General features: G+C 35.7%; 4 protein-coding genes across 7 annotated transcripts; 2 read left to right on the forward strand and 2 right to left on the reverse strand.

Annotated features, from left to right (window-relative positions):
• Window positions 1-4,619: 4,619 nt before the first annotated feature.
• Window positions 4,620-12,900, forward strand: LOC113507793 (protein cueball-like; the record flags this gene model as incomplete). The annotated part of the gene is given in 6 exon segments (XM_026890717.1): window positions 4,620-5,016; window positions 5,102-5,758; window positions 5,925-6,134; window positions 6,450-6,656; window positions 7,367-7,475; window positions 10,181-12,900. Coding segments are annotated over 6 exon segments (1,694 nt in total), but the record flags the coding sequence as incomplete, so codon positions are not given.
• Window positions 12,901-13,058: 158 nt separating this feature from the next.
• Window positions 13,059-32,238, reverse strand: LOC113507792 (85/88 kDa calcium-independent phospholipase A2). 3 transcript variants are annotated; one of them, XM_026890715.1, is made up of 15 exons: window positions 32,044-32,238; window positions 31,727-31,937; window positions 31,190-31,280; window positions 29,738-29,905; window positions 26,976-27,107; window positions 24,830-24,998; window positions 23,618-24,059; window positions 23,134-23,307; window positions 22,092-22,360; window positions 21,663-21,806; window positions 21,120-21,252; window positions 19,001-19,146; window positions 18,741-18,856; window positions 15,706-18,408; window positions 13,059-15,163 (listed from the first exon to the last, which is right to left on the reverse strand). In XM_026890715.1, exons 1-15 carry the CDS (start codon window positions 32,054-32,056, stop codon window positions 15,092-15,094), a joined length of 4,983 nt encoding a protein of 1,660 aa, XP_026746516.1. In that variant the 5' UTR covers window positions 32,057-32,238; the 3' UTR covers window positions 13,059-15,091. The 3 variants fall into 3 exon arrangements, with proteins under 3 accessions (XP_026746516.1, XP_026746515.1, XP_026746517.1); XM_026890714.1 differs by having other exon boundaries at window positions 23,618-24,092; XM_026890716.1 differs by having other exon boundaries at window positions 15,706-15,922; window positions 32,044-32,228.
• A 535-nt stretch (window positions 32,239-32,773) lies between these two features.
• LOC113507795 (islet cell autoantigen 1) lies at window positions 32,774-36,330 on the reverse strand. The gene is made up of 4 exons (XM_026890721.1): window positions 35,626-36,330; window positions 35,232-35,468; window positions 34,612-34,881; window positions 32,774-34,217 (listed from the first exon to the last, which is right to left on the reverse strand). Exons 1-4 carry the CDS (start codon window positions 36,193-36,195, stop codon window positions 33,996-33,998), a joined length of 1,299 nt encoding a protein of 432 aa, XP_026746522.1. The 5' UTR covers window positions 36,196-36,330; the 3' UTR covers window positions 32,774-33,995.
• Window positions 36,331-36,459: 129 nt separating this feature from the next.
• LOC113507794 (cyclin-dependent kinase 14) lies at window positions 36,460-103,861 on the forward strand. Of its 2 annotated transcripts, none has more exons than XM_026890719.1 (11): window positions 36,460-36,742; window positions 59,201-59,287; window positions 79,164-79,322; window positions 88,453-88,658; window positions 90,423-90,514; window positions 93,089-93,263; window positions 94,977-95,101; window positions 97,178-97,314; window positions 99,281-99,420; window positions 99,742-100,003; window positions 100,349-103,861. In XM_026890719.1, exons 1-11 carry the CDS (start codon window positions 36,673-36,675, stop codon window positions 100,414-100,416), a joined length of 1,521 nt encoding a protein of 506 aa, XP_026746520.1. In that variant the 5' UTR covers window positions 36,460-36,672; the 3' UTR covers window positions 100,417-103,861. The 2 variants fall into 2 exon arrangements, with proteins under 2 accessions (XP_026746520.1, XP_026746521.1); XM_026890720.1 differs by lacking the exon at window positions 36,460-36,742 and adding an exon at window positions 45,608-46,310.
• The last annotated feature ends 40,318 nt before the right edge of the window (window positions 103,862-144,179 follow it).

A 144,179-nucleotide genomic window follows, 5' to 3' on the forward strand; every position in this document is an offset into this window, starting at 1 on the left:
TATATTTTTATATGACAAGTAATTTCAAAATAATACCACTAATTAATTTAATAGTATTAGGGATTATGATAACCCTATATGCATGATATACGTGTTAATAATATTTTCTCCATTCTCTTCTTTGCCTGAAGTGTGTTACGAAACCGACGGTAGGCGAAATTGACATGCAGTTGTCAGGATTCTACATTGACTGCTACAACCAATGTCCCGTTTTGAATTAAGGAATAAAGGGTCTCGTTACTTATACAACTATTTCATTTAAAGTACCTACAACAGAGTTAATTGGTGGCTTTATAGAGGATTGACGACGAATATGCGAAATCAGTATCGGACTTTTCGTTTAGACCTTACTTAGGATATTGTCGGTCTTTTTTCTTAGGCCTTTTTGTAGACAATCTACATCAATCTGAGTGTCTAAAGTGGCCAACAAATAAGATTTCATGTCGATCTGAAGGTACAATTGTTTTTTTAGTTCCATATTGAACAAGACTGGCGCCGACTACTGTTTAAACAGATGGCATTGATTTTTAAATCGCTACAGTGGTTAAATATTTTGTGATTGTTTCCTACCATGAATTACAATTGCTACTTAAATAAACGATGTGGTACAACATCAGTTATTAACAGTAGATGGTACGCTCCAACACTGCGCGGATAGTTCAGTGGTGAACATCATGCCAAACCCAATGTGCGCAACGTGTCGCGGGTTCTATCCCGAGTACGGCAAGCATTTATGTGATCCACGAATGTTTGTTCTGATCCTAAACGTCTTTATGCATTCAATGTTTCTGTAACTTTCCCCGCGACGCCAAGATAAATATTATACTGGAGCCGTTTTAAATTATAAAAACGGCAATATTAGTCTAGACTTGATACTTAAAAATAAAATAACTACATCATACCTTGACATAGTAAATATCTACAAATCACCTAGATTCTGTAGACCTTGCGAAAAAAATTTGATGCTAGCATTCAGCACAAATAAAAAATCATACCTAAATGTGATTTCATTGTAATTGATTTTACTAAACCATTTTCTTACAGAAACAAACTTTTAAATAAACTGCAAAAATAATTAATCTGTATCATAAATACAAAGTGACATGTATCGTTAGTAATAAATAATACCTATTACATAGTAGCATATTTCGTGACATTGCGCATGACATTGACGTTTCATACCCCACAAGTATGCGCAAGCGCAGACATGAGAAAACACTAAATAGAGTAAATAAAGCACCTTGCTTCTCAGATATAACCGCTGATAATTTATACTAGGAGGAATTTAACGTATTGATAAACATAAATACAAGAATCATTCTGTATCATGCTGTTTAATATCCTGAAATTATACAACACTGTTTAATCTACGCCATTATGCACTGTAGTTACGCTAACACGATAGAATTTCAAGCTTCCTGTAATTTGACAGTCGGGTTGTTAATAGATCAAATACAATAGTTGAAGTGCTACCGGCTTTAGAGATAAAGTATGGTAACTCGTGATACGGGGAAACATAAATATTTATAAGTCGTTTGAATGTGACGTCACTATCCGCCACATAGTTTAGTATGCGCCTACGCAAGCGACATGCATCGTACGCACTCCGCGCTGTTTACACTCCGGACACTCGATCTGTTGGGCCCAGCAAGTTCCAGTGAAATGATCAGCAAAACATCTTCGTCTTGAAACATCTAATTTAAAAGTAGCAAATCACTTTTAACCTTCAAGTAGGTAAATAAAATAACATGCGGTCAATTTTGGGGCAACAACAGTCACGTACGGCAATGTAGATTACGCAATAAGATTTAAAGTTTTAAACATAGACATTGGACTTGCAACGATAAAGAAATAAAATTAAAGATGATTCTACATTTTATTTGTACCTAGATAGCTAGGTCATCAATATAAACAACTGGAATATCATGATGATTAGATGCGAAATAATTTAGGGATTGAAAACAATTAATCTACTAGATCAACCCTACAAATGCTTCGAGAATTCATTGCAAAAAGTTGAATTGGACATTACTAGATGACTTTTTTTTAATCTTTATTTATATTTAAGGGGTTTTTATCCACACGGATACGTCAACCCCATTGTATCTTATACTAAATTTACTTACACGCTACTGAAAAGGGAATCACTGATTACATACTCGAACCAGACCACATATTCGTTTAGTAATTACTTGATGACTTATTGGCAAATTTTGAGATTGCTTTGTATCTCAATACAATATTATCAGTCCTATGGAAATAAGACTGTTATAGTAACTTACTTTTAAGACGGTAGTGACGCAACGTTACATAAACCCCATACATCAAAATTGGCTTCAGTATTCAATTGTATTAAGAAAATGAAAACATAAATATATGGGAAGCGAAAAGAGAAAAAGAAAGCTGAAGAGGTAATCGTTTTAAATTCTAGTAGTTTTGAATAAAATCATTAAATACTCTCTGTCACCTTAATGGTGATAAAATGAATTATCTAATAAGAACCTGCCCACCCGCAGTGCAAGAACATGCAGCATACGGTTTTATGGCACTCGTTTAAATTATTTGCATTGTTTACCATACTAAACAATACTTAATAAAATATTATTACAGCTCATTCTTCGTCTTTTCCACGACCGTATTGACTTTTAGATTACCTACTTTAATGAATATCAGAAGTTCAGGTTCATTGTGTGTGTGGAGTCGAAATTAAATAAAAAAAACTTCTTGACTTGATACGGTACATCAATAATTGTTAGATAGATTTTCTTAGAAGGTCAATAATTTGATAAAACTAATGTGATTTCCCTGAAATCGAGATTAATAAGAGTCATAAAAAAACCATAAAGTATAAAAATAGTCATTCCAACGTTTTATGGAAAATATTTCAAATATACTCGACTATTTATCATTCTGTCATATTGACAACAAGGAACTTAATTATATTTGAAGTACAGGAGACAACGCACCAACGATTAAATCAATAGCAAAAATGTACCCTAGCCACTTGCAATAAAACGAAATATAGTCTAACAACAAAATATTACTATAACGTATTAGCATTCCGGTATGCCTGAACTGTGACATCGATCATTAAGATTGCCGTGGTATTGAAGCGATAAGCGGAATCAATAGACAATCAGCAAATTAATGTGACTTAGGGCCAATTTTTCAATCGCCAGATAACTTTTATTCGATGAATATATTTGACGTTTTGACAGCTTTTGTATAGAAAATATGTCAAACGGCCATATTTATTCCTCAGATAAAAGTTATCTGACGATTGAAAAATCGGCTCTAAATGAAAAGGGAAAGACAAAATCCATACTGATTTTATGGAGTTTCTTGGCGGTTCTTCTCCAAAGGAATGAAATTTGGAAGCGTGCAACTCGAGTCATTACTATGACGTTTTGAAATTACTGAAAAACGGCCTATTCGTTATGAAAACTTTTGATTTTGAATTTGTTTACTCTCTCTGTTTTAAAGTTAGCTGAAGTCATAGGGCTCTATAAAAGGTAAAAGAGTATTTATTGTCTGGACACATTCGTGCGAGCAAACCTGATGGGCAAAGCTAGTTATTATTTCATAGTGAGTTGCAGAATAGCTGGTAACAAAATGGATACCTATGTGTAAAAAAAAATATTTTCGAATCACTTTTTGCCTTTTTGCGTGTTATTCGTAGATTTTTATAAATGCATGGCGTCCAGTAATTTGAACTTATTATTCAAGGTTCGACAATTTTGCTAATACATATACCATTTTTTGCACTTGTTATAATATTTTCGTTTTAAGCAAGTACATTCGTTTTCCTGAACTCTTCATTCGTGATACATTCGTAAACAAGTTTATATTTTTTCGTAGAGACTATAAAATTGATCGTATTTATTTGACATCAGAAAAACAAGCTTCATTTTAAGGTTAAAAAAAATAGGAAGAAATCTTTCAATCTTATCAACTAGCTTCTGCATTTTGATTAGCGTTTTAAACATTGAAAGTACTAGCACTTCAAATGAAATCCTTATAAGCCAAACACTTTAGATGTCGTTACTTTGGGAACGAGAAGTTAAGAAACGATTTGTTATCTAGTCTGAGTCACAAGCGCTCTGTGCTAGCTAGACGCTGTTGTTATGTAAGATGTAACTAACCTCCGCAATCACCTGGTGTTTTAGTCACGCGACCACACCAGCACAGCGACAGCGCTGCCAAACTATGCGAAAATTGGCACTTGCAATAATGACATTATGTAACTCATTTTTTGCATTCGGCGATGTTTCTTTATCTTTCCATAATAAATAGATTTTGACTATAATTAGTTTTGATAATCATAAAATATTCCACATCTCTCACACAACGCCATCTAGTCCTAAACTAAGCAAAGCTTGTATTATGAGAACTAGACAACTGATAAACGTATTACTAAATACATACGTAATATAGAAATTTTACACCCAGAAAAAGATAAAAAGTTCGTGCTCATGACACAGGATAAATGGTCCTGAGTAGGAATAGAACCCACGACTTCCATCCTAGGAGTCAGGGTCGCTAACCACTCGACGAACAGGCCAGTCTTATATTTTAACTAAATAATTGAAAATTCTAAATAATCTTTACTTTTGTTACAGACATTGCCGTGACTACAGGCGAACAACTAGAGTTTTACAGCAACAATACCAAAATACGCAATGAGGGGGTTCGGTTCCGCGACCTCACAGCTCTAGCCTACGATGCAGTGCACAACATGCTGCTGTTTGTCGACAAACAGAGCGACAACGCTTCAATATTTAGCTTTAACTTAGGAACCAAGAAATACCGATCGCTAGTCAGAAGGAGATCGGACGAAAACATTCAAGATCTTACCTTCGACCCAGTGGAAGGGAAGCTCTTCTGGACCGACACCAATGAAAGAAGCATATTTTGGATTTCAATGAAACCCGGCTCCAAAAACAATGATTACGGAAACCTTTTAATCAAGATGGATGATGAAATTCCAAGAGCCATAGCCGTTGATAGCTGTAGAGGGTACGTTGCTCATAATATTTTCGAAACTAGCAAAAGTGCAGCTATATAAGCTTCTTTATTTTTGACTCTGATTTCCAAATTGCAGGTATATTTACTGGACCAATATTAACGTTACGAAACCCACGATAGAAAGGGCTCGGTTGGATGGCACCAATCGCGAGGTTGTGATAGATACTAATATCTATATGCCTGTCAGTCTAGCTATTGACCAGCAGACGAAGCAAATTTACTGGGCCGACGATAAGGAAGGCATTCACTACTCAATAGAAACTGCAGATTTGGATGGAAAGAACAGGAGAACGTTGATGGTTGGTACACATCATCAACCATACGCACTGACTGTGTCAAAAGATTCTATCTACTGGGTGGATTGGGGTTACAGATCAGTTTGGCAACTACCGAAGAATCCACCAATGTATTCTGAACCCGAAGAGATCAAAGCTTTCAACAACGAGTTGCCTTTCGGAGTTGTCGCTAACTATCAAATTGAGGATCAAACCCACGGCAACCCCGAGTGCGAAAACCTGTCAAGTCTATCTCAAAACAACTCTGTGATCAACGATACTTTCTACATTCCCACGGACGTCGGTTTATTCTGTGTCCATGGTATCAAAGTGAGTGGGAAACCTCTCTGTAATTGCACGGTGGGGTACACCGGCGAGAGATGCGACATCTCCGTCTGTCAAAACTATTGCTTCCAAGGAGACTGCAGTCTGACTAGTGATGGACAGCCTACATGCAAGTATGTATGCTTCAAATTATTTATTTGGTAAAATTTTGAAGCAGTTCATTTTGCAAATTATTTCGTAAACAATTTTATTCAACGAGACCTTCCGGTCCTCAAATCCTAAGTATATCATTACAAAACAAATGCGCTTATATATGATACTTATATTATTTTTCTGCAGTTGTAACAATGGCTACTCCGGCAATAGATGTGAAGTGAACGTCTGCACCGGATACTGTCTAAACAACGGCATTTGCTCACTGAATGAGAAAAGCCAACCAACCTGCCAGTGTTTAGGAGGAGATCATGAGGGCGAGAGATGTCAGACTCTCATCGTTTTGACGACGACGACTGAGGCACCACCCAAAACTGAGACCAACCAAAGTTGCAAGTAAGTGGAGTTTTATTACGTATTTTAGAAGTAGCGATGGAAAATTTTATTTCTTGGACTAACTCTGCCTGTTTGCCTATTTAATATAAGGATTGAAGAATAAATCATAGCGAAAAACAGTTCGTCATATACGTATAATCTTGTTAAGCTTTGGATAATTTTTTTACATCCGTTGGCAAATGTTTTATTTCTACTATAAAAAGGGCCTTTCGTTTCTAGCACTTGGAATTAAAGTTTATATCTATCACATTTTTTAAACTGTGGGTAATTTGTAGTCAACTAAAGAAGCTTTCTGCGTAATTTCTTTATTTTCAGTTGTTCGGATAGCCAAATAATCAATTATCAACCAATGACGCTGTCCCCTGAGGCCTATCCAAACAGCGAAACCATAATAGAGGGATGTTCATCCTGGGATCCAGTTAGAGACCCCGTGATCGTGGTGCTAGGAATACTATGTGGACTGCTGTGCTTAGCCTGTGCCGTGCTTATCACCAAAAATCTACAGTTGAGGAGAAGGCCAAGGTATGTTATAGTAAAGGATCTAGGCTAAAATGCGAGAAATATCTAGCAGAATAATATAAGTCAAGTAGTTATTATCAATTTCAACATGGAATTTTCTATTAATAATTATATTATTACATGGTTCATTTAATAAACCCCTAATGTATGTTTTAGTTTTAGTAACTTTCGCTTTTGAAAGCATTTTGCCTAAAAGTATATTTTTGTAGAGTAAGGATGAAACTTCTAAACTTTTGTTAGTACTGTGAGGGTTGACGCACTATACTTACGTCACCATTAGTGTATGTGACGTGATAATTTAAATTCCACAATTCATTTTATCACCAAAAAAAATATCGTTGATTTAAAAACTTGCTCGTCAGTAGCAGCCTATGCAGCGTTATAATCCTGAAAATCATCTGCATACCTGTAAACTTCTTATAACCAAATTACCAATAAATAATGAATAATCCTTTATGAAAGACTTAATAATTCCAAGCTGCTTAAGGTCTTCCCTTCCAAGCTGATTTAAGTCTATATTTACGAATATAACACAGCAGTTAATTTAACACTAAGGTATTGTTTTTATGAATATGAAACGGTATTTTGAGACATGCGGCGAAGTTGTCAAGAGCCTTCGTATAACTCATGAAAATAAATTTACTTTGAAGGAGAGGTACAAATATAGGGGACGTCTTACTTTAGTAACACATTTCATTTTATATCCGTTTCAGGATTAAGAAGAGAATAATAGTAAACAAAAATGTAACGCCGATGACAGCGCGGCCCGACCAATGTGAGATCACCATTGAAAATTGCTGCAATATGAACATCTGTGAAACTGTAAGTACAACTCAAAATTGCCACATAAAAATATACAATTTAACATGAATCTTAGATAAATAAGGACCATTTTTGCTCGGCCAGAAGTAAATGCGCCGAAACTGTTTAAAAGCAAATATAAATTAAGTAAATATTTGCGGTATCAAATAATGCGACGACGTTTAATAAAGTTATTTAAATTGTTCCACCGTATCCTAGAACGAGTTTCGAATTAATTAATTTACGTGTGAAACAGATGTATTGATTATACATACATATTTACTGAAGGTTATATTATCTTATTACATAATTATAAAGCTACTTATTGCGTACCTGCTAGACGGCATGCAACGTATAAACATACTGATTGCAAAATCACTTTTGATCATGCAGCATGATTCTGCAAAACTAGACAACAGATAATAAATAAAAATAAAAAGAAGCATTTCATTAAAACTCTTACTTTACCGAAAAATTCTGATACAAAGAATCACTTGTTTAAATAACATTCGATCATTATTAACAAATGAATGTCAATAATATAGGTGTGTGTTTATTAAATACTGGCGTGTTGTTGACACACTTTCCATTTTGTATACACTTGTCACGTGGCGCTCAAACAAGACAACTCTTTATAGACAACTGTCATGGCGGATTTTTTTTTTAAACCATAGTTATTTTTTCAACTACATACTTCTGAATTCAAAAGGAATCGATAATAATATTAAAAAATGTAAAGAATTAGAGAGAAGATTATATCAATAATTTAATTCCTACGTAAATATCTAAACATTTTCCATAGTACGGTAAAAATCTAGATTTAGCTTTACTGCCCTATCATTATAAACTTAATGATATAACACTGACCTTACTATGTTTGTATTGGTCTACGTGTTCTTGTATTTAATAGAGTTTATGTTAGTCAATATCATAATACTTAGTTACAATTATAAGTAATAATTAATACAAAGTAACAGCAAGACATTTTCTTTATTTTTTATTTTCCGACCGTTTTAATGGATTTGACTTAAAGTCAAATCACTACATCAAAGTCAAATCATCATTATCCGACATTATAAAATTTTAAAATACTATCTTTCCTTAAATTAGACTAGATTTTTGGGTTCAAAGTTGAACTCCTAATCTCTTGAAACACAAAACCATGATAGCTATCACCTTCACTATCACAATATAGTAAATATGTCATTATATATCAAAACACGTGAAATGCATGCAGATAAATGAAGAGTTTTAGTACATGGTATTATCTCTTGTGAATTTCCTACTTTCATGTACCTACAGCGTGGTATCAACGACTTATTTGTGACCGTTATAAATATTAATGATAGCTTACCGATTAATTTGTTGTCTCAGTAAACTTTATGGATAAAATTACGGATATTAAAGAATAGTTTAAGTAAATAATCTATGTAACCAATGTTGACATCATTTATTCTTTTATTTTGAAGATAATCTTGATTTCTGCCTAATAGATACTAATGATATGATTGACGAAAATGATTTCCTTTCAAGATGGTCTTGTTAAAGTCATCACAAGGAAAAGTGCTAATGAATAATGAATATGTATCTTAGGAACAGATATTCTTTTATCTAGTTCAGATACAGATGCCTTCGCTAATAAGCTACGAATCTAAAAACTGTTCGGTTCATGTGTCAGTTCCAAAGTTTTAGGTACGCCAAATAAATAATGTGTATTAAACCAATGGACTGGCCAACTAGTACAATACCTTTTTAGGTTAGCTTAAACAAATATATAAGCCATAAAATCTTAAAACCGAGCAGAAAAACACAAGACCAAATAAAAATAAACTTAATTTCTATATAATTTGCGTTAAGTAATATTTGAAAATAAAAATAACATTTTCACACAGGTTGATAATCATAATGCTTTGGCAAGTCATCTGCAATGAGTATGTGCTCAAAAGCCGTTCTATCAAGGTTCACATTTTGATCTTAAGCTTAGCCCCGCATGCTTTGAAAAGCACCTGCTTATTAACTTAAAAACCGTTTTATTACTTTTAAAACAGCTGCAAACCAAGAAGTGATTGAACACAGTATTATATACCGACATTATGTAGTTGAACTAACAGACCATTTACATACACATACTGCATACATGACATTCATTTAACACCATAATTACACCAGTTCATTTGTAATGCTTGTATGCTGAATAGCTGATACTATTTTCATGGAATCATACCTACTCTAAACAAAGCTTTAACATCTGTAACTTGGGTAGTCCGTATTTTGGTGCGTCGGATTTGATACTATGTGTTAACTAGGTGGATACGGTATAAATGAGTTATAAACAAGTCATTAGGGAAACACTAACTATATATTTTTATTGATATTGGTAACAGGTATTGGAATTAATAAATGAGTAATAGAGGTGGCGGATACATACACCATACAGTCAGCAACAAAAATGAAACACGTAGTTTAAATTAAAATCTTTTCGGCAATCACTGGACTAAAAATGATCACGTGATCGAAAAATAGATTGAAATCTTGGTGCTGAATGAGCATACGATCATTCAGGATTTAAACTAAATTCAAGTCAATTATTTAATAGAACTCAATGTCACAACAAAACGAGGACATTCTATCTCAAAATTATTTGTTATTATTCTCCTACGTGTATTTTTATAGCTGATTGTACCGATAGAGAAAGAATATTAAACAATTTTTTATTCTTGTTTCAGCCATGTTTCGAGCCAAGATCGACGATACGGCCATCCCTATTAGATTCCAAACCAGGCAAAGAAGAAAAGAAGAACTTAATTGCAAACATGGAATACCCAGATGATCCTTATTAAAGCTATGCGTTTTATACTGAGTGACGTACAATACTTTGGCAAGATTGCACAATATGTAAGGAATTTAGGTATGTAACAGTAGTTCAACTGATCGGTTTTTGTACATTTTTATCAATGTCATTTTAGTTTGGCAATTCAAAAGAAATGTACGTCAGAATGAGAACACTTTTCAGAGAAATCGTAACTCATTACATAAATTTAAATGTATAATACAACTACTCAAACAGAAGACACTGTTTTAAATATTTTTTAAGCTCAAAGGCAATTTGGGTTTTCTGTTTGGGGACAGAAGAAGCTAAATATTGATAAGGGTAGATACAAACACGTTTTAGAACCAAGGCTGTTATAACAATCCAAAAATTCCTTATATTATTGTGCTAGGTTTACATATTGTGATATTTGATTAAGGATGCGAATATGATACGCGTAAACGATTACATTAATCTCTACGTGTGGTCAAAGGGCTGTGTTGATGCTAAAATCTGAGTGCAAGGTAGCTAGATTTTAGTCTTAATTATTTATTTGGGTATAGGAAGCGGGGATCGGGCATATCGTGAATACGTAAACCTATGCTAAAATTGACATGTTTATGTGTAGATCCTTATTTTGATAGCATTCACAAGGTGCCTTTTACACGTAGTGCTTTAACTAACGATGTAACATATCCATGTTTTAGTTGACACATCTTCAATACGTGTTGATTTTAGCAGCTGTTATAGTAGTGGGCATTTGAGTCTATTATTCGTTATTTACTTTCATATACGTTAGTAACATCTACAGTACACTAGACTTGTGTCAATGAGGTTCTACTGGGAATTGTTTGTCCGATAGTAATTTTTACTTGATGAAGCTGCAGCGACGTGCCAAAGTTTGTAATTTTCGTTAAACGAATTGGTTGCTTCCTTGAGAAACTAAAAAAATCGGTATTTGTTTAAATAACGTGAAATGGCCTCGATTCAAAATGTAATGTAGCATTTATGAGGAATGAAAATAGTGTACTGTTTGTACAGATTTTTGTTATTATTTTTTAATGATTGTTACCAAATTTAATTGTATGGTCATTATAATTAATTTAATTATTTTATTCGACATGTCATTATAAAAATCATTGAATATTATGAAGGAATATTGTATGAGTTGTATGTCCTATAAAGCTTGTTGGGAGCTTATTCCGTTTTTGTGTTCATGTCACTGATGTGTCATAAGCTCGTTGTTTATACACATGGCTCATTTGTGGCACAAATCAACGTCCATGGTCCTATATGGTAGAGGTCTATAAAGTATAATTCATAAATAAATGTGTTCTTCCATGATTCTCAAAGTACCGTAAAGACTTGTTAACTATTTATAAATTTATTAAAGTGTATGAACGTTACTGTTTTACCTAGAGAATGATCTTTTCAAATTTTCATGAACTTTTAAGTACAAAACTTGACTAACTTTGAATTTGAAAATTTAATAGGATCATCTTTATCAATGAATGCTATTTATGTCCTTTCAACTATAAATTTGTAGATACGACTAAAAGTCCCTGGTATCTTGGAATCGTATAGTTGGTCAACTATGTATGCGATCAGTGTGCGACCGTGTGTGAAAACAAAATACGAGAGTGGAAGGTTGTTCATTTACTTAATAATCATTGTGTAACAGAACTATTTCGACTGCTTGCAGATATAATTAACAAGAAACCTAACGCCGTAAAGTGTCTTAAATGAGAATTAAATGTGCCGGAAAAAAAATACGGCTATAATATTGAACTAATTTTATAACCATAGAACTGTTAACTTAAACATAATGATAATGGTCTTTATTTTGAATGTTGTAAGCAGAAGAAATAGTGCCGTTTACATGGTTTGTTAGAGCAATACCTCACTTCTCGCCTAAATATAAGCTAGCCTCGGCTACTGGCTTCTATCGGCTTTTTTATAATTTTTTAAAGGACGCATGCATGGTATAATGATATCATTCAGAAATTATGTTAGTATAGTCGCCGATAACTCCATAGTCTGTGGTCAAAGTCCAACATAGTTCTAAACAATGTAACCATTGGACAGGCTCTTAGTTTAAGAATTTGCGTTCCTATAGGTAATTCTGAAAATTATTTATCAAAGTACCTCAATATAAATATTTATTTGAAATGTTAGAATACTGAATGGAAATATATATTTTTGTACAGTTGTAGACTAAGATTATTTGTTTGGCTTTGTATTTATGATTTTGACTGTACTTACTATCTAGTTATTTTATATCCAGCTGATTTTATCTTAATGACAATAATGAATACTTAATTTTGTTTTTCCTGTTTCTTGAACAGAACTTTCGTGTACTTAAATTGTAACAGTACTTATTTTTTCTTTGTTTTTGTTTTCCCCCTATCTTTTAAGTAGCTTTACGTCTATAAAAGCACATCTACTTCATCTGGCCTATATTGGTGGTACTTAGCTGAGTAATTAGACAATTTAGCAATTACTTTTTAGTTGTTAGTTTTAGTCGTGGATTAATAATATCCACATGAGAAATGTGATATTATTGAGTCTTGGTATAAGTCTACTTTAGTAAATATTGTGATTAATAGTCTCTAATATTAAATTAAAAGCTTGCATAAATATGTTTGTTTTATTCAACTATTATTCCTTGAACGATCACATAGGCAATATGCTAATTTGTAGAGTAAAAATAACACAAGGCATTTAAATACTTAAGAAGCAATCACAAGCTATCTTTCAATTTTGGGGAATGATGTGATAAAATCTATAAATAATAATACCAATATTTAGTGAACTGTATTTAATTATCACAATCCGGCTGTCATCAATATATTAGCCACAACATTGCATTTATATTAAACAGATTATATATATTAGCTTGCCACGGTTCTTGCTCAAACACATTTGTTTTACTACACACAAGACCTGCTCCCTTACTTAGCTACAAACCTTAACGCTGGCAGAGATCACTCAAATGAAATGAAGTGACAAGTCACATTCATAAAACTCAGAATATGTTTATGACCATATTTCAAAATCAGAGTTTTAATAAAATAATTTAAAAGACACAGCGACCCCTGAGTTTTGACATTTCTTCTCAGGGTAGTTCCGTAGGAAATGGAAATTATGACTTGTAAAAGCGATGATATATATCCTACTTACAAAATACAACATATAATCGAAAGACCAATTTCAAAGTCGAGTGAATTATCGACACGAATGGTTACTTTTATAAATTTGTCGAATTTCTATTGTTTGTTAATATAAATTCACATCAACGATCAAAAGTTCACTTACTGCCCATATCATTTTGCATTATAGCAATACTTAACTTTTTTTATCACTCCAGATATTCCGCGTATGTATTCATTAAATGACATGAATTGATTACAATCACACAAGCACATTATAATTATTGCATTTATACCTTTTTAATAAATCTAATAATTTATATTATTATATACTGGTATAGTGGTCTTATTGAAGGCAATTTACTGTGTATATGTAAGGCATTTCTGAGGAAAAAATATTTATTAATTCAGTACATTCTAACTAAATACCATTAAATATAAAATTTTATAGAACCGGAGTAAGTCCTTAACAATGTTGGTTTGAAATTTGTAAGAATCTACATCAATATGTTAAATTAATTAAAATTACATGAAATTACTATCTTCCAAAAGTAAAACCATTTTTATCGCTACAAAATGCCTTTTAAACATAATACCGATGTTACTGTATACATTTAAGCAAGAATGAAAACTCTTATCGATATTCAAAGATTATTGCTGGTACAGTGGTACATCACTTTATTATTTCATCGGTAAGCAATGAGTACAGAAAATGCAATATTTTCTATAATGGCGATAATACAATAAACAAGATCACATGGCTTATTGTTATTGCATAATACCCATATAGTAGCCCGACATTAATTAATAACACGACACATCAACAGCTTATATATTAAATTATACAATAAAATGCTATCCTGCAACCATAATCACTAAGATTACAACATCTAAGTGCATAACTGGCAACACTTAATATTAATGACGCAATATTGCGAAGTGTTGCCATTGCGAAGAACGTACTTGAAGTATTTAATTAATAAATAAAACATGTCAACAATTATTATAATTACTAACAACGAACAGAAAATATGTTTGACTTGTGACATTTATACGTACTTACAACAACTAAATAAATAAAAACAAAATGTTGTTCATTGCTTTGGGGATATTTTTGGAACACCTTTTCAAGGCACTAAATTGAACTCCGTTTTGTATAAGGTATACCTTGTCATTTTTTTGCTGCTTAAAGTCGTGTACACATAATTGTGTATAACACTTTATTTTCAGTAAAGAGCAGCTGGTTAAAGATAATCTAAGTTGCATGTCAAACGTTAATACTAAAATTTCTACTTCTTATGCACAAGCAAGGTATATTATACTCATTTACAATTATAGTTTATATTTGCGCAAGATAATTACCTTAAAGAAGGTAAGTACAAAGATTAATTACATTCTTGTAGAAATGGGGAAGTTCAAACTTTTTTTTTGTAAAAATAAATAACTAAAAGTGAACTAGAGATCATATTATTATTGTTTCATTTTTATTATTGTGATGAGAGTTTAAATAAAAAATAAATTTCCTTAAAGGAATGTGTAAAACTTATATGTTATAATTGTCAACGTGAAACGAAAAAATAATTTTCTATAATAAATACCTGTAACGAAAAGATTACCTAACTAAACCCTGCCTATTTATATCTGAATTTATTTAATTAGATACTTTATATATTAATATATTATGCGAAACTCACTATGTAGTGGTTGGAGTATGCTCCTTGTGATTGCAGATTACTTTGCCATGGCTGTCTCTGGAAAAGGGAAACAAGGTTTAAGTTGAAATAGTCAGAATTGGAATGTAGTCCTTTCAGACAATAAGCAACTTTCAGGGTTTTAATGAGATAAAATTTGCTGTGTGAAAAGTGAAGTGAAAGTTGTAAAGGGTTCCCGCAGCCCTGGTACTCTAAAGTCAAAGCACGGTACGTGTGTAGTTTTTAGTCGGTGAAACACTAAATCCCCTTCCGCTTCAGCCTATCGTCTGATTTGGTGATTTCCCAAACAGAAACAAAAACTTGTGAATTGTCGACGGTAGTCACAACACCCTACAATGAAGATGGGGATGGGTATTTATAGTTTTTTCCAGGTAGGTTTCAAATATTCACAGGGTTTCGATCGTCAAAATCGGTTTTTTGGTTCGGTCGTTGGACATTTGTTTACACCGCATACATCGCTTAAGCCAACTTGCTGCGTGCGCGCGTACTTTAGCGCGTCCTTATTCTGCAGATTTTTTTTTGGCAGAGAATGATACCATAAAAGAAATTTCGCCACTCACTAGAGTCTGTACTGTACATACCTGTGTGCGCGAGCAGCGCGGCGAGCTCCTTGACCTGGTCGCGCTGCGCGTACATGTAGGAGTGCGCCTCCCACAGCATGGTGACCAGCACGTCGTCGCCGCGCTCGTCCATGGGCACGTCGCGAGACATCTGCGGCGCGAACCGGTAGTACGGCACGCCCAGCCCCGCGCACCACGCCCGCGCGCGCTCCACCACGCGCCCGTCCGACTGCGTGGCCTGCACGCACACACACACATACACATCTGCCTCGCGAACCGGTAGTACGGCACGCCCAGCCCCGCGCACCACGCCCGCGCGCGCTCCACCACGCGCCCGTCCGACTGCGTGGCCTGCACGCACACACACACATACACATCTGCCTCGCGAACCGGTAGTACGGCACGCCCAGCCCCGCGCACCACGCCCGCGCGCGCTCCACCACGCGCCCGTCCGACTGCGTGGCCTGCACGCACACACACACATACACATCTGCCTCGCGAACCGGTAGTACGGCACGCCCAGCCCCGCGCACCACGCCCGCGCGCGCTCCACCACGCGCCCGTCCGACTGCGTGGCCTGCACGCACACACACACATACACATCTGCCTCGCGAACCGGTAGTACGGCACGCCCAGCCCCGCGCACCACGCCCGCGCGCGCTCCACCACGCGCCCGTCCGACTGCGTGGCCTGCACGCACACACACACATACACATCTGCCTCGCGAACCGGTAGTACGGCACGCCCAGCCCCGCGCACCACGCCCGCGCGCGCTCCACCACGCGCCCGTCCGACTGCGTGGCCTGCACGCACACACACACATACACATCTGCCTCGCGAACCGGTAGTACGGCACGCCCAGCCCCGCGCACCACGCCCGCGCGCGCTCCACCACGCGCCCGTCCGACTGCGTGGCCTGCACGCACACACACACATACACATCTGCCTCGCGAACCGGTAGTACGGCACGCCCAGCCCCGCGCACCACGCCCGCGCGCGCTCCACCACGCGCCCGTCCGACTGCGTGGCCTGCACGCACACACACACATACACATCTGCCTCGCGAACCGGTAGTACGGCACGCCCAGCCCCGCGCACCACGCCCGCGCGCGCTCCACCACGCGCCCGTCCGACTGCGTGGCCTGCACGCACACACACACATACACATCTGCCTCGCGAACCGGTAGTACGGCACGCCCAGCCCCGCGCACCACGCCCGCGCGCGCTCCACCACGCGCCCGTCCGACTGCGTGGCCTGCACGCACACACACACATACACATCTGCCTCGCGAACCGGTAGTACGGCACGCCCAGCCCCGCGCACCACGCCCGCGCGCGCTCCACCACGCGCCCGTCCGACTGCGTGGCCTGCACGCACACACACACATACACATCTGCCTCGCGAACCGGTAGTACGGCACGCCCAGCCCCGCGCACCACGCCCGCGCGCGCTCCACCACGCGCCCGTCCGACTGCGTGGCCTGCACGCACACACACACATACACATCTGCCTCGCGAACCGGTAGTACGGCACGCCCAGCCCCGCGCACCACGCCCGCGCGCGCTCCACCACGCGCCCGTCCGACTGCGTGGCCTGCACGCACACACACACATACACATCTGCCTCGCGAACCGGTAGTACGGCACGCCCAGCCCCGCGCACCACGCCCGCGCGCGCTCCACCACGCGCCCGTCCGACTGCGTGGCCTGCACGCACACACACACATACACATCTGCCTCGCGAACCGGTAGTACGGCACGCCCAGCCCCGCGCACCACGCCCGCGCGCGCTCCACCACGCGCCCGTCCGACTGCGTGGCCTGCACGCACACACACACATACACATCTGCCTCGCGAACCGGTAGTACGGCACGCCCAGCCCCGCGCACCACGCCCGCGCGCGCTCCACCACGCGCCCGTCCGACTGCGTGGCCTGCACGCACACACACACATACACATCTGCCTCGCGAACCGGTAGTACGGCACGCCCAGCCCCGCGCACCACGCCCGCGCGCGCTCCACCACGCGCCCGTCCGACTGCGTGGCCTGCACGCACACACACACATACACATCTGCCTCGCGAACCGGTAGTACGGCACGCCCAGCCCCGAGCACCACGCCCGCGCGCGCTCCACCACGCGCCCGTCCGACTGCGTGGCCTGCACGCACACACACACATACACATCTGCCTCGCGAACCGGTAGTACGGCACGCCCAGCCCCGCGCACCACGCCCGCGCGCGCTCCACCACGCGCCCGTCCGACTGCGTGGCCTGCACGCACACACACACATACACATCTGCCTCGCGAACCGGTAGTACGGCACGCCCAGCCCCGCGCACCACGCCCGCGCGCGCTCCACCACGCGCCCGTCCGACTGCGTGGCCTGCACGCACACACACACATACACATCTGCCTCGCGAACCGGTAGTACGGCACGCCCAGCCCCGCGCACCACGCCCGCGCGCGCTCCACCACGCGCCCGTCCGACTGCGTGGCCTGCACGCACACACACACATACACATCTGCCTCGCGAACCGGTAGTACGGCACGCCCAGCCCCGCGCACCACGCCCGCGCGCGCTCCACCACGCGCCCGTCCGACTGCGTGGCCTGCACGCACACACACACATACACATCTGCCTCGCGAACCGGTAGTACGGCACGCCCAGCCCCGCGCACCACGCCCGCGCGCGCTCCACCACGCGCCCGTCCGACTGCGTGGCCTGCACGCACACACACACATACACATCTGCCTCGCGAACCGGTAGTACGGCACGCCCAGACCGCACATATACAGACTTCCACAGTTCGACTTGTAAACCTGTCAGCTGCAACTCTAGTTGGCTCCATGAGTAGAAGATTTTTGAATGCATCTCACACGCGTGTAAATTTTCATAAGTTTAAAGACACTCAAGAATGCGCATACGCACACATACGCATGGACAAACGTGCACACATCATAAGCGAGCATAGACACACCAACGCATTCATTTACGCACGAGTGCTCGCATTCAGACTCATCAGTACATAAATCAAACACCGTTCTTTAAATTACCTGGTCGACAAGAAGACCTCCGATAGCGGACAGTCCCCAAGCGAGTCTAGCTGTGTCCCACAGACTCTCCGGTTTGAAGACGTCTATGTCATTCAATTTTGTGACAGGTATGAGACCTAAAAAGGAAATTAACCTTAGAAATGTATAGATAAAGTTAAAAACATAGCCGCAGAGCTGCATCGGTTACAGGTGCCCGACGAGCAAAAATACTAACGAAATATTGCTGGGTTGCCACATAATATAAATATTTAAGTTCTTACCTGTGCCACAGGATACAACAACTTTAAGGTTGGTTTTCTTTGCTTCTTCGTGTTGTCCAGTGGCTCGTAATGCAAGGTTCAACTCTGTGAGTTCTGTCAATACGTCCAGTGTAGGGTTATTACCCATGAGACCACCGTCTAAGTATCTGTAGAGGTAAAGGTTGAAATTATTCGTACAGCCAAAGAGTACGTTTAAATGAGACTTTTGCGATGTATACACGTGAAGAGAATATAAGGGTCCTCCAATTCTTGACCACTTGGTAGTCATTCCAAGATACTGGCTTGCTTCTAGGCCAGTCACTTCTTTTCAGTCATTTTGCTTTTTCACACGTTATATTGATACGTTTTCTCAGTGGCGTGCACAGAGATTTTAGTCAGGGTAGGCAAAAAGAAACGGCCAAGTGCGATTCTGATTCACGACTCTCACAGTTGGTACAAAATGTAAAAAAAGGTTACCCATCAAATTCACGACCGTAACAAATGATGCTTAACCTCGATTTCTCGGTGATCTATGAAACTGTTTACTCTCTAAATAACTATCAACGTTCATGCCTACAGCCGAAAGACAGACGGACAGAAGGCCAGCCGGATTTAAAATGTTGTGCGGTAAACTTTGTAGTTACATACCTAGTGTACCTAGCCAATGTATTTGAATATTAAACTTTTACAGCTATCTTTTCGTCACATCATTTATCATTGAATCGCAGGTAGTCAATAACGTTTACATTTCTTTAAACTTTTTTCTATTGACAACATACCTATCGTAATATTGTAACCACGTACGTAAACACGAAAATAACCTTTCCGTTGAACAAAGTAGGTACCAAGCGGGAAACCAATAAATCGTGTTAAAAGGTACTAAATAGATATATTTCTGTATTTTTTTGTAAATAAGTTTAGATAAGTGAAATAATCTAAGTATAGTTTAAAATAAATGGATAGGGAAACAGAACAAGCGATTTGTCTGTATCTACGAGCAACTCGTTAGATTTAAATCATTATGTTTTCTACGTATTGTTTTGAACGATTGACTCACCTTTCTTAATTTATGAGATGTCTTGCGTAGAATTATATTGTTTTATATTAAATTTACGATTAACTGTACCTTTCGTTTGTATCAAATTCAAAAAAGGCGTACTGCGGCCTTTCGCGATCACTTGTTTTTTGTCACCGAAAGATAGTTTTAAAAACGCACCAATTTGAAAAAATACCCATATATTTTACTTAATATTACCCATTTACCCCAAAAAAGTTGAAAAAGAAAAACCCGAATAATCGCAAGGTTTACTTGTTCATTTGATAAAAGTAAAGTATTTAGAATAAAACAAAGAAACTTTATTATTTTGGTTAAAATCAATGAATAAAAAATCTGACGTCGTTGAAAAATGACAAAGAATATTTTTTAAATGAATAACAATGAAACACATTGGAGAAAAACTATAGTCGTAATTTTTAAATGCTAAAAATATAATGTAAAAATTCCATACTCCTTCTTAATTACCCACCTTAGAGGGTAAATCTTTTCAGTTGGGTGGTAACACTGATTTACGACAAAATTTCGCGGTTGTAATAAAAAGTCACTGCCTACAGTTGTGTTAGTGTGCGTAGTGTTGACGTAGTGTGTACAAATGATTACATCAACACACACAACAGTGTTTTTGTATGACTACGAGACTTTCACACGCACACATAAACACTCCACTGAATCAGTTAGACATTTAGTTTAAGTGTCTATACGCTTGGTGGCGCTAGCGCAGCGTTGTTAAGAATGCAAAAATGTTCGTAGTAGTGTACTAGTATAAATGACAGATGGCGTTGTTTTAAGTTTTAAACACTTCACTTATTTAATTGTTCTATAATTAGATTAATATATGTTATGTAAAAATAATTATTAATATTTTAAATAAAATATTATTGTGAATGTCTGTCTTAGATTCTCAGGGTAGGCAGTGTCTTTTTGTCTTTATGGACTGCACGCCACTGCGTTTTCTGCTTCACTTAAACTATCCTTATAGCAAAATAGTTTTAATTTGACCATCGAAACAAAAAGAAGAACGAGTTTAATATTAAAGCATATTTTTTGTTTGCATAACTCCTACCCCGTTCATGCTTTCCATACCTGCCCGAGGCCCGGAAGTAGGAGGGCGCCGCGCCGGTGGCCCGCGCGGCCTGCCACACCAGCTGCTCGGCGGGCGGCGGCGGCGACGACAGCGACACCACTGACGCCTGGTCGCCCGCCTCCGCGCGGGGACCTGCGCACAGAGACACGTGAGAGGCAGGCCAGGGTGGGGAAGTAGGGAAGAGTTAGGGGAGGTGGGTAGGGCGGGAAATGTTCGCCCATAGTATGTGGAGACCGTAAAGGCGTAGAAGTAGTCTTAAAAACATGTGATATTAATTGATTGTGGATTGTGGGTTGTACGAAGTAAAATTATATGAAATAGTAAAATAACATACTGCGCAGTGAGCAGCCATAAATAAAAAGTAAGTATATTTTAGTCCGATTATATTTATAACGCAATGATAAAGTAACTTAGATCTTCAAAAAAACAACAAAACCAGATAAAATAAATATATATAGAAATCGTGCTTGCCCATGTGGGAATGCTAGAAGAAAATCATAAGAAAATAAACAAACAGAAAATTATTCATTAAAATCACTTACACTGTGTCCCATTGTGTTCATCAAGTATTTCTTGAGCAGATTTATAGTTCCTGAATAAATGCAGGTCAACCGGCTTTCTGTCCGCTAACACAGCTAAAATCATTAGCTTTGGGTGTTCTATATCTGCCATAACCGTTTCAGTACCTAGCAACCAAAGGAAAAATAATTTATTTTTGTACTATTCATTAAGAGGTGAAAAGTTCGTTAGGACAAAAAAAGTTGAAAGCTTAAGATTCCTGTCTCAAATAATGACAAGAACATGGCATAGTCTACATTGTTATTTAGAACACAAATATTTTAAAACAAAAATGTTCACAATTCGACTGTTTGATAGTTACTTTTTAATTCAGTAACAAATAATACTTTTCCTACTGCAATTCACATGTTCACAAAAAATTCAATAAACACTACTTAGTTTGATCTACTCACCCAAACATTCCTTTAGAATAGTTTCCAGGGCCTCTGATGGATAAGGCCGCATACCAACAAACGCGAACTCCTTCATTCTGAAATACAGTCTCTGGCACTCCCTCAGAGACTTCCCACTTGCCAGAGCCAGTGCCAGGATCCCGCCAGTGCTGGTGCCAGCTATCCAGTCGAAGCAATGGACTATAGGCCTGCCTACTGCCTCTTCTAGATTGATCAACACTTGGACTAATACTAAACCTCGGATACCACCGCCGTCTAAGCATAGTAAGCTGAAAAGAATATAGAAAAATATAATATACATTTAATACAGTCAATTTGTATTACTTGAAAGTTTCTTTTTTAAAGGAACTATAATAAAAATGATTTTTCATTAAAAGACGTGACGGTTTGTCAAACGCATTTATCGGGATTGCCCGACTAGTTTCGGACCCCAAAGATGGATGAAGTCTTCATCGAGTAGACGCGACGGGGTTGCGAGTCAAACTCTTAGCATCATTTATATTTGAAAATTGTTATATCAAATACAGTACTACCAAACTACGTAACTAGTTTAAATTCGAAGAAAATTTTAGTTTTGAGGATTTGATCTTGATCGTACGTTATTTGTTTAGACTCTAGAAATAGACAAACAGTACATCAGGCTTCAGTTTACAAATATACAAAAAAGTTTACTAATAACGTCGTTCTCGTGCTGTGAATTTTCAACGCGTGTGCGTTCAATATACACCACTCATAACTTATAAACAATCAATATTTTGCAAAAATCGTTTGCCGACTAATTTTCAAGTATCAAGCAGACACAACATTAGCTCATTGAATAAATTTCGACCAAAGCTCTCTCACTCACAATTGAGCGTCTTAGTCTCTCAGGATCTCGTTCGAAGCGAATATGATAAGACTGGTTTCAATTAGTGTTGTTGAGCGTTTGTAAGTACATCGGTCACCGGTGACCGACACACTTTGGCATCGGTCACCAATGACCGATCCCCGTTTCAAGCATGTAGTATATCATGAAATGTTAACTGTATGTAGTAGTACCCACCGTCCCTGCTTGTGGTCCGTGTCGAGGCAGGCGGCGCGGTCCATGGCGGCGACGGCCAGCATGTGGTTGACGAGGTCCCGCGTGCAGGCGCGGGCCACGGCCGCGGGCGGGACGCCGTTGTAGTCGCCGCGGGCCGAACAACTGGCGCCACAACCACTCACTTCTGCTGGACATCTATAAAGCACGTATAGGATAAATACATTTAGATTAGCGAGTCAATTAATTAAGAGCTTATGAAAATAGAAAAGAAAGGTGTCGATGTCATTATACATGGTGACGACGACTAGAAATATAGATATACTTAACTAGTCTTTAATTTTCAAAGTAAGTGATGTTTAACTTGTAAGTATCTGAGCTCTTGAAATCAATTCTTAGCGGGTTAAATAGCCCACATCTCTACTAAACAAGCAATTTTTCGCACTGTTTCCTCCAGTATAAAGCATCTGTGTATCAACTAAATTAGTCCAAATATATTGAGTGTTACCTTTTAGCACCGACAGCATGCAAAATATACAATATCCTATCATAGCTGCTATTTGACATCTCCGTACGTAGAACATGTCTGGGCGTGTTCCCCATATTGTTCTTAGCTTCCAGATCAGCGCCGAAAACAATCAAAGCTTGAACGATGGAGAGGTTCGTTTGTTTGACGGCCAAATGTAACGGAGTATTGCCTTCGTTGTCGCCAATGGAATGTTCTGCACCCCTGGATAATAAGGCTATAGCACATTCCAACCGACCACGCAAAACCATTATATGTAGAGCTGTCCTTCCATCGAAATTAAGGGCGTTAATATCACAGTTCTTGTCGACTAAAGCTTCAATAACTTCGCGAGATATAGCCCAGTGTATAGGCGTCCCTCCATGTTTCATATCTTGCTGGTACAGTTTCGGTTGGTTATCCTGCAATAGGTCGCCGACAATGCCTAAAAATGCAGAAGTGAATGAGGTTAATTGACCTGTAATAAAAATATGCTATTCAAGTGAAACCATCATTGTCACAGGATCATTAACATTTAGCCCCTCAATAATTGTATAGTTTAGTCAGACTAAAACATATCCCATGCATGAATCGTAGCCATTTCAATAATTTTAACGTAAACAACAGAACAGGCATGAAATTTTAAAAACTTTCTTAACTACTCCTAGAATATTTTTCATCAGGCTGTATTTCTATACAACAAGCGCAATATAAATCAATCAAATCAATTTCATCTTCATTCAATTCAGTTAAGCATGCAATACACGCACAAATATTAGTTAACATAAAATTAAGTAGATGCACTTACAAACCCACCTCATGACAATGCAAAAAAAGTTTTCAGCAGCTTATCCCTTTAAAAAAAATAGGTCAACAATGGTCGACAAACAAAAAATGGTAGTCATTGATATAAAACCACTTTTACGGATTTTATCGCCCGTCTAGTAGTTAATCCGTAGTTAGTCTCGTTTAGCCTACCCGTGACCATGATACCTGCAAAGGGGTCAAAACGTCGGGAACTAAAATCTAAAATTAAACCGCGACAAAATCCGTAAGTGTTTTTATTTCAATAAAATTTCAATTTCTAACATTCGCGTAAACCTAAGAAACCACAAAAAAATGTTAGTAATACATCTAGATAGGCATAAACAGGACAAAAAACTAAGAAATACCTGCATGCATAGGCCCCCGGTCGTCAGTAGTATGGTACGGTACCTTGGTGCGCGCTGGTGGTCCGCTTGGCGGCGGACAGGTTGACGTCGGCGCCCGCCAGCATGAGCGCGCGCACGCAGTCCGGCGCGTCCGCCAGGCACGCCGTGTGCAGCGGCGTGTAGCCCTGCTTGTTGTACACGTTCAGCGAGGACGGGCTCTTTGTAGCGAGGGCCTGCAAGGAAATCACTAAGTTTTGTAGGGAAATAATTAAAAAAATATAGATTAAAAAAATATAAATACCCACAACATCAAATTTTGTCATTTTTTATATTTGCTAAATTGCATTGTCATCGGGTTTGAAGCTACACTGAAAATTTTAGCCTGCTAGCTTATTGGGAAAATCCTCAAAACTCAGTTGCAAAAATCCAACCGGAACGACAAACAAACAAGAAAGTGAATTTATAAAAACGTGGGAAAAAATACTTTACAGCAATTTGACAATAGGTTTACAGTAGAATATCAGAAAAGGTTATAAAACAGTTGTAAAACAGTGTTGCAACTGACACCTAAACTAAGATAACATAACATCTTGTAATATAGGTATCAGCGCCCACCCTCGAGTTCGATGGAAACAAGCTGAGAAATCGCAATAATTTAATAGAAAACAATTTTAGAAGAATGTAAGTCTTTATTCCAAAGCCATTCCTTCCAATTACGCTATTAAACTAATTCGACATGTCATTGTGGAACATTTGTTAAATATGTTTGTTTATGTTATTGAATATGTTTTAGCTTAGTATTATCCCACGCTTAAAATGACGTATACGGATGAGAGACTCAAATCCACGCCTTTTTGATCCAAGGTTAACCTAACCGCTATAACTCTGAACAGATTAACAACATGCAAATGAACTACAAAACGCAAAGTCATTCTTAGAAGTGCAAACAAGAGTCAGCGAAAATCCCAAACGACTTCCAAACATAGTTTACAAATATTAACATGTAAATATGTGAACATTATATTTAAGTAAAGAGATTCTTCCTACATCGATATTTATCGTGCATTAATACTTTTCGAAGGCCAAATGATAACGCTTAGAAGATAGTTAATAAGTTCAAATGACCTACTTAATCATTACTGGCTTATCTGTTAAACTTTTCTCTGTTTAAATAAACAGATTTAGAAATAATCCGGTACTTAGTTAACCTGTATTTATTGTATAGTAGCTATACCGACGACGTCGTTGAAGATGTGACATTAGGTAGTACTTTTTGGATTTATTTATTTTTCGACGCGGTACTCTAAATAGGCTTATTTTTTTATTTATGAACCGATTGAAATGAAACAAGCACTCCATGTTAAGTGAAGCCTTGTTAGTTAATTCTCAAACGAACAGACAAAAATACTTTTTGGCTTCGGTAAAGTTTGTAGAGAACGCAACAAACGTTGTCTTTAAGGTTTTCAATGTAAAGATTTCACTTTTCTACGATTTTATTATATTAACATCCAATTTTATATACTCTGTTGTGACATAATAATAAACAATCGATACAATAAAGATCATGTTCAATATTTTCTTAAATCACGGCTGACTAAGGGCATGACGATTCATATTACAGAACAAACGAAGTGCAACGAAGCATATGTTGAAAAAATATTGATATCGCTTCATATAGTTTGACGGCAAGCAGAATTGAATGAATTGGTTAAGCTGTTTGGGTGTTACGATATCACCGGTATCAATGGGGATAGGGGAAAGCTTTCATATTTGAAACTGTGGCTACTGTAGTTGTGTAGTATTTATTTATCTTTGAACAGTCAAACAACATACTTCCAAATAGTACATTTCTAAAATGAATCAAATATTTTTTATCTCTCTACCTAAGGAACGTGAAACGTACGGAAGTGGGGGCTGAAAACGTCACTAGTCAGTAAAAGAATTCTAATAAGTGACGTCACACGCGATTTCAACTTACTCTATCATATTCACTTTTTGTTTACGCGATAAAATACATATCTGATTTTATGGAAATCTATAGAACGGACTTATTACTTTTGTTTATTCAAATATCAAATTTAGCCTCGATACTGACCACGAGACTCACACATACATGAAACACACAAGTACTTATGGTAGTACTTATCTCTCACTAAAAATTTGAAACAATATACGTGTCATTGTAATTACAAAAAAATCAATAAACTCACATTAATAATTTCTTTATTACTGGCGGCCGCGTAGTGGTACACGGTGTTGCCTTCAAGGTCGATCGTGTCTAAGGAGCAGTTCAAAGAGACTAAACTTTGAACCAAGCGCACATGACATGACTTCACAGCCACCTGAAAAGAAAAGACAATAAATTAATTACAAAATTTTAATTTATTTATTCTTTGAAACGACTCCCGCAGTAAGGAATTTAATCCTTATGTCGCAGCGGGTTTTGCAAACACACAAATCAAATGCACAAAGACTCAGAACAAGCATTCGTGGATCACACAAAGGCTTGTCCTACGCGGGGATCGACCCCGCGACACGTCACGCACAGTGGGTTTGCTGTGGTGACTTCAACCAATCGGCTGTCCATGCAGTCAAAATAAACCATGCCTATGTCCATATATTCACGTCACAACACTGTAAAAGTCAATGTTTGTGTGCGTGTGTGTATGTTAATGTGTGTTACTTCTTCGCATTCAAACGTTGGGATGGAATAGATGACACACTTTGTGAACCGTAGGATATTCTCAAAGACTTACAAAACCACAGTTAAATTTAATAGGAACAAGGTTTCCTATAATTACCGTTGTAATGACTAATTAGTAAATACCCAAGTTCCACTTTACCTACAAACATTTGCTCTAATTCCCATAGAATTTCATTGAACTTCAGACTCACAGAAATAAAGCCTGAAACGTTTGTCTTTTACGTTCAAATGAGTGTGACTTTTCTTCTCAAGTCAATAAAATTCAAAATTTTCAATTTAATAAAGTCGCTGCGCTTTCAGTGTGAATTTCCCCTTATTCCAGTTCAAATACTCAATGGATAGAAATGTAAACAAAAAAGATTACGCACAAAACTTTTTTATGTAGGTATTTACGCAGATAAAATTATAGATTTTACAGCGGAAATATTTGTTTGATTAGGAATCATTCGATTTGTAATCATAAACAGCCGAGCTCTAAATGTAGTTCAACGTAAACATATAGCTAACTGTATTGTATTACTGAAAGAAGAATACTGTTATAGGGAGCTTCAGTGAAAACGATTAAGGTGAAAAGCGAATAAAAACAATTACCTACATCAATACACCTGATAATCTGATAGTGACTACACTTCGCCCGCGTGGTGGTGTGTTGTTGCGATAAAAATAATGATGGATTTGGCTACTAGAGAATTATGATCGATTTTATTGTGACTAATTGTGAGATAGTGTCACAATTCTATTTAGGAGCCAAATCCGACAGAAAACCGAAAAATTATTAAATGATGTAACGGTTTACTCACGCGTATTTATCGGGGTAGCTCGACTAGTTTCGGACCCAACCGGACGCAACCGGCGATCCCGCCGCGCCTGCTCATGATTAAGGACTCCGATAAATACGCGTGAGTAAACCGTTACATCATTTAATAATGAATCATTCTCACGACAGTTACTATCAAAAAAAAAACCGAGAAAGTCTAAGCAATCCTGATGACTTAATATTTTAAATTACTCGAATGTTTTCTTCTATCATAACCGGTTATGTTACATTAGCCAAATATTCTAATCACGTAAATGATTTATAATCTATACTAATATATAAAGCTGAAGAGTTTGTTTGTTTGAAGGCGCTAATCTCAGGAACTACTGGTTCAAATTGAAAAATTCTTTTTGTATTGAATAGACCATTCATCGAGGAAGGTTTAAGGCTTATATATCATCACGCTGCGACTAATAGGAGCGAATATATAATGGAAAATGTGGAAAAAACGGAGCAGGTATAAATTATAACTTATATCTTCTAACCACGCGGACGAAGTCGCGGGCAACAGCTAGTTAAAGTATATTTATGACATAGTATGAGGTCTCCTAAGAATTACCTATTATAACTAAACATACTAGTAACTACAACGCAAGATCTATTTGACCTAATTAGTCACCATACAAAACCCACGGTCGGTGTTTCGACATTTTCTTGGACTTTGACCGCAACCTAAGGTCTAAACATTGAGGTCACCTTATTATTATTATCAATCCGAAAATATGATTATAGTAAGGAAAACATTCTTTCTAATCATGATATTAAAGAAATGATGTAACTGTTAAATAAAATCGGGCATATCATAGTGACTTGCAAAATAAAAAATATATCCTTATTTCATCATTCTACTAGAGGTAATGTATTGGCGGCTTAACTCCTAAAAAATATTGTTATGGAATTTTCTAAAATGAAAGCTTGAAGTCAAAACAATGTTCTACTTCTACATATTATTATCGCAGTAATTAACTTTTATGAAGGACGACCAAAGGGTGTGTACGATGAAACTAAATTACAGGTCAGCCAAGCATAGATCACTGGTTTGTGGAAATTTTTGTTCCAAGAAATCGTAGGTACCTATGCAACCCACAAACATATATATTCGAGTGCTTCCATTGTATATTCCCAAGTTAGGTTTTTTTTTCTGCTCTCATTCGACAACAGAATATTCTATAAGCATGTTTTATTCTCACCTCTAGATTCCAAAGCATACGCCTCCGTAATCATCTTTAATTTTTATGACTCTAGGGGTAACCGGCAATCTTTGCATGCAAACCAGACTGCATTATCATACTATCATGGGCGCAATCGATGCCGATTTCCCAGGGAATTCATTCCAGTTAATGTTAATTTCGCTTTTTTGTCAAACTGTATTCGTACGACGCGACGTGACTTGTAGTCATTCATATTATAATAGAATAAATAATGTGATAAGTTGGCTAACGTTAACTTACCATCAGTGGTGTGGCTCCAGTCTGCGAATCAATATCGTCAATATGTTTCTGAACTTCGGGAGAGTTGAACAGTTCATTCAGGCCAAAATGAGCTGCTAAATGTGCGATGGTCCATGACTGATGCTCCAATAATGTGTTGCATAGCTTTTGGAGTATCGCCACTGTGCACTGAAAAGGTTTTAAAAAAAATTTTTTGTTATTTAACCAAACCTCTATCAAAACACGTGACTCAAAAAATGGTACTAGCGAAAATGCTACCACCATCTCTTAATGTAATATTCACTGGAAGAGAACACTTGAAAAGAAATTCTGCTATTTCCAATTGCCGATGAATTATTGGCACTATTCGTATTATTCTATTAGCCCGGGTGTGAAAGCATGACAGCGTTATACACGGCGTAGAGCAGCACCTCTCTTGCACGCCCAATAGTATTACATGGAAATGTGGCAAAACCCCTTGAAACTAGTTTTGCCAAACTCCACTCCTCAAGCTCTATTTCTACAGCAATAATGTTGAAAGAAATAAAAAGTGTCACAAGACTATTTACATTCATTTTCATATGACTAGATAGACATGATAAGAACATAAGCTGTGCCCACAAACAACACTGTATATACAAGTAAGTACATATCTATAGCCTCTGAATTCCAGCATGTCTAAATTTCTATACTACATTATACAGTATAGTGTGAAATGGAGGTACAGTCTATACTTCCAGCTGTTTCTATGTCCAAGACATGCAACATGGTGATCCCTATTGAGAAAACCATATTCATATTTGTACTGCCACTGGACATTTCTTTATTTGTGATTCATATTAGTCATACATATATAACAATCAGAATATTTATAGATCATTAAATTCTCAGTCAGTAACTATGTTTCAACTAGTATGACTGATAAGTATAGACCATTAGTTGCATGCTTTAATTGGTTGTCTATGACTAATCACCTATGTCTATACACAGAGAATTATATTATATCATCATCCAATGAAGTTCTGATATTACTTTGGCTCAGATTTATTTCTAGTATAGTAATTTAAAAAAGCGACAAAATATAATGTCTATGTAGACAGGAAACCAATTTTTTTTTAGAAAATCAACCCGCACCATTTTTGGTTGAGGTTTAAATTACATTATTTTGTATGTTTGAGTAGAAAAATAGCAATTTTTGAAGACTGGACAATTTGTTCTGTTGTAAAGAAAGTAATATAATTGGCTATAATTTTCTGTTTAACTTTTAATATTTTTTTGGTGAATTTTGAGTGTATTTCAATATACAAACACAAGGTCATTACATAATATACTAGTAGCTGCTAACTAGAAACTATAGTGAAATGAAATACTTAAATGCAAATTTACTGTGAAAAGAATTTTACCATTAATTGAATTCTAACGTTGAGTACAATTTAGGACAACAATTGAATTCTAATTAACAAAAAACCTTACCTCTTTTGTTATTTGAATGAAAGTTGGTATTCTTTCTTTGAAGACAATGAATTTTTCCTCAGCATCTTCAATGGATTTTGCTCGATATAAACTGAAAAGTTACATTATGTTATAACTAGCACTATAACTAATCTACTTATTTCACAACCTGAAGATAAAATTGTTTTTAATCTAAACTATCTCATGTTATTGGCTATTATGTCATTTTTCAAAACAAATTCTTTAAACCTGAAGTTGGTATCTGATGTAATAAGTAAAATTATATTTAATAATCTTTTTATAAGAATATGGTAAGTTTGAGGAATTTTAAATCTGGTATAAATACCACAAACAATTATTTACTGATAAATATTCTCAAAATGCCTTGATTTTTTTTAATTTCTCTCATTGTTTCACATGTAACAATAGGACGGCGTCACATTAACATGACGTGAAATAATAATCTTTAGAGAATCCACCCATTATTCATGCCAAAATGATCATCTTTTATAATTGGCAGATAGAAAAACACAATGACTCACATATAAAATTACATACCTGTACATCTGATGTAAACTCTCAGTAAAAGGTTTATGAAGCACTATCTCATAATATTTGTCTTTAGAATTTTTACTATCAGGCGGGTTTTTTGGTCCGTATAATAAAATTGAGTCTTCTCGGTAATGTATTGGCCTTGAGATGTAGTTGTCTGATCGCACCTCTAATACCTTAGTTGGCGCCTCTTCGGTCCCCAAGAGACCACGAAAAACTACAAAAAAAATATAATTGTAACAGCGATTATACTATGATTTTCACGTACAAACGTTGAAACATATCGCGTAAATTACATAAAGAACTTCAGAAAACAAGCTTACTTGAATTTAGCATTGTTAAATAAAGTCTCCTATATTCTAGTTTTGATAGTCCGAATCAATTCTATAATTCCAATTTTAATTCTTTCTTTCGCTTACACAACACATAGCTCGCGTTATTGGTATTTGATTTAATACTGGCTGAAGTCAACAAACCCCACCAATGTGTGACAAATGACTGACACTGACAGAAAATATTTTGCTCTTTCTGGCTATCGACAATAGTAGAGAGGAGCTGTCCATAATGTTTGTAATTATTATTTTGTTACAAAATCATGTATACTTCCTTATCTGAGCAAAATCAAGTCGTTAAATCATTTTTTTTAAATATATTGGACTTACCCATTTTACGTAATTGATACATAATCATTAATAAGCTACTGATGTTTTCCGTTCCTTGAGATTTCTGAAGGAACTGGCAATAATTCAATTTGATTTCATTATAATACAGGATCATTTTTATTTTTATTTTATTTTATTGGATCATTGCCTAAGTAAAGCAGAAATATGTTAATTGCTCAACTTTTAGGCATATTGATAATTTTTCTGCTTGATATCGTCGCTCGATAATCATAATTATCATCCAAGCTACTTTTTCTTTAGTTTTTATAATTGACAATGGTGTTCATGTTCATAAAAAAGTGAATAGGTACACGTAACGGTTATTATAACTAACATGGAAATGCACATAACATTTTAAATACTAGAAGTTTATCAACAATAAAAGTACTCATGGGATATAAAGCATATATTTTTGGTACAAGTTTAAAAGCATAAAGATTCAGGTGACTAGACATAAATAAGTACATAGAAAACAAAACCATCGATATTATGAACAAATAATAATTTTAAGCATCTACAGTGATTTATTGTCCAACTGATTGGTCTACACTTTTCTTTTAATTTTTGTTTGCAGTATCATATTTAAAACATAACATGTTGTTGGTTTTATACATAAAAACCACATACTGAGGAGACACTGAAATAATATAGACCATCATATCCAGTGACGTCATAGTAAACTAGATTTTCTACACCATTTTGATAATCACTGAGTTATAGGTACACAAACTACTATAAATAATACTATTTCAGTATCGATTTGGAATGTAAAAATACTCAATATAATACTAATCTTTGGTCATAAAATCAAATTCAAATTTCTATAAATCTAAAACTATTAACTAACAACAGGAATAACATAACACAAAAAATAATACAACTTATATACTAACATGATATATAGATACCAAACAAGAATATTCGATTATAAAGTTTGTCTTTACACTAATAAGGGGTCTACCGCCATCTTGGAATAATATTATTGACTTTGTGGAAGTGTGACAGCGCACTTCACGGCGTATAGCGTCGTCTCTTTCACACAACTGCAATAATATTACTTTAAGTGGATATAGCCTCAGATCATTGTGTATCATAGATATTATATAGTCATGTATAGAGCACAGTACAATAATATAAAATGTACATGATTATAAAGTGTAAGCAAATGAGCATATTTATGTAATACATCATTACACTAGTAGGTAGAGGTTAATTCTAAAACGAAAGTTGTCTTCAAAATATGTAGTCACAAAATTTTTCTATAACATTTATACTAATACACACATAATATACTTATCACTGCATTCAGTTCAAGAAGTTTGGAAATATTAACAGCTAATATTATAAACCTGTCTGTAGATAGCTTTTATTACTCCAGTTAGAATAAGGTTGTAAGTGATTTTTATTAGTATGTGAGTTAGATTTTTTTTTTCGAAGTAATATATTCAGGCTGACATGTCCCACAACAATACATTAAACTATCAACAGACAAGCTTTTGTAATGACGTTGGTGTGTTTCCATGGAATGAAGTCAGTGACTATGATTTGCCATAGTGTCAATATTCAACAATGATCTAAATAAGTACAGTTATGAGATATAAGCTCTTGTTATCTTAGGCTGCATGGCTATGGCTGGAGTTGGAGCCAGGGAGGTTGTCCGGGTTGGCAAGAGGGTCTAGCTCAGCAAAGAGTTTGAACCATGCAGCTTTATCCTCTTTCTTTGGAATGACTGAACTGGGACTTGGTTTGGCAGCAGGCTTGGGTGGAGATTTTGGTGCTTGATTGTTGTTGGTTGTTACTGGAGCCATCAGACCTTGCAGCAAGCTTGAAGAGTTCTAAAAAACATATTGACACTGTTTAAATTACTCAGGCTTTGTAGTAAGCTGAATTAAGTTAAAGCAAAGTGTAATCATAATCATATTTATAACTAATGTATTCCATAGGAGTTTTACTTAGATGTTCATTATTTCTGTTGAAAAATTCATGAAAGTTGGTTATAACTCATGAACCATACCAATGAACACTCTTATCAGTTTCATTTGAAATTGGAACCACTTCACCAATAGTAGGTATCTTATCTGTTCACAACTTCAATATTATTAAATATTATTGATTGACCATTGCCCTGTTCCCCCAATTTTAGGATAGATTGAGGACATTATTGACTGTTTCATTCCTATATAAATCCGTTATCTAAAACACCTAACACAGTTACAAATTGGAACGTACCTCTAGTAACTGTGATGGCAGGAAAGTTTCAAAATCATTTTGCATTTCTCCACAATCCATCCGCAGCCCAGCCAGTTCTGACATAGTGCCAGTATTCCCGCTGTTAGAAGCCTCCCCTTCAAGACAACTTGTGTCAATGAGGTTAACAGATGTGTTTGGTTTCGTTTCTTTTGAATTGGACGGTTGTTCATTTTCGTTGTCAGTTTTGGGGTTTTCTGATGTAGGTTTAGGTTCTGTACTTTTTTCTGGATTATCATCCTTAAATTCATCCTATCAAAATAGACATGCAATTATATTTTCAATCATTTGAATCATTCAGAATACTAAATACAGTTTTCTTTTTAATCAATTACGTAATATGCAGGATAAACGATTTTACTATATAGACAATGAGACATTTTATTCACAGGCACATCTAAACATATTTTGTTTAGTAAAACTAATGTGAATATGTGTCATTAGTTTATTCATACAATGCAATGACAGAATATTCTCAAAACATTGCAAACAATGTATTTCTTCATACCTATTTTTAATTATAAGTTTATTATTTTCTTTGTCTTTATCATTCATCTGTAATAAAACTGTGTTGTTAAGTAAGCAGTACTTAGTGAAGTTACCTGAAAGAACAGCATCTGATCTTTATCTTGAGGAACAACTTCTTTAGCATCACCTTCCCCCAAAGACTGTGACAATTCCTTCAGTATACAGAATTCATACTGCGGAGCAGCATTCATGGTGTCCGCAGTAGCTAGTAAGGTTTGAGCTACTTTAGTGGCAAATGTTACAAAGGAAGATTGGTAGTTTGATAAGACATGGGAGAACATGTTGCATCTAGCCGCAGCTAGTAGGTCAATCTGAAATTAATAAGTTTAATTTTTAGAACAAATTTAATAAGTATTGTAGCTCTAAAATTTCACTTATAATAAAATTTCACTTGTAATTAAAACTGCAATGATTACGTGATTAGTTTATGGTAAAAAAAAACTTATTACAACAATAAATAATGTATACCTTTTGCAATACATCTAATGTTAATTTGTCAAATAGCTTTTTGCTCTCGCGTACTTGACGTTGCGCCTTTCGGAAGTTGTCAAGGCCGCGACCCGTATCAGGATCTAGTTGTGCGCTCGTTGATTTCATCCAGCTTAGTGCAGCACGGTATTCAATTCGGGATTTTTCCATTGCAGCTACCGTCGCCCGCATATCACTCACAGCGCGGCCTCTAAAAGTCTCCACTTCGTGATAAAGCCTCAACAAAGGGCCCCTCACCGATACGCGCTGCTGCCCAGAATATGAAATAGCTTTACCTGCCGATACCATGTGTTTACCAGACGCATCCGCATTCTTTCCAGCATCTCGCAGGAATTTCCCTAACGAGTTCTCTTCTTGAGCCAAAATACACAATCTTTCCTGATATTGGTCCAATACTCGCTGTAATTGTAAGCAGCTGTCTGATATTGATCGAAATAATTCGAGTTTAGCATCGAGTTCGGCGTCAGACGCAACAATACACTCATCTTCCTTGGTTCCCAACTTTTTTAGCACAGTCTTTTTAGTTACCCAGTATTGATGTTGCATCATCTTACCAGAGTAAATGAACTATTTTGCACTGCGAGCTATCAGTTAATTATTAAAAAATCTGAAAATTAAATAATCAGCGAAACGGCTTGACACTCATGACATTATTTAGTTGACATTTTACTTTGACAATAGATTAACCTATAATGTTACCATAACTGTGAACAACGGTCTCATCCTCTTAAAATAGCTTTATATCTTCTTTTCGATAAGGCTGACAAAGTAAATTAAAAGATAGTTTGTGATCATACAAACTGTGTAATCGAAATAATTTTTAATTTTCAAATATCTTTCAATATCATTCAGAAAATAATCTGTGTTTTTGTCTATGACGCGAATATTTACAACCGGAATGTGGAATGGCCGCCGCGTTTCGCGTTAGTGCGAATGTATTGTGTTATCAAATCGTTTTGATAATAATATGTACAATTTTATTAGGTGAGAGTGACTCATTAACACAAAAGTGTTTAAATAATTACAATGTACTGTGCTACTGATAAAACTATCCCCGGTGTGTCATCGTCACAATCTTCAAAGAATGTCAAAGAAGGTAAGTTTGGTTGTCACTTGTGCCTTTATATTTTTATGTGTAAATATGTACGTAACTGTTTATATTTTATTTGACTAGATTCATTTAACTCACTCGTAAGCTTTGATTCAGATTTAGCGTAGTTTTTATCGAAAAGTAACCTTATTCACCTTTGTTTATGCCAAAAGTTTGTAGTTGTAACTTTTCAAGTTTACCAAACCAGTGTTTTATATACTGAAATGTTAATCTAATCATTCACGAAACACTAATCGTGCACATTTTAAGGCTTAAAGTGTTTGATGCTGCGATTGATTGAGTATTTCGATGATAAAAGCGTTAGAAAAAAGTCAAGCGTCTAGTCCAAATTATTATTATTAGGCATTCGTCTTCGGGCACTAGACTTTCAAAATGTAACGCACGCGAACAGCGTCCGATTCACATTCAGGTCACATCGAAATATGAAATTGTGTGTTGATACATGGTAGGTCTGCTACTATGATTAAATACAAGGTTTTTAGTGCATTATGAACATAAACAAGTTTTGCTAAGAGTTATAAGATAATGTTATTAACTTTGTCAAGGATTACTAACCTTTCACATTTTATATGCATTTTATATTACATTAAGTATACTTTAAACTGTATACCCTATAACAAATATATGAACTGAAATAAATGTGTGGGAAATAAAAAAAAAATGTAAATTTTCATGAGATCCTGTTCATCACAATTTTTAATAACAAACAAAATAGTAGTTTTTATTTTGTAACAAGAGACCTGTGCAGTTATTAAAGTAACTACTTTTGGTCAATTTTAAAATACCCCGGACAATATTATAAAAATCAGTTCCCACTCTATTTAATTATTCCAGTTGCTACATAAATTAAACCAGCATTTATTAAATAGGAAAACAAAATGTTTAACAAAGAAATAAATGTTTAATTTAGATCCCTAGTTAAATATTGATTTAATTTTAATTGTTTTCTGTATTGAATAATATTTTTTGTTTGATCTATTTACTACTGTTTATATAATTAATTTACTCAATATTAGAGTAACTATTTTATTAATTATTTAGTCTTTGTAACTATCATGTTTATTCGTAAGCAACTGTTTACCTAAGTTGAAAAATATAACTAGAAAAAAGTATTAAATCATTAGTATTTTTTTGTTCCAAGTATTGTATGCTAAACCACAAACAATATTAAACTACAATCAACTGTATTAACAAGTTGAACAAGTGACAAGTGGCTTTCGAAAATCCATGTCAACAATGTTTAACAAAAGAGTTTTTAACAAAATGTCGTATATTAGGGTAGCATTTGCCGGTAACGAGGTCAAGGTAGGCGACGTTTGATTCGCGTCTCGCGTGTCTATTCCTAACATATCGATCTAAGACTAACACGAAAGGCTTTTAGTGCCGAATTAGCATAGCCAAAGGTCCCCAGAATAATGTTTAAGGCAATGGAATGTAGCATAAGTTTTAGCAGATTTTCTTTTATGAAACGTAACAAAGTATACTAGACTCAACTTTTGAAAAGTTCGTAAATGTGTATCTGTCGCCACATTTCAGACTAGAGTGAACGCCCACTTAAAACCGAGTAAAATTCCAGTATAAGTCAAAAAGATCCACAGAAATCGACGCATGAAAGTTCATCAGATACTAATGTTCAGGGTTTTTCCGACACCAATAGTCTAGTTACCAGATTAGGATCTCTAAGATTTACAATTAGCTTTGTACGTCGTACTCTATCTTGCGTAAATACTAACAGTAGTAATAACTAATAGTTCTACTATATCTACGTCATTAGCGATTACATAAAAGAAAACACGATATAACAAAGCGAGACAAAAGGTCAAATGCTAGGATTGCGAACATTGCGAACTTTCATTACGTATGTTAGTGCAAAAACTAGTACGAAACTAGTTAATTAAATTCTATCGCTATAACGTCACCTCTTTATCTTCATGCAACTGCATTATTATTTAATTTAAAACATAAATACAGTAAGTCAAGATATCTGTCGACTTTTTTTTTCATTATCAAAGCAGATTAGTCGATCTGTGCAACTTTATCGCTGTCATGTTTCAGATGAGTGACGAATGATTCCCATAGACTTGCCTTTGTGTTCTGTAAATGTTGATATGTTTTTTGTTTCATTGCACTGGTTATGTCCGTTAGAGGTGACAATTTTTTTTTGTAAACTCAAACGATCAGAATAGGACAAATTCAAGACTCTGATTCAATTCCATAACTTGTAGAGCATGGATTTTGTACGTATTATTTGTCGTTGATTTGCTAAAGATTTTTGCCTCGTCGATTTTGGACTTCATTGCCAAATTCATACCTGTTCCTTTACACCGCAAGTAGAACTAGTTCACCTTGAAATTATCAAAGGAACGAATTTTGTATTTATAAAGAGGGGTGAATTCTCGTTACCTGATTTCGTGTTGCGGTTCCCAGACACCTGTCGTAGCGGTCGTCGTGTACAATAGGTGCAGGTACACTTGGCGACCTTGAACGTCTTATAACCAAAGTCATCTATTATAAATATTTTTTCACTGAAAGTTGTACCTTTCTTTTATGTTTATATTATAATGAGGAATACATTGTTGAAAGGATTAGAAATTTTATCTAGCTTATAATAACTATAATTATTCGTATCTTTATTACGCTAACTTAGTTTATTAGTTACCAATAGATAATAGAGTGAACATAAAAAAAATAGCGACGACATAAAAAACTACCCGCCTTGTCTTAAAATAATCTCAAATCTTATGTAACGGAACACCAGTTCTAACAGAAATAGAAAGCAAATTATCTTGCTACCGATTAAATTATAAAACAATAATATTCAAAATTTATGAAATCCCGTATACATTAAATTTATAAAGATAAAATAAGACGACATTTACTCGCTAACGTAAACATGCCGTTTGTCCCAGTTCGAAATAACATTTCCCAGGTCGGTGGCCTGTAATGCCCGCTCTTAAATGTCAGAGGTCGTGATAACAGATAGAAAGAGCTTTGCGTTGCAGATACAGACTCCGCTGAGCTAGTTAACCTCTTAAATTAGTTCATTGCTTTGATATATCTTTGTAATATAATCTAGGGCGATTTGCGAAACGAAATTGCGGACTATTTATTTTAACGTGTTCTTGTAACGTGATTTTCTAAGTAGTCTAATATTATCTTCTGTTTGTAGTTTATGGAACCAAATATATTCTTGCCTTATATTTCGTTAGTATGTTTTTTTTGGAACTCTCCCGCGGTATGGTAATTAATCCTTGTGTCGTAAGGATTTTACGAACATTTCAATCATAATCTCAAAGACACCCAAATCAGAAAAAGCATTTGTGGATCAGACAAATGCTAGTCCTACGCGGGGATCGAACCACTGCACTACGCTCTCATTGGATTTGACGTGGCCTAATACCACTCGGCTATCCATGCAGTCAAGTCATAATTAAGTTGATTAATTACAATAAACATTACTTAATATAATTTTCATGTAGTCCTTTTCAATATATAGTATGCATTTTGGACACCCTAGGTCAGAGTCCTCTAGCTTCTCCACATCCACAATTTGCACTTAATGTCCACTATTGTCAGAGCCTATTCAGCAAAAATAGTCCGCATATGTTAACAGGATGCTATTCTACTTAACCTAACATCAAACACAAAGTAAATGTCAGTCAAGACTTGGACACGACCTTTTGTTCAATGTTTAAGCCATTGATTCACATAATTCCTAAATTATATAGGTACAAGTAACTTTATCCATAACTAGGGGCCCTTTTCCTCTTAACATTAAGTACACGTTAGTTAAAGTAACACGAATAAAAAATTAAAGTACCCGCATGATACGCACTACAATGCCACGCCTTCAATAAAAATGATAATGAAACACCTCTAATCCAATTCTCTTTAATAGTGTTTTTTTGGATTAATTCAAGTTCTATACTAATGTTGTTGCCTTGTCAGCCTTAGTACACAATAAGCTCTAAAACTTGCTAGCGTTACATTAGAAACTATGAACGTAATAAATATTGAATATATTGAAATTACGCAATTTACTTAACAGACATTGTTCCTATGGTCTTGGTAGAGACTCCATCATCACGGATCTCGCATCGCATCGCATTTTATTCAATCGCAAAGTAAAGTAGAATCTAATTTGGTAAAAAATCTACTATTAACTCGCCTGGACAAGTATCTAGCACTTTGCAATCGTAAGCCATTTTAACTTTATTACTCCTTTATTTGATTAATTACTGGTGTTCGTTTCTTTAGATCTATTATATTGCCCTATAAAATTGCTCAGAAGGGTTTTTATGTTTCTCCAATAATCTCTTTATGGTTACAGTCTACGACAAGTGGTTCCTTGAATCCCATATTGAGCCCTAAATACTTTACTTATGAACCATAAAAGGCATGTAATAGCACTTTCCAGCAATTTAATAACGTTTCTTGAAATAGACAAAACAATTAAAGTAACCGTCGTGAAAGCTCCGAAGACGGCTCAAGCCATATTGTATTTACTTGTTAAACATTAACATCTATTTATCGTGACGGAGAGAATTACTTCGGCAAAGGCTACTACTTTAATATTAGCATAAGAATCATATGATGGGCGAAGTAAAAAAGAAGTTATCACAAAAGGTTAAGTAAATGCATGTGATGGAGTACAAAAGTGATCTTTAAATATGTTTGCGTAGGATAACTTAAATAACTCGTGACATACGTTGTCACTAAGTACAAGAACACGTTGCGACACCTATACATTTACATTACATCTTATATTTAGAGAAGAAGCAACGTTATAATGATTAAGTTGGTATAACGGAACAACATTTCTTGCGACTCCAAAAATAGAAAAGTAATAAGCAAAGACAGGAGGGTAATGGCGCGAAACCCTCCTAAGTTTGCGGCATTGCCCGCTCCGGATCTGATGTAACGTATTCAGCTTACCGTCGAACTCATAAATATGACAGTTTAGACGGCAAACTCGGAATTTACAGCAGAATCGTTAGAGGATTATATTTCATGGGTTATTAGATAATTAATCGACTGGACTGGTCCCATTACGGTATTAAACTTGACAGGTATATTTTGCTTTGTTCTCTAATAATTAAATTTTCAACTGAGCTCGAGTCTTAATTGTTAATTCAAAGGTTATAAAAGTGGCACATTATCGGTCTTTGAAGGTATTCATGGTGATGCGGCAATTATAGTTTGCCTAGCCTACGGCAACGAATGTATTGATGCGTCAAACATAGAGCGAGGTGTATTCATGAAAGGCCGGGGTGGTCTGGGCGCCGCGTCTGCTGACACAGTTCCGGGCGCCGGCGCGGCGGGCAGGGCACTGCAGCCCAGCCAGACGACACGCGGTCGCCCTCACGAGCGCTCCCGCCCTACTGACAGCTCCCCGAGCTACTGCGATCGCGAACTTATAACTTCTTTTGAATTCCGAACGTTTCTGTTGTGATCAAACATTAACGTCGTAGCCATTGTTCTGTTATGACAATAGCGTTGTGCGTAAGCCCGCTTCCATCTTAGTAAAGTTATCGAGGTGATTGTAAACATTTTAACCTCCTAAGTGGTGTCACGAGTCGACGAAAGTTCCCTTTGACGTTATTGGCGAACAGTGAGGCGTTTGTGGACTAAAGTCCTCGATTTTGAGGGTCGAGTGGTGTACTTTTGAACTGTGTGGTATAAAGAACTTCAGACCTTAATTTGTTGATTCATACAGTTTGATAAAAGGAGTTTTGAGAGGGAGAACGTCCTTGTGAACAAAAAGCTAATAAAAGCCGCCAAGCTGTATTCTTTCGAAAATTTCAAGGTGTACGAATATGACGAAGATAGGACGTGCAACGGCCATGAAGATGGGTTCGGCACATCGAAGAGAAGTGAGTAGTTTGTTTTATGAGGTCGTAAATTTAGTTTATGTATAAACTATTCAATAGATGTTTCTATATCAATTGATGTGCCGTTAAATAATAGGAGAAAATACATTTCGGAAACTAGACTTATAAAAACTTTCCGTGTAGATAGATTTGGTAAAAGATTTGATCAAGATACAGTGTCATATCTTATGATGTCTCTAGGTACTCCGAGCTTCATATTACTTTAAGCTTTTTAAAACAGTCTTTGCATCTAAATGTGAAGAGAATAGGTTTCTTGCATTGATGATGTAACCGCTCAGGTGTTCTGTAAGTTCACTATGTGTAAACAAAGACCATTGATGAATACTTACGTAAAGATTGTTTGAAATTCTTCATTAATCCTACAATCGGAGATAATGTGTAGAATATTGTATCGAACAGATTGTCATAATATGGTTTATGTTTATAATACTTATAACACCTGTACTTTTTGTAAGTAAACATTTGTCCAGCTTTAATTGAAATATTTTGATGGTTTATGCTTTTTCACAAAGTTATCACTTAAGGTCAATCTTAAGTTTCATATTATATTAATTACATCTTTTTTCTCACTACTTTTAATTATATGTCTAGGAAAGTTTTTTTTTTGTTAGACTTTCTAAATGTCGTCTTTGTTGTCGGATAAAATATAAAATCAATGAGATATAATATTTATAAATATCTTGACCTACAAATACGATAAGGCGTGCCTGCCGTCTCATGAAACTTTAATGATACCATGAAACGTATCCACAATCAATATCTAAACATCGGTTATGTTTCTCAGGAAACTTAGTAAACTTGATGTGGGGAACGTATCATTATTGGACGTGGCTATGAATTTTTAACACTAAAAACGGAAATTTATCTTCCATCATGACAGTAGGCTTAATAACCCATCTTTGCTTCATGTGTCTTTTGTCTTAAATTATAATTAAGTACTGTATATATATTTTACTAACTGTTGCCCGCGTCTTCGTCCCCGTGGGTAGAAGATATAAGTTATGATTTATACCTGCCCTGTTTTTTCACATATTCCGTTGTATCTTCGCTCCTATTAGTCGCAGCGTGATGGTTTATAGCATAAAGCCTTCCTCGATGAATGGTCTATTTAAAAAAAAAGATTTTTTCAATTTGGACCAGTATTTCCTGAGATTAGCGCGTTCAAACAAACAAACCAACAAACTCTTCAGCTTTATATATTAGTATAGATTATAATAGTATTTGGTACAATATTTTACACAACTATAAGTAATATATTTTTAAACTAGTAAAAATCTATTTAAAACAAAAGATTATGAAATCGAACATACTACTGAACGATATCAGTCGTATAGTCTTATATTTATTTTATCAGATTTTGCAGGAAAATCCGCCCCAAATTGTTGACCATCTAAGTAGCCTAAACAAACGGAGTTATAGACAGGGAACATTTATAAGTTTGTCAGCCAATTGATTCACCAATAAACGGTAAAGACAAGAAAAGAAAGAAGGAAAGAAAAAGTGTTTTATTGCGAACTTGAACGCATACATAACACAACAGACTATTATAACATAAAAAAAAAGATATAACAAAAAAGAAAAAAATATATGTATATAAAAACAAACAAGAATATGATTTTTTCGTAAAAGTAAAACGTATCTATCATCGCCATCGTAAATGCTTGCAGAAATAAAGTTTGTCTAACATCAAAAGGATAAATTTCTATATCCCACCGATTTGTTGGCTGGTTTTCAAGTAGAAACATGACAACCTAGGCGTTTAGCTTAAGTTTCTTCTGCAATAATGTTTTTCAACACTTCAATTTGATTTGGAATTACGACTATGAGTTAATCGAATCTAAATTTTAACGGGCTTTTTCATATTTCCTTAATACCATGAGTTGACGTTATTTTTTATGATTTCCTGGTGCCGTCATAATAAATGTTATTGTGTTTTTGAACAATGATTGCACATGGTACGAGTATTTTTTTGTAGAAGTAACTCAACTTATTTTTTGCCAATTGTTTTTGCATAATGTAGAGAAGAATTTGGTCTACTTCATGTTCTTAGAACTTATTTAGGAAAAATAGTCGTAATTTTTTTTTTTGAGCAGTTTTACAATGCTGGCTAACCGGGAATAAAAAGATAGTCATGTGACATGTTAGGGTACCTACATAATAATATAGGTACATATTTGCTGGTGCAGTTGTTCATTATCTGCTGAGAACTGCTATTATAAACCAATTTATAGATAACTCTTTGTGCCTCATATTTCATTATGTTCCTATTTTCTTGGGATGCTGAGGCTTCGCTTCCAGCCAACATAACTATGTCCCTATTTGACCTCCACAATCCTTAAGACAGTATAGAATCTCAAATGGAATTCACCTAACCGGTAACAAACTATCCATCCGGTATGCATATTTAAAGTACTTTAGCATTGTACCAAAAACGAAGCTTTAAAATATATAGTAATGAATTAGCAGAATTGCACCCTAATTTGTACATTCACATTCCTAATATGCTATAACTCATCAAAACGATCGTAATAAAAATTACTAGGACCAATTACCGTTCGTAACGCCAATACATTATGTTGTTGTTTCCTTATCGTGTAGTTTCACGTAATATATCACCAGCTGTTCCATTTTAAGATAGTAGAGAAAACTAATAAAAATACAGTTAACGTATAGTAAGGAACATTTTTGGGATTGAGCTCTCAATGACAGAAGACTTAACCAGAAAAGTATAATGTGCTCGTCTTTATTTCATCAGATCGTTTAATTATCATATTTTTATACCTACTACAATTCAATCCAAAACATAATTTGTACTTGAATTGGAAGACACGTACGTATCGACAAGCCACCTTTGAACATTGACTGATGGATTAATAAATCAGTATAATGTTTATAAAAATGTACGTAATCGATTTGCAATACTTTATAATCAATCGATTTATCTTCCCGTACGAACAAATTTCTTTTATTTTATCGTGTGTCGACGTGATTAATTAAGGCCGTAAATGAAATGCGGTAAAGAGGTATTGTAAGGTACCTTTCTCGTATAATATCGGGTGTAGTGCAATCCACCAGCAGCAACATAAACTACATTCGATGCTGTATAAGTAACCAGTCAAGTAAGCGTAGCGAGGAATAAGCAAGCAAGTACCACCACATACACAGTCATCGAAAGATAAGAGTAGGTGAACTGGTGAACGGGCGTTGGCTTGACTTGTCTGTCTGGCTGCCAGTAAGCACCGGCGCTTCGACCCGACAGCACGGCGTACGCGCAACCCACGCGACTCGGTAAAAAAAAATCTAGGCCGCTCTCATGTGATAGTTTACCATTTCTCTCGCTTATTATGGAAAAAGTGTGCACAGTGGTCACCCACTGTAATAATTTCTGATATTTACCGTACTTTTCTTTGTGGAACACGAAGCTGATATGATTGCAAAAATCTGAAGTGCCAAAAACTTAATTTACCACTTTTATCTATGTGGGCTACGTGATAAGGTGTCAAGTGTGTTACCGTTTTTGGTTTTGTTTGTTTTCACGCAAATCGCCGTTAGTAGCAGACGTTTCTTTCAAGTGTTCGTTTTAAGTTAGTTTTGGTGAATGAGTCAACTAACAGGCGTCGGAATTGTTAACTTTGTCAACGTGCTGCCCACCATTTCTGAAGGTAATAAATTATTTTCCAAGAAGAATAAAAGATCTGCGTGTTGTTATTATAATAGACTAACAATTGACTGTAACTAATCGTAATGTATTGACATCAGTGTGATGAAGCACTGATTGTTATAAGTGAACCATAATTCATAACACTCATTGTAGTTCTTTTGTTTAAAAACTGGTCTGCAGTCTGCACTATAGCATGGCTTGTAAAACAATCTCTTAGCAGGTAGCTATTTTAATGCAAGAAACCCCCCTTTTATATGGTGTGCTGCACTTATGGTGATTCAAACACCACCCGCGTATTTATCTTATTACAAGTATTACGTGTCCGACTGTACCTACCGTACACACTCGGTGCAAGCCTGTTCACGTTTATTGTTTTATTTACGTAATACACTCATGTTATTTATATAAACAATGTAATTGTAATATGGATAAACCACTATTTTAGCTATTTATTAAATTTATGCTTGCTATGAAAACATGCGAAAAGAATTAATATAATGACTTGTTATTTGTACAAACTTAGAGATTTTTTATGCGATTTCAACAGTAATTCACAATGAGAATCTTACTTCTTGAAGGTCAAATTTTACAGCTCGTTTGCTACACTCATTCCTTGTTTGAAACATCATTCCTAAGTAATTTCAATGCTCTTTCATAAACGACTCGTTTTTTGTTTACTAAGAAATAAGAAACAATGTTAATTTTTCGCAGTATTTTGTTAACGATGATATGCCTGACACCAATGTTCGTGAAAGTACACTTTCTTTTTTGCTAAGAGCGTTTATTCATTGCTGTGTTATCTGTCAAAAGGGGAATCCACAAACTGGTTAAGGTGAATGCTAACTCGTAAATTACGGAATCAACGATGAATCAATTTACGATCAGTTTCACGACTTCCAGTATTAAAATGTATGTTATACCATACAGAGCTATTTATATGTGTGCATCTATTAAGATCCCTAAGTTATATTGTTCTAAGTTTCTTGATCACACTGTTGATAATATCTTAATGCTATTATGTTCATGCGCGCCGACTATTCCATAAAATATTCTGTGAACAGGCATATCTTGATGTTATGCGGAAATGGTTGAAACACGTTCTTTGAGAGGAGTTGGTGGAGAGTGAGTCAGAGGCTAAAAAGCTCGCGGCCTTGGTGGCATCCGCCTTATCCGGCAGTTCGGCGCAGGCGCAGGTGCGACCGGCCGGCGCTTCGGGTCGACGACCCGCAGGACGAGAGATTAATTCCTTTTGCCAGCAATTCAATCAGGTTCTTAAGGTTCTGTAAATAAATATGTAATGTAAAATGCGATTTCTAAAATAAAAAATATGTAATCTTTGGAGGAAGTTGGGATTCTGTCTGGATAAGTGATTTCTGGAAAAACATACAAAAATTTGTTACATAAGAAATCAAAGCCTGTGTTGAAATAGTGTAGAGCGCGCAGGTAAACAAACAGTTTTGTACAATAATTTATCCTTTCTTCGTGTACCAAGAAATTCTCAGGAGATAAACTTTAATGTTACTGCAATGCGCTTCCGACTAATATCGCAAAACTAAGTTTTCTATTACACAGCGGTTGCGAGGTATGGAGCCGGCTAAGACACCTAATAATCACCAGTTTGTTAAGATTGTCGCATGGCGTTCCCAGTGGCCGCCACCTTGGACCGAGTTCCCGCCACGACTAGTTTTTACCATCGCTATGCCGGCCGTTAATAAGAACTTGCACAGTTGCATTCGCCACATGTGTCGTAAGCTTTGACAGTTTGTCGCAAAGAGCGCTTTTGTTTATATTCCATTCCAGTTTTTCGTTTACGTTATTTTGAATGTTGTCTACGTTTTGTTTTGCAAGGATAGTCACGTAGAACCAAATTCCGCGAAGGAGGTTCAATAAGTCGAAGAAATAAAGGAATGGCTTCTTCGATTATTGAAGTAACGTGCTGTAGCCTGAGAATTTATAAAAAAAACACGTGAAGTCATATGAGACGTAGTCAAATTTAAAACAAACCACGTGCACCTTTGAAAAACGTTTATGGAATAATGTGGTATAAAAAGGTATGACAACCGCGTGCAAAAAAAAATGCATTCAATTGAAGCAGCTTCTCTGAATACTAAAAAATCGATTCAATGAAATACCTTTGTTTTAAATATCTGAATCGTATACGTTTCGGTAACTGGCCCAAACACGTTTCGGACGTTAGATTTTAAATGTTCATATCATTGGACCTTGGAAGGTCGCAAACCGCCATGCGTGGTTGTTCTGAGGTATAAATACACAGGTTCTTGTAGTTCGTTTGTCCGTGACACGCGTTTACGTTACTCTAGGAAGTTGTTAGAAACAATTATAGGCAATTTTCAAGACGGCAAAAACTCAGACTCATGTTTCATACGATGTACAGTTAGTTTTATGTTTACCACAATACTCGGCTCATTACAATCGAAAAGGAAGAGAAAAATATTTACGGTATTTCTGAAGTATATGTACAAATATTAATTGTGTACTTTACTTTAGAAACATTAAAAGTGTTGCTACCTCCCACTTGAAACAGAAGTGCGGTTCATGTAACAACATAATGTTGAAACCATTTATTGAAATGTCCCTACACTAGTCCATTGCGTTACGTCCCCGACTATTTTGGCGTCTCATAACCTTGGCTTTACGTGGTTTATGTAAAGTAGGGTCGATTCTTGTATGTACGCCTTTGTTTTATTTCGATTGCGGGTTCCAAGTAGGAGTAATAAAATAGTATTTGTTTTACTTTTTAGCCTTGTTTAATTGTTCTGTACTTCATTCTCGTAGATAATTTAATACCTTTTTGATTTCTACTAATCATAACAATTATTAATTACCACAAGAAGGTCGACGGAACTGACAAAAACGTCGAAAGCACGCGAACATTAAAGAGGCGTTTACAAGAAATAAGAAATTCGCCGTGGATTTCTAAACGCAATAATCCCATAGTTCTGTAGGGAGAACGCAGAACGGTTGGGTGGGCACGCAGCGCGTCGACTTGACCACGCCTCGGCGAGCCCGCCGGCAACCGACAATGATATGGAAACTATTGTACCACTTGCATTAATATACTTTATATCTGCTACAGTCACGAAATCGGCTCGTTCGAATGTACGTTGCATTTGAGATAGCGCACGAACAGAGACAAGCTAAGATTGTGCTGTAAATCAACGTAATGTTTCTACATCGTGATTTGTTAATAAGCTTGTGTATATCTAACGGCTTTATTGTATACTGGCTGCGGTTGCGGCTTTGCTTGTAAAAGTTCACAATTTTCTCGGATAAAAATCATACCATTATGGTAATCCAGAGTATTTCTTTGTGAAAATTTGCATTTAAATCCGTTTAGCTCCTGCGGCGTTACTAGGTTGCATATTGAGATGAGTTTATTCATGCTCCTTTAGCGCAGAGTTAAGGATATTTCCTAGATTCTCATGGGTTTAAAATCACTATACATGTTTTTTTTTATAGTCATTCCCTTAGATCAAATTGCGTATTTCATGACCAACCTTCATGTTCATCTGTTTGCTTTCCGGCATCGTCGACGTCTTTGACATGAATATTTTATCTTCTCCATGACTACAACATATGACTTGTGAACGGAGTTTGTGTACTCTCATTGACATTTTTAGGTTAAGTAAACGACTTTTAACGCTCTAAATATTATATAATGTCATCACAATTAAGATAACGAAGCGTAGTAGTTGAGTTGTAGCTATCTTATCTTGGTAGTAAGTAAATCTCGGGAATGTTTTTATAGAGATTCAGCCTTAGTAACAGCTAATAAAGAGCGTCGCCTATCATAATGCTCGCGTGTTAATTAATGATCTCGAATAACGTCAGTAAATGTGTACTTTGTTTCGCTTTCTTGACTTTCGTGTTCATTCTCTCTTCACTTTATTTTAACATTTGAAATACCATTTTTACGAACTCGTACGGAATAATCTCTGATAATTTTATCAACAATCAGTGTGTTTGTGTTATATGATATTTTTTAAAACCCGACTTTAATTATATTTGCTTTTGTCTTAATTCCTGTCGGGACATCCCCAACAACATTTACCTTTCTTATAATTATTCGTAAGAGTAAAACGTAGTTGAAAACTTAATAAAAGCTTAAAAAAACATATAACAGATTTATACTGAAAGCCGAAACCCATTGGTTACTTTCTCCAACATGCATTTGTCGGGCTTTATAATCCCGTCTGAAAATAATATCAGATTTAAAAATATTTTCCACTTGTTTGTATTTATGGAATTACGAGCACGCTTTAATATTCAAGCGTGTTGGTCTTTCTTTTTATTATTCAAGACAAGAAAAGAATTGCTTTTCGATTTCACCGTGACTTTCATTCAATGCTGATCTGGGAATTAATGAAAAACTTATACATTATACTGCATGAGATCAATTATTGAGTTCATTAGCATGATGATGAGAATTATGAAAGTATAGGATTCTAGAAAGGAGTCAGTACTCTTTATGCAAAAAAAGTTCAGGTTAGCATGTAGGTGTATTCACGACATTGACCCACATGGAAATAAAAAATAATTTGATGTCATATTTTAATGTCTTCTTGTCACGCGATGTATGCCATTTCTATAGTGATTTAGTTATTTCCTCCTCCCATGACCATTATTCACAGAGACTAGAGCACAATTTTCCCACTTACTGCTGAATCTTTAAACAGTATAACAGCATAATGTGTCGGAGTTCAGTTTCCACATGAACAAAGAAAATAACGGTAGCAATTTGTCCGTATTCTGTACATCTACAATTCACGAGGCCTAACGTCATTTTCCACGTGGTGTAGCGTTCTCATGCGGTGCGAACATCAACAACAATCGGTACCAGAATACGAGTGGCACAACGGGTTCAATTCGCATTTACATTACAATTGTTAGCATTGTGTACAGAGTCACAGGTTCGAGGTCGCGGCTTGTGCACCCGCGCCTCAATGGACCCCTTTGTAAGATAAAGTTACCGATCTAGATCCCGCTTAACTTGCCGTACGAATACATTTATCTTCATCATTGTGTGTTTGTGTAAAGTATTTGCGATATGGAATGACCTGAATTGCTAAGTAACGCTTAAAATAACAATATGTGAAGTCATGGCTTGTTGTCGTCGGTTTTTTCATGTTTGTGTTACACTGATATCGTTTATCAAAGATTTTTGGTGTTGAAGAGATAATATAAGTTCCGCACGCGGTCGTTGACCATGTAAATTCTACTCTGTTTGAATATTAGCATATTCTTTAAGCAATTCTTATCAGGTAACGATTGTAGTGCGGTAGTCGATTTAAATTTAATGAAATGTGAGGCACCGAAACACCTGCAACGCAATCGGAAATTAAAATCGAATCGAATTAATATTCTTCAAACGTATTTGACGTAACGTCCGACGTACCGATTTGGTTCATTCGCACTGTATTGTGTTTTTTCTCCATCTTCTATTATAGTTATGGTCTCCGCAAGAATGGGTCGTTTCATTTTATCGTCCCTCTATTGTACGGTTGTCACCTTGCCCTAATGGCGTGCTGTATAGATTTATGAATGACAATATTGTTTCTATGTTGTTTTTATTACCCTTTTCTATTGTGGTTTGGTCAGTTTAATTCCAGCGAATAGGCCGAAATGCCTGAATGTTTGAGAAGTACCAACGCTTTATTGTATGAGACATAACAGATTCAACGAGCAAATATGAAAATGAAATATGTGCAAACGTGTATTTTGAGATTGTTTTTCACTTAGATTACAATGGAGGTATTTTATTGTCCAACCACACTATTATTATAGAAGATATTGTCTCACCTCTTAATAGTTCAAGTGTAATTTCCTGTGTAAAGAGCAAAGATTATATTTATCTGTATGTTATTAAAACAATTTGTGAGACTACGGAGAAAGAATAAAGAGCATTTACCTGTTATGTGAGCTAATAACAATTGTATTTGTACTATTATCATATTCTTCTATGAAGAGTCGAGTTATTTGTTGCTGTCTCGGTTATAATAGTCACTTAGAAACAAAGCTGCCTACACCTCTGGTCAGTGACTAGTAATCTTTATAGATACAACCAGAAATGAAATGCTCATTATATTAAACTTAGCTGTGTACACATCCGTCATAAGAAATCCTAACATTTAACAAACAACTTCCATTTATATTTCCGTTATAATTGTGATAGTGACCTTCGTACCCGTAAACGTTAAAAGCGCCTATCGATATTATCGAAGAAGTATATTTATGTAAACGTGTTGTATATACAATGACTAATGTTAGAAGTATAAACAAATTCGTGCAGTGATTGAAGGGAATCATCAGTGTGTTTCTAAGTCATGAGTCATGGGTCCATCAATGTTACGATATTCCGAATGCCGACTGCTTGAGTCATCGCTTAAAAATAACTGTTGCAAGATATCTTCAAGACCTAGATTTGACCCACGCAAGAATCTGTATTGTCAGACCATCTCCATTCTTATAGTGTTTCTTTCATTTTCCTCTTCTGTTACAAAGACTTGTTCATCAGAAATTCTGTAACTGTCATCATCAGCAACAAATATTTCCGTCCCATTCTTTTCAGTTAAAATACACACTGAAATAAATATGGATAATATAATATTTTCGTTATGTTTATTGTTTGTTGTAATTGCATTTAAATAATTGTAATTGTATTCATTACGGGATTTTGGTGTGGTTTGTTTAATTCCCATAGGTCTTACCGTGATGTGCTAAATTAAGGATAAAACGAAAGCAATTGTTACGTAGTTATATGCAGGACAGGGACATGAACAATATGATTTCCTTCCTTTAATAATTTTGTCTCAAAATTTCACTTGGAAACGTGTTTTGCATCCTGCTGCTATTGCATTTTAGATTCGTTAATGGGGTTCGTTCAGATAAATCATAGTCTACCTAAATATCCGAGGAATGTGAGTACTGTTTTGAGTTTTGGTAATATGGTTATTGTATTATATTTTCTACGTTTCTCCTACTGAATAACTTGGCTTCTGTTCAAACGCTGATTCAACTACTGCATTACTGGCGCTTGCCCTGTCACAATATTTTACTATTTATCTGCACTTATGTAATTATATCGTAAATAAACTTGCTGTTTTAGTTTTATTTTGGTTAATTCTTTCTCATCTGGGTATTGGCTGATTCTTTTATAAGACGTGGCAGTGTATTTTCGTGACTTGATGTCGTTCATTTGTGGTTTTATATGTTTTGCACTCCGAAGTATTCGTTCGAGACGCATGACACTTTACACTTTTCGGTAGCTAAAGATTTGGAACTCCATAAATTATGGTAGTTAATGCATCCCCAAATTTAAGCACGTAACTGTTTATTTTTAAATTCTGCCGTTTAGAAATACTGCAAGCGAACCGATGGCAAAAAGATGTTTATATTATAAATAGTTTTCTCCCTCCGTTTTGGCTTTAAATTTATAGTCCTAGTAATTTATCACGTTTATAAATAACTTGATTTATTACAAGTTCTTATTCAAGGCCCGCTGCTTAGTGTTACAGTTAATTCTTTTTCATACAAACGTTTCCTGATCGACTGAGGCACTGAGTTATTGTCATGGTTAACTCAGTAATTGCTGTAAACAGAAGCATGTACCTAGTCATTATGTGAGAATAGCGGTTCAGTAGATGATTGATCGAGTTCACTTGTTCGTGTCGTAACGTCATTAAATATTTCGATTAGAGGCGTGTAGACACATATTTGTTGTACAGGTTCTTCGATAATAGATTACATTTATTTTTAGGTTCGGTTTACATATCAATCATCGTTGTTATGAAACACGTTTTTGTTGTTTTAGGATAATGTTTATTTTGCGTTTGGATAACGTAGTGTTGCGCAGGCGTTGGGCAGTGTGCTGTCTGTGTTGAGTTTGTGTTGTATGCAGTAGGCGGAATGGCACGCGGCGGGTGTCGTGGCGGCGCGGTGCACCGGCACTCCGCGGCCCGCGACGCTCTCGGCAAGGTCGACGAACGACTTTCGCACGCCGCCGCCGACCACGATAACCCGTCGCGTTTTGTCACACTCGCTGGCTTCACTTTACTCAGCCTCTATTGCTGCATACCACGTAAATTAGGTTATTATGCTCTATTGATAGCAAAAACTAACTGACTTATACATGTTTGTTTATAAATAAATGCTCTTGATATCTATAATGTTATCGTGTCAATCGCAAGCATGAAATGGTGCATCCTTTATAAAGACAATAGTATACATAAATTGTGAAATGGTTAAGACTGGTAGTTTTTCAATATTCATTTAGAAGTAAATCTATCTTCATCTCGGCCACTCTAAATTCAGGCAGATGATTTAGTGAATAGAGCAAAGTCAAATCAAATGAGTGACGCTCAATAAACATTTTGAAACAGTGCAATGAACTTTTGGCTGCGTTCTAGGGAAAGTAAAAAATAAATACTGACGGACTAACAGTAAATTGATAAGGGATAGATATGTCCGTCCTGTTATCTATGATATAAGCCTGCACAAACATTTTAACTTATCACTGATATTGAATGTGAATCAATGTGTGCTATCGGACGTCCGACGGTCTAACGTTTGTTAGCGTTACTTTCTATGTAAGTGAGGTTCAATCGTATGTAAAATGATCTTACTGTCTTAAAATAAAGGTGCTGTCAATGCCAAAGGTGTTAGGACGGCTGTAGTTTAGTGTATTTTGTGTTGTAATACTCTATTGTGAATAAAAATGTAAGGTCTACGTGTGGGCGAGTGCCCACGCATCCGTCTCCAATTCAACACAATTTTCTTATTTAGTTGCGTTGGTTTTTATCAAAATGATAACTGCTCATTCAGAGAACATTGTAGAGCCCATGAAAATATTTTACAGATGATATCATCATTTATTCTTCTATGAATACGTGACGCTGGTCACACATTTAATTTCAGTTCCGTTTTTGCAATTTCACATAAATTATGATAATTGTAATTATAATCGGGCAGATAAGTGTTAGATACATTTTCAGTGTATTTATTAAAACGAATAAAGTACGCTATATTCACGGAAATAAAATTTATATCTGTAGGGGCTATTCTGATATTTGTCGCGCAGTAATGCGGGCGTGGACGACAGGGCGTGGGCGTCGGGAATGAGTTCATTGGACAGTCCCGGCATGCGGAACTGTTATTAGTTCATTTCATCTATTTACTGATTTCTTTGCCACTTACGTAAAGCGAAAATATGTAATAGTGCGACCTACTCGGACCACTCTACATCCGATGCCTCATCGCTCAAACCATCCTTTGCAAAAATCCTTCTTTAGACCTGTGTCACGAACATAGACATATTGTCACATGTCGAAGCCCCATTCCCTTTTCAGAGAAATATATTTTGCTCAGCCGTAACAAACTTTATGACAGGCCTATGTAAACACAACTTACCGTCATATACTTCCTTCAGGCTGAGAAACATAATCCTTCTAAGAATTTCCCGGGCGCGATTGCATTGACGTGAGTAGTGAATCTACGTTATTTCCTTACAAGACTAACTTAATCATCGTTGGAAGCTTATTTATTGGTATGCTAAACCTACTCCCGGCCGAATTCCTCCCAGGATGTTGCGGCAAAGTAGTGTGCTTCGTTGCGGCTATTTTATGAATCGTTAATTCGCTCATAAATGAATTTTGCTTCTACGTTAACGACAAGCTTTCAACATAATAACGACTTTCATTAGCAGGTAAAATGTTCAGGTTAATTGATATGCGACATTAATGCTGATTATTTTTCATGGTTATTTTTTCTACTTATATCTATGATGAGTCAGTTTTTTCTGCAAAGTTATGTGATCGTTTTGCATTAATAAATGTCGTTTAAATAACTAAATTGAATACATCTTTATATAATGGCGAATGCTTAACGTTTACCGATTGATTCGCTAGGTATGGTAATTACATACATTTTATGATTGCACGTGGCCAGCAAGCACGTCTGCGTGATGTAACATAATATATTAGTAATGTATGTTGGCCACGCTGTTCATATTGTTCCTGACGCTTTCCAGATTAGATAGCGTTGACATCGTGATGTTTGTCCAAGGTGGTCATGTTTGAACAGCCTGTAGCGCAGGGCTGTTGACTGACACGGTGACGCCGAATTTAACCCCATACGTCAAACAATACTAAGCCTTATCGGCACATAACACAGACATGTATCAACATGGCATAACAATCTCACAGCTCCACCAAACCTACACACTCAACACAGTTTGCCCATGTTGTCGGACAGGTAAAACTTGTGTTCCTACATGTACAAACATTGCGACAATAAATATATTTCCAACTCTCTAGAGGAATTATCTAACTAGCTATTTGTTGTCTCTAAAAGAGTAATATCACGGTGATTTATATGGGCTATTAAATCCGTTTTCACTATAAAGATAGCAAGCAGCATGCTCAATAAATTGGAAATCCAAGTGGACCTATAAAGTTTTCCATTTGCCAGCTTCATAAAATTGGTCTATGTCGTTGACTACAACGCGGACATCGTTGTGATAATACCTCGGTGTTCGTGAAGCAGTATTTCGCTTTCTAGGTCAGTGCAGGGAGAGCAGCTCGACTGAAATATTTGATAAACTATAAAGCTCAATGACTGCGGACTGCGGCCTGGACTCGTCTCTGGGCCGGAGCCAACACACTGAAGGAAACCAGATAGAATTCCTCGGTGTAAAGTTTACGATTGTAATTTTAATAACTCGTGCTGATCATGTCACGCTACATTGAGTGACGTACATATTGCGCTTAATTTACTTTTATGTTTGTCATTACTCTAATTTGGTTATTAAATATCCAATTTTTTATAAATTGTATTGTCTTTCGTCTAGTGCTCTGCGTTATGTTCGTTTAAAATATAAAGAATAAAGTTGTTGACAAAGTTGTTAAAGAGGACGGACACAGTCGCGTCGAAGGTGCGGCGTCCGTCGTCGCCGCTCTTGGCAATGTATCAATGAACACGCGACCTATGATTACAAAGAAAACATCTACGTCTGTGAAAAGTTCACCGGTTCGCGACACTAACAGTGTAATTTCGTAGTATATGTCATGAAATTGTGAGATAACGACGTCTTTGAACTCGGTGCATTGATCGTGCCGTAATCGCTTCTTCTGTCGTGTGATCGATTAGACGTTCATGAAATTTCAACTGCGTAGGCATACGTATACGTCTGATATAGACGTGTTATAACTGCTATTGCGAAACGGAGGATGTTATAAGATTAATGTGACTACCTGTGTTATGCGATATAGAAGCAGATTTTGCGCCGTGGTTCCCGAATTGGTGAATCAATTTTTATAGTATTTAAAATGAAGATTTTTATCTATGCCAAGTAGATTTAGCGACCTTCTTGAACAGTAATAAATAACTGTTGATAAAATGTATCGTTATTACGACTATTATTGTTATTGATGAGTCATACTGCGATTTAATTACTTTTTCTTCGACTGATTTATTGTATTCTTCGCAACATAAGTTAATTAACTTTACTACAGTCTTACTCATTCGTAGAATGAAACACGTAATTCATTGCACGCAAATAACTACTACTACCTTTTATTTTGTTTGAAATTTTATAGTATTTTTTAGTTTAGTCTCTCGGGCAGCGATTGTTACTATTATGACGTTATCTATGACAGGTCAGACATCGAAACAGGGCGTACTAGTTTGCAAATAAAATAAATACTCGGCAATATTTAACCACCGTAGCATTCCATTTTGGTGCTCTATTTCAATGGGCATATAATTTAAGCTAAACATCACTGCTGCCTGCTCTAAGAATTGTTAACTTCAATTAAAGCAAAATTATACGAATACGTTTGTCGTAGTTTAATTTGTCGAAATAAGTCATATTCGTCAATAATAAGTCATAGTCTAGCTCTACGTTTTTTAGTAGCAAGTCTAAAGCATATAAATAAAGAGAAACGTATGATTCACACAGCATCTTAGAGGCCAGGCAACTTAAGTTAATTAGAACGTGGAATTTTAGCTCACGCGACGCGAGTTAGGCGAGTGCCGTTGGTCGCTCATGTAAGTGGAGAAGTGCCGTGACTGCGACTTATAACTTGAGTAATTAACCGCTATCCCCGCACTCATGTGATTTAGGGATGTTATACATGCAGTTTCGGATATTTTATGAGTAATTATTATGAGTTATGGTTGCGGATTTGATTTATTTTCGACGTCTTCAATAGTTTTACATAATGTGCTTTTCATTTGAAGAACTAAAAATGAAATTATTCTATAATTACTGTGCCTATGATACGTTTCGGTTAGGAATCTCGGTATTTACCTTGTTGTACGTGTTCCGTTGATTTTTATTTCGAATAACCAACAGTTTCGATTCCGAAATCTTATGACAACCCTAGCCCATGCTATTCATGCTTATTATATTAAGTCCCTTGCAATTATGATGTTAATTAATACACCACAACTAACGGTCGTAGTTTAATTCTCAATTTGTATGAGATTGATGCAAATCGACTCTGTGTTGCTTACGTAATCTGAAATCAACGGTTTATCTAATTATAGTAATTGCCTGCAATCATCGAGTATTTTAAACGGAATTATTCGTCTTTATGCGACTAACAATCCGTATTTATTAGTATACAAAAAGCTAGTAGCTTTGTATTTACAACTGAAGGCCTGTTTTGTGATCAAATTCTCAAGGTTCTCCATGAACACGCTCCACTAGCCTTTTTCGCAATTTATGTTTGAATGTCATGACTCACTCGTACTCTTGATGCAGACTCTATCCTCTTTCTTTAATATAATAACTCTTAATCGTAATAAGGCGTTTTGTTATGTTCTTTTGTTTCGCATTCACCTAATTAATATGTTTTTTTTATTTGTTCACAGGCGTGACAATGAGAGAAAAAAGGGGCGGCGCTATGAGCAAAATGCAAAAGCTCAGAAAGCGCCTCTCCCTTAGTTTCGGTAGATTATGTAAGTATTGAATATCCTTATTTAATTGAAATACAAATATTCCCTTTATTCTGTTAAGTTTCTTGTTCATGACTTGGGTTTCAAGTTATTTAGTGTTACACCGCCGACCCAGTACTGTCATTGTGTTAATTGGTCAAATTAAATATTCTCCTCGAATGAATAATAATTGCTAAGTCTGCTTACCCGATGTATTTAATAAGTCTATGCATTTATTTATTGAGATATCAGATGACAGGCGTTGCATTTAGAAATTGTTACAACTTATATGCCTGAATCATCTAAGTTTTAAAAGAAAACTTTATGAAATATCTTTTAATTACTTAACAAAGACCTTGTAAAAGTTCTTTAATTAAAATGAAGCTACTTTGGTTTTATCTTAATATCATTAACGATCCTATATTACAAACTGCATTCTGAGGTCGTTGTGACTCAGGCCAGGATTCTTTTGAGGTCACGTTTATCAAATGTGCAGAAATTCTTGGAATTATCAGAGCATAAATTACAGCGTGTTGCATTTCTGTTCAATGTCGTGATATGTTTCCTTTTAACACAAAACTAGTGAATTGTGAACTGTTTCAAACGTCTGAATATTAGTTGGAGATGTAACAATACATGAATTTAGAAAAAGATAATGAAGATTATTCTTAGAGAAATGGGCTATCAAATACAAATATATTTTTCGAAATCTTACTATTGTTAGAGATAAATATGTACGTCAAGACAAACTACAATTTTATTATATTAGTACAGATCTCAACGTATCACTCAGTGTTCAATCCATATTTCTAGTGGCACTATATCGTATTAATATTGGCCCATTCACACGAAAAGATCTTCACTTCCTAAAGCTGGATATTTCGGAATCGTCCGCCAATATCCGACTCGTTTCTACATCAGTGGGCGTTCATATTTTATATCAAGTGCCTATTTCATATAAAACCGATGGATTGAATTGAAAGACTTGGACCGTTCTTAATATTTATGTGCCTTTCGCTATGTGTCTATAGTAGTTCTACTTTTATGTAGGTACTTGTGTTTACGTCATCTATTCAAATGTATTAAAAACCCTGTCCGACTTATGGCAGCACTGAATCTAAAAAATCGTAACATACCTAAAATTGAGTCTTTTTAGTAAAGGGAAATTTCCCAAAATTCAGGGTTCCTTCCTACCTAATATTTGTCGTTAATGCAGTGCTAAAGAAATACACATATTTTGATGTGAAAACGTTATATGTAGACCTAAATTTTCTTTTTTTAACACGTCTCTTAAGTCTCTAAGGTTCGGTCAGGGATTTTTATACACACTTTATATGCCTAAATCGCACTTAATCATTAACTACGTAATAAACAAAGTTCATTAAACGTATGTAGTAGCTTGTATTAATAATAATTCAATTAACGTTACAATCTCCTGTATCAAAGTAATGCAGATTAAATAAAAATGAATAGAGCTTATCTGCAAGACTTGTGTATCATAAAAATCCATAGATTTCGCACCACATTGATTAGCGCTTTATTTAGGCCGGACATGATAATCGAAATTCTATTGGAAGTACAAAGGCGAAAACATAAAGGAGTACAAAGACGAAAACATGTTTACATAGCCTATTAGTGAGCGAATGTCAAACGAATTTATTAGATTTAATATAAATAACACGCCACGAGTGACTTACATCTTTGATCTAGATTGTTATCTAAATAGTAACCATCCGATTTAGCGTTGTTGGATACTAAAATAGAATATTATTGATATGCTTTATCAAGAGAGGGATTATGTCTGAAATATCTTTAAGAAACTTGTTTCTGTAGTTATTTGTTTTTACTGTATCTGGACATATTAGACATTTTTTTTTCTGAGAAAGTAATTTACTTCCCAAAATTTGTAAGGGAAAGATTTTTTTCCGGAATGGATTATGTATTGGTTTCCTTGTCGCTGTTTCTTATTATCACGTATTCAAAAAGTATGTAAAGTTAAATCGTACCTAGTATATATAATTATATCCTACCTTCTCAGAAACAAGTATATAATTTATATTGTCCAGTCTCCACGAATCCTCTTCAACCAACCTCCTATGTAATTGCAAACAACTATTAGAGTATTTTTATTTCAATTACATTGCGTCGTTAACTCCATGATAGTTCTCAACTACAACCAACCAATTGTACCGATAAATTCTGCTGTTCGACAAGTTAATTAAAAAGTTTGTAAGCTCGGCTGTATCGATCGATGGCACTTACCGCCACCTGCTGACAACTAACAGGCTAGTGTTACCAGCGTAACGTGTTTAACTTTTGTATGATGTCAAACATTCATCGCACTGATTGAATCTATTAACATACTTCTACTTGAACCTGTAAGATGGAAATAGAACGCCTTGAATGTTCGCGATTCGCCATGTCAATGAAATTTGCAATTGAATCATTAATTATTCTTGCGTCGATTTGATTAGTAATCTTTGATATGAATCTATCGATCTTCATTTAATGGGCTCCTTTCAAAGGCAAATGTATCATTAATTTAATGTTGTTACCATACTACACATACTATTTATATAGCACCCCGCGTTCCCCAGGTATTCCCCGTAAAATCGTATCAGTGCCGGTTCAGTGGATTTACAAGCGAGCGCTACTCTAGTTCAGATTAGAACAGATTTTTTTACTTATTTATAGAGCTTGGATTAGATACGGAGGGTGACATCTCTCGCACTGGCGTTTGGTTACCTCATTACGTGTCCTATTTGAATAGGTACCTTTTGCTTTGTTGTTTATAGACGAAATCGTGCCTTGCACCCGTGTTACCGCGACGCTCGGTTCACAATAACGTGTCGTAAGAGTCGTGCGACATGTCACTCTTGCTACTAAGTCAAGCGTTTAGTTATTACGCAATATTTTCGGAAAATAAACTCTAAAACAATGACTGTAGACACTATTAGACCTTGATTTTATCACATTAATTGACTCTCCTACTCAGTATTTGATTAGTGGAAAAATTGTAACTGAAATGCGAAAATACATTTTTTAACACCTGCTAAAAACATCTTTTGAATGGCGCTAAATGTCATCGTTAATACGTGCTCACGTAAATATGAACGAGTGACGATTTAATTAGCGGGTAATTTTGGACATTGTTAAAAATAACTCTTAATGACATGGAGTCGTACAATTACATGGTACTTAGTATATTTAGTCATGAACATTACTCGTGATCGAGCGATCAGTTTGAGTTAATTATCGCACACAATAATGTCTATTTATAGTTCTATGACGTGTTATTGTTTTTTCGTTTAAGAATAACATAAACAACGTTGAGAGCAGACGTAAATAGACAGAATCTACTGATCTAATTATGTCTAAGGTTAGGCGCTCCTTTTTGTAATAGGATTATGTCGAAGTAGTATTATTGCATGCGAGATTGTTTTGTTCCAATTGTATGGGTATTAACCAAATATTATTGAATATTGATCAACAAAAGTGTTAAATTGTATTAAGTCCAAGTATGGTTATTAACTCTACAAAATGGTTTGACACAATTTGAAAGAATCGCTCGAAAACACAAACTATTGACCCTTTGACCATTAAATTTATAAACACAATTAATATACCGACACACGACCAATTCAAATGTTACAGTTCATTGATTGAACTTTGTATAAAACCGACGAAGCGCAGTTCGACCAATGAGGTTTATTGTGATAGTATTTCCGCATAGATGAATACCTGAGCACATAAGAGTATATAATTATTACTGTATATGGCTGCAGGCTGGCATCATGAGAGTGGGCGACTGTCTTAGATGCTCGCATGCAATCTTGCTCGCTGCAAATAAACATCTTCGTTCACCCACACGCCATTTGAACATGCCTTCGTGCGGTAATTCGATTCGATCGTTTGCACCTATACTTATAACTGTACATGTACACTCACTTTACATAATCCGTGCCAGTATAATGCAGAATTACAACCTGTCAAGGCACTGCATCGCACTCATACACTGTAGGCATAAGTTCACGCTCTATTCCTGAGATGCGTTACTTTACGTTGAATAATGGGTACGTATTTTCGATACTAAAATAGCATTGAATTCTCCATCACTATTCTTGGTCGTAGAACTTTCTAGAAGCGTTGGTCGTAAAAATTTTGTATTTCGAGATCTGGTATGCCCTGTATTTATATCATACCATGTCAGCTCACAATAACGATCGAATTCACCACTTTGATCTTATGTTAATCATAAAACAACAAGCCCTTTAATGTAATCCACATCATTAATCAACAATACGGATATAAATAGAGGATTAATCATGGGAATTAGTCATCTTAGACGTCTATCGCTATGTATTGAAAGCCGAATAGGGCAGGCCAGCTAATCTCCGTGTGTCAGTCATCTTGGTTAATGCTGTGTCTAATCGCATTGCTACAGACGCGTATTGCTTCACGACAAACGAAATCATTTGTGGTAATGAATGACTGTTTACCTTCAAGACTAGCTTGTTATTGACAAAATTTATGAGTAATAAACATGAGTCGAAAGTAGGTATTTAGAAGCAGTGACTAAATAAAATGCGTAAAAAGAGCTTGTATTTTATTCAGAACTTGAAAAGTCAAACCCTGTACTACTGATTTATTTATACTGATGCCGATACACATTAGCATTGATGATATAAACAATTCACTTAACTATGGGACTAACAATTCAATTCTTATGGAAACTATTTCCAATAGTTTGTGCTTGCCTACTTCATACATGAGCCATACCAAACTGAACACCCCCTATTCTACTGGTTAACGTAATATGTAGACTTATTAAGAATATCCGACACGAGTTGGAAAACTTGCCTTTTGCTTGGGAATTCCCAAGCGAAGCCGTGCGATGTCTTCTAGTGTTACACAAGTATGTGATCATTAAACCGATATCGTATTGAAACCTTGTTATGAAACACTCCTTTTATTTTTAGACTTCAGCTACTGCCATACTTAGTATAGTTAGATGCACCTTACCTCTTTCTATTGATCTCGTTTTACGATCCCTTTGTTGCTTTTACGATTATTCCAGAGTATAGAGGAATGCAGCCCATTATGTTAATGTCTTCCCTTTTCTGGTTACGAATAATATAGTCTGAAACGCCAGTAAAGTTGTTTTCTTACGATACAAAATTTTATTTTGTGAAGAAAATAAAGTAGTTCAGATGCTTTGAGTATAATATCCTAAGATTATTCGACTGAGCTTATATTTTCTAATGCTGTGTCAACGAAAATCTATTTTCTTAACCACGACGTCGAGTATTTGTCATATATTCGAGGTTAACGTAGATTAATAGCCGGCAATGTTTTCTTGACACGATCTGTTTTTGTTTTTCCGCGAGCCGTAACATTGCTTTGGCCTTTTCTAAATATGAAGTCGTTTTCCTCAAAGGGCCGCTTGGCCCCTTGAGATTTTAATATCGCGAAGAATCTGTATGAAAATAATAAAGGTATCTTGGATAATATCATGATTTGTTTGGCTAATATTTGAATGTTTCCACTGCTTTCTTTTTTAAGTAAACTCTAGTAAAAATATCCTGAAAATTTTGTCTTTCGCCGTATTTATCATGATTGTGTTGAGGAGTGCTTAAAAAGTTTTAAATGTTCTGCCACTTAATATTCATGTTGCGGATTATATGGGGCAGGTAAACAAAAATATTACCGTGTATTTAAAACAGCTGTTAATACACAAATATGGTTAAACTCGGGTCGTTGTGCGACTTAACACAGATAAGTAATCATACAATATACATTTTCGGTCGAATTTAGTCATTGTGTTTACGAGAACATTTAGGTAGTCATTCATGTCAAGTTCCATTGATTCCAATTATTGTGTTATCTAAAAGGATAGTCATTAAAATTCTTGTGTTTACTCAACTTATCAGCATTCATTATTCTGTAACTGTATATTATGCATTGATAATATTTTCCTTAACGTATTTATTGGATAACCAAATTTTGCGGTCAATGCTTAAATGCGGCAGCTATGAATATAATATCGACGTTAATGCTTAACGCGCTCGTGGATATCAAACCCAGGTTTGGATTTGTTTGCATTCATCAGAATGTGGGAGACGATAATGTAAACAAGATTTTTTTGTGTAATAAGTAAATCGTAGCCACTTTGTAGCTTGTCATTTAGTGAAGCGTTAAATGTAATTTACTGAGTATCGTCTGTTCCAAAAACAAATGGAAGTGGGTCGTCAGTCAGCTATTAGTTAATTATTGCTTTACTGTGTATCACTCTATTACTTTATTTGGCAGTTGCTCAACTACTATTGACATACTAGCGATGGTATCTGATATTTCAAATAACCCGTAGCTGCCTGGCTTTCGTCGTTTATTCGGTACTTATTTAAAACAAATAAATTTACATTAACTGAAATTCTCGTCGTGTTCTGTACCCTTTTGGTTTAGACATTAGACTGGCGGTTATTATCCACAATTAGATTTTCTTTCTGAAATTAATATAATAAATCCATATTATGTGCGACTAATCGTTTCATATTATTTATTTTTGCCGTCATGACAATATAGAGTATATGTTCTGAACTGATTTCGTTTCTGTATATTATCCCACTTTTAATGTTCTTGATTATTGTAATATTATTACCTTGGTTTGAACTAAGTGAAATTTGCGCTAAATTACGTTTTAAGTCTGCTGGTGAGATTCATTAACCTTTTTAAGGTCAGAAATATGTATAGCATAACCAAACGTGTACATCATAACCTGTTCCATCAATGGATGCAATCCATTGTCCCACAAATAAGTCAACTAATTAACATGTCAAAACTATTTAAAATTCGGCTTCAAAAATAATCTTATAATAGATCACTGATGTATTCGCTGATACATGGTTAATGGTCCTCGGTCCTCCCTTATCAGTACATAGTATGGTAGGTATAGAGCAGTGACACGGATGAACTAACACGGTGACGTGACGCAGGAAGTTGATGGTTCGGCTATTCAAGTACGAATTTGTTTTGGTTTGTATGTAGTACAGTTAAGGATAGAAGGACTAGTCGATTGTAATGTTTGATTGATACGATTTGATTTGATGTTTTGGAAAGTTAAATTGGGGGGACGGAAAGGAGATCTAGGATGAAATAAATGAGAGATGGAAATATTTTTTAGATGGAAAAGTTATAATAAGGTTTTCATACAAATTTTGGTTACGGCAATATAACCTTAAATAATGCTTTTTCATGTGTACAAATTACATATTTTCCTTTGCCTCTCCAAAAGCCTCTACTCGCCAAAATTAATGCATTATTTTTCTAAGTTTCTTGTCGGAGTATAATATATTATCTTTTCCATCTTTCAATGCAGTGAACCTTTTCTTCTTATTTGTAGTGTAGTCACATTAGGCCGACGGTACTTTGCTCCCTAGTGCCTAACCTTTACATAAATGTTTTGGGTGCCAGTAATATTATTATGTATGTCTCACGTCAATACGTTACCCTGTTAGACGTAATACGGTTCCATCCTGCTAGGTTATGTAAATTTATTTCCATTTACTTAGCATTTTTCATTAACCTGTCTTGTTAAGCCTGATGGTCCCAATTTTCCCGTATCGGGATAGCATTATCGTTAAGTTAAACCGTTACTAATTATATTACTAAAACGAATTCATTATCATTTTAAGGTAATGTCACGGTATTGGTGATTAATGTGATTATACAAGGGGTTCTTTAATTAATTATTTTTTATAATCCTTTCAGTAACCTGGCCTCCATGGGTCGTCTTTTAACTTGTTACCTAACATTCATTTTGCTCTACGCGAAGATCGAACCCGCGATGCGTGATCTATGCCTACTTGTGAAATTTATTTCATACATAAAACTTATTTGTAGAGTAATATAGCCTTTATAAAAACTCATTTTACGGCTTTATTAAAATTGCAGAACTTGATGGGTCTCTAAACGTGAAGATTATGTTACAATTACGCTGTAAGTCATTAAGCATTTCAGATCCAATCAGCTGTACCCTAAACAGGCGGAACAGACATTACGATAATACAAACAGCATTGTAACACGCGTTAGACAGAGCAGTTTCGCGGAATGCAATCAGTTCGTTCTCTGGTTGATAACCAAACCATTGTTGATGAATGTTATCGAAATGTAATGAAAATATGGCGACACGCTACACGCTCGCGTACAATCCGAGCGGTTCCAAATGATTTATGTTGTGTTATGCAGTGTTATTTGTTGTGCCTAAGATAGGGACGGAAAATGTGTTTAAAACATGCTGGTATTTGAGTTACATAATTGTATTATTATTTTATAAATTTACTATTATTTAAAAAGGTACCAAAACAATGCTACATATTAATTGCTACCGAAATTATCTCACTATTACCGAGGAGTACCTACATCTCGTGTGTGTACCCAATACAGTACATACAATGCGTCATTACATGCTTTTATTATTTTATTTTAACGCTGGGCTGTCATTTTATTTTACCCCCTTCCTGTCACCTTAATCCGCAGTTCGTAAGCAAAAAAGAGAAAAATACCATATTGGCGCTTTTAAAATCCATGTTCAGTATTCACCAGAGCTTTACATACGTGTGAACACCATTTGTTGTTTGAACACAACATAATACAAATTCTGGCATGGAAACTGTCGCGTGTTGTGTAGAGTCTAACCAAATAACTCGTCTGTATATTGTGCTTACCGTATGTAAATAATATTTACTGTAAAAACATTATTACATAGTATAACTGGCAGTTTCATAGTGTTTACGGGAGTTACTAATTGTTTACCTATTGTTACTGGGTAGTTGCTCTGTAGACAATGTTTTCTGTTTGTCGCTGGTTATTTCCTATGCTGATACAGTTTAACAATATTCTATTTTGTTTATTTACAGTATTTAATCATTGACTCACCGACTCTTTTGCAGTGTTTAACTATTTACACAATTTTTAGATTTTTTTGACAGCAGACTTTTATTTTAATTAGGAATAAGTTTATGAATATTTTGCATAAAGTTAAGAAACCGCAGAATCTGAGATCATCTCCTTAATCTATTAATTAATTAATAGCAATGCATAAAATAAAATAAAATATGGTACAGTATCTTTTTTAACCCAACTGTTTTTGTATTATCATTCATGTTTGTAAACTCGCTAGAATAAACGCCGTAACATTTATATTGTCATAAATACTTACATATCGCACAATAAAACTAAGCGACACGAACCACGTATGAATCACGTTTGTTACGTAACGTAAGGCTCCATCGGCATCCACCTACGCTACGTCGACGCCATATATTGAATACTCAGCGTTATTCACTATCGGTAAAGAAACAACAAATATATTATAGGTACATTCTGCAATAAAACTGTTACGACCATACGTCAAAAATATTACTGTTTCTTTTTGCTGTATTTGAGCGAACTGAACGATTAACCTCCGAAATCCGCCAGGAAGCAAATGATACTTCGCATTGCATTACATTATTTAAATCATGCAACATAACAAATTGAATGCTTATTTTATGGTCCAATTCGATCACGCACGGGGCATTAAACATCTCTTGCTTCCTATATTTAAAACTTACATACAAGCGCATCTATTGTAGTTGTCGGTTTGTCAAGGCGTGATTCTGTGGTTCGGAACGTGTTCAGCCCACTGAGTAATAACGGAAGCTTTGTAGTGGGAGCGACCTTCGGAGTCGTGAATCAGCCGTGCGCTAGACCGGCCGCCACCATAAACGGCGTCTTCGTTGTTCTTCGTAGCCTGCCGTTGACAGCGGCTAACTGTTCAGAATTAATTATGTAAAATATATGAACTTATTTCAATTGTAACAGTACGACCGGCCTTTTGCATTTCGTATTCTGATTCTTAGTTAAAGATCGGCATTAAATACTTGGCACGCGGTGCAGTCGACCTTTCATGCCCAGTGACAAATCGCCTGCCATTACTTTTTTTATCTTTTGCCGAGTTAAAAACTAAAACATGACAAAAATGAATGAGAACGATCACTGTATCAATTTATCGTACGATATCTCCTGTTAATATCGATACTTAATGAATTTGTCTAAATATCGAGTAGTCAGCATCCGGAACGCGTCACCGAGGGGGTTCAACATCTCCATTATTATCTGGTCATTGATTGATAGCTGACTTCCGCGCGGGCTATTGATAATAGTTATTTGCCCTACGTGCCTGACGCAGCCACGTCGCCCTCGCCGGCCGACCTGACACCGTCTCGCATTATTAGTTCCTTGACACCCTGTATCAGATTGCTTCTATTTCCAGCATTTGCAATCTAAGATGTTTCCTTAAACACTGTTTATTACATCGGCGACGGTTAAATTGTTTTCGATAACCGTTTTAATTAATTTCCCAATCAACTATTCCGTTTCAAGACTATAAAATTTAAAACGGAAATGTTTTACAAATGTCGTAATAGTTCTTCGGTTATTATATCACAATATGCGGGTATATTGAGTCACTCGACCGCACAGGAACTGTATTGTGTCCCCTGCATCCACAACCGCGAAGCCTGGACGAACGGGCTTTTGTCGACCTCCGCCCTATTGTCTTCAACCTATTCAAATACTTTTGTAAAGGCGTCTGCTATAGTTTTTGTTTTTTAGCTTTCACGATAGTTCAACTTGTTAATTTTCTTGTAAAAGTACAATGCGTTACGACATCTTCAATTCCCTACAATTGCCGTAGAGTGGTTTCGTCCCTAATGCTACATTAATAGTGATACTTGCCCACTTGAGAGTGTTTTCGTTTTTATTGACTCAATTGTCTGTTGCTCAACTGTCGGTTATTACGTAAGCACCTTGTAATGTCTTGTGTGTAGGGTTCGATGCACTGACATCATTTTTGACGATTGGTGTCCACGTTGCTGCACGCATTTCATAACTTTTTTTTATTTCTCTTCGATTTCATTTTCCTTATTCGTTCTCTAAATATTGTTAGCAGATATGAGTAATCGTTTGTAATACTTAACACATAAATTGAGTAACAGGCTACACGTTGAATACCTACTTATATCTTGTTATTTTCTCGTAAGATAACAAAGCGCAATTGCTAAATGATCGCCGCCGGCCGGCAAATTTATTGCATCCATAACTTAATTCTCTCTTAAATTATCGTTGCTTGATTTATTCCTTCTAAGTATTATTTCTACAAATAGTTACCCTTTGCTACGATCAAGATTCGATGCGTCAATAACGCTGTATCGAGTTCAACGTACTTTTCTACTTCCACGTTTAACTTTAGTTCGTTTGGCAAATCCTCAAGATCGGGCAAAAGTGCTTTAAATTATAATTTTAACGATGCTGTTACATTAGTTACTCTCTTAAACCTATGGTTATAAGCTGGTCTCTGATTAAATGTGACTCGTTAAGTCTGTGAGCGCTGAACCCGCGTGTCAATGCGTTTTAATTTAGTGAGTCATTCTCGTCTGCTTCGGCCATAGCGGCCGTTTGCACCAAGTGGGCCTCCCATTATCAAACTGATTGTTTGGCCTGAATTGTTTACACCCGGGTTAATGTCTGTCCCTGACTTCTTACGCGTCTCTTTCTAGGGAAACTTTATTAGTTTCTTGACACCGACTATAATTGTTGTCACGCATGTCATTAACCGTCTTTCTCTCAACAAATTAGTTTGTTAATTACTGACTGAAGGTGGTCTCGTGTTAAGCTGTAAAAATATGACGTGAAAGAAGGTTACGTAGTTGCATTTGATAGTATGATCAAGATTTATGACTAAAGCTTTATGAAAAAAAATAATGAGTAGGAAACTTGTTAAGAAGTATTTTTCTTAATGAAAATTTCATCCAAATAGTTTATATTACACATACACTATACAGCAGAGCAGTTCCATAAGCAAAATGCAAGAATCCTAGATATGAATATCAAGGAGACAAGTTTCTGAATCAATAGAGCGTGTGTACAAACATCACTGTAATAATATTAAACGATACTGAGGTAATATCCATATGGTTACAATTGGTAAAACGACCCATACCACATGACAAGTGTAGTCGAAAATCACTAGTATTACGATTATAGTGCTTCACGTTTCCTAGTCCATCGGGAAAAGAGTATGGAAACTAAAAATAGGGCTAATCAGAACGAATGTGTTACATTAAACAATAATTTACCTTTTATACGACCATTTGCCACGCACGTTAACCTGACCTTTTGTTCAGTCGATATTACTATGTTACAAATGTTGTAAGTACAATCCAATTAGATTACCTAGACATTGTAAAATCTTCATATAATTAATATTTGTATATTGGCAGACGGAAACAGTAGGTATTTGATGTTTCTTTAAACAATACTACCACTTCCAAAATAAATAAAACAGAAATTCGTATGCTTTTGGTTGGTCATACAAAGCAAATTTATCCGTGGAATTTAATGCAATTTAAGTCTTAATACCCCGTTTCAACAGATGGTACTGTTTCCGGATTCATCTCGTTATTCCCTTATGTTTAACATTAAATCACAACTTTAATGTTCATTTTAACATACAGTTTCATCTACATGAACATTTGGCTACATGAAATTTAATTATGGTAATAATATGGCTCCCTTGTAAATTTGCTCGCTCGCCCAAACTCACACTTGTGCTAGATAAGCCTCGTCGGTCGTTTATAGGCGTAAGGGAAGCGTTTGTGTGAAGTTTAACCTTTTCGTCTGCGGCATTGGGTCCCCCGCCCTTCCTGGGAAATAGGTCGGCCACATTACGTAATGGATTTTAGTATTGCCACAAGCTACTTGAGGGATGCCTCGGGGCTGCATACTTGGTCCACTTTTATTTATGTAATGCATGAAATTTTGGCAACGATGTAAATACAATTTTAAGGATATTCAATTGCAGCCAAAATTTATAAACTTATATATAAATTCAGCTCATGCAAAACCGTATGACCATATAATAAAGCTGAATTAATTGATGTATTAGCGCACGGCCGCCGTCCTATGGGAACGTGGTCATACTAAGCATACATTTTATACGCTCTACGTTCACCCATACCCTTTATCTATAATTCATACCGACCGTAATGACCGCAAACAAAACGTTATGCAATCCTCTTATCGCTGTTACCCTAACACGAGGAACTAACTCCCAATTGACTTTTTTATCGTTCAACATTTACTTTGTCGTATTATTGTTGTTTGTTGACGCTTATTTTGTGAATAGCCCCAATCTTATCGAATAGACGCAACCGTAGAAGGGTTCTTTAGGGCTTCTTCGCAATTGCACAGGGAGCACATTTCAAAAGGGGAAGATAGAATGGACAAAATTTTGTGTAAGGGTCAAAAGACTTAGGATACTTATTATGTTTTGCATATACAAGCAAATATAAAATTTTTATTTTTTTATTAGAAGATACTTTAGTCATAAAAATGGCATTCGTAGTTAAACCTCGAGTGCCAAAATCGTCTTTATTTATTAGACCTTTAGTATTATAGCCTAGCCCTGTTTGCTAGCGTCAAACAATACCTCTATAAAATGTATTTTAATTCGAGTAATAAAATGCAACAAACCAACTTTCAATCGATTCACTTTCCCGTAACAAATGTCTCGGGTCAATTGGAAACCATTCGAATGAATGCATAGGAAAGAGAAAAACTATCGAGAGCTATTAAACTTTCCATTTATATTGCAATGCCAACTAACGTAGCGATGATTGTTTCGCATTGCTAGAACTACATAAGTATTGGTTATTTTCATGAACATAATGTTTGCGTATTCCGTTTGCTCCCAACAAGAGTGGTTATCTAGAGTATTTTTTTTAAAAGATAAGCATTTTTATGAACGTATCTACACTCTATACTAATATATAAAGCTGAAGAGTTTGTTTGTTTGTTTGTTTGAACGCGCTAATCTCCGGAACTACTGGTACAAATTGAAAAATTCTTTTTGTGTTGAATAGATCATTCATCAAGGAAGGCTTTAAGCTATAAACCCATCATATATCGCTGCGACTAATAGGAGCTAAGATACAATGGAAAATGTGAAAAAAGAATCGGGCGGGTATACCTAAATCATAACTTATATCTTCTACCCACGGAGACGAAGTCGCGGGCAACAGCTATTACAATATATGCTCATTCTGCTCACGTCTTAGTTATGGGAGAATATTCGTAAAGATGGTAAATGAGCCGTCACACTCCAGATAAAGTGAGGCAAACAGGTCTAGTCTAGTAGTTGGCCCGACCTACATCGTCGTTGACGAGGAAAGCGCGCGAAATGTCGCCCTCGCCTTTTTGTGCCACCCAATTGTGATGCCACAAGCCTTTAAACGTCTGAGCTAATTTCGTTAACATTTTCCAACGCCCTGACCCGTGAAAATACTAGATGCCTTTGTTTCGTTATTGTTATTATATTTAGACCTTAAACGTTATACAACTTTGTTAAACGTAAGATAATTGAAATGGAGTTGTTAATTTTCCGTCTGGGTGTTTAATTTAGAATTAGGAACGCGCTTTCGTTCCTATGTACGTTGTTTATTCAGAAACAAGGATACGCTGGCCTTCTTTAATTAATTATACGCCTACTTAGAAATTTCGTTGGAAATAATTTGTGTATTAAAGATTTTGAGGCACTTTGAGATTAAGACAAAGCGAAACGTAGGATTGGATTAAAATATCCGGCCATCCTCCCTCCTTTCGTCACTATTGAATGCCTGGCTGACCACAAGTTAGCGTCTTCAACCCTTATCAATTTGGACTTCCAGACCGGGTAACGGAATCGAAGTTTCAAAAAATTTATTTCATTTGAAAACGATGTCCCTGAAACAAATAACTAGCTGTTTATTGTCTTCTAATCTGAACAAAGTACCATTTACTTTAAGTATCTGCTTATCTAATAACAATTAAATATTACGTTTGTTTACATAAACGTTAAGCACTCTTCACTAGTGATAAATAATTTTATAGTGGTAGGTACTAATTACATTTTTATGTATTTCGACAAGTTTAATATTTTTCATCGTTTCAATTACTAACGCACTGTGATGTAATATGTTTGGATGTTTATCTGTGCGGTACCTTAAATTTAAATTACAATGTGGTATCGTGGAAAGTACATAATTAATGTGATCAAAATGTCTCTTCATAAACACGAAGACGACCCTACTCATACTGTGCAGATCACTGGTTAAGACCTAAACTAATATTTTGTTGTTAATAATAATTAATGTTAGTTCTTTCATAAAATTAATGTTGAACTGGCTATCGTTGTTTTATCTGTAATTTTTAACGAAAACTCTAAACACTCAATTTGGGGCCAACTACTCATTACCTAAAACAAAAAATTATCATTTCAGGTACGGAACATTTACGTTACGTTTATTTTCTTCATTAGCAGTTTTAGACACGAAAAACTTTCCGAATATTGTCTACTTAGTTAATTTACAATAACAATGCATTTCTATTGAATTAAATAATTTATACTTTATTAATACGGCTACGTGAAAACACGTCATACAAATAAAATACAGACATTTTTATTACTAGAAAATGCAGGCAGGTAGCTGGCCTGCGCTTGGATATTATAAAATAATGTGCGCCGCAGAATATTGCAGGAACTCTCATCTTAATATTAAACCAAGTAAAAATGTAATCTCTCGCGGAAAGCCGTCTTGCTCGTTATAGGTATAGCTAAGGCTAAAATCGTTTCCAACTTGTTCTTGCTCATGTTTACGTTGTTATGCTTGTATTTTTCTTAACCTGCACTACATAGTAATACGTTTAATTTATATTTAGAAACCTTATAATAAACTAAACTGTTTCTGTTTTCATAGGAAATATGTTCTCCCGATACAATAATTTCTGGTTCTCATGTTTCTGGTTTTGGTCTTGTGCTTTTGGCTTGCAAAATCCGTTTAGACGTCGCACTATGGAATCCTTTACTCTACATACCTAAGTTACTTGACTTTCATATTTTCATTCTGCCAAATTTCTGTAAAATTTTCTCTAAAGAACTTCAAAGTGAAGTAGAAATTCTTTACGTTATTAACCTTCAACGTTCACTACAACGAAGATGCATGTGCTTTCAGTACATATTTATGAAACCGCACCGTGCAAGGTCGACGGTTGTTGGTCATGCTATCAATTTCCGTAATAAGACACCATCTTCAATATTAAATGCAATATTACCCTCTTATGGTCCTTCGTCTGCTACTAACGGTGCACCGTATTTCACAACCTTCATAACTGTTTAAAATATGTGCCCCAGGATATTTAATAAGCTTTTTTGACTATTTAGGATAGAGAGCATGATAAATGTTTTCTGTTTAGTAGAGACGAATGTTTAGTAGAATGTAATATAAGCAAAATCTGAGAAATATGAGCAAAATCCAGTCGTTGCTTGTTCCAACCATATCTGTCTCAAAGCGTTTGATACATAGTAGTTTTGGTACAGTCTGGAAATAACTTCCGCAGCGTGCATATTACACAAACTTTCTGTATGAAGTAAGTTTATTTAATGTTCTCAAGCACTATGTTTCTTCAACGATACTTTGCCTTTGTTCCATGTAGCAATAAAACACCTAAGTTATGTGTTATGACCTCAAGTCGAATAGTTTTCGAGTTACGTTCGTGATCGCGGTATTATATTTTATGAGTCACGTCGACATTACGAGCTTGTAACGTTACTACAACTTGTGTTTAATTTAAACTTTTGACACAGACGTGATTTTACAAAAGAAAGCATCGCGTTATCCGCATGTGTGCTGAGATTTCTCGTATCGACGCAGCAGTAATGCGGCGGTTGAATAGTCGTTGTGTTCCTAGAACCCGAGCCGTGAGCAAATCTACGCTTTATTACGTCTATGACTGCCACTTGATGCAAGATAACTGTCCTAGCGGGAACGATAATTTCGCCGAGAGGAAATAGCGGGGGAAAATGTGAAAACAACTAATTCAAATTGTCTCAGATCAGTAATCACTTCACTTCCATTACCACAAAGATTTCCACGCACATAAATGCAATCTCATTTGATTAATCAAGGGATTATCTAGCTCGCAGAATTAGTGACAGATTTTTTGCGGTGATAAATAGTCTGCCGGTGTAAACGCTATCAAAACTGACTTATCTAAATGCACTCAGACGAACGCCGGAACCCTAGCACCCGCACAGACGTGTGCGGTCGCACTCATTGTTCTTAACAATACCACATAATATAAGACGAAAGCTTATCTCTGCCGCACGTGCTGTTAGCCGCAGTTCTAATCCCACGATAATCCAACCCGGAAAAAACCAATAACCATTGTTTTGTTAGCATATTTACGCTACGTTCATGGGATGTTTGCTCGAATTATCCGTGTGAACACTACGCTGTTACTATTTCAATAACGTAATCAGACTCTTGTGAGTTGTTCCGCATTAAACTTTCCGCGCAGTCTGGTCTGCTTAAGCCTTACGGGGTTATCCAATGCTCGGTACGTGGCTCTAAAGAGAATAAATTGTGTGTGTAAAATTGTCTCACATGAGTTACACAAGAGGAATGCACAACCGCGTCTCAATTAAACTCGACCGCCCCAGGGCACCGGTTGTCGCCTTACTTTGTGTCTACGTAAAATAGTGCTATAGAAATCCTCCCTCTCACTCTGGCAAAGCAGCTGCATGTGAATTGTGAGCGTTTGAGACAAAAGTTAAGCCTCGTTGTTACGGGATTGTGTTCGCAATCTCGTCGCGAATTTCGCATGAAAGTTATTTTCATGTGCCGCGTGTTCGGGCCGTTAAGGTGGTACGTATAAATTATGACAGCAAAAATGATCGTCATTAATTTGAATGAATGTAGTCAGTGTTTAAATAATGTATTAAAGATATAAACTGGCGCCGAAATAATCAACAGCTCCTTTCGTGAAGAAAGTGTCCGCCGCCTTGAGACGCCAGATGGTTGCTTCTTGTTTTGGAGATGCACGAAACTGTTGGGAATGCATAATTAATGTGCAAGAAGCGCACACTTAATTTACTAATTTGCAATCGAGGCTACGGCAAATTGTCCGCGTAATTCGACATGAATAAGTACTGAACTGTGCGTCCCTATTGGATGTTCCGTGTAATTTGTACGTGATTTTTCTGACATGCATATTACTGGTACTTAATAAAGATATTATTCGTACTTCAAAATTAAAAGTTAACTTTGTAAAACAATGGTAAATTACCTCGAGACTTCCCCTTAATAGTTCATAACTTTCTACATTAACTGTCAAACTATGTAAATTTTTTGAGTTTCAACAAAGGTGAACTTTCCCCTTTCCGTTATAAAATGCTTTGAAGAAAATTTATGATCCAACTATGTGCTATAAAATAATAAGCGTGGAATACTCGGCTGGCGGCGGTGACGGCTAAGTTGTTGGGTGTGGCTAATTAAAGTTTTGTGGCCTTTGGCTCCAGTTGTCACTTCGTATCCTGTCTTTCGAACGTAATGCCTTGAGGGTTGTCGGCTGCTATATGTAAATTAGTATTACTACTTTGTTATTGAACTGGGTCGGGTCGGAGAGCAATTCTAATTACATGCTTGTCGAAATATTTACTTAGGTTGTCTTGGGTAGGACCGTTTAGACTGCTTTATTTTTATAAAGCATGAGCTTGACTTCCCTCAAAATATTATTTAAAAGACGTATAAATAAATTATTTTTTCCTTATATGAGAATTAGCAATTTATCAAAAAAAAAATAGTGCTGCATATTTGGATTATTGTTTTAATTTATACTGAATACGAAATATTTGTCAAATTGTAATTACAGGTAACTAATTACACTATTTATCATGGAGAACAAACATTTATCTGTAGAATAATTATTATTTGAAAATTAATTAATAACGCAACTCTGGGTTAACCTTAATTTAATTACACCAATCACAAATAATATTGAAATTAAACGTTACCGATGTAAATACAATGTGGCGGTCGGTCCGCGCTGCCCGACACATTCATTGATGCTATTCAATAAATTAACCTGTCAAAACGGTTCCTGCTCAAAGTGCGACAATTGAGTTAACTCGATGCGAAATTTAGTACATATTATGTAATTTATTCGCTGCGATCCACCGCATCGCTGACGATACTGTAACAAAGACATTGTCTCGCAATTTATCGTTCAAATTAATTTATGTCGCTTCGAGTAGTACGGAATCGGTAACTGGCCCGTACACATTCTCTCAAAGGCATTTTCAGCACTTTTGCATTTTATTCCGCATTTTTAGGTCAAGTTGGCCCTTTTTATCTTTATTCCTATCTCTGGTTCCCATTTCCACTAATGAGTCGCTAGATGCAGACAAATTACTGTCCGTTTCCCTCGTTACAGTTTCTCGGCAATTGGAGAGAATCTAGTTTGTAAAAGTTTACTTGTAAATTTAAGTCCTTTGTGTCCCCGTAAGGCCCCCTAGTCCTCATTATGACTTTGCGTTTAATAGTTGACACCGCAAAGGAAATATTTACTGTAAGCCTCATTGTTAGGTTAACAATGCTATTAAATTCATCTGTCGCGTGGCCAAAATGGGTTTTCCCGAAGTTTCTCTCAATTGAAACCCGAGTGTCGTTTGTCAACCCGTAATGATCTTGGCTTTGAACAGCGTCGGCAAGTAATACCTTTATACGCTGTGTAAGTGTACGTGTACATAATTAATTTACGGTTTTATAAACCGCCTCACTGCGCTCCAAACAGTGAATGAATTTCGGCAGTCAATGGGATGAAATAAATTGCGCCCCGGAACTTTAACAATTTTTCCATTTAAGCTTTTTAAAGAGTGCTTTTTGTGAGTTACACTATGTGAGTTTTATGCAATTTACTATTGCTACGTCCGATGTAATGCAATTTTTGTTTTATGTTCTACAATTTTGTTTGTTGTTGTTGCAGCAACAAAAGACGAGCCAGACGGTGACAGTAGCGAGTGTCGTGGGCGGCAGCAGAACGGCGGCGGGCGCGGCAAGCTGCCTTACAATGGTTACTCGGAGGAGTGCCTGGACCGGCTCGAGCCCAACGGGAACATACCGCACGACAAAGAACCGCACTATGGTGAGTACCTCTATATTCCACAACCTCTCATTAAAAAGTGTAGATGATGTTTTTATTAAACAGTTGCGTCTAAATGTTTTTTGACTGCGGATCGAATTTTTGTTATAAAGACTACTCGGGTCGATTTTAAAATGTTACAGAAATTTGCATCTTCGCGGAGATTTCTCGTAAAGTGATCAACTAAGTTCCTTAGATCTTTCAACTTGGATCAATCTAGTTACAAAATTATAATAAGTTAATTACTGTTGACGGCGAAGCTCGGTAATACATTACCTTAAAATTCAATGGCTTCGCAAAATTTCTATTGACGTAAAATGAACCACAAGTTGTGCTACATTCTAAACTCAAGTGTTCTACTTTGTATAATCAGGAAAATGTTTGTTTCATTGAATCGCAGACTACTCTAAAGTAAGTGCACTAATGACGTATTCTGAATTGTAACAGATGTCAACGTGTCGTGTGTCGAGTGCTTTGTACCCTCTAGTACTCTCTGTTCCGCTGCATAAGGGCACAATCGCGTTAATCGCCCGTACGAGATACATTCATGAATGTACACCGACTACAATTCACGTTGATTTGATTGTGTGTTATTACGTATAATTGAGTAAATGACTAGGTATATGCCTACTACCCTTTAATCATTTGTTGTATGAAGGTCTGACTTCGGATAAGTAATTGATAATTATGTGCGGAAAACATAACTTAGTAATTAACTGCTTTGAGCTAAAATAAACGTATTTTTAATACTATGTACATGTAAAACTCTTTCCCACGACAAGGCAAAGGTCTTTTCTCATGCAGAAACAACTATTGAGTTCAGGTTTTCTCACGATACTGTCCTTCACTGTAATTCAGTAGCTATCTGAACTAAAAATATGAATAATAAAAAATAAATCATCTAGACAAATAACTGTCTGTTCCAACTTTAATACACTTTAACCGACTTTACTACCTCCTTTCCATGAAACATTTTCACTATTTCATACACGTGAAAAGTATGAAGATATATAGTTGTTCATATGAATAAGAGGGCAATATTCCTCAGCGGAGGTTAACCGCTTGCCGCTAATAACGATAATAGAGAAATGTCGGGCACTTTAGACCCGGCTAGCGAGTTATTACTAATCATTATGCATAACATTAACCGTTACTCAACTATAATATTGCTGCAGCTTCCTTCTAAAGCAGAAAACCGTATATTAATAGTATATTTAAGACGTGTCTAAATATAGGAATACTTGGATTATTGGATTGCGTGATTAGACTACTATTGACGGTCACGTATGTTAGTAAGTACAGGCGTTTTGGTTGAAATCTTGTGATAAAATTTTCTCTGTAAAATTGCACAGTCAAAACAAGCAAATGTCAAAAACAAAATGTTTATGTTTTGAGTAAGCTTTAAACAGGCACTCGGGAATCGTTAGGTTACATAACTAGAGATTCTTAGTCCGTATTGATGATATTAGATAATGCAAAGGTAACTGAATGTGGAAGCATTAATATAGGTAACTATCTGTATTTTTGCCTGTATCACCGTGCTCTTTTACGGAATTGCATTTTTAATGTAATTTGGTAGTATGGATACGGTTAGGAAAATCCATGGTCAAATCTTTGTACTGATAAAGATCTTACAGTACGTTGGTGATAACATAACATTTGCATATCCAAGCCTAGTTAAACAAGTTGAACAAAAATGTCTTCTCCCATTAATATCTTCTACAATCTTACATACAAGTATAATAAATGTATTCAACATATTAGAACCGAACAACATCAATACAAAACTTTTATAATTACGTTATACAGCGTGTTCGACATTTAGGATCAATTATGAGTTAGCTCCAAGTCTCGATATTGCTGTAATTTTACAACTTCGATGTTTATTGTTTACCAATATTTCTCTCGGCGTGCCATTAGTATACATTGCTTACGCTTATTTGTAAATAAACTCTCTCAAACAAAGCAATATTACCGATAAATGCTGAAATTTAGCTTGGTGTTTTAAGCCTTAAATGTAAACGTTATCGCATCGTAATTAAAAGTAAATATGTTTCGACAATCTGGAAAAATCTCGTATCTTCGTAAGCGCGTGATCAGTCATTTCAATCCGACACATGTCAAAATGCGCTTACAAAAATCACTAAATAAACTAACAAATTTTATTTATTGATCAGTTAAGTTTGTCTGTACAAACAAATGTGTTTAAATAAATGGCAGCGAGAGGAAGCAACCCGTACGGCGAACACATCAGCATGAGCATGACATACGTAAATAAACGCACTTCGGTAAATATACATTAAAGGGCCGACAACATATGCTCAACTTGAGAGTTGAGATTATACATTGGTTTACCGTAAAACGTTTACAATGATACGAATAGTTTAGAAAAGCTATGTAAACTTGGAATATAAACAAGTAGAAAAGTGCTCCTACATGACTGCCGGAGTAACTCTTTTTCTTTCTAATTCTCGTCGCTCGATATTAAAAATATTCTTATTTGTTCAGTTTTTACATACGAAGACTACGATAGGACTCCCGTTGGGTCCGGTACTAATCGGGCAATCCCGAAGAATACGCGTGAGGGAATCGTTGCATTACTTAATTATGTTAAAATAGTCGATTTCCTGAATTTTTTGTAAGGTTAGTTTGATCTTCATCTCCTAATCGTGACACACGCGTGGTCTATGCCTATCAAATCATTCAACTTTTCTGTGTTTCAACTATAACAGACAAAGTCATACGGATAACCTAAACAAAACTAGTACCGTGCTTATAAAATTAAACATACAAGAATACTCCGTGTATAATGTAATATTAGCTAATATTTAGACAGCGCTGTACCATATTACAATGTTTGGATTCGCAATGAAGTATTAGCGAAACGCTAGCGATATATCTAAAGCCGTATTAAGATTTAATCCTCCAGATAACATTTCAATTTTGTCTTAAATACACATAATTCATATTATGTTACTTAGTACACAAACTTAGGATTCACCATCTTATTTTAATTAAAATTTTGATTGATCTAAACCAAGTAAGTCTCAAAATTAAAACTTTCATACGAAATAAATTTTAATTTAATTATATCGTAATAGCTTTTTTGTGTTCTTCGAAAATGTTTTGACAAGTACGATAAATGATAAATATTATTATCTTGTTTTACTTTACAAATTGTTGAACATTATCTACCTTTAAATCAAACTATTAACACAATATTGTATTACTACAATATAGCGTAGTATCAGTTGAAAGTTATCTCTATTCAAACACTGAAGTTGTTACTGTTAGAATCGTTAAAATTTGCTCATAAAATGTAATATTCGTGCAAGAGGTACTTGAACTCAAATATACCATACATATCACTCAATAGTTTTTATTGAAATATTCTTGACACTCGATTAAGAGTTAGTACGTCTGTCTCTTGTCTTATTTACACTTGAAATTGAACTTACTTTTTTGCTAGACTTCTAAATTGTCTTCCTCTTATCTAAATAGCCAGGGGGAAATTTAATAATGATTCTGAATAGCACATTTGTGTTATGTTGTATGTACAATGTACATAGTTTGATGTTCCCTCATTAAAAGATAATCTGTCAAACAGGCGCATATTACCTGCAGCGCTCCACCCTAAAAGTTTATTGTATGCCATATAATTACATGACGTCACTTAACGTGCATCTCTACGTACTAACCTCAAGTATTCAAGTCTACGCAAATGAACTTGAAATAGCTATGGCGTGAGCAATGCTTATAAAAAGTAACCGTGTATTGTAACTGTTACTTGTATTACATCACGTTATTTATATCAAAATATTACGTAAAGAATAACATTTATTTCGTTTGAGCATTTCGACGCCTTCATAAAAAGTAAAGCAACACTTGGATCCTCGTAGTTTCATGTTTAGTCTCGATTGACTTTCGTTATCCGAGTCTAGTATATCCAACCCTCGCCCGCTTCGCCCACTAGTTTATGTAAACAATTTATTGTTTTCTTGCCTCAGGGGTTGTTATAAAAGATTATGAATGAGTCAAGAAGTACGGGGTAAGCGCTAGAACAAGTGTTTCACGTCACCCACTCTCTTGCTTGCTTTTGTTTGAACACATTTATTTTTGTTGCGTTAATATGCAGTATTATGTTTACTGAATAGTCCTATGACGTTGTTTTTACAAGAAAGTAAACACTGGCTAAGATTATGTACATGAATATGCTATGGTTTTCCATAAGAAACGGTTTAGTTAATCTGTCTTCACATTACTACACAACTACGTAATTGATATTTCTCGTACCTAATTATCTTAAAAGCTATTAGTTTAAGTGGCGTTTCACACCTAGGTATATTTTTCTTACTAAGCTTTTTTGCTTTACAGCTCACTTAATATTATTCAGATATTGCTTTGGTGACACTTATTAATTATCTTAGTTTATTTTATATACCTCTTCATATTGATATAGCCATAATTATTCGGTTAGAATTGACACGTCCCATGAGCATTCTGTATTCCCCCTTGAAATTATATGCCATTGATTGATAGGCTTGAGATACCACGGAGCTTTGCGGTAACGATCCGAATAATTAATTAGTTACCATCGGACTAGTTATAGCGAGTTATGAATTGAGAACTAATTGGAATACACTAGTGTTCAGTTGAGTGTTTGGATTAGTTGATTAGTACTATTTAAGCTGTTTGTCAAATTCACACGTCGAAGACAGTTCTGCTTATGATGAAGGCATTGATTTTGTGATATTTGTACAGTATTTTAAAATCAAATTCGTCTCAAATAATGTCAGTTAGTACCGGCATTCTGTTTTTATTTAAAGGACAGTCTAGACGCTCACATTATTTGTATATCGAATTAAAAAGGTCTGAAAAAAAAACTCAGGTACTCGGAGTATTCTTACAAAGGCAACCGACATGATAAATTGCATTAAAAAGAAAAATCTTTAATGGAATTAAATACTTCTGTTTCCATGGATCTAGCTCGGAATGTTCTAATGAATCGCCCCGTGACAAGCAGCTAATAATACAACAGCCTTCAACTAGGTGAATGTGCTTGTGGGAGTATGATCACCTCAGCAGTTCAACGAATCGAACCGATGACCTTTCGATTCAAAGGCCACACACTAGCCTTTAGTATACTGTCGCCTAATGTATATGTTGCGTGCACTGATATTATTCAAACTTAATCATCTAGAAATAAATTCGCATTCTAAGCGGTATTATAATTTAGTATTTGAATAATTTATATTAAAAACGTCTAAATTTGAATGCCGAAAAAAAATTTTAAGAAAAGTTTATGTTGGTATTGCTAATAGATTAACATTTAATAAATGTAATACGTTTGTCGTTAAATAAGTCAAATACTTTAAAATCTTAAAAGAGCAATGGCATTACCTATACATTTTTGTTAACCGTATCATTCGTCCCACTCATTCGTGCACACACATACCTACACTGGACACTAGTTTTAGCTAGAATATGCAAAGCAACTTGATGCGAAACATAAGATAAGACATACCTTGTCAAGGACTCAAACGTAACTCTTTAGGATCAATATACACGAGTAGAACCTAAGCTTTATAAAGTCTGTTACTCAGACTCAACTCATAAAGTTCAAAATTGCTTGAAGACATACGTGAATAGTCTCAAAACCTCACGAAAACCCTATGTTCAAGATCAAGCGAAATTGTACGTTACTGCTATGTTGATAGAGTTTGTTTTTCACTGTGATAATATAGTAGATATTAAACGTTGTATTGCGGCTTAAGCCGCACTGACCCTAACACGACCAGCATTCGACTTATTACAAATACATAATGATTACCTGTTTGTAATAGTACCAATGTAGTATGCATCGCAATCGCAGTTGTAATCACAATACACGAATCAGAAGAGCTCTCTTTAAGTCATCAATGCAAACAGTTAGACATATACAAAGAAAAATAACCCTTATGGCTATACGTATAAAAACGGTGATTAGCGGCACGTCATTTAAAAGGGATTACCGAGATCGGAGGGATAAATAATACCCCACCTACATATAATTTAAAGATAAGTAGTACACTAGAATATTTTACCTCTTTTTTCTTGAGCTCGAGAAAAACTTTACGCACGCATTTGTTGTGTTGCGTGTAACTTAAACAAAGCTATTTTTGTAAAATAATCATGTACATTACATGCTTCTAATTACATTTTTTATAAGGTACTTAACCTTGTTTAATTGTTAAAATAATCCACATAACTTCGATTCCTACAATAATTTAGATTATTTAAATAAAAATCATCTCATTCAATAAGTTTTAAATTATGTCCTGGACAAAAACAGCGGACCTTTCAAATTTTCTAACGCTACGTTTGAAAAACATTAATCCTCGTTAAGGTAATGGAAGTTATTGTTAATATTACATTATGCGGATCAAGTAAAACCGCTCTGAAATGTTGTTCTCGCGGAATGCGAAAACTTTTCTAATTGGGTCACATCGCGCCGTATATTGAATTAACGGGGAAACGAAATCCTCCATGCGTGTAGGCCCCAAATAACTCCACTAAGTTACTTGATAAAACTGCAAACTGTTTGTGACTTTTAGAGGAGCCTGTGATATATATTATCTAAAGAGATATACAAACTCTTTTTTTCGAAACTGAGTTTCTTCCAGTGTCTAACTCATTGGAGGAAACTCAGTTTCGGATGTCGCATTGTAGCTAATTATGTCACAAGATTCGTGTTATTAATGCCGATAATATATTATTGTGTTATCTGATCTCTTGTGAGCTTTATTAATGCTTATCTTCCCGCTAAATATGCGGAATTATATATTTTAATGACAGAATGTAAAGTTATTGCCTCGGTATTGAATTTGAATAAAATTATTGTTAGATCATTTTGCACAACACAAATGTCATTGAATATTTGAATCATGTAACTTTATTCGGAATGTGGTAATTGGAAAATTAGTAATACTTTAATCAATGTGTAATTTCAAAAGCAAAACAATACCAATGGATTTTAATTCGAATGTTATTACTGAACTATCCTGATCAGCTCGTGAATCCTGTATCGCGGAATTCTGAAACACAAATCACGTAATAGGAAGTACACAAATACAGTTGTCAATCTTGTTTTTGCTGTGTATGTTTAATTAATAATTAACCTAATTGATCCAATGTTTCGTGCACAACGCATGTCACGGCGTAAAAGACGCCTGTCCATTTTAATTACGAAAATACTGACATAATGCCGGCAGAGGAGTGGCTCGAATGACACGACGATTTAAGGCCTTATAAACATTTTTTATTCCGCGTTATGAAAAATTATGGACTCCCTGTAGACGTAAAGGTAAACATCAGTTTACATTCTTACCTAATACTGAATATGCATCGAGCTCACATCAAAAGACTGCGGTCGTAAACCAAGATTATACGACACATGACCCTTAAATGGAGGCATAATGGTGATATTACTATTTTATAACCCGGAACCTTCGAAGAAAATTACTCAAGAACAAATAAATGGGTATTTTGTACAACTTTGTGATGGTGGTTTCTTGTTCTTTTGTCGTAAATAATGTGGCTGTATATAAACCATAATGTTTAATATCTGTCGAAAACCTACTCAGTTATAAATTTCAGAGGTAATTAACATTCAATAAATAATTTGGTACGGACTACGGCAACGTTTTAAGGTTGGTAAACAGAGTAAACTTTCAACAATTTTATCAAAGGTATAAATTTTTAATATGTGACTTATAGCTTATTTTCTGACTTAATATCTAGGTTACCTTAGTATTCGTTTTATTACTCAAAACTCAGAATTCGTAAAATTACTACAGCGTTGAAATAAAAGCAAGTTTGAATGAAGATCTTATTTTAAAGACCCAAGGCTATTTTTGTTAAATCTGTAAAAATAATTAAAAAGGGATTTTTAATCGGGTTTTTCATTTGGGCATTTTTTGTTTGGCACAAAAACTTTTTAATTGGCGTCCTGTTTACCCTTCTTATTTTTAGCCTCACAAATAAATTTAATCCCGATATTCGAATCGAATTAATAGAAGCGGGCAATAGGGAGTCCTCCAATAAAATTATCGTTGGGTTTGCCTGAATCGTTTCGTTGTCCCAACGGGTGTTGTAGGCACCGCACCCAAACCACCCCGTGACCCACTTATACATTACCCTGGATACGCGTTATACCGCACGCAAAATTGACATTCCCATCACTGCCCTACTTGTAATACACTCATTAAAATATGATCTCGTAACTTCACGATAACATGAACCATAATGTTTGATGCTTATCATTTTGAACGCTTGCTACCTACTATACCTTAAATTTCTCTTGAACTTGTCCACATCTAGTTTCCGGAAGTAGGTCCTCAGGTACTCGATAAAATCCTCAATATCCTGATACACCAAGAGTATCGACACTATCGTTATCTTCTCGTTTAAATCATGGTGATCGATTGCTACGATAATCGATTTATTCTTTGCTTCTCCAAACGGTTCTGTGTCTGCGAATGATTTATTCGTTTCACGTTTACGTCGCATAGCACCGATGCCGCGTCTTTGTGACGTTAACGCGCTTTCAGTGCCTCGATTCTCGATACCAGAGTATTGACGCCTGCGAGAAAAATAGCTTCTTTCAAACAACGTCGCATCAGCACGCCAATTTTTATTTTCTCATGAATTAATTTGCTTACTAAGTGCTTGTGGGGGATTTCTGCCGGGATTTTCATTTTGTCAATTGCCGAAGCTTTCAATGAAAATGTTTGTATTTCGGAGTGCCTCTGATAATTCGTCAGGCACGTTGACGAGGGGACGTAAATAGCTACATCATATGTTAGGCTCACTGAGAGGGAAATTGTACAGCGCTGTGTAATGGATTTATAATACGAGTGATTACCTTTGACAACTGTTATTATTTACGTAAATATAAAATGACATAAAGCTTGTATGTTTCAACGAAATGGCTATGTACTTTTTCGCTAAGTTTATAAAATACGACATTATTTTTTCGAAAAAAAAAGTAGCTGCGAAATAACCAGACTGGTTTTAGAATGTTCAATGTATTTGTTGTATGTAGGGACTGTATAGAATGTTCGTGTCAGTTAAAATGTTTATTTTTGTCATACAGAATGGAGCGGAGGCGGCGGCAACGGCGAGTATCGTGTGAGAAGACAACTTTCTGTGTCTTCGGACTCGAAACTCTTAGACGAAGGTGCCAGGGAGGAGGCGAGGGTAGTCATGAGGCCCAAGCGACCGCCCAGGCCTAAATCTGAGGCCTTTTTAGGGCCTCACGACCACTCCAACCGACGCACCAAGCGGTTTAGTGCCTTTGGGGTAAGGAACTGATAAATTATGTAGTCTCCCTTTGACTTAAATAAGCTTACGTGTTGCGTAACGTTCTGTTCTTTCAATTATCATATCAAAAGTCATTTATCCATAGTTGTTTGAAGAAAAGGATAATTATGGTGCTCTTAACAATTATGACTCAGCCTCACTTGTTTTCAAACGTGGAATGCAAATTCCTATAGCTACACCTCCATGCCTTACGTCTGTTTACTGTAATGCAGATGTATCTCGCTCGCGGAGAACAACACGTTTACTATTGTTTGAATATATCTCCGTTATCCGCAGAAATAATATACAGTACGGACTTTCATATTTATGTGTGTCCTTTTCGCACGTATGCACATAAATATAGAAGAATAATGATAAATGTTAGTCTATGGTCGACAGCGCGCGGTGTTGCTAGCTTACAAATAGGCCGAGCAGGACCAACGGCGACGTTGATAGATTGTGCGATTAGATTGGGGAGTAATTTCGAGGATACCAGTCATTTGTGATACTTTGTGTTATAAAAAGCCTCTTGCTAGCCTCTGGCAAAATATGGCTGTTCAACAAAATGTGAGACATGCGTAGATTACTTTTGTGAAACCTTTAGAACCTGTGACGTGTTTAAAACATTGATGTGCTTACTAATTATATACAAAGGCGAAAGTATAAAAGCAGTTATCACTATAATAAAATCTATTTCTGCGTAATAGCAGTTTGCACAGTTTATTAAGAGCGATCGCATTAAATTAATTACGGTAAACTCATCGATCAAAGCATACCACTTAAAATACACCAATTAACGTTCTTAACACGAATTCAACTATTTTAGTTACCGATAGCCGTCGATTATGTTTACGCTGCGTTCACTTAATAGCTTGAATACTCTCGGGCCAGTTGGCGCATGCAACTTCGTGTTAAGGCCGACATACATCGAGTAAGTTTAGTTTCAAATTCGAAACAAGTCAATGCTGGCCCAATAACGTCGCAGTGTAAATAAGTAAAGTTTGTACTAGCTTACAGCTGGCCTATTAAAAGTTCTGTGTTGTAAATATTTTCCTTGTTGCTGACGCCAGATACTGACCCAATGTAAATCGGCCTTAAGTGCATTAGCCAAGTCAAATATTTAGACAGGTAACGGCGAAGAAAGCGAAACGTTGTCTACGTAGACGGTATCTAAAGTGGCGATACTTTACAATATTAACTAATAGTTATTAAGGGGCTCGGCGTGCCAACAAGGATTTTATGCAGCCATAAAATTTACGGAGATTGGCTGCGATACCGATTTGTTGTGTTGTAACCCCAGTGTTGCGAAACTGATGTAAATACCGATATAATACATCGCTTTACCTCAACCGTAACGACTTTTTACTGCGTAAAGAAATGTTGGCACGTTTCTTTTGTAAAGTTATTTTAATTGTTGTGTCAATCGTTTCCATGGTATAACACGCCAATTCGGAAGCCAAATTGACGTGTAAGGTTATCGATACGAAAAATTACAAATATTGTCAGATCCGCCAATGTCAATATATTAACTTGTTAAGTACTTTCGATCCGATAAGCATCATATAGTTACATTCACATTGATATGTTAACAGCTCACAGTGTGGGTACGAGTACCTATTATTTAACACGTAATAACAATTTCGTTAATTTCACGTCATAAGCCTAAAATCAGCATGTTGTTGAGTGGGTGTTGTCGTAAATTACAGGATTACGCCGTTGTGCTCGTGCTGCGTTGATTAATGAACGTTTTGTTTCTCTCAACAGGGTGACTCTCCCTTCGGAAAATCCGAAGCTTACATAAAACTCGAGCAACTCGGTGAGGGTTCCTACGCCACAGTGTATAAAGGTTATAGCAAGTAAGTATCCATCAGCTTATCTTCAAGGTTATACATTATTATTCGTGCCGCAAACTGCCAATGGGGTAGTTCCTATCCCAGGAAATTGAGCGATACCACCGGGAATTCGTGTAGCGAAGTTAGCACTGACGAGTTAATTGCAACTTAGTATGATGTTAACACTTTACGGTCCATTGTTTTGCCGAATTACGTTCCTCTCGCTAAGTATTGGCAAATTGTTTTTCCCTACTGCAATCAATGTAAAAGGAAGGTATAAAAACGCTACGGTCAATATCCTCTTTTAAATAAAACCTTTGCTACATCATAATAAGGAAGTTGTTTAATTGACACCAGGAAATTAATTATTCTGCGGCAAAAGTAATCAGCTTTATAAATATTGATGCATCTCGTAACGAACATAAATATTTAAATATGCGTCAGGGGAGTAGAGCAGGAGTGAGTGAAGCCGCCTCACATTTCACAAAATCTTAGCCGGTTCTCGCATAAGTAAAGAGTTCTTCATCTATTTTCCTTTGCCTCAAGGACTTACTAACTTCTAAAGTGTACATTACCCAGTTTGAATATTAGTTTAAAGCTCAGTCGATATCTTCGTTTCGTATTGTACAAAGTTTCGTTTGTCTTCTTCAATCAAACTCGTCCATTATTCGAGTCAACTGATTCGTTCCCTTACTTATCTAAGACATTCAAATATCTTATTCAGATCACATTTTCATTTTATCTTTGTTTGGTGAGAGTTGTGACATTTCTTCGGTTTATCTTTTTTCCTGCATTTCTCATCATTCGTAACTCGTGCTCGTATTTTTCGTAACAGCGTCGCCTTTGTATCGCAATTGTCATACAGTCGTTTCCACTTGGAAATCAGCCTTTGACGTCACTCAATATGTAAAGCAGTGAGCTGTCATCCCGCTTTGTATAGACTACAACTTACCGTTTTCTGCTATTCCTATTCCGTCTTTTGCTATTCAAAATAATGTGCCTCGCAAACTGGAATTTATTTCAATAAACATTTATATTTTCTATAATTTGAAAAATCTCTGTTTAAAGAAGCGTATATTTTAGTTTACGAATTAATATGCTAAACCCTGTCGGGTAACGGTGAGGTCAGGTCGAGTGGGCCAAGTCAAACGGAACTTGCAGTGTTCATTGCTCGTGAATATTGAATGAAGTGCTTCACCTCACCGAGTTGAGCGGTAATAAGCGTGTTCACTTCACCAAATTATCGTATTCATGACGCTTCCGAGTTTCCTTATGACGCTCTATGGTGAAACGATGTTCTATTATAATTTCATCATGTTTCCACTATGGGTCTTCTGTTACAACTTTATAGTAACTTGCCAAATTGGTTCAAGAATGCCTTGAGATCGCGTAACGTTGTGCCTCATAAATGCCTCACTATTTCTAAAGCTTGAAGCCGAAGCTGAAAGGGAAGTTAGCTGCCTGTATGCTTTTGACGGTAACTACGAATTATTGTGTTATTCAAGAGCACAAAGCATTCGCTAACCTAATTCGTTGAGTTTTGAACATCAACCTTATTATATGGTAATGTCATAATCAGACTGTTTACTGTGCTTAACGATGTCAGACGTGTGGAATATTAATGGGCGAAGTTTCCTGATCGACGAGCACTAGACACATTGACATTATTACTTGCATCCGGTGATAATGTTTTAGGAGCCTTCCTAGTCTACTTTTCTTTATACGAGGCTATATTGTCGTAGGTCAACATGTACATAATTATGATCTCAAGTCATTTGTTTGATAACAATTATAAAAATTCTTAAAATTCTTTAATTATTAAAATTCTATTTTAAAAAGCCTTCGAAATAAATGCGGTGTGAAAATGTGACTGACCAGCAGTCGACTTAACAATAAATTGTTTAGTTTCCATACGTTGCTACCTCCAATGGCCGCTTGCAATACAATTTTAGCATATCGTTGCATTATTTATCTTAACCTAGACTAACGTGTGAACTGGCGTAGTCGTGACCACGACAGTATAAACAATAGAAATTATCCGTACACCTGCTTTATTTAAATAAACGTGTCAATATAACAAAAACCTTTTGTAAGGAGCAAGCATTCAGTTATAGGAATTATAGGTTTGCAAAACCTTCCGTGTCATTGTTCAATTTCTTAAGGACTGACTCTGATACCACTTTAGTTTAACAGTTAAAATATTAATCGCATAGTAGATAGGTATTTTTGGACTTTTTGGTCTGACAAATACAGACTTGGTTTTGACCTTTTTAATTCAATTGGGTATAGTGGTTGAAAGTAGCCTGGCATAAAAAGAAGGACCCTTGACCTCTACAAATTAAGAACCTTTCGCGAAGCTTGAGATCCGGTGACTAGTAATTCATTTATTTTAGGATAACATTAGCTACACTTTATAAAAAATATTTTTGTGTAAGACCCAATATTTTTCGTCAAAGAGCTTTGGAAATATTCATGAAATGTTTGTTCCACTTATTTTTTGGTCACGAAGGGGTAACCAATCAAGCACCGCTTATTTAAAATCGTAGTTTTAGTCTATTGGTAAAAGGTATTTAATAAAAAAATGTATTTTTGTCGCAGTTTAACGCAGCAAGTGGTAGCACTGAAAGAGATAAGGTTGCAAGAAGAAGAGGGGGCGCCGTTCACAGCCATCCGCGAGGCGTCACTTCTCAAGGAGTTAAAGCACGCCAACATCGTGACACTACACGACATCGTGCACACCAGGGAAACGCTAACCTTCGTGTTTGAGTTTGTGGTGAGTTACCCTTACACAAAATACTGTTTCTTCTCTCATTTAGTTCAGTCACAGCTGTTAATGTTATATAAACTTACCTTACTATAGAACTAAGGAACTTACCCACGCAGTTCAAACTGCACTCTATGTTCTTATAGTCAGCTAGAGCAATTCGGAACGACTGGTGAGAGATAAAGCCTAAGACTGGGGCTTTAGATGCTTTCAAGATAGGATGATGTAAACAGTACCAAACTTCCAGATTACCTGAGTATTGCAGAACCCAGTAACTATTTTATGCTCTACCTAGAATCCGAATTCGAGACTACGTGTTAAGTAGTCTCACTTGCAACTTCTAGACGGTAAACCTGACTGCGGTCATGAACCTCTCTATGTTGTCTTCATAATCGGACAACGATGACGTCATAATGACGTCTGCTCTTAAAAGATACGCTTCGTAGAGAACCTCTATCGCTGCTCAGCTTTAAATCCCTTAAGCACGTCTTCATTGAGTTTTTAACCTTAAAAGTGACTGCTTGCTTACTGCCCATTTTTAACTTCAATATAACTTTATCTATATGGGTATATAATCTTTACACGACTAAAACCGATGTTTTCCGTTTTCTTTCTTGTGTCCTCTTTGTAGAATTTGGTAGTTCTTTGAGTTGGCCCAAAACTTCATCTTCAAAAGTAGTATGATCTATAAACGTAGATTAACTCATTTCATCTATAGATTGCATTGCATGGCCTAGAAGACCTCCTAACTATAACTAATATTTTACAACCGATCGAGCGAAAGACGATCAATCTGCGATTCCAATACAGTTCACAAATTTCCTCCACTTTCATAGTTCATTGATATCGCTGAAATAAAACAAGTATACCTACATCTCGAGTCGGCAGTCTGTTCACGTAATTTCAATGCGAGCGAATCCAATTTCGTTTGACGTTTCTCTCTTTCTAATATCAATTGTAATTGATTTCCATTACCTCCGGATGTAATATGAAGTATGAAATATTTGTTTCCGAAATTGTATCATAATTTGCTACCGTTTGAATTTAACCCATAAAAACAAATTTAATGGACATCATTTCAAACTAGGTCATCGTAAAAGTGTTCTAAATAAGTTTTTGTTTAAAATTATTTTTCGATTACAATTTCTTTAGCACTAAACAGCTTTGTACCAAGACATGAAAGTGAATCTGAAATGACCAGGGTGACATCATCCAAGTATACAATTTTTTGTTTGGTTTGAGACTATTGTGTCACGTTTCACTTTTTAACCGACTTCAAAAAAAGGAGGAGGTTCTCAATTCGCCTGTATTTTTTTTTATGTTTGTTACCTCGTAACTTGCGATTGGGTGAACCGATTTTCATGATTCTTTTTTTATTTGAAAGCTTGTGCTTCCCGTGTGGTCCCATTATCACCATTTCATTTGAAGTCGGTTTTTTTGTGAAAATTGTAATATGTTGTTTGAGTAAATCTTTTACTAATCCTGAATGGTTAATTTTGAAATACAATTATTCAGCTGAAATACTCGATCGCGCTAAAGTTTAATGAAGTCATTTTGGTTTGCTTTGATCTACATAGTAAGCATGAAATTCCTTTACCGATTAAACCTGTATCTATAACCGTCTGCTTTAAACTTGAGTCTATATTTAAGTAATTTTATAGGCATGTGTGTTGTATGTAACTGTATATAATACTCGTATGTTAAAGATTTTTTTTTGTCCAGGACACGGATTTATCACAATACATGGAGAGGCATCCGGGTGGACTGAACCACCATAACGTAAGGCTGTACATGTTCCAGTTGCTGCGAGGTCTGTCCTACTGCCACAGGAGAAGAGTTTTACATAGGTATGTCGTTTGGGAAATACTTATATACATAAATGGAAATAAGTGAAATGTCCAAAAGAACTTTATTAAGAGTGAATACATTGTGACAGAGCTTTATTGCTCGAGACTTGGCTAGGGCACTGCCGTGCCCTCAGATAAAGTTGATTAAAGCGGCTTAGTTAGCAGTTGAAATCAAAGTCTTAAATAATATTATAAAAAATAGCTTTGATTTGTTAAATGTTTTCTATAAATATTCGCTTTTACTCATTAATACCGGTTGATCTTATTTTTTATTATGTTTGAGTATTGCTTACTTTGCGTACATTTCAAATTTATTTTTCATAATGGACTCCGTCAATACGTTTAGTGAATAATGTACGTTTACCTCTGCTTTCTTTATTTGTGATCTTAGCAATACGTTTATTTTTTCTAAGATTCATAACAAAAAGAGTTTATTATTCAAAGATTTGTTTCTTTAACATAAACATTTAAACTCAAACTCCCATATTTATTTAGTCTGTAATACAATTATTTAAAAAATCTTTTCTCTACTCTGCTACATGTTTGAAAATACACTACGCTAAATATTATTCCAGACAGTTTAGTAAATCTTGCGCGTACTTAGGTCTTTCTCGGCTATTTTAATAACGCGTCTGTGAGCTGCAAAAGTAAACATTATCGTGCATGTTCTGTTAATATAATAATACTGAAACGTTCCCGTAATAGCTGGTATTGCAGTTTATAACATAACATGGTTAATAGGTATTAGGTTAGCCTTAAATTCTTGAGTGCGTTAGTCAAAAATCATATTGAATATATACTAATACGTGTAGTTTCTACCCCTTCGGAAACAAGACTAAATATAGTCTACTATCTACAATCAAATAAGATGTAGATCTATTAAAAGACTGATGCTAGGCGATAAAAGAAAATATCAATTTCTAAGTATTTCGTGTCCTGTATTCTTTATTTCTCAATTGCTGTAAGCGGTAAGCCCGCTGGCTGTTGATCTATGTTCCCAAATGTAAATAAAGAATTATTGCGGCATCAAAGAAGTATATATGTATTATAAACAATTTTTATAATATTTTTTTCGTAACATTAATTAAAGTAGAAACAGGTGAACTAAATATCATAATGGTATATATTCCAAGTAAACATCGCATATTTAATAATATTCCTATTAACTGTAACAGAATTCCTTTGATTCAAAAAGAATCATAATTTCGTTGTTATTCAACTGTGCCTAAACGTTTCGTGATAATGATTTTCTTTTGTCCTCTTTGCCTTACAAAAGCTTTCTTATAATCAAAATAGGACGCTCCTCAATCGTGTTAATAATGGCTCTATTGTAGAATATTTAATTTTACCCCGGGTTTGGTGCCGTGCTTAATAGGCCGGACTACATTCCCCTCTTAATGGAATTACTATTTAATAACAAGGTACACTTTATTTTATCCCCTAGTGCCTTGGGGATAGCTGACTTGTGTTTACTTCGGTTTAAGGCGTGGTATTTAAGCAAACTGACAAACTGTGAAAGAACGCTGCGGTGTTAGAACGTTTTCTTTATAAACATACGTAAACATTTTTCTTCGTAATCTGCTAATATGTTCGTTTTCGGAGTTCTAAAGGTCATTCTTCTGTCTTAGACTAAATAAAAAAGAATTAAATGAGGCAAATACTAAGAAAAAATATTTATGTTTGCCGCGACACGGATCGTTACTCACCAGTCACCACATAACGCAACGGTAGTAGGCGTGGTGCCCTTTTAAACTCCGCCATCCGTGCAGACATTAATCAACTAACTGACTTGATTCAACATTCAATCTAAAAATGTAACCATAGAAGTATGTTTTATGAAATGTTTTATAATAACAAGCCCAAAAAGTCTCACTGTTGGGGAAACTCCCAATGATTATAGGGAAGGACCAAGGTCGTTAACTGAGAGGTAGTCCTATTATTCAATCCACTATTTGAAACTCAGTTTTCCCGCCAATGTTTTCTCCAGTATGTGAAAGTAGTCTTAGAATTAAGAACGTAAATTTAATTATGAGTCTTCTCTCTGCATATATATTAACCATTTGTTTCGTTACACAGGGACGTCAAGCCTCAGAATCTTTTAATAAGTTCGCACGGTGAGCTGAAACTGGCTGACTTCGGTCTGGCGCGGGCCAAGTCCGTGCCGAGCCACACGTACTCGCACGAAGTCGTCACGCTGTGGTACAGACCACCCGGTAAGTGTACACTCGTATCATTTGTATTGTAATAAAAGAAAATTGAGTAATAGATAGGTTTCACTTAAAGTTTAAATGTAGTTTCGAAGTAGAATAACACTAACACAAAATAAAACTTCAAGACATCCTCTCCATTAGTACAAAGTTCAATATTTTACGATTTTGTTGAAAATATAAAATTTCAAATGCTAATAGGTGTGTGCCAGAAATTTTACGATTTAAGATGTTTATTTCTTTAATTTATTACCATATTCTCACTTACAATATCCTCTAAATTGCATGAAACGGATGCTCAAGACGTTTATATTGCATTAATGTTTTCTCTTGCAATTCTACTTCCGCGACTAAACTGGCAACGTTATGGTAGTTTCTAGAAGCCGACCTAGTATTAGAAGTGACAGACGTTATATTTAGTTAATGCTTTCCTTGAAAACTTGGTGTAACTTGGTGTCAAGTATAATGGTATCACGCGAGGTGCAACGTTGTTACCGACACCTCCAACTTGCCTTATGCTAATGTGTTTTGTATGAATTGGAGAACGGGAAGTAGTTAAATAGTTCTCGCGTTATTATGACACTGCTGCATAGACACTGCTTCAAGACGTGTTTTCCCACGGACGACTAAGGAAGTTTTTGAATGATTTGCTATTCAATTTATTAATAGATTTTCTAGTTGTGACCCACAGTGTTAATATTGTTAATTTATAAACAATAGCCACCGTCTTTATAGTATTTATTTTCAATAGTAACAAAAAAGCACGTACCGTGACAAAAACGTTAAAATATTTTATATAACAGCGCCAAAATGGTAACATTTATATGACTAAGAAATAAACATTTATGAGCTACATTAGTTCTGCGTGTTTGTGCATGAAATAATAATGTTTTATAGTTCCAAATAAACGTCGATATTGGATCATAATTTACGGTATTGAGTTGAGGATTGAACGTCGCAAACATCCCTTAATTTACTTTTATGGTTGTTATTATTCGTCTTAAAAATAAATTATAATATTATTCTTGAATTTTTTTCTAGACCGAAAGAGTGTTTTATTTCAGTAATTTTCTTCTAGTTCGTTTAGCTTATTATTTAATTTTACTCGTTTTACGTTAATCTTTATATCATAGTCATCTATGTATATTTATATTTGCCCAACCATTGACCAAATTGTGATAAACTTTGACCGGGTTTTGTAACAATGCCTATGAGGGGTTTCGACTCCTCAAATCCTTTCACTTTGCATGGCAACAAAGTTTCAGTCATTTTTTTTTTTCAAATTTTCCTCCTCACATTTTTAGTTAGCCTTCTTTGATTTCCATTTCTATCACAGCAATCGATTGAAACAAAGCTCACATGATCTCATACGAAGTACTCAATCCAATCAATCGTCAGTCTTAGTACAAAAACCTTGACGCCGCTGCCATCGCGATATCGTATGTAACGACATCGATATCGTCTCCCGGGATATTACGATATGCTTCTTTCAGACAGCTATCTGTCGCTGACAACTTGTGTCTAGACATGAGAACTTCAGTGACTCCAGACGGCAGTACTTTCATATGTTTTAGGATTAGTGAAATGTTTTCCCTGCTGAAAACCTGAGATATATTCTTAGATGCTTCTATTGAATTATATTACATTTGTTTAAGGATTATGGTTCTTTATAAAATCATAACCAAAGTGTCTAAATAAAGGTGCAAACGTGATGATGATGAATAGATTAGAATAATCTGTTGTTCTTCAATAAATTGCCATTTTTTATTTTTTTTATTGCTTGTTTTAGTATCTCAGCAACAAACCGATTTTTTATTCGTAACACAAATCTGGTCTTGATCTCTTCATTGGTTATTCATTCAAACTGTGATTCAAACGAAATAATTATTCGTAGAGTAAATCGTCTTTAACAGGTCAATGGATATAAAATTAATTATTACTCTTTGTTATAAATTGCATTTTTGTCAAATAGATGTGCTGCTGGGCAGTACAGAGTACTCGACGTCGCTGGACATGTGGGGCGTCGGCTGCATATTCGTGGAGATGCTGTGTGGCGTGCCCACCTTCCCCGGCGTACGAGACACGCACGACCAATTAGATAAAATATTTAAGGTGAGTTGCATTACTCTAAATGAATGAATTTTCAGCACTGTTATTAAGTAAAAGCTATTCTGCAGCTCATATTCAATGAGTAATAAGTTCCCATAAAATGTCTTCGGCTATCATCATAGTGGATTTTTGAAACTGTCTAGGGAATAACTCGGTACATGCCTCTCTTTGTACCTCGTGACTGCCATGGTTACACACACCTAAGCTTGACGTGTTCCAGGAAACCCATTGACTTTTAATTTCTAGATATATGAGACAGAGGAGAGTAGGAGTAGCTGCAGCGTGCATTAAAAACTTTATTAACAGAGTATCCCGTTCCACCAGGTGGTAGGCACCCCAACAGAAGAGAGCTGGTCCGGCGTGAGCCGGCTGCCGGGCCTCCGCGCGCACGTGTCCCGCTGGGGGCTGTCGCCGGCGCGCGCGCTGGGCGCCGCCTTCCCGCGGCTGCGCGAGGCGGCGCGCGACGCGGAGCGCCTGGCCGCCGCGCTGCTGCAGCCGGACCCCGCGCGCCGTCTGCCCGCGCACCGCGCTCTGCATCACGCCTACTTCGCGTCGCTGCCGCCGCGGCTCAGGGATCTGCCTGATGGTGAGATATACACACTGATATAAGTAGTGAACCTAACGAAATTATGGAGTAAAGAAGGTCGCTCGTCGCCACAAACGGCATTCCTAGATCGAATTCTAACGATGATTGATTTTTTTTAAATAACCATTCATAGTCACGTAACTTCTAAAAATAATATTATTATCATCATTTTCATAATTACGTTAGAGTTGTCTTTCGGCTATGGGCTGGTTAACAGATACAAATTGTTGTTTTAAGGATTTTTTTTTCATTTAAATCGAAAATGTTTAGTGTAATAAAAAAAAATACAGTTTCTTCAATAGCGTATTAAGTTTGAGTGTGTAACGTAGGTGTGTGTTGTTGCAGAGGTGTCGATATTCACAGTGGAGGGCGTGAGCCTGCACCCCGAGACCCGGCACGCGACCATCAAGTGAGCGGCCGCAGGACACTGCGCCTCCTCCGTAGTGACCTGCTCCACTCGCTCCGTCGGACCAACATTTCGTGATACTTCTCTCGTCTAGTTTAATAACGTTCGAACGGGCATCGAATGCCGGCGACAGTATTCAGTTGATTTCAAAACCCCCATTGTTGTTTGTTCGTCCGTTGATTGCTTTGTCCTTTCTATTATTGTATTAGTGCTTGTTAAGCTTCCAACGGAATATCCATCCATATAATTCAATTATTCTATGGTGACAAGGTAAACTGATAGGTAACGAGTGTATGATTATAACTATAAATATATAAACAGAGCAGTGTGCCATGTATATCTATAATTGAGAAGAGTATGACGTATTATTTTAAAAGATTTTTATGCTGGAAATATATGCTCATAATTTGGTAAAAATTTTGAAGATGTTTATTTATATTTATTAAGGAATAATTGTCGATGAAGTTAACTCTAATGCAGTCTTATGAAAATGTACGGTTTTATCACCGAGCCCCTACTGTGAGTCTAAGAACTCGACACCAACGCGCCGATAAACATTATTAGATATAAATGCATAGAATACATTGTTTGAAATTAACGATCTAGCTCGGAGCGAGTGTCGGTAGTTCATAGTGGGGGCTCCAACACGAATCTTGGCGTTTGTCTAAATCTTATGCACACATTCCTTCCACGGTGCTCAAATAGTAAAGTTAGTGGCGAGGTAGTGCGGGGCGCGCGGCGGGAGCGGCGCCGCGCAGTGATACGATGTGAATTGAACGGAGATAATCTATTACCAAAATTATTTTATGTCTTCGCAGATCTCAAATAATCAAGTGTGGGACCGTCCTACTGTAAATTGTAACGTGATAGGAAATTCGACGATTTATAATAACTATAGTAATCATTGTTCTGAGCGAGGCGAGGTAGAGTAGATGGGAGCTAGTTCCCGTCTAGACTAAAGACTAGTGAAATTAACCAGTTTAGTGAATTATAGTGGTCCCCACTACGTAAGGTTAGGAGCGCAGTCTAAGTAACGTAGTACCGGCGCATTGGCAACTTGACAGTTAATTAGATGTAATGCGATGCCCTCAGTGTGTTGTAGTCAGCGAGACGGCGAGACAGCGACTCGAGCGAGCCATCCGCGATTACGATACGTTAGCCCAACACGAACGTGAACGGAAATTGTGCCAACAATTAAATTAAACGCTTCATAGTGAACCGGGTTATCGAGACAAGACTCTAGGATTGCATTAACGATCGTTTTGTACGTAGTCTTAATATAATGCTAGTCTAGTAACTGAGTAAATCATTCGTGTATATAGTACCGCCTGGTAACGAATAGCAATAAAAATCAATTAATGTTACCTACGGCTAAGACTAAGTGAATAAATAAGCCTTAATAATTGAATTGCACTTAACGCACTGCCAATAAACAAGACAAATCGATAATAAGTAATATAATAGAATCGAGTTGTCAGTGTGCGCGGATATAAAGATAACACTAGTGAGCATAGATCAACTTAGTGTAGTCCCTATTACAGAGCTTTAGAGACGTTTACACTGAGTGCCGGGGGCGGGCACTTACCCGGATTACACCGAATTACCAAATTGAGCACAAAAATATTAAAAAGGTTACGTCACAAATTGGAGAGTCGCCTCCGGCACTGTCGAGTAGTTAATACATAAATCGGTTCCGAACACCAATAGTACGTAAATTGTATAGTATGTGAAACGCAATATTTTCAGTGTATATGATTTGTTGAGTTTTATATATGTAATTTTAGGAGGGCCGCGTTGTGAAGCTGGAACGCGACTATTGTATAACTCGACATTCGTTCTACAAGATCTGTTATCAGATGATAGCGGGTTGGTAAAGCATTGATTGAATTGTTTGTTAATGTTTGTTTGTTAATGACTGCTAGACGTATGTTGATCGTGTTATGAACAACCCGCTACCATCCGACAATTTTTAATTCTTGAAAACGTTTCGAGATCTTCAAAAAGTCACGTATTTATAATAAAAATGTTGGTGGAATATTTGGGTACATTTAGTTACTAATATTAAATGTAAACAAATACTACTTGACAACCATACAAACATACTCAAGCGAAAGAGGTTAAGGAAAAAGACGCCATTATAAATAGTGACGTTAGAAGTTGTATGTACAGCACTTGTGATTCAGCCACACTCGCGGCCCTAGTTAGTAAGGGATGCAAGTAAATAGTTCACCCGTTGAGTGAGGCACGCGTCTGTTACATAATCTACGAGAGATTAAGCGAGCATTTATATTGACAGTGGGAATTTTATTGTCTTTGTCACAACCGTCTGTAGTCTATGCCTGTATGGCAAAGATATTGACATAAAAAATAATCAAATGTAAAAATCAATGACGATAGAAATTAATTAGTTTGATATACCTAGATTAATTTTATTAGGTTAAATATATAAAAGAAACTAGCTAATTCGTTGTACAATTAATTGTTTAAAAATATCTAACGAATATCCTGAATTTCAACACGGAACCAAATCCCCAGATTTTGATATTCAGAAATAAAAACAACAAACTAAATCCTCTCGTCTCCTAAAAGTGAGATCGACATCCATCTCTTCCATCGATTAGTCGGATTAAGTCGAGAGTGTGACTTCACAAAAGCTTAACGGCCATATTGAATAATCTTTTTAATTTCACTCCGGCCGCTCCCCGCAGTCCGTACGGGCATCGGGTTTCAATGTGGAGTTTTATTCGCCGTCCTATCCGATCCATTAGGTGGCTAGACACCCTGTTAAATGTTGATGCGCTTTTAATACCATTCGAACTGAAAATAAACTAGTTTTAGGCTGAGCGTTGACTGATGGGGTATAACGTCAGACATACTCGAATTCTGAAAGGCTGATGAACATAGTTTGTTAGCTGTCAAAGCTCTAGTCAAGTGCTGTGATTGGATGTCAGAATTGAATAACCAATCATAACAGTTGAACTTAGATTTGATTTTTCTTTGCTTTTCAGAATACATTTTTTTTTATTAAGCCAGCGCAACCCGCTGTTGTTTATAGACGGTTGTGACAAACATAACAATTTGCATTTGTACGCTGAACTGACCGAGACCACGTTCGTTGCGAAGGAACGAATTGTATATAGGTATTATTAATGAATCAGTTAGTTGTTACGGTTTCTTAGTTACGACAGTCCTATACGAGTTGCCATTGCCGATTGTATGAGTTCCGAAGTACACGGACGTATGAGATTTATTTTAATTTTAACTATCATAGGTTATGTTCTATTAACTATGTTCTATTATTTACGTATCATGAAATTGTCCCGCTACTGAATTAGTTACGATTTTTTTTTAATAATTTTGTAATGTATAAACAATGTGCTTTTACTCGTTTAAAAGAATGTAAATACGATATTTGAACTGATAATAATAAAAGTTTTTATTTCTTAATGAAATGCTGAGTTTTTATTCCCTTTATATTGCCTCTCCCGATTGAAGGTTCATTAATAAGAGCTTTAATGAGCGCCTTATCGAAGAGCTCATTAAATTAAAAGAGGTTACGCTGGCGGTAAAATAAGTTCGTAAAAATGTTAACGATATAATTTTTGTGTTCAAGTGTTACTTTTCACGACCTCGTTTTGGCGAGGAGAAAGATAACCGCATCATGAATAATTATGTAAAAGGGAAAAGAAAAATGATAATTTCTGGGTTGATTCTCGCTCACTGTGAAGAGGGCCGTGAAATTTCTGGCGCCGCGTGTTGGCCGGCCGCCAGCCACGGGAGCCGTATAATTTGCCCAATGAAAGTCGGCGCCATCGCACAGCCCAAGTATACATAGACATACCCTGTTACATCAGCTGCCGTAGATTGACGCTGTATAATCTAATAATCTGTTTTGTGTCCAACCCTCGAATTTTGATTGCGTTTACTGTCTACCCGGCTTAGTCTGAGGCGACACGGTATGTATTTGTCTGTGTTCAGTAGTAATGAGTCATCTGTTTGCTGGTCAAATTAGGAGACTTGTGTGATGGTGTATATTGATTGAACATGGGATTATTTATCAAACACACCTAATAGACGTGTCAGTATACAAACAAGTCTGTCCTACAAGTATCATACCTTCATAAACTAAAACGAAATTCTGATCTCATTAAAATTTATCCGTATTATTACAGAACTTAAATTCATTCTTCCAAAGTAATATCTTTGCAACATTTCTAAACGTAAACCTTAAATAACGATGAATACATCTCATCATAAAATATATTCATCCCCTTACTTCATAACAGTATGTTACTACATAGTCTCAGGTTGATCCCGTCTCCCGGCAAGCTCGTCCGTTATACACCCGGCTTTAGCCACGCGGCGTCAATTTAATTAAGCAATCAATTTCATACGTTGTCCTGTTTTTACAATGTCGCCGACCACCAGTTTGTGGTGCTATTAAATTTGGGACAGGTATTCTTGTGTTATTTCACCGTGAGTAAAGTTTCAGTATTTTTGATTACAGTATGTATATAAGGTTACGAGTTTTAAGTAACGTCTATCTCTACGCTCCATTTACAAACTTACGTATCTACACTTAATAAATCAAAACAGTCTTACAAAGGGGTATCTAAATCATAGTGTGACTTTTATGCAAATACATATTGAATAAATAAAAATTTGATTTTACAGTTGTTTTAAGTACCACCACCTTTTAAGTACCTGAACAAATACAGTACATCTAAAAATATAAAATGTGAGTATTTTGGCAACAGATAGATTTTAATTCAGAGTTTATAACTTTTTACAGCATCTTCACACACACAGTGACGTGTAGTAACAATATCTACAACTAGCGAGTAATTTAAAGTTTCTCGCGTACTTATACATATATTTAGAACTGTTTTCACTTAGGTATACTTTGATTCTTCTTTTAATACAAATTATACCAACTCTAATTGATTGAAGTTAGGTAAATAGGTACATTTATGTAGAAAACTTTTTGGTTCGCTTAAACTCAGGTTCGTTAGACAAATATCGATGAAAACTTTTCATATTTGTTTACCATTAAAAATTACGAGTAGGGTTATTTGAAATCGCTGTACCAACATTTTACTTTAATAAAGCCATTTCTATTTTGAATGCGATCAGCAATAAACATTTACAGTAATATTATTTGTATCGAGATAGCTGTTTGTATTGGTTTCAATTTAATGTAGAACTTTCACGCAAATCAGTGAATTAATTTCGTGTTAGTTTTACGAGCAAGCAACTGTTTCGCTCTAATATTTATGGTAAGTGCAGTGCTATGCATGGGAGTGCGCTTTCCAGTCCTGTATCGCGGGTATTATTACCATAACGACACTATTTATGTTATAAACTTTATTCCTATCCGGTTATGAATAATTTCCCGTGACTCCATTTTAAACAACGTTCTACTGAACTAGTATATTATTATTTTCATTTATGGTGGTAATTATGCTAAAGATTATTATCTAGTCAACCAATTGTATATATGAATAATATGTTTTTGTCTTTGCATTCTAACGTCACATTAAGTATCTAACATAACTTGATCAAGTGTGTATGTCTTAGAAGTGTATATAGTCAAAGAAGTGAAATAGAAAAAGGAGGCTTTTTCTCTGCAGTGGGACAGAAATGGCTAATAAAATATTTACCTGATCTCTTTCACCATTTACTTTTACTTTGGTAACTACACATTGTATACAAATCCAATCAAAAACCTACTACATATATTCAACACATCGTCTAGCACATCAAGAACAGAACAGAAGAGAAGAAAACAAAACATGAGCTTGGGAAAAACGCCTCGCGTGTTACTAATGTACTTGCTGAGTTTAGCGGAGTCTCGCCAAGCGTCCCAACCGCCCCCCCCCCCCCGCAATACAGCAGCTTAATATATTGGAAACTTCGTCTGCCATGGAGACTAGTCGTCAACGGTACGTTGTTATAACAATATAGGGATAGAGATTGAAACGTAAAGTGGTGGCTAGATAATACGTATCGATACAAAGGGCCGGTGGTGGGTTTAGAAACATTATACATTTTAGCTTTAAAAAAAGCATGCGGGGAAAAAAATAACAGTAAATAAAATGTCACAATCAATGTTCAAGTATTTACAACTCGTTCTTTATTACATACAGCATATCTTAAAGTTTCATTAATATAGTTGTGAACGAAACACGCCACTCGTGCTTCCACACATCTACAATTGCAATAAAATATCTTTCAAACGTGGTGGTAAGCCTCCAGTAAGGAAAATGGAAACCAATAAAACTTCCATTATGAAAATGAAAGGTAAAATAACTAGAAACAATTTTCTACTAAACAACGCTACGCCATTAAACATTGAGCTGTGAACTCCAAGCCATTTAAATTACATTCCTCTTCGCTCAGTTACTTCAACAATTCCTCAGATCTTGATTTATAATGAAAGGTCCTAAGCCTCCCTATTTCACACTTATAAACAGTCGCCGGGGGGTAAAACATAATCAATCAGAACTCATCCTAACTCGAAAGATATTCCGCCCTAATTGTCACCCCTCGCAATTATTTACAAAAGGAAAAGGGGACCCAAATGCACTTATCACTTATTTAAAAAAATATATCTTCATTGTACTTTTCTTTAATATAAGGGAATTTGCTTCGTAAAGGTTATTTGACAAAAAAATTGTTTAGTCTGTCAGACAGATTTCCAAAATCTCTCAAACACAAAAAGAAGTGGAGACCTACAACGGAATAAAATCTCGTGTGTCGTCACTTATCAGCAAGCTTTGTACTAGTAAGTGATGTTACTAGCCCCCTCTACCATACATTTCATTGTCTTAAGGTCTTTTAATCTTCCTAACTTTTTAATGATATCATAAAATGATAAAAACATATTCAAATATTTTTGGAAAGTCTGTGTCTGATGTATGAAACAGATTTCTATTATTAGTCAAATACACTATTATTAGCTACACTTACTTGTACAAAAACTAGGTATTTATCGTAATACGATTGACGTATGAATAAATATTTGATGGTCTCGTAAAATATACATGTGAGAATTACCAATAGACGTCGTTGTACCCGTACACTATAATAAATTTTACCTTAAATGACGTATAAATTATAGACTAGGGTCCACCCACCGGCCGACCGCCTGGTAAGTTCTCAACGATTCCTTTAGACATTATACATTGAAGAGCCTATATCTTTATCCACATGACAGACAAAAACCTAGGCATTACGGGACCTACTTGTCTACTATCTATCCATACTTTTTTCGCCATCGAATATTTACCGACGCCGGCCTGATCTTATGTAGCATAAGATTTTTTTAAAAATTTAGTTTTTGTTTAAATCTTTACCGTCAAGTGTGCAACCCAAATGCAAGCAAACAATTTTTTTTGTCCAGGCGGAATTATACTGATATACACACATTATTGCGAAGAAAGAACAGTAAAGGCTCTCGCAGTTTCATTCTCAGCTAATCCAGACTTCAAAACGCTTTATTTCTGATTACCCGTAACTTTTGCGCACCTAGCCATGGCGCCATGGCCAGAGGAGATAGTGCCTAATTCAGTTCACTGAGCTCTTTGCCGAATCCACTTTGTGCCTTATCTGTTAAGTTTAGAGATTGCTCAAAGTCACTTTACAGCGACTAATTTCCTTTAATAAGAGACCTTATAATTACCTAATTTTGTAAGCCTTTTGACTAGCCAGCGATTCGCAATTAACTCTATTTTGTAGTTTAACGAACTTTACAAGTCTTAATGTGTTTTTTGTCTACACCCTTGAGCGAAATACAGACCTGTAGGTATAAGTGTAATAAAAAGCCCAAACAAGTATTTTTAGATTTTCAGAAAGATAAAACTATTTTGGGTTGTATTTTATAGATGTATCAAGCTTCATTATTATTATTAATATGTGGTAAGACATAGTGGTTAGACCGCAGGACTACGATGACAAAGGTCTCGTGTTCGATCCAACTAAGAGTGCATCTCTCTTGCCGCACATGCTTGTGCACAATAATACGTCTTGAACAGCTGGCGGGTGACCTGCGACTCTAACCGCTGTGGCCGAAAATATGTCTAGAGACACTAAATGTTTGCTATTTCAAACTCTCTCCACAGAACTCTTCCCACAATATTTTGCATTCCTTTTCCACAGCAGCAGGCATAGGTTTTTCAAGGAATTGTGGTAGATCTAAACAGAGTTTTGCTTCTCTGCTCCTCTTCAATAAAGCAATGATGTTAAATACATCATTTTCAAATGGGTGCAGCCTCTAGGTTACAAGCTCCCGGAACTATTAGTTAGAATTATAGCACAATATGTTAACACGTTTAGTGATCAAGGACCAGCCATAACTCTTGCCTGGTGCGGTCGCCATCCTTCAGTGAGGCAAAGCTCGCCTAAATTATTACGCTGCACAAATACTTAGTAAACTACACTTCGTATAACAATCTCCTTGCTCCTGTATGGTTTTGTTATGAGTGCTTCTAGAATGTTAGAAGTTTCATTTGATTTCTGTTGGGTTAAATTACTATGATTTTCATATCTCAATTATCTTTATCTCCATATTATAAGTACAATATCAATATTTGGTATCTGAACTCATTTGTGTTGCTAATTCGTATTCACTTTATTTTAGGTTATTTTATAACCTTTTGTAACAATTTGCTCATTACTAAGATATCCTTCAAAATATTTTACACGTCGGGAAACTCGCAGGTGACGATTGCAACCTATTTGTTTAACGTACCTCGTATTAACCTGGAACACGATGGTAACGTTACTATAATACCATTATACCAACAAACTAATAACGTGTTGTATACAAGAGTAGCTCGTTAATTCTGTTACTTGTAAGATGGCCGCGCAACACGCACACGCCACATTAACAAGAGAACATCGTTAATATATTTATTTATGACAACGACTACATTATATACTGTGCTAAAGGATAATTGATTCCGTGAATATGATGTTTGATTTCTGCTTAATTAAAATATCAAGTATCAATTTTTTTGCAAATGTCATGGTAGAGTGAACTTGATTGTGGAAAAGGCTGCAGAATATTGTATCTTTATTTAATCAGGCCTTGAAAAATGAAAGCCATAAGTAAGGGGTATAAATGGGTTTAATTTTACATACGTAGTTTTAGATCAGTAGCCTATTCTCAGACCTACTGAGTAAAGAATTTTAGTGCTTACTGAAAAAGCAAACGTTTTGGTCTCACATTAAATTAGAGCTACGATTTTTTGCCTAAACCAGAAATACAAATGGAAAGCACAACCAAAATGGAAAACAGGTATGAAACAATAGAAAAAACACTAGAAACGAAATTAGATTCTCTAAAAAAACACTGCAGAACATTTTCTAATTTAAAATTACGCAGATGAAATCTCATGTAGATAGACTTGGTGTACTATAAAAATAATTCGGTCCAGTTACAGCGAAACGGGAAAAGGAGGTCGTAGTGTAGATTGCTGTTTATTTATTTATGATTTGATTCTCAGTATTTTGTAAGTCAGTGGGTTCTGTATCGCCCTCGGGGGGTTTCGAGCTTTTCCGCTCATTGTACAAGCGCTGGCTATTCATAGGGAACCAGATGTGGTTCTGTGGGTAGTTGGAGATTCTTAGCAGCATTTTGCGTTGCGTTGACATAATTTGTTTGAATGTGTACAGTTTTCGACATGAATTCCTGCTTGTCCAGATGTGTTTATATTTTCTACAGATGTACTGAAAGGTATAGTTGGTTTGGTTGTTATATGTGTCGTTTATTCCCTTCACTCGTGAATATATGGCACTTGATTTGTGTTTTTTTCTATTTAAACCTTAGGTAGTTGTTACCCCTACCGTTAAGGGCTCCTACAGTATTGACCGACTGGTTTACCGCGGTCCCGTTGCACTAAGGGATAAGGAATCACCATAGTTGAGTTTTCACTCCAGCTCAACCCAAAACGATAGATGTCATTCCATGATTTTTCATTCAGAAAAAGATATGTTTGAAATTCTCAAACATATCATTATAACAATGCATTATACAAACATTAAAATCGTGTTAAAACAGACATAAACATGAAGTTAAATGTGCATATTAATTGGATTCAGCAGTTCTAGCATATGATCATAGTAACTTGTGCTAGATACACGGCGCTTGGTTATAAGCTCATTAAAGCTCCTCTGCAGCAATTTGAACGTACTTTAATTAAATGTAAAAGTTCTCTCTATTTTCGTTCTTAACAGTATTCATAAATAAATTTAATTACTTTAATGGAAAACGTTTATTTGTTTTGTGGAGCAATGCAGCTGTTACGTTGTGAGGTTTGGAGAAGCAAATCAGGTCGTAAAGAGAGATTTTTGTAAGTTCTCTGCTATTGCACAAGTGCATAGGGATTAAACATTACAAAATATAGAAAAAAAAAATTAGTTGACATATTTAATTAGGTACTAGAAAAAACGTAGTTTATCAGTTGATAGTGACCATATATTTAAGACGGAATAGCGTAAATGCTTATTTTTGTATTTTTTAGCTCATATCTATTTACTGATTTTGTTGATTATTTTTTCATTTAATGTAAAATAGCTGTCATTTGTTCCCATAGAAACTCATCAAGTTTGGCTCATTAGTTTTGAAGTCAGTTGTATGTTTTTCTTATTTAAAAACTCAAAGTTCATAACTCTTTTGTAATAGATACCATGAAAACTAATTAAGCTGCCGTCATTTTCCTCTTTAATTAAACTGCGGTTTATTAGTAAGAGTTCTTTCATCGTGTCATGTCACTGGCAGGTCGTTAAGTGTGTCAAGTGAGCTCGTTAACCTGTCATCACAGTAAAAGGATAGCCTAATCAGCTTTCATGAGAACTACCAATAATGTAATGGATGTCGGCCATGTTGCTTAGCTATATTTTAAACAATGATAGAGCAAAGATGATAGTCACTCAGTGTGTATGTGTCATAAAGAAAGGATGAACTACGACGATACATGTCTGTTGTCTACATTTTTAAACGGTTAATATTTTTTTTGGAAAATGTGGGTTTAGTGGTATTTACATAAATACCGGAAGAAACGAAGTTGTTGCGTTAATAAAGTTACATAGACTGGCCTTATTAAGTCTGAGTCTACATGAAGATAAATCTCTCCAAACCAAAAAAAAAACTAAGAGCAAACCCCAAAACCATTCGAACACGGAAATAAAAAGTAAAACATTGATATATGTATCGGAATGTTCGTCTGACGTGAAATTTGTTTTTGATAAGTGTATAGAAAAGGGATGAATGCGAGCTCTTATTGGTACACAAAAAGTATGCAAATACAGCCCTATTGAATATGTACCAAAACTTGTTCGCTACAGAATATACAGATATTCTCTCACAATAGATTTGTAACATCTGTGTATTGAGAATTTCGATGTTTACGTATCAATTTGATGCTGAACTTGTATTGAGTTATGGACGCACAACGGCTTGTAAAGAGATTACACAAAAATTGGATCCCGTGATTGTGTTACATTTTAAAAGCTTTGACAAAATGGAGCGTAATTGATTCATTGGAGGTACAACGATGGATTATGCATTTTACGTTGGAATTTACCAAAAATAGATACATTTTTTTATCAAGCTTCACTCAGCAAATATCGAAATTGGTTTTATCTATAAACTTTAACAGGGTTGCAATATTTGCCACAAATATTATTGTAGACAACGTTTTTAACAAGGAAGAATTTTCAAACTTGTTATTATTTCGTAGAGTGAGTACCCTTTACACTTTTTATAACCCTCACTTTGTTTCATTGTTAGTAAAGAAACTATGATTTTCTTGAATATTAGAACATAAAACATCTGATATTTGCCAACGTGGACACATAAAGGCGCATTAGCATAGAAAGCTTAATAAAGGTTGAGATTAAATTATCTTTCAATGATTTTAACCGTCTTTAAGCATTCAACATCCTTTACAAGTCTTGCCCAGCATATAAATCAGTGTGCAGATATAATTTGACATCGTCTGGTGCTCGGGAACACGTCATAATTCAATTTGTTTGGTGAATCGATCAACGCCAGGAAATATTCACTTCCTACTGCCTTTCCTCATAAATTCACGAATTCGTAGACAAATATGTAACTTTGTCGCGGTTGAATTAGAGTTTGATTTGAAGAGGCGGTGCTGTTTTGAAATACAAATTTTGATTGCTTTACCTTTAACCATTTATATGACTTCAGGACGAAGGATTTAATAATTTCATTTTTTTTTTAATTTATACAATTTAACCTTTTTTTCACAACCGTTAGATATAGTAGCAGAAGCCCGAAGTCATCGAGAGTTATTTTTACAAATAAAACATACAGCCGACTTTAAAAAACGAATTCGCCAAACACTACTTCGCATAAAACAAATTGAAAACCTCTTCCTTTTCGAAATAGGTAGAAAATTCTAAACTTGCTGTGTATTTTTCCCTTGTAACAATTTTCTTTGAATCATATAACAGCCCACAGTAGCAATGGTCAATCTTTATAACAGAACATGCCAACGCTCTCACAGTAGCGAGTGGTAATGTATCCTCTTGCATTGATTAATCATGCTAAGTAGTCCAAACCGCAGAACATCGATACGATAGGACGTGACTGGACCCCCGGTGGGGCCATTACAACAGCGGAAATAAACACTAGTAGTAGGCTGAAAATGTCTGGAAGATTGACATATTAGGTATTTAGTTTGACAAAAGTTTTTTATGTGTCTGTCAAGGCAGATGGATAGTAATAAAAATCGCCTCGTGGTTCTATGCATGGATTTGTATGCAAGAGGTTCGATCCCAACATTGGAAAAGTATCAATGTGACTTTTTCAAAGTTTTTTTTTTAATTATTGTAAGATACCAATGACAATATTGGAATTCGTTATCGCCAACCGGCATTGAGGAGATTAATGCTCAAATCTTCGCTGTAAATATTATTTAGAAAAAGTATCTACATATGAAATAACGTAATGTAAATCGTGTCCCACGTGTACCTACTAAACAATCATTTAGATAATATTTTAAAGTCTTTACTTTGTATTTATTTACGACAAAACGAAACGAGCAAATTAATCAGAAGTTTCCGTAAACAACAAAACAACTTTATTCTAACTGTAAGTTAACTTAGACCGACATCTCTGTGATATAAACTAACAGAGAAATAACCTAGACTTATCCAAATAACAGACTCCAAGGATAAATTCTCTGCAGTCATTATTTATTTCTGCTTTTACAGAACATTATTTATTTCATAGGTACGCGGTTGCCATTTTGTTATGATGCACGAAAGTCGAAAGTTGTGATTTGTGAACATGTTCTTGGTGTTTTTACAACGTTAAGTAATGAAGTTTAACTTCTTTCGGTCCCGTTGGTCGAGTGGTCAGTGGACCTGACTGCTGAAACGGATGTCGTGCGTTCGATTCCCACTCAGGACAAAACTTTTATGTGATGAGCATTTGCTCTTCGGCTGAGTGTAATTTAATTAAGAACTATAAGTAATATAATGTGTAAATTAATATCTAAGTATGTTTATCAGTTTTCCAGTAGGTAGTCATAATACATTTGCTTAGTGTAAGGCCAGATGGTGTTTTATGAAAATTGTCCAACACGACAGTTTATGCGCAAATTGGATTTAGTGAGAGCGTTGTCATATCACAATATCAAAATGTTGTTTTTAATTTTCATGCACATTCATTGAAAATAATTTTATCGCTGATTTAGTGGCTCAACCGACATGTACAAGACGCTGTAAATACCGACACACGTACTGTTAAGTGCATGAACAAGAGGATCTTAATGTAAAACTTACATGCGTTTGTGGAAGCAATATTAATCTTTAATCTGATCTAGTATTATGTAAAGAAGGCATATTATCTACCGACTTCAAAAGTGAGGAAAATCTCAATTCGTCGGTAATTTTTTAATGTTTAAAACCCATTTTGTTAATGTTTTCAGATCATTAAGGTATTTATTTAATGTAAAATAGCTTCGACTAATTTCGGTCTAAACATCATCATTCTTTAGTAATCGACTGAGGCAATGATAGTTATCCAGATTCAAACTAAAAAAAAGACAATATTATAATTAAAGACTAAAATAATGGAATAAAATACTAGGGAAAAACAAATAACGTCTTATATGAAAAATGAAAAGAACGAGAATACGTCGCTATACCCCTGTATTCTTTACCGTAGATAATTAAGTTTTCAAACTCTACAAAGATACGAGGAGATACTGAAATAAGTGGTTGTGGAAGAAAAGATAGCTCTTATAAAGTTGTATGTTACTTAACAAAAGTTCCTAGGTTGTATTGTATTGTCGGGTAATGCGGGTAGGCTTTCTTTTGGATTAAAGAGTAACTTATGGAGTTTCTTGCCGGTTCTTCTCCATAAGAATGACACTTTGGAACCGTGCAACTAGAGTCAGTAATATAACGTTTTAAAAGTGCCTGAGATACGGCCTATTTGAAATAAAAAAAAAATGATTTTGATTTTGATTTTGAAAGGATAATACGTCACTTGAGGCTTTCTACGTAAAAAGTGAATTTCGAAATGTCAAAGGTTGAAAAGTAGGAGGTTATAATTTTTTAACTCCATACGTTAAATTTATAGCCAAATGAAAGAAGAGAAAGTGAAATCCGAAACCATGACATTCTGAAAAAGTATGTTATTTTTAAAATGTTATTTAGAAAACTTTCACATGGTAATTAGCTAAATGCAAAATTGCCGCGCCGTAATATAGCTTAAGAAAAAAAAATGCAGATAAAAATACTTTTTTCTTTGTTAATTTACAAATATTTTTCATAAGATATCCTTCTTTTTTTGTGTAATCTATTTTCACGTCACCTAAAGTTCAAATGTATCCTGAATTAACACAAAGAATCGGTCTTTCTATAGAACAAAGAGGTTTCGTCGCAGGCGGAGCCGCGGGCGCTTCTATTCTTACCTAAGATAATGCACAATAGGCCCTTAGGCTCGTATCCTTGCCAACGATCTCTTTCAGGCCTTTTGACGGACACATGACATTTGTAATTCCTATCTCTCTTTTAAGATTATTATAATAAGTTTTTCTTTAGCCTTATCATAATCTTTTTTCTTTGACTTTGGTCTAGAATTAAGGTTTTTGGTGTCCATTTGAGTAGGCTTGTTAACGGATACTTATTTATCCCTTTCAAACTTGACTGATTATCTGTAGGACGATCAAAAGGCGAGCTTGTCTAAATTTTGGTATGCCGTAAATATATAGATTCTTGTAGCGCAACGACTTTCAAATTTAATTTACCCCGAAAAATACTTAAAAATTCATAAACAACTCGAAAATATTAACTTTTACACGGAAATACACATTTTTCGTAGCAGATAGACAGTTTCCGAGGCTTTTCCCCAGCGGTGGTAGGGAGGTGACCCAATTAAGGTGTCACTCCCCGCGGACGCGCCGCTTGTCGCAAGGAGTTCAAATGAGGCGATGTAACTGCGATCTGCCGGTTACATGTTACTGGTTTAGCGTAGTTAAGTTGCATGCATTGAATCTGTGGTTGAATTTGATTGGCAGGCTTATGCTCGGGTTGCAACTGTGATAACTGGAATGTTATTCATGAGAGTATAATAGATACCACGATTAATTGTCATCAGTTGGAAATCGGTGACATAACATTTCATATGACATGTACTCAAGATTAGATGTGTATTGCCTGTTGTTAATTTGCTTAAAATAGTAATTTGTGAACAAAATAAAATTTTAATTTAATAAATTCACATCTGTATACCACTTGCTATTACATTTTCACTTTCAGTAACACAAACTATACTTTTTTATAAAGGTATATGAAACTGGGGTAATATTGCCAAATTCCATAAATAAATTGACGATACCGTTTGACGGAATTCATTGGAAAGCCACAAACACAAAAGAGAGGGCTTTGTGTAGCGCCCTGGCTTATCACGGTTCATCCCGGAAAACCAAGAACTTTCCACGCGAACGCATCCCTGGGCTACAGTTATTTTTCAATATTCCCAAATTGGAAATCCTACCTTCTGTGACCGACTATTAAAAGGGTTATGAGGTATGTCTAAAGGATTTTAGATTAACTGTTAATCCAGGGGTAACAAATTAAATGTTATTTTATAAATGTTTAACACACTTACTATATAGGTATGGATTTGGATTTAATTTGCTTGTTTTCCATTTAGACTAAGTTTTTAATCGAGATTTCATAAAAAAAATGAGGTAGGAAAGATTAGTTCAAACCAAAGTCTTAAATACAGCGTGCACTTAATAAAATAATAGTGACGACCTCCGTGGTCGAGTGGCATATGCACCGGTTTCAAGGTGTCGCTAGCTCTGAGGTCCCGGGTTCGATCCCCGGTCGGGTCAATGTAAAAATGCACATTTCTACATTGTCTCGGGTCTGGGTGTTTGTGGTACCTTCGTTGTATCTGAATTCCATAACACAAGTGCTTCAGCAACTTACTTTGGGTTCAGAACAATGTATGTGATGTTGTCCGCATTTATTTATTATTATATTATTATAATTATCTGTATCCAAAAACAGCGTTTAAAACCAAAAACACAATTCACGACGTAATTGATATTGATTTTATATAAAGGCAGTGCTGGCAACGTGCAGAACTGCCTTAATGATCTGAATATGCCTGAAAACTATTAAACGCATCGGCTCCAGTCCGTGTGAAAACCTACAATTTTCCGTTGCACGAAAACATCCACTCAAAGTTTCGAAATTCATTATTTGAGTAAAATAGGTTGAGGTATGCATTATGAATATTCTTCGGAAACTTTTAATTGACACTTAGGCTCTCCTTTCGTCTTATCAAGGAGACTAAAATTATGATCCTTTTTAGAAAAAAACGGGATTCTTTAGCTTTTTATGTCATTTTGATTTTGTTTTATCATGCTGTGAAATAGTTTTTTTTATAAAATAAAGTTATTGCTGTATAGGGTAACCAAAAATTCTATCTAGATAAGGAAAACACTTTTACGACCGTGGTCTTTGTAGATCTAAATAAATAACAAATAAAATATACTGAGACATTCGTGATCGCTCGCAAATCCAATTTCTTGGTACAGTGGGTGTTACCCTCCAATACATCTTATTCATATTTGTTTAGTTATACCAAAACTATGGAGACAACAGTCATACAAATGTAACAAAGTAAGTTGGTTTAGGTTAAAAATTCATAAATTTGCTGTTTATATTGTCACTCAAAATGCAGTCAAATCTGACGCCACTGCACAGAAAATATATATCGTTAAATTTGCAAAATGGCGTCACAAAGATATTTATACAGAAAAAAACGTTAAGTCCTCTTTTGTGCGGCCGAGTAAAACGTAGTTTAGTTAATTATATATTTTAGAATTTCCAAAGTTAGTTAATTAAGCGGCGAACCACTTGAAAATGTCGATGTCACACTTGAGTTATTTAGGTCAGCACTAAAGGATAGTGCGATCCAAGAAATCTAATTAGTTTATTTTGGCTCGACAAGCAAAAGCTAGCTAATAAAATTCTCCTAAAATTCTATATTATATTTTTTTACGATTGACATAATGCGGCACTGCGGTAGTCGCAGATATATTGAATTCAGATATTTTCATTGTTTTAATCACTAAAAGAAAATTGATCACTAATTCGTATATAGGTATATTTTTTATTATTTCCGCGTTGCCTGATCTTCATCCCATAATAAGAACCTTTAAAATCTAATTTTAGACAATTTATTAAGATAAAGTATAGGAACTCTACAATCCGTCTGTCACTCCCGCTTATGCAGCTAACTTTTTCTAACAATCTGTATGAAACGCAGTCGTCACAGGAAGAGATTATGCAGCAAAAGTCCCCGCCTGCACAAACACCCCTTTAGCTGGCATAACATCATCCACCGGCGAACTATACAGGACAATATTATTTCCAATATTCCTGCACTGGATAGAAAATAAATACGGAGTTAAGGCTCGGGCTCGTGAACAAGCGAAAGCGTTTTGTTCCTATTACCCCAAATTGGTACAGGGGTAATGTTGGCGTATGTGTGTGGAATTCTCTTTTTTAAGTTACCCGATGGACAGGGGTAATATTGGCTTATGTATGTGGTTCTTTCGTTTTTCTATATACTTCAAATGTGCAATGGGGTAATATTGATGTATGAAACGCATGTGTGTGTATTTTTCGCTTTTCAATATGTAATGTGTGTTAGGCTTTATCCCCAACCCTTTTACAGCTTTATAATGTCCTGAGGCAGGTGGGGCGTCCAGCGACTAGGGTTTCCTGACGCTGACACTTTGATGGCTGAATAGAGGAATGGGATTGCACTAATGTTCGTTCACTTGACTCTATAGGTTATTTCTCAAGGCTTCAGCGATAAAGTGGCTCGTATAAAGATAATATGCAATAGAATTGGTATATATTTTTTATCAATTTTGTAGTTGATAGTTACATTTTGTAGTATTTGTAATTTAATAAACGATTTTAAAGTTAAGTTATTATACTGAGAATTTAATTTAAAAATGATTGCCAAAAGACATTCAAAATACCCTAAAGCTGTAAAAGGAAACTAAAAATAAATTAACATGACGTGATATAAAATAGAAAATATTGAAACAGTCCACAAATCTTACGGAGACCAACACAAAAAATGTTTATGCTTGCAGTTTCCATGAATACTTTTTGATTTCCTTCACAGACCCCGCCGTCTCTAGACTTTAATCCGGGAGTTTCAATCACAATCGCCATCAATTCAATTGGGATTTAAACGGATTTTTGAGATTTGCATGAAATATCGTAGCGAGTAGTCGCGTACGTAGCATTTCCGTAGCGTCTCCGTAGCGTCTTCGTAGCATCTTCGTAGCTCGAGGCGTATCCCGGTGCAGTCAATATTTCACATTTTCTGTCTCGCCGGGAAGACGGCTCTGAAATTCCATTTTGCATCATTATTTTCAAGTGGGCGCGGCATTTTGTACTCTGTATTATGATGAGCCGGTATTTGGGAAAGCAATTTCAGTTCATCTCGGGGCGGAATAGCGTCTAGATGCACAAATATTTAGACTAGCTAAACCTAGCAGAATAAATATTATCACGTGAGCACGCTCGCATCACATGCGATGTTTGTTGGAAAGGTAAACAATGAGATTTTTAAGCAATTGTGCTATGGACGCTGACTATGAGCTACATATAATGTATAACTATATATATTTGTATGGTAACTTTCGTAGTACATTTTTATCTACCGATTTGACTAATTGTTGAATTTTTATTCTTGCGGTTAGGTTAGCCAGTTTTTCCTGTTATATTCAAAAGCTATTTTATTTAGAAAGTCAAGACGATCAAACTGTTTTACTAAAACATGTTAATTTCGGTTTTGAATCAAAACATCTTTAAGTTTAAACGAAACCTGTGGTCTGTCTTTTAACACAATGAAAACAAAAAGAACTTTTACTTAAACCTAAAACGTTTCCATCAAAGTTGAAGGTATATTTACAGGCTGTTTCCATCATTCCCTAACCTGTAAAACCTCTTAGCATCGAAATAAATCCTCAACGGATAAGGGTTGGGTAACGACACAGATAAAAAATATTGTGTTGTGGGTGTGAGTGAAAGGGTGGAAAAACTGCACTAAATCGTTTTTATTGCATTTTATTACATTTTGTGGGGCCCAACCCCTTGGCATAAATGGCGCGAAAGAATTTACATATGAAAACTCTTTGACATCAACCGAATATTAATATCGCGTTTTTGTGAAGGTGGATGTCGAAATAGAATAGTAAGTACTGTTTTATAGCTATTAAGAGACAATAGGATCGCGAATATTGATATATTATGCTGTACTACTAAAAATGGTATATGGGTTGATGGAAATTTAGATTATGTTTATCAATATTAATGCTAGAAATGTTATTTTGAACTATACTCATTAAGAAAATACAGGCGTATTTTCTTTACTAAAATTTTTGACAAATCTCTAAAATGTACATACGGCCGTGATGCAGAAGTCAGGAGTTTTCAGGCAAATATTGACGCAGGCTGATTGGTCGAAATAGTGACGTTTCCAAAGCTCGGTGCATTTTGTGGCGATGGGTCAACGTAACGGATGTTTTGACAGCTAACATAGATCACACTATTCAAGATAGTGTGTCAAATAGAGGAATAGTAGGAGAGCCGAGTTAATACCACCATTGACTGTTTCATGGCTTGGCCCGTTCATCTCTAGTTACTTACTTATCCAACTAGAGAGAAAATTAAGATCGAAGTTAAGCTTTGGTAAGTTTGTTACGGTTATAACTTTTTTAGATTGTGATTTTTTTTAGTCTATTCGAGCAAAACCCTCAGTTTGAGTCTGACTGACACTTAACTAGTATTTATTTTTTTGCTTTTTGTTTTTTAACATTGAATATCCGAAACAAATTCATGAGAATTATTTCCATTTTCTTTTAAAATTTCACTACTTCCTACCAATCCATAAGTACGTTCTCACAACACACTAAATATTTCAAGTCTGTGCCGCTTCCTACCCACCGCTAACTTTTTAGAAGACCTCGGTTCTTCAATTTAGCCTCTATCACAGAACAGAATGCCCCTATTTGCCCTTCCCGTACTTGTTCGAAGACTATTTGTCTAAAGGAATTTTCGTTCAAGTAATAATAAAGATTTTCCGACGAATTTAGGTTCCAATATGGGCCTGTAAATAGATTTAAGCTCGGTAATGTTCTTGGTAAAGATTTGCCCAAAAATAAATGAATATAGAGCTAATAAAAGGTTTTGTAGATACCGTAGTTGTAGTAAATTTCTCGAAAGAGAAGAGCTTGTGATTCAAGAAATACAATTTCATTATTTTGTTTTTATATTATTCTATGTACCATATAGCACTGATTGTTTTTATAAGTTGTTCTATATCCTTCAGTATTTTTGTTAATAGAAAAAACAATGGTTTGAAAAACCTTTATTATTTCTGTATTTTTATATCTTTTACGTATCATAATAACTCCATTCATTTAAAGTTATGGTCTAACTTTGTAAATAAAACCATTCTATTAATATCAATGAAAACTCGTGACAATAAAAGCCATATATAGTTATTATGGTCTGAAATCCCCAAATACAAAAACTTTTACGTTTTCGTATATAGCCTAAAATATTAATGGGACATTTAGTACGCTGCTCTCAGTATACCAATAATATTCTTAACAATTATTATATCCTGTGGTAAAATATGTTTGTGGGTACTTCGTAAAATGTAGGATTTAATATAACGGTCACAAGATACAGTTTGTTGGACAAACTCTCACAGAATATTGATGTAAATGTTCTAAATGGACGCGGACGTGGCAATTCCCGAAATTGTATTTGAGTTTATGTACACAAATGTTTATGTACATTCGCATTGCAGGATAAAAGGGTAAACCTTTATGTATGGGAATTATAAACTATTCTAGAAATAGTCATAGTTTGGTGAAGTAACGCAAACTTAATTTATCCATTAAATAAGAATTAATTATAATAACTATCGTGAGACTGATTCATTATTAAATGATGTAACGATTTACTCACGATCATTTAATAAAGAATTAATTATTTTAACAATAAGCGTCTGAGTATAAGCAACTAAGCATTAGGAAATAGTCTGAAGTTTTATTAGTATTAACTACTGTAATGTTAATAATGACATAACTTTTTGAAATCTTAATTTTATTTTAACTTTCATGAGGATAATTCATTACTACAGATATCATGAAATAAAATATGGTAAAATACTTTTCAAAACCAGTAGATTTAATTTCCTTTATTAAGTAACTGCTGCGAACATTTTTTTTTAAATAGGGACCCCCGCCGTAAGAATTTTAATCCTTTCTTCGCGGGGGTTTCACAAATATACAGTTCACGTGCACAAAGACTATATATACTTACCATATAGAACAACTAGTCACAAAATGAGCTTTACAGATAGTATTCACTGTATTGTAAAAACTTGCCAAATATAGAAACCGTCTTTTATCGCCAACTCCAACGCATTTTTGGCAAATCAAACTCATTCTGTTTGACAAGAAACCTTATCTTAAAATTTCCGTGCGTTGTTTAGATGACTATGTTTTATAAACTCGATGAATAATTGCGTCCACGTAGATATTTCATGAAACTTTTGAAAGGTAAACATTACCCTCATTTAGGGATTAGGGCGGTTCGGGAATAAGGGATGTTACATGAATGCTAAACAGATGGAATGCAAATCGGTCAGTACTGGTCGCTAACTTTGTAAAATCAGGAAATTAAATGAATTTACTACTTTTTTAGATATTAGGATATAGAGATTATTTTCATATGACATAATTACTGTAAAATTGAAAGAAAAAAATTGTAAGATTGAAACTATTTATGATGAGAAATCTGCTAATTTAGTAGTGCTTCAAGGTAGCTTAATTTTCTCAAACCTCTTTCTTGTAAATTGTTAAAACAAGAAGATATGATTTTGCATTAATCATTAAACATAATCCAAGCAACCAATCTTACACCAAATTTTTCTTGAACTTACGGATAAGATTAAAGGATACAAAAATGACATCATAAATTCTCTTTACTTGGGGCTTCAAAAACAAAACCGTAATGTGACTAAACTTACCCCTTTTTTGCTGTGACCACATTAACTCCAGAATTTATTAGTCAAACACGAGCAGGAGAATCTTAGCCAGCGGAGGAAGGGTAAGATGTACGACTTCTGTAATCGTTACAGCTACGGGAAATAGATAGCGCTCTACGGAGTGTAGTGCGCTGTCCCTCTTCCACAACTGCAGTAGTATTTCTTTATGAGGTGGTGGTAGCCCCAAGCTCGTTAAGTAGCTTTTGCATATCAAAGTGTTGACAGCTTGCCGGCGGGGCTCTGCAATTCTTTTCACTTTATACACTCCTTGATTCGTCTTATTTCAAACGGCTTGGAATTCTCTTTGCTGTTTCGTTGTATATTTTTTGGAGCAAGTTCCTTTTAAGTCATTTGCTTTTTGTGCCAAAGGCTACAACCAATCTGATGTTTCATAATAGAAAATATGAATGAATTCTGAAGATTATAATAGTGACACAAATAAATAATTAATAAAACTTAGTTTAGTTTTTGTAATTATTGCATAATGGAAATTAAAAAAGGGAATCTCTCCACTTTTCTCTCATTATATTAAGTAAATGTGAACCACAGTAGCATTAACTTAGATCAGAATAAAATAACTCTGCCTTTGATAAAACTTAAGCCAAGTGATTTCAGCGGTAAGTAAAACACCTAGGGACTCACTATTTTATTTGACCCTTCCCAGAAACTTTTCTTGCAAAGAACCCTCAAGAAACTTGATTCGGACAAAAACAGATCGTACAAAGATTTTCACTGTACTTACATTTATATCAAAGAAAAGTCTATCGGCAATTCCTTTTAAATTGCCTAACCGGAGATAGTGACAGCTTTAGTATTGGCTCTAAAGCCTTGCCGAGCAATCAAACGTTGAAAAACCAATTGAAATTATATTTTTTGGCCAGATCAATTTGAACCTTAGTTTTCCATCCCAAAGTTTGTTTTCCCTTGCTTTTAAGAACAATAGGAAGTCAGAAGGAAGTAATCTTGGGGTTGCTGCTGTTAATTGATTGTTGCTTTTGTTAATGTGGACTTTTATTGCAAGTCGGGAATGCGAGGCTGTTTGGAAATGTTCCTGGGTCGTTTATCCTGGGAAAATTAAGCCTTTTAGCTTAAGGCATGTGAGGAATGTTAATGGGTGGTTTCCAAGTTTAGGCATAACGTTACGGGATGAAGATAGAGAGAAATTTAGGGAAGTTGTAGAAATCGCTGCTTTGGTTGTCGAAGGACATAATTAAAAGCTAACTTTATTAGAACGTGAGAAACTAAAATTCATATAAAAGTAATTATTGGCTTCGTATAATTATCTCCGCGACCCAGATTATGAAGTAGCTTTGAAAATCAAAAGGTGCCCATAACCATTTGCAAATCATCTTTTAATAAAATGCATTAAATTTCCACCGCAAGTTGGCAGTAAATGTAGGTTGAAGAATTGAACAAACATTAGAATCACGTTTTAACTCAGTAGAGGTCCTCGTGTTTCAGGACTTTTTGTAACAAGTCCTACATTTCGAGTCCACTAACTTAAAAATTTCAAGTTTGTGTGCAAAGAGAATTTTTGAGGAGAAAAATGAATTTTTGTGGGCTTTTTTACAGTGTCCGTGGGCAACATTTTTCTATTATTTTTTGTAGCAACACTCGTGGATTTCTGGGTAAAACCCGTTTTTGTATTTCTTTCGTTCAATCAGATTTTTGCAATATATTGGTACCTCAAAGTTTGAAAAATCTACCTGTGATTTGTTCTAATAGTTGTCATTGCGGTTTTGCAGGATCCCATCCATAAATGTATGAGTATGTACGATTAAAATGTACAATGGCAAAATGAAATGTTTTTTTTTTTATCTTATCTAAAGTTTCTTACCCAGCAATATCAAATCTTCGTTACGGAGTTGCGATGCCATAATCGTAATACCAAACCATAAAGTTGTGTTGATAGGACAGTTTGGCAGTTACAATAAATAGCAACTAAATATAGCAGTTACAGCTATACAAATAGCAGACGAAGCCATTAGGTTGTTACCAAGTCCCATTACAAATAACGACCCGAACGGTCTGATGCAAACGTCTTAAGTTGAATTGTTCAAATTTGAATGCACTATCGTTACGTCTAGGTAAACAGTGGGGTACAGCAGTTAAAGCATATACAAGCATATACTCCTAATGCGTTACGTTTCAGACATTTATTTATACACATATACGGGAATTGTCCTTTCCAGATTTTTGGGTTAGGTTCTAGTAGGAAATCTAGCCTAAGATCTGCGTTTATTAAGATTAAAAGGCAAATCAATTCCCCGAACTTTATAGAAAGATAATTCCGTATAAATATGCTTAAGAAAAACAATTTTGCAAAATTGTCTTTGGTCTTCCATCGTAAATTTATAATCGTGCCAAAAGTTGCTTAACTCTGACTTGTTGTTAGAGCGGGAATAAGAACTGTAGGTATAATTGAATTGAGACAGTAAGCCTATAAAAAAGCCGAAAGTTTGTCCTCAGTAAAAATCTTAAAATACAAAAAAGAATCACTAGCAAACCTTTATTTATTCCCAAACAAATTAAGACGACAGCAAGAGCATCCTAATTAGCTGAACTTAATGTAATTTCAAACTCCTTTGTCCCATTCAAACTAAGTTAAAACGAGGCAGTAAGCCTTAACATAAATGGATACCAGTCTTTATTAAAGGTACGTTTCCGTGCAAGCGAACGTTGCGGGCGATAATTTTGCTCATTAGAGAATATATACGACATTTCAGAAACGTTTTTTGTTCTTGTAAAACCGGTTAATGGTCACAACACCCCGCTTTTGTACTGCTTAGCCCAAAATCACGGGGCAAGCCATTCCTAAGGATCAAGGCAGACGGAGCATTTTTTTCATTCATTTTCACTTTTTTACTATTCTCGCATTACATTTTTACTATGTCACAAAAATACGATTAGGTGCGACCGTGAACAGAACAATTCACGAAAATCTACCCTAAAACCGGAGTCAAACAATATCGGAGTAACACTCAATAAATCAATTAGTGTGTGGTTAGGTTCGGAGCTAGGACAAAGCAATCACGTTAGATCAATTAACCCTTAAGTAACGATGCCTGTAGCCTGTAGTCGATATCTCGTGCAGTGTGTTCATGTATCAAATCAGTCAGGTAATTGAGATATGAGATGGACAGAGCTTGTTGCTATGCTAATAGCTATAGCATAGATGTGAACCTTTGTTTTGCGATCTGTTTTGGACATAGCTTATGCACTGGTTTTACACAGAATCAGGTCAAATTTTAATGCTGCCTCTCTAAATAGCAACAGTATTGTAAAAAATAAATGAAGGAAAATGTGATTTAATTTTTTTCATGAAAATGTTTTTGATGGACTATTTAAACAGGTAAACATGTTGATTGTTTAATAAAGATCATAAAGACATTTCCATGATTTCACACCACGTTGAAAATTTGATAAAATTTGTCCAAACGCGTTATTTCAGTTGTTTTATTTCTTAAAATAAATATTTCAATGCACTGTTGTACTGTATAGACTCGAAAGCGTAAGAAGTTAAACGGAAAAAGAATACAATTGTCAAATGCATTTCGCGAAACAAGTTAAAAACATTGTAAACATTTTGCACGATGTGTTGGCAACACTTTTTGCATTGTTTGCAAAACACCGCGCGACAATCAAACTCGGGAATAATTCAGCGGAACTCAATTTGCCTCCAAATATTGTCGGAGCGACATCGATGCAATTTTTTGCAATTTGTATGTTTCGAACTTTTTTGGGTTTTGATCTCGGTTTACTGATATTAAAATTACTTTTGCTCTTATTGACGTGTTTTAATTTCATGTTGGTTTAATTTGCTTTATTGGTTTTAGGGTTTTAGCTGGTCAAGTTTATTTTACTAAAAAATGTAAGGCGGTAATAAAGAAGTCAGAGATACTCGTAATCTCGATTTTTATTAATATAAAAAAGAAATAGCTAAGCTTAGTTATGTGAGTAATAAATGTAAAAAATATTGTATTTTTTTTTCATTTAACTTTAATATGTGATCTGACTAATATATCCGGCCTTTATTTTTCGGTTTAAGAATATCCTAAATTTAATTCTTATTATCTACAAATAACAATACAGTAGGTTTACTGAAACTTACTATTCATGAAATACTAAATGCGGTTTCTGAGACATCAAGAATTTTTATTCGAAGCAACTATTTTAATTTTTAGTTATTCATCAAAGTGCAATTTCAATTTCGTAAGTGGCACTTAAATTTCGACAAATTCCTATCCATCTACTGTGACAAAGTTAAGATACTCTGATGAAAACTTTTGTGTAAATCCCAAATGAGTCTGCAAGAGATCTGAGTCGTTTATGTGATAGATAACGTTTACTAGACTAAGAAGAAACTTTAATTTAAATAAGTAATTTACCTGAGTGACTTTCTACGAAGAGCATTAAATATAATGGTGACATTTAAATTACTTGGTCATTGATCTCGATGGCGTAGTGGATAAAAGGTCTAGCGTTTACAGCCAGCAGTAGCGGGTTTTTTACCGTCATAGGTTTTCCATTTAAATTCAATTTTTATTGTTTCCAATGACTCAATAAATATTAATAGTATATTAAAAACCGTGGAATGGTTTTCATTATATCAGCTATTAATATATAATATCTTTTTTTCTCTGGTTTCGAAAACGTAACACTCTACAAATATAGGTATATATTAAATCAAGTTAATACCATCCCTCAGTCTTGTTATCACATTTGCAGCTGTTTTTCAAAATCCCGGTCGATGCTTATACAGTACTGCACACAACTAACACTTACCATAGAAATGAAACCGGCTTTATTTCAATGGAATAAGGTCTAATTTTCTCTGGAACTTATGTAATTGTAAGTTAGGCAGGACTGTACGACCCCATTGACCTACTTACAGACTCCGCTCAATTTGAAATGATTAATTTCTTAATCTTAAATGCAGTGATAAGCAAGAAAAAGTAGAAAACTCTCGCAAGATTTTATTTTATAAGTGATGTTAATTCAGTTCGTTTTAAATATATTTTTGACGTTATGCTCGATATAAGCTTTTACATATACTTTCAGTTATTCAAAAAAGGGTTAAAACTAAAACGTAAAGAAGGCCTCAAAGTCTAGTTGAAAACAAAAGTGCAATTCAAACCAAACAGTAATATACTTCAAGTATCACGGATTTAAAAAATATATAACCTTATATGTTCCTCTGTAGTGTCATAAATAATAAATGTAATAGGCGACCCGCGACCATATACGGCGGATGTGACCCCGCGGACTGAAAGGGTTGCCAGCCTTATATATAGAGCCTTAATTCTTTATTACCTTATCGGACAGGTAAGCGGCTTACTTTGTACTATAAATTGAATTGAACAAACTATGCAAAAAAATCTTTAAAATTGATTAAATATCAACGAAGGTTTATTAAAAGATACTATAGTAATTGTGTCATAATATGTTTGAAAATGTGATTATAAGTTAATTATTTATTACTTAATGCTGAAAATTGTAGAGAACATTTCAGCTACTCTATACATTATAGACTCTGCAAGCCGTAGCCGGAAGGAGTACTACGAAGTTGCTACGAAATATGACGGTTACGAGGCTCGTAGCCCTGAACTTATTAGCGTGCTCTACAATATTCTATGTCTATGAAATATTCTCTGTATCGTGTTGATATTATGAAATTGGCTATACAAGCTATGTTTATTTGGTTTTGTGTTTTGGCAGGGAAGACAGGTTTGGCCTTGGACTTTAGAACTATAAATTGTTATTTATGAAATGCAAAAAGCTATGAAATAATCTACTGCGGATTTCTCAACCTCAAGTAACGCTATTCTCATAATCATAAACATTACACGTCTATAGTTTACGACTACTGTTACAGTAGCGCACCTGCGTTGACCTACATTACAAGTACACATTGTTATACTTTAGCATCAATAAATTTTAACCCAAGCCCTTCCTGTATTTACCCCTTTGTGTGAACTACATTAAAACGATTTCGCTGCTGTAAAATACAATAATTTCCGAAACTGAAAAGTACCGAGGGCATGATAAAGCAAGGGTGGGCTGTGTCCGATCTCCCCCGAGGCTATCCGTTTGACATTCATACCCTAAATTTGGACATTCACGACCGCGCTACTTGGTGAGGCTCCAAAGGACTCGTTAAAAGGAGTGACGACATAATTAAAACATATTAGAATTTGTTTATAGTTGACCTGATGATTAGAAAAGCTCGTAATCAAAATTATACTATAATTTTTTTACGGGAAAATATTGAAAGTCGTAGAGCAAAAGTATGACACCAAGACCGGTTAAGGTTAGCACGGCGTATAGTAAACGTCTGCCACTACCTGCTTCCTCCCCCGAGAGAGCGCGTAAATAGTTCCTGTGCCTTAAAAAGAAAACAAGAGCTACAACAAAAACTGAAAACGGAAACGATGAAATTTTTGGCTAGCGACCAAACCATTTGATTGCACGGCATGACCGTGAATGCCTCTCTCATACTTGCCCTTGTTTCATCCCCTTACGTACGGTTTCAATTTAATTTGTCTCGCCTGGATTTCTGTGTCTCACTTTTTGCGAATGGAAGCATGTACTTCAGACGCTAGGTTTGGTAATACAATAAGTATTGATTCGAGAACTTTTCAAATAAGGTTTATGTGGATATAAAGGGACAAAGTCACACTAAGGTTTAACCTTCATATAGATGTAGACGAGGTCCATTATTCTTGGAACTGATACATATTTTCGATTTGTAGTTTAGATGTGATTATTTTTTGCTGCCCTTGATTGTATTTTCAGAGGACTTCATAAAGGAGTAGGTTCTCAATTCGTCTGTATTTTGTTTTTCTTTTTTTATTTAACTTGATTAACTTGCTGTCATTTGGTGTCTTTATTTGAAGTCGTTTGAATGTATTTTTTTTAAACAATATCATGCAAATTAAATTCTGTTTTCCTTTGATGTACGAATGGAATTAAGTTTCTTTTGAATTACTTAATAGTGCCGTGGCTGTCGTCAATATAAGTACGCTATTTTCTGTACTCCTGTAATTTGTTCTACATCTTACGAAATTCTTATCTTACATAACCAAAGTAAGTAATATATACAAAAATAAACACATCTTAGGAGTGAATCCATCTGACCGTAAAGTTAATCCAGTCCCCGTTTGCTCACCGAATCGCATTCACATTGTTTCGCAAACTTAAAGCCGACAATCTCGGTTGTATCTCAAGGTATACTAAGTCACTGCCAATTGTACTTTGGGAACTGCAATCCCGGTCCAACTTCTCCTGGGAACCTGTCACCACGTTTCCAAGCAACATTCTTCAAGTTGTAGAAACGTGAGAGCGCAATACAAGATGTAGAGTTTCGTCTCTCTTTCTCAACGACTATAATTTTAAAGGTCGTGATAGGCTGTCTGATGTTACAACAATACCGGGAAATTGCCTTCATAATAACAAATTGCAAATAGGAGCGATCATCGCGCAATATGGCGGCCGATACGTCAATGTCAACGTGGTTTGTGTTGGGATTAGTTCAGGATACATCCGGCTTGTAGAAGGATATAAGGTTTAGGGTGCATTTTCACTGAGACGAAGCTAGGCGGTGCATATATTACTTGAGCAATCAATCTCTCAGCCTCTATAGTCTAAAAATGATTTCAAGTTGACGTCATTAGCTCATTCACGGAACAGCTCTACGTAGTTAAAAACAAACCTTAAACTTGTAGAGAACCTTAAGGCCCTTTGATAGATGGGGTCTTAGGGTGCATGACTCATCTGGACTTAGCTAAGTGGTTTACTTTGGCCTCAACTCTTTTTAATTACTGTAATTTTTATAATTATTTCTAAGTAGGCCCGAAGAAATTAAGTATTCGTAATTTAGCCATAAAAATATATTTCAACGATGATGAAAACGTAACAGGACTTCAAAATGTACTTCAAAAACCTAAAAATCTAACAATTAAACTATGGCCTCACCAATAACGCCCATAAATAAACCAACACCTATTTTCGGCAACTGCCAACATATTTGAGAACATTACCCAATCAAGCCATACGACCATTTCCCAATATCCGGTCTCGATCATTTTCATCTACAATGCTCAGTGCAGAGGTGGTTTCCCTCACTATCGGGATAAATTGCGGGGAGTGGGGAATGAGCGCACTGATTACTGGCAACACAGCAGCTAAGCTTTTTATGGAATTACCTTTAGACGTACGGATAGACCGACTGCCTTCCCACAAACTATTTTGTACTCTATAGTTAATGAAATAGAGTCGATTTTCCTATAGGTGAGTGTTATGTTCTGCATTGACCCTCATTGTTCGTAGCTAAATAATGCTTTATGAGGTCAATAGAGGATTTTTCTTTGAATCAGATCGGCTGGTCAAGTGAAGTGAATGAAATGTTGACAATAGTGCTCTCGGGCGTTGAGAAACTACAATGCTTTGATTATGTCTGTTAAGATTCGTGTATCCCTTTGTTGCGCAAAGAGGTTTTGGTAGCATTCGAATTGGAGTGAATTGGTTTAAAAGGATTTAGTCGTTTTGTACATCATGTTAATGTAAGTTTGTATGTCTTTACTGATTTTCGCCGTAATGTGTTTAAAGAAAGGTAATGTTTTTACACATCTAAGCAACAGCGTACTAAAGAATACTTAGCTGATGCCCAGATTAATTGATTGATTGGGCATAGTAAATATTCGATGGATTTTGCCAAACTTTCGAATTTCTTCATTAAAAATCCCCGTTTATCTGGTGTCTTGAAATAATTAAAAAATATTTTTAGCTTTGAAGGAATCACATTGATTCTGGTTTCTGTTAGTGATCGAACTTGCACCTTCGCACATACAAATCCGTTCATAGAACCGCAGGTCCATTAGAACTTCTTTGTTAAAATATTACTGTATGCTATATTCGGAAACACATGTTGATACACCATTACAGCACACAACATAAATACTCTACTATGTTGCTAAAACATGCGTTGATCCTACCCTCAAAGTAACGGCAACTCTGTAAAAAGTAGCTAAAGTACACAATCTTTATTTATGTTGGCAACATTTTCCCACTCATGCCTTACATATGTACCTACAACTCTACCGAAGTACAGTCAGTAGCTAAAACTGTAAAAAACGAAGATTTACAAACAACCACATTTTTATAGCTACTCCCCCGCTTTAATTCTAATTTCGCGGGGGTTTCACAAACATTCAAGTCACATGCACAAAGACACCCAGACTCTGAAGCAAGCATTCATGGATCACACAAACGCTAGCTTTAAGTGGGAATCGAATCGGAACGTCTCGCACAGGGGGTTGTGTGCTCACCTCAACCAGTCGGCCAAATAAAATAAAATCAAAAAGCTGGAAAGACCGAATTTTCATTGCTGACTCTACTAACTACCGACTACCTACTTATTTACCAGGGTATGTTAAATCTTGGCTACTTTGATCGTACACATATCATTTCTCGAATAAAGATATCAAGCGGATAAGGGTACGCAATATTTATGAAAATCTTGATAGCTGAGCGCGGAACGAAATTAAATACTTACAAGCATGCAAAGTGCTTATTTATGTAGATTTCTTCATACGTTAAGATGTAGAGCTTTCTGTGGAATTGAGGTCGACTTTAAAATATGTTTTTATTAGGGTTCTTCATTGGTTTTTGGTGCAAAAAACTTGTAAGGAGGTAAGATATTAAAAGAGCGTCATTTATAAGCATAAAGTAGGTACATAGATCACGTAGTCGAAACAAAACAAAAAATCTAAATAGTAAAAAAAAATGCAAAATTGAGTTTAATATTCTACACACATTCTATATTTATTTACCGTCTGAGATTTCGAAAACAATTTTAGTCAAAGAGTTTGTATAGCCTGAAATCTGATTTGCAAAATACATAACCTTATATGTAAACTTATAATACCAGTAAACGTAATAACTCATACAAAACCATTCAAGATCGTACAACCAGAATATAATATATTCAGCAAATAAATAAATAAACGTATTTCAAAGGCGGTGGAACTCGAGAGGCAGGCTTTATATTTATTTGCGAACATTACGCAAAATATACGAAACCGTATACCCTCGTGTCTGAAGTATCACTTGGGACCCTACACGGCATCCACTAAATACCCCTTGCACTAGATTATCCAGATCTCCAAACAGAAATAAAATGAACACAAATATTAAAGGGAGTTTTCGTAATTCATGAACGGAGGGAAAGATGCTCCTAAGTATTATTGGCTTACCGACTTCTTTTGAAGTTAATACATAATTAACTTGGAGGATAAAGAGGCCATTCTTGTATTAATATTTGGACTACTGGGAACGTCGTTGACGCTCAATAATTCGTTACAATCTGTACAATTTAAATACGTCACGTTTCAATTAAAATTTATGTTAAATATTTTCGAGTTCTTAATTTAGATACTGTTTTACGTTACGTAAATCTGTGTTATAGGTCTTTTGCCAAATTATGAATCACATTAACAGAATAGATTACTAATCTTTTTGCTGTTGAACGATGAAGCTTTCAGCATGGTATAAATACTCTCGAATACTTTGATCACTGCACTACAGACGGTATCAATTGCCGGTTGTCATTACCAGAGATTATGAAGAAATTTGTCTGGACCCAGAGCGTCAGTTCACCTTTAAATAAAAATGGCTCCTTATTTATAACCTTTCGTAGATTCACTGTAAAGTTTCAGGTATCGAAAGATATTTCGTTCGTCGAATAAACTTCCTAAAAGTCAGAATAAATACAACCTCTTCGTAAATTACAAAAGTTTATCCAATTTCTTCTCATGTAGGTGTGGAACCTTTTCCTTACGCGCTTAAAATAATATTCATATTAAAAAGTTACTTTTAAATATGCAATGAAACTTTTTTCAATCGAAACTCGTTTTGAGATTTTTCTTAATATTGTTAATTAAAATTCAACTTTTATAAAGAGATGGGTATCGAAACAAAGTGATTATGTTCTTTTTTAATTAAATTTTAAGAGAAAAGTTTTGTTTCACGTGGTTTGGGTTCATTTTGTAAAAATAATATGTAAATTAATAAAAAGTTCACCTAAAATCTACTTAAATGTTTAAATATTAATTAGGTGGACTAAGAGTTTTTTACCTGATTCGGGTAAGGGGAAAAATATTTTATTGTTTTGCCGTTCAACATTAACTCAAATCAAGTCAAAATGATAAATACTCAAAAAAAGCATATTAAACAAACGACCATCAATAGATCTGAACAAAACTGCCGTTTTATTACAAAACCCTTAAGCGCTGTTAAAAGCCTGTGTTTATCCGTTGCCTGGCAACCCCTTCGTATAAAAACTTGTTTAGAAGGGTCGCAACGATTGACGGCCCCAGACTGCCGCAGGCAACTGTAATTAGTACTAACTGATTTTCCTCAGAATGCCAAGAAACAGGAAAAGTGATTTTACTGTGATTTAATTGAAGTTTTTGAAGTTCAACTATAATTATTTGTGTTTAAGTAGAAAGTAATAGAAATTATGAAATGATAATTTCTTATTTAAAACAGTTTTTAATCAATGAAGACCGTTTTCAATAAACCCTTAAAATAAAAACGAAGTAAGTTGTAGCACAAGAGACATAAGACACAAAATATTTATGTTTAAGATCTACTAAGTATGGTACCATTTCATTTTAGTCAGAAACCTTTGCTTTAAAATGATTTCATAGTCACAGTTTTTCCCACCATACCATAGTTAGCAAACTGTTACGATGCTGCACTGATTTCTACATGACTGGCAACTCTGACAACTGACATACAGCGAGGGAAAACCCGATCTCTATTCAATTTCAAATTAGGAATACCGATCAAAAATCGAACGAATGTCTGTGTTGGACGTACGATTTTTTTTTCTCTTTGAAAGTCTTACTGTATTCCTATTTATATATGATATTTTTACTTCAAAGCAAATACGTTCCTTTTAAATAATCTATCTGTACTCTATACTAATATATAAAGCTGAAAAGTTTGTTTGTTTGTTTAGGAATACTGGTCCAAATTGAAAAATTATTTTTGTGTTGAATAGAACATTCATCGAGGAAGGCTTTAGGCTATTAACAATCACGCTGCGACTGATAGGAGCGAAGATACAATGGAAAATGTGAAAAAAGCAGGGCAGGTATAAATCATAACTTATATCTACTACCCACGGGGACAAAGTCGCGGGCAGCAGCTAGTACAACATATTTAGATTATACTTTTAAATTATATTCCTAAAATGAAATTATCTTTTGAAATATCGTATTCGTAATTCATATTCCTTTTGTGTTATAATTAAATTATGTGTGTGACAGTTGTTCAAATTGTATATTAAGCATTGAAAAACAGATTCGTGAACTTATCGTTACATTTATTTGTAAATGTGCCTTGTTTTTGTTTAATATTAGCGTTTTTTGACGCGACGAAATGGTACTGCGATTTTCTGTTAAGCTTTTAATAGCCATGGCCAATACTGATGAAGAAAAACTAAGACATGTCAATGACACACGGTAAATTAAAACAAAGTGAAAATCATCAAATTACTCCACTTTGAAAGAAAAAGAAAGAAAGAAAGAAAATAACTTTTATTACGTGCTTGTGGGTTAAAAGGAAAGGAAATTTTGACTTGCACTGACTAAAATCCACCCATGTTCCTTCCTTGGCCCTTTGTGTACTGGGGCTGCTTTACCCTTTCTGACAATCCGCCTGACCCGACACGCGTCAGACCTAATGGGCTCATAGCTTGCTTACAAAATGACCGGTCTTGGATTTCGAAATAAATGCTTCTACTTGGGAAGACGCCTTTGTCTAGAAAGGTGACATTAAAAGACATTATTACTACAAATAAATAAACACCGAGTAAATTACTACATGTATAATATGTGGCTTGAAAGACCACCCTTGACTATCGTACAAGCTGTGCCAATACGATCATGCTTTACAAGGAAAGGTAGCATTGTGTGGCGGCCACAAAATTAACCTTTCTCGTGATTGTCACGTGTGCGGGATTGGCGTGACACCGTCGGTATGGTTGGGCTCGCAATGCTAGTTTGTTGGGGCAACAAATACGGGAAATGTATTGAACAGAAATCGGATAGCAGTTGTTTTGTTGTCCGCTTAAAAGTTAGATTTGAAGGCAATTGTGGTACCTACCTTATTCATGGCAACTTAAACATGAGATAAGATACAATTAATTTTTGAAAATAGCTAGCGTAGCGTTTAAGAGGCTCCGGGGAAGAAATGCCTTATGACAGCAGTGGGATATTTAAGATGTAATGTATTTAAATTATTCATCTAAACGCCATGCAAAGTCAATTTTAAACCAAAATTGCTTAATTTTTTTGAAAAATAATTACTCAAAATTAGGAACAATAAAGTCCAATACAAAAGTCCGAGGCATATACAAAATCACGTCCAAATAGTGACTTTTATCCTTCCATCTAAAAATAGGAAAAAAGAGCAACTAAGTGCCGCCTCAAAGTAAACTCTCATAAAAGTGACGTGTTTGCGAGTTAGTTGGCGTGACGCACGTCAATCTATTTCGTCACGCTGTAAGTGATTTTGTCACGGCTGATGGAAGTAGCGCTCATTTTGTTTATATTTTACATCTGTCTTACTTAAGGCGATATAAAGGCTGGATAATGTTTATTTTTTACCATAAAAAATGAAAATGGTCTAGTTTGAGCTCTAGAAGATAATTTAGGATACTTTTCATGAAAGTTCGGTGAAATAATAAAGACTTCCCTTAGGATAACTGCAAAGTCCTGATAAGCATTTTGCGCGAGATTAGCACTACAACCAATTTTTGTGGTCATTGTTTTATTCATGCAAAATGTATTGTCTTAATTAAAGGAAGAGTTACAATATACATATATCCAAGTACTAGCCAATAAATGAATAAAAAGCGGCTGAATTCAGATACCTAGATCTTCGTTCTCCTCGATAAATATTTCCTTAAGCCTAGATAAAAATACTAAACCGATTTCCTCCTCAATCTAACTTCCAATTGCATATCCGAAAGAAAATTGCCTTTCAAACTGTAACCGGCTTCTTTCTAGTGATCCCAGGAGTGATTGAGGTTAAAATAACGTATTTACTCAAACTACCCGCGTTTCTGCGAGACTTCAACATCAGTCATCTGACGGGAATAGGGTTGTCAAACACAAGACTTTGAGGTTATAGTTCTGTTGACTGTCAAAATTGAGAGATAGGGAGGTTTTGGTAAGTTGTGATGACGTTACTAGGATTTAAATTATGTAGTGGTTGGAAAATGTCAAAATCAGTAGTAAAGTTATTGACTCTGACGTTTTAACTGATTTGTTAATAACAATTTGCGTAAAGCAATTTTATTAGTTTAAAGAGTTTAATTTTACTCCAATTCTTAGTATTTTTCAAGTTTAATATATTTGATAGGTAGATACAACATAAAATGTGCAAATTAAGATAAGTCACTTGTGTATTGTACTTAGAAAAAATCAAAATATATTACCTAGTAACATATAAGTGACAACCCTAGTCACAGTTTGTTGATCCGTATGTGACGGCGCCGTCAGATTCGGTGTGACGTGATCGATACACGCCATGGCGGCCTACGGCGGCCCCATGGGGCTTCAGTGAAGGAGGTTTACTGCGATCTAAACAATGTTGCGAGTACAGGGTGCTGTGACAAATGGAAGCACCGGTTATAACGTGCTTGTTTTGAAAACAATAGGCAAAGCTGTGGGGTGATTTGAAATGTAATCAAGGGGTAATTGTGTTTGCTGTTTGGTATATATGATTTAATTATTGTTTTAACGTTTCTTTGTCAACGTATTGAACTGAAGTTTGAACTTTTAACGATTTTAAATCACGCTATATATCACGCATAAGTATAATTCAAAACTGGAAATATAAAAAAAACGAACACATTTTGAATTATATTTCAGACGCCTTTTCTACCATGTCTTATACTAACCAATAACCGTTTTATTTGTGGTTGCCAAATTAAATATAATTAAAATTAATCATCAAAAACCATCTCACCATAAACAACAAAAACCAATGATGCAACCGTCTCACTAAATATTAAAAGAAAAAAACAAATGAGAAAAGCAATCGAAGAAACTCTAAAGACCATAAATGTTATGGAATCGTTTCTCAAAGCCCCGCACAACACATCTGATTCCCCCGCACGTACGAGCCGGTCGTGTGCGTCGTGCGCGTCGTGCGCATCGTACGACCGACCCTGGAACCGCAGCACCTGTGCAGGCTTATTGTTTCCTGCTCACGGTGGCATAAACACATCCGTGAGGGTTATTGAGGGATTAGTGCGCGTTTAGTTGTTATCTACAGCGGCACAGTTAGCCTGTGGCTTTGGAACTTCGTGTTTATGTATTAGGTATATATTGTTAATGATTTTAACTTGTAATTTGCCTGTTTAATAAATTCGTTAATAAAGGACATTTATGTCGAACTTTTAACTACTTGGCCTTTGTCGAATATGGGATGATGGTGATGATGATGATGACGATTTACTACTTTATTTTTGGGAGAGGCCAAAAGTATGAGTTCGCAATTCTTGTACTGCTAGCCAAATACTTTTTGTTGATCAAAAAGAGACTTATATTAAAATTTACATTTTTTATTTTTCGAATAATTCCTACTTAGCCTATAGTCTAAAACTTTATTATTTTCAAACTCCTAAATGTTCTATCGAGTGGATATTTTTAGTAAGATTACCCGAATAACTCACCACTACACTTTGTATCAAAACTGATACAATTGTGGCAGCGAGACACAGTATAACACTGAGTAGTTTCCTATCTCTGTCTAACATAGTCATAGTCACTCATAGTGGTTGAATCTCTGGGCTCCAATCCCGCTATTTACAATGGCCGATGAAGGAATGGTAATTGGATTAAATTGGACATTATTTTTATTCACCTTAGCATTTTGCCAACACTTCTTTTCAGAATACAAATATTTTATAACTATTTCCATTCATACATCGGCCATTGTAAATAGCGGAATTGGGGCCCTGGTCGTGATAAACCAGCTATAACTCAGAGCATTCCCTATTAAACGGGCCGACGGGCCTGTTGGTCTAGTGGTTAGTGACCCTGACTGCTATACCGGAGGTCGTGGGTTCGATTCCCGCCCAGGACAAATGTTGTGTGATGAGCATGATCATTTGTTCTGGTGTCTGGGTGTAATTTATCTATAATATGTATGTATTTAGAAATATATAAGTAAGTTTATCAGTTGTCTGGTTACCATAACACAAGCTCTGCTTAGCTTGGGATCAGATAACCGTGTGTGAGTTGTCCCATGATAATAAAAAAAAAAAAAAAAAAACGGTCCTTGGAAACAATAAAACCTCTCTACGGGAAAAACAATCAATTAGATGAAAACTAATTGTGATTCCGATTAAAGACAGATTTGTGTAGAGAATATATGGAGGAGTTCGAATTTTCTAATATCAGCATTACATATTGAAAGCATAAGATTTTTTGGAAAACATTGTAAAGTTAGGATACGCATAAATTAGTAATTAGTGCTACACAGAATACAGGTTTTATTGAATCGTATCAATATTAACTTTAAAAGGCGAACGAACCGTACTTGTCAAGAAAGTATTTAAAACAGAAGATTTATTATTCGATAAATCATATTGATATGAAACTATCAACCCACTAACATTAAATATTACCAGCCTCACTAAAGGGCAAAGAAGAAACATGACACGAACAATATGAGGTAGATTAAGCTAAGCTCAGCTCTGCATTAAAATCAAAACTCATTTATTTTAATAAGGCTAAATTAGGCTTGTATGTCAAATCACAGTGGGTAGCACCCAGTTTCGCCCACCCATCACCGCTTCCTACGTGCTTTCGTGTGGTTACCGTTCCAGAAAAATAAAAATATTAGAAGTCGCCTTCAACATACCTATATCCCATACATTTTACATCAAGACCGTATCACTCACTACTTCACAAACCTCATCATATCGCACTTAACAATATTAAAGTACTCCCATAATGAATAATAACACTTTATCCACAGAATTAATATCAACCTTTAGTAGTGTTTAAAAGAAAGCTTTTAAAACGATTGCGTTATCTAAAACGTGCACTTAGACGACTAGGAGTTAGCGGCGCGGTAGGGTGGCTGTGGGATATGTAGCTGTTGGGACAAACGGTGACCAAGTACTGTGGGAATTTAGGACTATAGTATATATGACAAAAAAAAACAGGTTTAAAAAGAAATTCTTAAATCTATGAGAATTACGAAGATAAAACGTATCCAAGGTTAGGAATCATGCGGAAGTAGGGGTTACAACGTCACCTGTCGGTAAAAGTGTACTGATAAGTGACTTCAATTTGATTTTCTAATCTGGATTTGATGTGGCTCTTCATATCAATTTGGTCTTGAGAGCATTTCATGTCTGCAAATGATTAAGTTTTCATAACATAAATTAGGGCAATATCCTTCCTTGAAATAAGTAAATAAGACGGCGGTGTGTAAACATGACAATAAAACGGTAATCTCAGCCTTTTCTTAACTGTTTTTGCTTTCAGTCCAAACAGATACAGCTAAGTACCAGTCTTTTACAAGGAGCGACTACCTGTCCGATCTCCTCGATCCACGACCTCGACCTCCTCTTTATTTGCTATGTACACATGCCATTATGTCATTTGATACCTGAATGTTTTCTACATTCTTTTACATTGTATATTCTCAAGAGAGTATCCAACTTACGTGAAGACAAAAACCAGAACATTTTTCCTGACAATGTGTTTGTTTGTTTGTGTGAGCTGGCAGTCCCGTGTCGGTAAGTAAACGCTGGCTACCACACGAGAGCGTCTCCAGACGTTATTTACCAAATCGTCGGGTCTCTCGCGACTCAAGTTACCTACCTGAATATGTAAACACTCGAGCTCATTTTGTACTCGCTTCCGTCGAGAAAACGCATTTACCTAATAAATGTTTCATTGTTGCTTGCTGATCCTTCAGAAATGGATACGTTTTGGATTTTGACTTATTTTTGTAGATTTTCAACCTTGTTCTCAATTTTGTTTAGCTGTTGATGAAGAGTTCATGCAAACATGCTGACTTTTCTATATAATTGATTATATAGAAAAAATAGTTAAGTGATCTTACGGTAAACAATCACATATCTAAATAAAAAGTGACTTGTGGTTAATAGAAAACTCTTTGATAAAAGTAATTGTGAATGTTTTTCTTATCACTGTGCTCTATCCACTATATTTATATAACTAAGGACCTGACACACCGCTTCTAAAAAAAACTATCACAATACGTATCCATGAATCCAGAGAATCGTTTTTAAAATAACAAAAAAATATTATCTTAATATATTTTACAATATCAACGTTTAGCATCGAACTTCACCTCCGTATATCGCAGCATGTTTTCAGCAGCCGCGGAGCATTAAACCTCGTGAACGAGCCAAGTCGCCGCGCAAACAACTGGCACAATTATGCCGATATCGAAGTATTCGACCAACCTTGGTACTTGGTACACATTGATTGGAAAAGTCTGCGAATGGACAGCACTTGTATGAAAGTATGTTGATTAGTTACACATTGATTTTGTAGAGAGAGTGTTGCCTATTTTTGTAGTAAACACGAAAAACTCAACTGAAGTTACCTTATGTAGTACATAATAGCTTTTCGCCCGCGGCTTCGCCCGCGTCGAGGTCGGTTATATCGCGTTTCCAAGAGAACTCTTCAAAAGTCAGGGATAAAAACTATCCTATGTTCTTTCTCAAGGTCAAATCTATCTCTGTACCAAATTTCATTAAAATCGGTTCAGTGGTTTAAACGTGAAAGCGTCACAGACAGATAGACAGACAGACAGACGGACAGGCAGAGTTATTTTCGCATTTATAATTTTAGTAAGGATTACTTACTGTTATGATAATCGTGATATACCTTTTAGAAAGCATTGTGTGCACTTTAATTTGATGCCAAGATTGGAGTATTCCAAAAATAAAATCCCTAAACTGAATGGCCCCGCACAGCCACCATGTTTTTTTTTTAAGTCATATGTTTCAACACTTGGGCTGCTAAGACAAATCTTAGAATACCTCTTTCATGTCAAAGCCATGAGCAGTTTAGAAGGTAATAAAGAATATTAAAAGCACACAAATACATTTCCTTCATTGTTTTGTAACGTATAGCTTAATATCGCCATATAGCTGGTACCTTGGTGATTAAATAAGATGTTTACATATTTAGAGGATCATTTATTCAGTAGGTATGACTTCTTGTTAGGTGGCGATTATTATTACATTAGGTCAGAGTTAGAATCCTCATCAACAATATTTTGTACTAGCACTGTACATTCTCATTAGATAGGATATCGTATTATCACATAACAATTCCACTGTATAGAAAATCTGGTCATTACTCGTTAATTTTAATTACGTTTTTAAATGAGGTTTGTTAAAATATAATTAATTGCGCCCACCTGTTTTAGTATGTACAAACGAATTCGTACGCATGTAATATTTTATGAATCGCCTGATTTCAGTGGAGTCCTCCGCCCAACCACCCGCCCGCCCGCCCTCCACGATAGCCCGTCAGAAACATAAACTTTGACCGCGTAAACCAGGGTGTGCTGCGTAATTATAACTTGTACTTTCACCCTGCTTTGATTGTTTGTTTTTTAACCTGTTTTGCTGGAAAATGGGGGGAAGCTTGCAGTTTTAATTAAAGAAGAAGGGGAAGTTTGCTTACTACATATGTCTGCATGTACTTAGTAACGCTGACTTTAGATTTTTTCTCGATTAATCACGCATCGATATTTTATCGATTAACTATTGTTTGTGTTTGTTACCTGTGACCGAAATCTTTACTCTTGAATACTCGCTTGCTAGCATTACTTAAAATAAAAGCTAACACAAATTTTAAAACTATTTTATTTCTTCAGTAATATTTTAAACACTGCATTTATTACATTTTTAATTGCAACATACACAACAGCAGATATTTTCGCTATAGCATTTTAGTTAAAAATTGTTTGATTTACTTTTTAACGAACGCGTTTTATTTGCACAAACTTTGTAACACACATCGCCCATTTTAATATTCATTCGACGGATTTTTATTGAAACCCTGAATAGAAAAGCTTTTCATAAAAATGATTTTGTTTCTTTTTTTATTGCAAAATGTAAAGTGCTTTCTAAAACACTTTTTTGAATTGACCTTTTGTTGAGTTGTTATTTTTTTACAGTGATGAATACACGCTGGTACATACATACGTGGAAAATACTCTTAAAAGGAAAAGTTTGTATGAGTATTTGTTTCATTCACATGGTTTTTAGCCTAATACTGCCAATTTTTAACAACAACAAGGCTTCGGCCTAAGGAATGAAAAATATGATCGTGAAACCGAGGGGCCCTACAACGTAAACGATTTTTGTATCTAGCTTAAAACCCCTTGATTTTTAGGTGTGCTGATTTCCTTAAAATGACACCATGATTTTATGTTTAGCAAGTTGAATTCGAGAACACATAGGTTTACGAATTCGATTTATCTTAATTATTATAATAAAAAAACCATAACACATAAACCTAGTTATTAGACACGATTTGAACAATGTGGGAACATGTGTTTATCAAACTCACCTTGTTATAGTGACGTCATGCGAAAGTGTCAAGCGAGAGACATCAATTATAAGTCAGAGTAGACTGTAGATATAGATATAGGCCGTGTTAGCCAATCGATCACAAGCAAAAAAAAACATTATTGAAAGCAATGGACGAAGCTCGTCATCCATAGGACGCCAGAGAGACGACGTCCCCGAGATCCTAGTATGACCATTTTGTCAGGTATGAAAGACACCTAGTCTTGGAACATGCATAGATCACACAAATCCTAGTCCTATGCGAGGATCATTTGGACACCGAGGTCATTAACGTGTTGCCTTACACCACTTCGTAACTTAATACCAGTAAATACATACAGTCAATACATCAACAATCTTCACTCAATTAAGTGACAAGACACTTTGTTAACTGGGTCAAAGGTCAAAGCTGTTATCCTGGACCCCGCTCCATCTTACACGTGTATGTATGTATGTGATATCCGTGGAATATGGTGAAGTA

Source organism: Trichoplusia ni, unplaced genomic scaffold (assembly GCF_003590095.1).
Source record: "Trichoplusia ni isolate ovarian cell line Hi5 unplaced genomic scaffold, tn1 tig00003150, whole genome shotgun sequence".
Lineage (NCBI taxonomy): Eukaryota > Metazoa > Arthropoda > Insecta > Lepidoptera > Noctuidae > Trichoplusia > Trichoplusia ni.

Bases quoted from the DNA above. Each gene is read 5' to 3' on its own strand.
- LOC113507792 (XM_026890714.1), bottom strand. The intron at 21,807-22,091 runs GTGAGTAGATCA...TTTGGTTGCTAG, and splicing joins TATTCTAAAGGAATGTTTGG to GTACTGAAACGGTTATGGCA. The intron at 18,409-18,740 runs GTAATTTAAAGA...GTGTGCGTGCAG, and splicing joins GAGGTCTTCTTGTCGACCAG to GCCACGCAGTCGGACGGGCG.
- LOC113507794 (XM_026890719.1), top strand. From the start codon at position 36,673: ATGTACTGTGCTACTGATAAAACTATCCCCGGTGTGTCATCGTCACAA. The intron at 88,659-90,422 runs GTAAGGAACTGA...TTCTCTCAACAG, and splicing joins AGCGGTTTAGTGCCTTTGGG to GGTGACTCTCCCTTCGGAAA. The intron at 90,515-93,088 runs GTAAGTATCCAT...TTTTTGTCGCAG, and splicing joins GTGTATAAAGGTTATAGCAA to TTTAACGCAGCAAGTGGTAG.
- LOC113507795 (XM_026890721.1), bottom strand. From the start codon at position 36,195: ATGATGCAACATCAATACTGGGTAACTAAAAAGACTGTGCTAAAAAAG. The intron at 34,882-35,231 runs GTAACTTCACTA...CTATTTTGATAG, and splicing joins ATCAGATGCTGTTCTTTCAG to GATGAATTTAAGGATGATAA. The intron at 34,218-34,611 runs GTACGTTCCAAT...TATGTTTTTTAG, and splicing joins TGCCATCACAGTTACTAGAG to AACTCTTCAAGCTTGCTGCA.